This window comes from Platichthys flesus, chromosome 17 (assembly GCF_949316205.1).
Source record: "Platichthys flesus chromosome 17, fPlaFle2.1, whole genome shotgun sequence".
NCBI lineage: Eukaryota > Metazoa > Chordata > Actinopteri > Pleuronectiformes > Pleuronectidae > Platichthys > Platichthys flesus.
In genome coordinates this window covers 19,270,675-19,414,853 of record NC_084961.1, presented here as the reverse complement: position 1 = coordinate 19,414,853, position 144,179 = coordinate 19,270,675, and the positions used below count along the sequence as shown (strand labels likewise).

At 40.6% G+C, this 144,179-nt stretch overlaps 3 protein-coding genes and 1 long non-coding RNA gene across 6 annotated transcripts; 1 reads left to right on the top strand and 3 right to left on the bottom strand.

Moving 5' to 3' along the window:
- Positions 1-49,385: 49,385 nt before the first annotated feature.
- Positions 49,386-60,000, bottom strand: LOC133972798 (homeobox protein MOX-2-like). Its single transcript, XM_062410371.1, has 3 exons — positions 59,342-60,000; positions 55,424-55,596; positions 49,386-49,950 (listed from the first exon to the last, which is right to left on the bottom strand). The coding sequence occupies exons 1-3, from the start codon at positions 59,808-59,810 to the stop codon at positions 49,723-49,725; spliced, it is 870 nt and encodes a 289-aa protein (XP_062266355.1). The 5' UTR covers positions 59,811-60,000; the 3' UTR covers positions 49,386-49,722.
- A 10,178-nt stretch (positions 60,001-70,178) lies between these two features.
- On the bottom strand, positions 70,179-100,097 carry eepd1 (endonuclease/exonuclease/phosphatase family domain containing 1). 2 transcript variants are annotated; one of them, XM_062410163.1, is made up of 7 exons: positions 98,898-100,097; positions 82,516-82,567; positions 74,508-74,618; positions 72,974-73,108; positions 72,075-72,213; positions 71,540-71,734; positions 70,179-70,637 (listed from the first exon to the last, which is right to left on the bottom strand). In XM_062410163.1, the coding sequence occupies exons 1-7, from the start codon at positions 99,740-99,742 to the stop codon at positions 70,447-70,449; spliced, it is 1,668 nt and encodes a 555-aa protein (XP_062266147.1). In that variant the 5' UTR covers positions 99,743-100,097; the 3' UTR covers positions 70,179-70,446. The 2 variants fall into 2 exon arrangements, with proteins under 2 accessions (XP_062266147.1, XP_062266149.1); XM_062410165.1 differs by having other exon boundaries at positions 72,075-72,171; positions 98,898-99,742.
- On the top strand, positions 99,792-110,592 carry LOC133972621 (uncharacterized). The gene is made up of 2 exons (XR_009924467.1): positions 99,792-99,914; positions 110,145-110,592. It is a non-coding gene; the product is annotated as an uncharacterized LOC133972621 (long non-coding RNA).
- LOC133972620 (septin-7) lies at positions 109,219-132,102 on the bottom strand. Of its 2 annotated transcripts, XM_062410166.1 has the most exons (13): positions 132,000-132,102; positions 126,207-126,313; positions 122,345-122,445; positions 122,132-122,266; positions 118,330-118,447; positions 116,491-116,583; positions 116,009-116,105; positions 113,095-113,146; positions 112,512-112,637; positions 112,085-112,105; positions 110,740-110,875; positions 110,505-110,650; positions 109,219-110,147 (listed from the first exon to the last, which is right to left on the bottom strand). In XM_062410166.1, the coding sequence occupies exons 1-13, from the start codon at positions 132,007-132,009 to the stop codon at positions 110,111-110,113; spliced, it is 1,179 nt and encodes a 392-aa protein (XP_062266150.1). In that variant the 5' UTR covers positions 132,010-132,102; the 3' UTR covers positions 109,219-110,110. The 2 variants fall into 2 exon arrangements, with proteins under 2 accessions (XP_062266150.1, XP_062266151.1); XM_062410167.1 differs by lacking the exon at positions 112,085-112,105.
- Positions 132,103-144,179: the final 12,077 nt, after the last annotated feature.

Here is a 144,179-nt window from a genome sequence, read left to right as displayed (position 1 = left end):
ATAGTGATATTCTTGAAATACTTGTCACAACAATTCAATTACATTTTCATTTTGCTACTGGATTAAAATATAAGGACATAGTGAGATTCTATGTGCCAAAGTCCATTCCTCTGTTCATAATTAATCAAATTGTATGCTCATTTACTCATTCTCATGTGTTTCTTCAAAGGGGTCTCCTGATTAAAATAATTTGCTTGTATCCTACTGCACAGCCATGATAATTAATCACTGTTGGACCTGTTGGTGCATAGACACATTATGACCAATTGCATAAGGCACAATGGATATATCCCATTTGTCCCCACCTAATAGATATAGACTACACTCTATATGAATACATAAGAACTATGTTTATACAAGCTAACTGCAGATACCCTCTAAAAACTATTGCAATAATTCTAGCATCATAGAGCACACAGTAAACTATTTTCATCAGTTGAGATTTACGATGTTGGATAATTTCATCTCCCTGATATTTTCCCTCTGTGTTATTATACTCTCTGTACTATATGTTCTGGCATCACATATCTATTCAAAACGCAACAAGGTAAAATGTAAATTTAAAAGCGTCTGTGAGTGAGGAGAGACAGAGACTGGTGTGCTGAGCATGAGGAATGCAAACTGAGTTTAAGGATAATGAAACCCAGATCAGATCACATCAGAAACGTTGCTTCCACTCATCCCTCCCTCTGCACTGTGCACTACTTTTTTGGCACACTTTTACTATCACTGTACAGTAGATGAACAACTTAACCATGGGTTGCAATGGAAAGGCCAAGTGTTCAAAGTCTGGATGCAGCAAAGAATGAGAGAATATGCTATATATTGACCTGTAGTTGTGATGGATATCACTTCAGGATGGCAGACCAGGGCACAATATTTATCTTAAGTTGAGTTTCTGCCTGTATGTGTGAGGTTTGTATTGAACCTACAATGATCTGTTCGAATTCAAAATAGCGTCTAAAGAGCATCTGAAGTAGCATGTCTGTTGCTCCAGAAGAGGGCGATCACTGTCAGCTTGACCTACTGCATGCCCTCTTGACCTGTCACTATTGTAAACCAGTAATTTGATGTTGTATCGCTGCTAGCATGCAAAGCCGTGCTGACAATTATGACACCAGATCATCTGAGAAGCGGCATGTGGAAGTATTTTGGGTTCTACGCTGTAGACGACAAAGTAACGATGAAAGGTGAGACTGGTTGTCGTATTTGCACCTAGCTACCTTATGACAAATCTGTAGGGTCACCTGTTAGCACCAACAGAGGAGGCCACACAGACAAGTGGAATAGTGTTAGTGTTTAACCTTGTCTAACTGTGGTCTTAAACCCACAACCCTTATATTCACAACCTCAGACTTCCGTATGTCTGAAAGAGGCCATGGAATTTAATCTGTTATTGGAGGATTAAGTTGATGTATTGTGATTAGGTTGTCCAGAGTATTACTTCTGCATTTGTCTGAGGGAAAATTATATTCCCTTAACCTTTGCCTCCCTATTAGCATTTGCTGCATTACGTTGCCTGCCTGCTAGCTTGCCAAATTGTGGCCTCTAGATATCAACAGTAACATTAATATTTGTGTTTGTTGCTAAGTAGGGGGTTCTCAAGATTTAGTCAATTGAATGCCAAGCATACTGCGAATACTATTTCCTTCATTGCAACCACAAACTCGAGAGTTACATTTCTCTCGAGTTTGTTGTACGCTAAACCTGTGTGCAACAAAGATGTAGCGTACAGGTTTACAGTTTACTGCTCTTAATTATGGTCCATCACAGATGTGCTACACATCTCCAAATATTCATGGGAGTGCTATGGATATGAATGATCCACAGGAAATAAATGCGGTTGTTTACTGACCCCTTACCTTTAACTAGAGAATCTATTTTCATTGTACAATTTTTACGTGTACACATTACAGACAGATTGTAATTAAAGTCACTTGAACATTCCTTTCCCAGATGATGGGCCCCTATTCCCTCTTCTTCTACCATCAGGTTGCCTTTTACATTATAAACATGCTACTCGTTTCGAGGGAAGATTAGAAAAAAATATTAATAAGTTGTTCATTTGATCAAATTTAGTTTTGGTGGGTGTAATTAATAATGCATCTTGTTGGAAGGACAGGCAGTGAAGGATTTGCCTTGTTTTGTTTTCACATTTTCTAAAAGCTGGTCAGACCCCTCAGACTATACTGTTCACTGTGTTTCTGTGCAAGTGGGTGGAGTGGATACAGTGAACACCATCAAGGGTAATGCTGTCTATCAGAGCTTCAGTCCCTCTGCCACCGTATCAGGGAGCCCTGATCAGAGTGGTGATCCAGCTCGCCACATTGCATCCTGGGAGCTCAGGTTCCACCGAGCCCCCTGCAGTTTCCAGCAGTTGCATTTTTCCTCTTTCTCAAGCTCACGACTTATACGACGGGCCTCTATCTCAGCTGAGGTGCGCCTCCCCTTTGATAATAAATCCCGCTCTCTGAATGAATTCACAGTACACATGGAGAATTTGATATGGCTGACATCAAAGATGGAACTGCTGTTTGCACAGAGGAGACTAAGGGTATGTTACATATTTGCAAATCCCTGATGCTCATGTTCCACTCTTAGACCCACTTGTGATGCCACTCACATACACTTTCTTTCAGCCCTGTGTTGAATCTCTCTTTCACCTGACCTGAAAAAAATACCAAAGAGAAAGATTTTTCTCATCTTCATAGGGACTTGCTGCACTTGTGGATGACTCACCACATGGGCCTGCAGGGTACCCGCTCACATTCCCAAGGGTTAGTGATCATATAAAGGTGCCAGTATGCTTCAAACAAACCATTTGACATGATGTGTGGTAAGACCACGTCTTGAGGCAGATGTGTGTAGCTAATCCGCTGTAAGGCAGGATAAGAAGCAGCTGTGGCGTCCTTGTGGCCTCACCCTGCCTTTTCAACACAGCTAAAGTGCACTTCCTGCTGCCACAGGATTACAACGCACCCAAGGGCACTCAGTTGAACACAAGTTTATTTGCTATGGAAATGTTGTGTAAGTCATGTTAAGGCCTTGGCTCAGATGATAGAGTGGGTCGTCCAGAAATCAGATGATCAGAGGTTTGGACAATGAACCTCGAATTGCCCTTGATGGCTGTATCTGCGTGGTAGAGTGGTCGTCCTCCAACCAGAAGGTTGGCGGTTCAATCCTCAGTCTTCCGCATCAGCATGCTGAAGTGTTCTTGGGCAAGATGCACTAAATGTAAGACTCTTTGGATAAATGTGTCTGCAGGGTGCTGATATACAAATGGTAGTAAGTGTAGAGTAAACTACAGTGAGTGCAGTGTGTTTTCTCAGTTTCATATAACCAACACCAGAATTCACTTCCTCCCCAAAGTACTTCCCCTGCTCCTATCCTAAACCATCGTTCAGGGAGGCTTTCACAGCATTGCATCTCCCAACCAAACCCAAACCTCTCCACACTCAGCTTAGTCGGGAATCGGGAAGACTCTCTCTTACAACATTATCAGCTGCTGATGTAGAACACATTAGAAACTATGTCATAAGCCATTTTCAGACATGAACCCTGAAGGACGTCCGCAGAATTGGGTCCAGAATTTCTTTGAAGTTTGCCTTTACACATGAACAACGCATCAGGAGATTCTCTGCTCAAGCGCATTCACAACAACCCAGAAATCCATGGAGCGTTCAGGTGAAGGGTGGCGCGCAGCAGGCAGAGGAAGGATGTTACATATTCATTCTGCTGCGGGGGTCACGTGTTTTTGTTAACAGCAAATCGACAACAAGGTTGGCCTCTACCACTCTACCCCTCGGCTGAGGCTGAGGGGTAGAGTGGTCGTCCTCCAACCTGAAGGTCGGCGGTTCGATCCCCAGTCTGAACAATCTGCATGCCGAAGTGTCCTTGGGCAAGATGCTGAACCCTGAATGGCCCCCATAGAATAATATACTGCTGGGATAGATGCACTGTATGAATGTGTGTGTGATTGGGTGAACGTGAAACTGTATTGTAAAGCGCTTTGAGTGGTCATCAAGACTAGAAAAGCGCTATATAAATACAAATCCATTTACCATTTACCATTATCACCGAAAGCTCTGTCATCTAAATTTAGGTTTTGTATGTGTATGAAAAATGTCAATCCTAAAATGTATATATATATGCTGTATTTTTCATTTTTACATCTGCTGTGTGTTCAACCATCAACACAGCCCCTAACTTGTGGTGAATTCTGCTGAGGATCTGCTGCTGTGCCTGACATTGTCCTTAGTTTTTACTCTGGGCTGGCCAGAGAAACTCTAGAGGCTCTGACTCTGGGGTTTGTGTTCTCACATAGAGCCCCTCCAGTGAATCTCAGGAGATTATCTAGAGTTCAGTGCATGTGTGAAAGCATATCTGTGAAGATTCTCAGTCATCCGGGTCATGTCATCTTCAAGCAAGTCCATTTGCCTATGTACACTTGAACGACTTCTGAAGGTGTCTGAAACCAGGTTTATAAATGTCTTTGCAGGACAAGTTATCTGATATGTTGATTTTATTCATGTGTGTCCATGTCCATATATTTATTTTCTCCAAACTACCCTATCTCATGTTTCCCATCACCACCATTAGCTAGCTTGTTTTCAGTCACAGCCTAAGCTCACCTTTGTGAGTGTATACCCAGGCTCCTGATATCCTGTTGGGATATTTCACACATGTTGTCTATCAGTTGGACGGGTTCAGGTTCAAAAGTGTAGTAGAGGCTTTGGGAGGAGGAGAAGAAGACTCAGGTAGAGGAGGGGTGGGGGGGACTCACCAAAAGAACAGATAATTATTCCCACATGTCAGGCTGGCAGAGGACTGACTGATCTGCCAGTAAAGACACAGCTTTGACGACTGCTGGGAAACACAAAGCTCAGTCAGTAAGTGAGGTTCAAAGGTTGCAGCATTGATGTGTACGGAGTGTGCAACAGGCTCTTACTAACTTAGTGCCACAGTGTGGTAATGACACCAAATCCTATGCTACCCTTTTCTATACAGACCTGATATTATGATGGTTTATGCTTATGTCTTCAGAAACTATGTGAGAGTAAAAAGTTCCATCTGCTGGCATGGTAGTTTATTTATGGAAACACTTGTTCCAGCAACTCTATCATTTTACAATAGTGGTTACAAGACACAAGACGATTCCATGAGCTGAATCGACAGGCAGACCGTGTCTCTTTAAAAAAGGGCCATCAGTTTCTCTTCTTCAACATGCTAAGGGTGTTGTCTGGAAACGGGAAAAGAAAAGTAATCAAGCATTTAGCTGAAGACACAAGCTAGTACTGTTGGTCCCGAGAGAGCTGCCCCGGAACCCAACTCAAGTACAGCCAACATGTCATCATTATAAAAGACTTCATTAAAAGGGCACTTAAATACGCACAGTGAGGAGCTGGTGAAAGGGTGGTGTAGTTTGGTAACAAATTTAATACCTTAAAATAATGTAAAGATGATGTGCTCCAGCTAATGCAAGATTGAACAACAACTTCACACTATCAAACAGTGTGCTTATGGCTTATTCTCGAGAGTTGATGTAATGGCTACAGACTTTGCTGGTAAAGAAGGAAGGTTGATCTCAATGACTGAAAATGTTTACCATCACTTTGCAGCATTTGTAAAAGACATCAGGCAGTACATCGGTCTTTCAAACCCCATTTTACTGTTTTGACCCTGAGCCAGATCTTCCCCTTTTTTTGAACCCAAACGACATGAGACAAAAGTTCAACAGAGGAAAGAGGTTACAAAGTGAAAATTGTATTGGTCCCAATTTGAGCACAAGTAGAGGATGTTTCCGATCACTGCTGCAATAATATACAAGGTGGTAAAATTATCTGTAAGAGAAAGTTCAAGGATGACATCACAGTCTGTGGTTTTCTTTTTTTAGTAAAGTAACAAAAATGATTAAAACATTCTTGACCTGAACATTTTGTGTAACACACAAACATGTGGTTTCGAAGGACAAGGGCTATGATGTAAGATTAATTCAAGCCTAATGGAATAGTTGTTCTGTTTTCCATTCCAACAGCAGCTCCATTGCCTCTGGTTATGTGTGTGCAGCTTTCAGAACTCTGCTGACATTTCCTGTTTTCTGAAGCTGGATCCGCAGCAGTCCTCTCCTGAACCTAAAGTGCCAGACAGCAGGGATAAACAGGGATTGGTTGGGCATGCTCTCTCCATCCTGTGAAAGAAAGTCCATTTTATTTTGTGGTAATGAAAAAGTCCCAACATAATGCCCTCCTTTTAGTTGGACACACAAAGGAAGATGGAGGTGGACAAAATGAACCCGACCTGAGCCTGCAGGACGGTCTAACTGCAGCAGGACCTCAGGGCCCAGAGGAGCCGCTTTGTTTGAACCAGCTCAGTGAAAGCACCGGGCTTAGAACTCAGTGGTGGAGGAGGCAGAAATTACAGAAGCCGGACATCTCCTCTTTATGCTCACTGCTGAACAAGCACAATGATCCTTTATGACAGTTTGAGAGGGATGGATGGAGTGAAAAATTGCCACAGGACTTACATGAAGATCTCAGTGTTTATTATGAGGAGGGATGAGGGCACAAGTTGAAATAAATATGACTTAATTGTGTAACATTGTGCTCTTCTTTCCTCAGGTGCTTTCGCTTAGGAGGTAGAGTGAATCATTCTTCTACCAGAAGGCTCCATCCCGTTTTTCTCGAGTCCACATGCTTGATTCCATTTCCCCTGATGACTGTTAAGTCAGAGTCTGAATCATTTGTCATAGATTAACATGTGAAAAGAGCTATATTAATACTGCCTAGTTTTTGTAAACTCAATATATCTAATTTGAATACATATTTTAATTAAAATGGTTAAATTTAATTTGTGTTACCCCATAAACCATATATATTTATATAGGAAAATGATAACATTTCCTTGTACAATTATTATTTCCATTTGAATATTAACCCCCAGCATCAGCCTTATATTTATGGTAATGTTCTGCTGACATCTTGTGGTGAAAGACCATGTGCAGGTCACTGATTCAGTTGATTAGATCTTCTCTTAGTTAAGATGTGTACAAACTAGAAAAATAATAAAATCAATTTGCCCTTCACCCAATTTGTAATATATTTTATTAGAAAAATACATAAAATACATAGAATCCCATTAATCAAGGTTGTGCTCTATTTGGTTAGAGCCATAATTTATCTTTTCTCCTTCAACAATTTTTTCAATATCTTGTGTATCCTGTAACACATCATTAATCATGTGTGCAATGGTTCTTCAAGGTAAAATGACAAATTATCTTTGTCTGGTTCCATCAGCTCCACAGTGAAAAATAACTCCTTCACACGGTGCCTGTTGGGCAACCAAACTCTACCAAAGAGAGTAAACCTCATCAAGTGCTGCTTTCTGCACCTTTCTCCTCCCTGTATCACAGAGGAATGAACACAATCCTCTGAAAAGATTCTGAATTGCATGTGTGATTTATTACACTAACAATCCTCCTGAAATAAATATTTCAAAACAGATGTAATGTATACAAATTATTTCCCACTCTTTTTCAACTCCCAAGTCACTCATACCATTGCTGCAGCAGTCTGTAGTGAGTCCAAACAGAATTGTCTTCCCTCCCTGTCTCCAGGTGGTGGGGCTGTGTATTCACATAAAGAAATATATTTCATGACCTGCATGTTCAAAGCACCACATCAGCTGACTTGATTTTTTTTTTTTTGCGGCAGAATGCATGTGAATAGATGAGGCCATGTGCTGTAACTCTCAGGCTAGGCTAAATGTATCCTTAATTTTGTCATTTTGAATTAATTCAACAGGAAAATACTGGTAACTTTTCATTTGGGCTCTTTGTAAATGAATGTTGTGATGATTTGTGTATGCATTGACTTTCAGTCTATACATACAGTATGTAACCAGAGTCACTGATCTTTGTCATTGTTGATCCCACTGTTTTTACCTCTTGTGTTGAGAATTTTAACCTGTTCCGGTAATTTCACATCTGGTTCAGATATTCCATATTTATATTGCTTTTGCATATAACAATGAGGCCTATGGGGGGTTAGGGTATTATTGTAATGCGAGAAGTTCTGAATATAGTAATAATAATTTATTTTTTTGAAAGTGTTTTACTTTGCACATTTCTTAACAATGTTACAAAGTTCTTTACAAAGAAGAAATAAAAGCAGACAGATTAAGACAAAGTAACAGAAATAGAAATAGAATGATACAATGATCATGTAACTAAATATATGAATGAATAAATAGGGTTAGTCAGTATAATTAAGAGCCAATTTGTAAATTTGTAAATTTAAGTTTGAAGAAAGAATGTTGTCTCAGCTCAATAGGCTTAAAGTTCCCTAATGTCTATAATAGCAAAAGCTTTATCACCATTTTTTGCAAGCTGTGACCTTGGTATAAACAGCAGGGCTTTATCTGTGGATCTCAGTTGTCAAGAAGGCCTGTACCACCTCAATGAATCTGAAAGGTATTGAGTTCGAGGCTGTTTAAGGCCATTAAGTGTGCAATAATCTTTTAATGACTTTGAATTGTTGTCAGTGTTTGTGCCTCTATTTCATTAAGGTTTATTTTGTACTACAACAATGGTGCCAGCTAATCAGACAGGATATATTCTGCCGATAATATATAATATAAAATATTACATAATTTTTACATCTTGATGAACAACAGTGTTTGGATGGATTGATGGAAGGATGGATGGATGGATGGATGGATGGATGGATGGATGGATGGTTGGGAGGATGGATGGATTGGTTTACGATGGCACCAGACCTGATGACCCTCCACTGGACTCCACGTGTCCATGGTGGATGAATACCTCAAGAATTAATATTAAAACCGCAATTTTTTTGTGTAATTTATGCATTTTTTGGTCTTTATAGGACGTGTTAATCAGTGAGCATTAGCGATGGTGTTAGGTGTTTTTCTAAACTCTGGAGAGCGCCGGGTGAGCTGTTTCCTCCTGTATCCAGTCTTTATGTGAAGTGAGGTTAACCACATCCTGACTCCAGCTCGGTACTAAACACACAGACATGAGATTGATATCTAAGCTTTCGGTCTGACTCGCAGAGAGAAAGCACAAAAAAACATTTCCCATACTGTTGATCTATACCTTTAAACTGCAAGAGGCCAAATGAATAGTTTCTTCCTTGAGAAACTATCAATTCAAGCATATGTATTTCCCTGTTTCTTCTTTATTTTGTTTCTACCTTGTTGTGCACAATAGAAACAGTTAGATTTCAGCCTTTTCTTTTCACCTGCATAAATGTGTGAAGATTTTTAAACTGCATTCATCCTTCAAGATGATTCTGTCATAGTTTTGTGTTTATTTATTAAAGTTCAGACTGTTCGAACTTTCACAAATGAGATGTGTATCACAATTAAGACCACATATGAACATTTACTTCTGTTCACATTATCATTATTAAAGAATGTGAGTCAGAAGACACACATTTTTTCCACTTTCCCTGATCGCCCACGTCAACTCTTCTGAAACAAATCATTCATATGTTGTTATTAAAATATTTAGCAGATTCCTTTAATATTCTTTTTCTCAGAACATCCAGGCACGTTGAAGCAAAAGCCACATGTATATTTTCTCACTACCATAGAGCATATTTTTCTCATTGTGCATTGCTTTTCCGTCAGTTTTCTGACCAAGCATAACAAAAGGTTGAGAGACGCAAAGCAGAGGAAAACACTAAATAGCCGGGCGTCAGTTTTTTTTCTCTCCCCAGAGGAAGAACAGTGGTCCTCCCTGCAGTTCCTCACTAAGGTTGTGTGTATGTGTGTGTGTGTGTGTGTGTGTGTGTCAATCAGTTTCAGTCTGGACAGTCCATCAGTTCTATCTCACACCAGAGGATACAAAGGAAGCATTTATTTTTTTAATTAAATCCCTGTCAAATCCTGGGAGCTTTGTTTTATTTCACCTCCACATCCTCAGCTGTCTTTCTGAATCAAGTGCGTTAAAGGGTTGAAATAAATCTGTTTTCAAGGAGACAAAGGGTTTGTACTATTGCAAACTTACAATTTGTGATATCTGAATTTGACCCTGACATAAATGTGTGTGAATGGGAGCTGCTATGAGCTGACACTATATCCCACACTCCCACTTTAGGCATACAGCTCTCCTCCCACACATTATCAGTCATTACATGGTTTATGTTCATATTTCATTGAGTGGTTTAATTCTCCTTTACTGGAAATAAACAGGTGGACAGGAGCTGACTGGGCCCCACACTGTATACTTCCTTCACTGGTTGTTGGAAAATATCTGTATTGCTTCTCAGCAGAACAGATGGGATCAACTTTTGTAACCATTAACATTTTGTGTAATTTATCAACCATAATAGGATCTCAATATGTGTCTGTGATTATCGTGCTTCACATTAAGCAGCAGTTTACTTTGATATAAAAAAATGTGAGGCACTGTTTGAGTTTTTCTTTCACATATGAAAAAAGTGTTGAAAACTGTTGTTTTTTTACTCTGATTGTATTGTGATATGATATAACTAACACAATCTAAGGGATAATATGATACAATATGAAAGAATATGATTGGTTGAAAACTTTCCTTTTTGATAAAGCTTATAGTAAAAGGTCTGTCTTGGACCAGTTCTTATGCTGCTATAGGCCTAAATGACACATGGCACGTGGAGCTTCCCACCTCTTCTCCCTCTTCAACACATAATATGTGATGTCTCATCGATACTGACGTGACTTCTTCACCTGGGTCCTTTTGCCTAATCGTTGACCGTGATCATAGTTCTGTCAGACAACTCACGTTCGATCATGTAATATATTTATTACAACAGATTTAGTGTTTGGCGTCTAGGCTCCAACTTAATCACTCCCCCATATGATTATACAGGAATGATGGGAGAGAGCAAATACTTGTAACCCCCCGTTGGGGTGGTGGAGGGACTGAAGCAACAGGTAGCAATACTGCAGCAGCAGTGCGAGCAAGAGGGGTTGATGGGAAATGTCTCTCTGGTTAAATAGACCACCTGATAAGGTGGGTGTGTATTATAGATGGTTGTGGAGATTGAGGTATGTCACATGATGTATGTCACATGATGTATGTCACGTGATTGGCGCAGCGCAGCTCGAGTTGCCTGCCAGAACTAGCTCGCAGGCGTCGCCATATTTTATGATTACAACTAGATTGCTTAGACACAATATTTCTATTTACATATCTGGCAATAACAATATCATTACAATTATCATTGCTGCTCCCTTAATCTCTGTCAGGCTTTTGCTTTTATATAGACACTTTAATTACATCTTTAAATATTTCTCCATTTATTTTGGACACTGTCTTTTCTCATCAATGTTGTACATTTTTGTATTTTGTTGATGTGCTCTGTTACATCCGACATCTATTGCACTTCTGTCTGTCCCAGAACACAGATCCCTCACATATGGCTCTCTCTGAGGTCATAATTCTATCTTAAATATTTAATTTTAATAAAAAATAAAAAAAAAATCTTTGTGGTAGTTGGTCCTCACTATTAATGAGGGTTAAGGGAAAAGGATGTCGCACCTTGTTAAGCCCTTAGAGACAAACTGTGATTTATGATCATGACATATACATATTAAATTTGATGGATTGTGTTGGGGCAGTGTTTCTGTGAAACCACAAGCCTCCTTTTAGGCCTACATATTAGTCAAAGCCCGAAAACAGCATGTTTCTTTCTTCTTGAGAAAGCCAAGGAACTCAGTCTCCCAGGGTGCAACAGGTCCCAGGATTCCTCAACTTCACACAGAGGTGTGAAAAACCACAAGGGTCAACTCCTATTGGTCACTCTGGCCCCATGACCTGTGAGGTCACCGGGCCAATATAAGCCAAGGTCTGCCCCAATTCTTCCTCTTTTCACCAACCTTCCCCGGAGGAAGGCTGCCGGCCCATCTTCTCCTGCATCACCGAGGGAGGAGCCTGGCATCCAAATCTACAACAGGAGCACAAAGGTCTAGCTCCCAGCTCACAGTTACTTTAAAAAAGTAACTTAGTTACTTTACAGATTACTTGATTTTAAAAGTAACTTAGTAACTTTACAAGTTACTTGATTTTAAAAGTAACTTAGTTAGATTACAAGTTACTTTATTAGTTACATTCAGCAGCTGCCGACAACACCCCCACCGCCTCAACATAAAATGACAACTTGTTTTGCCAACATTCACTTTATTAGAAACAGCCGGGCTAAGACTGTTTTCGATTCTGTGTGATGTCTGAGTTTGATATGTGTGTGAGATTTTGGGTTGTAAGTTATTCGAAAGTAAGTTTAGTTTGTAATGCTCTTCATGGTCTTTCTTTGCATTTCAGTCTACCATCTTTGTCTGATTAAGCATCTACACACGCATATCACTTCACCTAGTTAAACCTTCCCCTGCTACCAGTCGTAAACAACTTCAGAAGGAAGGGGGGGGGGGGCTGTTAACTTTAGGGGGGGTTAGCGACCATTTTTGTTTAGTTATTACGTTTGTTAGTAATTTGGGTTTTTATACTTTATTATATTCATAATAAATGTTTTTCTTTCACAAATGTTCTTTCATTAATGTTGCATAAGTGCATTTTGCCAACCGCTACACTGTCAAGAACTCCATAACCTTCACTGTTCATTATATAATCTTAAATAGTAAATATTGAGATTTCTAATTGATCTAAATGAGACCTTTGAGATCTTAAACAATAAATTAGCTATCTTTTCCCTTCCTTTTAAGGGTGGTGCCCCGAGGTGACTTTAACCAACTAAAGTTAGGATTTAATATTGATATTTTAAATATTAATGTTTTATATTTTATTTTGATAACCACATTTATTGAATGCCAAAAGGCACACCATTTTATGGTAAAGGATTATTGCACAACAATTGATTGCTGCGCGGTACAATGTGATACAATATGTTGCAGTAAAATGTGATATATTATATTGTATCACATTACATATCATTTAGCTGATGCTTTTATCCAAAGCGACACTCTTAGCGCATTGGGTACAAACCCAGAACAGCAAGAATCATGTAAGTGATTGTATCATGATGTGCTGTGTTTGTTTGGTATTATCTCTTGGTTTAGCATATTGTACAATAACAACAACTGTTTGAATGATGTGACATGATGCAATAGGATGTGACTCATTACATCGTAATACTATGGAACAACATCTATGACACAAAAAGGTCCAATGCCACACAAAACTGATGAAGTGTAGCACAGTACAGTACAGTACGATATCATGATATGTGATTCAATATGTAAAATCTGACATGGTATCATTTAACATTACGTTGTGGTAATATTGATTAAGACATAATGGAAATTGTGATGCAGTATTACACAATGCAACATGTACAATAAATAGGACATGATAGGATACAACAATTAAACGGTTGCGATAAAATATCTAAATTCAAACTCCTACAATCAAATTCATATTTTTGACAAAAATAAAAACCTTGACTATGTGACATTTACTACAATTACATTCGTCCAGCCAGATAATAATGAGCTGAAAGATTCAGGTGGGAAGTGGAGATAAACAGTGTTTGTGTGTCCTGTTTAGAAGCTGGAGGGGTGTTAGTGGAACACAATTCAATCTTGAAAAACACAGGATAAATACTTTCCAACAAAGATGAGAATACTTCATTGATTTCATGTAGGGGAGAGCGGGGTAATGTGGGACATCGGGTAATGTGAGACACCCCCTGAATCTAGGCAACGGAACACATTTGTGGTCATTTGACCATTTTGTTTTCAATCCCCACCCATTTCCTCCTTGCCAGGAAGGATAAGTTGGTGCTGGTGCTGTGGAAAGTTAGCCTGGATGCCAGACAAACTTAGCCCCGCCCACAACATTTGAGGTCGGGAAGTTCGGTCTGGAGTCGCTCTGTTGGGGAGAAATTATGCCCGGTTCGAAAGTGACCGGACCAATCAGATTGTCAGGGCGGGCTTTATATGATGATGGACAGATTATCAACGGTAACGTAATCAACCACGTCATCAAAGTGCGCTTGGGTTGAATTCGTTTTCAACAAACATGCCTGCCGCTGGAGAGCTGAGATGTGTAGATATTTGCATATTTGATCATTTATATCATATAAAATATGTCATCAATATCGTTTAAAATCATTTTTCTGTGTGTTTCCTGGCGCGATACACTCACGTCAAGCGCGAAAAATAGACTCAACGCCAAAACGATCTCTGCTGGGCGCGACAGCCTCCTGTGTGACCCGCACAAAGGTTTAACATGGGAGTGGATGGGAGCCAGCTGTTATTTAAGGGTTAGCTGCGCTTAAGCGTCGCTTTGGCGTCGCTTCAGCGTCCGGTGTGAACCCGACGTTAGTAAATAACCCACGATGAGTCACTTAACATACGTCACATACTACGTTGCTCTGATTGGTTGTAAGTCTATCCAATTGAGACAAGACTAATTTTTTCACAAAAATGGTTTTGCATGTAAAAGTAAATTTTCCTGCTTTGAACTTAATCAACTGTTGTGTCAAAACAAATTGAATCACGTAGAGAAACTTATATCATACATGTTGGTGAGCTTCCAACATATAAAACCATGTGAGTGATGCTAGCTGAAGATTAGCCTGAATTGCTAAGAGATGTTGTTTTTTCTAAAACAGTGGCTGTGGGGTAAAGTGGGACAAATGCTTTGGGGTAAAGTGAGACACTGTCTCACTTTAACCCAAAATGAAGCACAAGTTAAGTTTAGTCTTAAACATATTTTAGTGTTATATTACATTATATATGTTTTATTTTTAATGTCATAAACATTGAAGAAAAGCCATCATGACAAGAAACTATACACCAGGAAGACAACCTGGGGCCAAACACCCCTCGCAGAGATGGAGAGTGCAGCGGCTGAGGTCATGCAAGGAAAGAAGTCCTTAAGAAAAGCTGGAAGGGATAGAAATATTGATAACACAACCCTCAAAAGATTCCTAAAGAAAAAAGAGAAAGGGAAAGTAAAATCAGTAGCCTGGGGTGCAGTAGCTGAGGCAAAGAGAATAGTCACAGATGAGATGGAGGAGGAGCTTGCCAAACACTTGAAACAACTAGCTGACCAGTTCCATGGCCTTGCTCCAGTTAAGTGCCGTGAACTGGCATTTGAATACGCAGAGAGAAACAATATCCCTGTCTCTGCCAAATGGACAGAGAAACAATGTGCAGGTAAGCTAGGGTGTGCAAGAGATCACATGAATCATAATAATCATAAATGTGATTAATTGACCAATCCCCATGATTTCTGTTATTAGTCCGATATTAGTGGTTGTCAATCTAGCTGTCAGGATTTTAACTATTACAACATGTGTTGTTATGGTAGTTTTAAAGTGGAAAAAGTAAGTGGACCACTTTACCCCTTAGCTGGGGTAAAGTGGGACACAAGACCACTTTTTTTAAAACAATCATATTTTCACTGCCCTTTGTCCTGAGGATATTCTGATCAATTCCAGAAAAAAATTTCCATTTTTTGTCCTGAATTAATGGGAAATGTGTAAATTTTACTGATATATAATTTTAGCTAACCTAGAGGGGAGCAAATGTAAATAATGTCCCACATTAACCCGCTCTCCCCTATTTTTATCCACATCCTTCATCTTTGAATATCTATTTTCTACAGTAATTCCACCGTGATAAAATAAGAGTATTTTTCCCAATCTTATTTCCACACAAAGTGTTATAATCTTTGAAAAAAGTGCGTAAAAGGTTAAACAGCCCAGTCCAGGGTTTTTTGAGCAAGTGCACTCATGACTGAAATCAAAATATTCCAGAATGTGAGCCTGTCAGGCCGCTGATGTACGACTTGTAATGGGATGTTTCCAAACTCCTCATCCCATATGGCTGCTGACATGCTCAGCAACACCCACCGCCTACAGAGAAGGACTCTCACTGCTCCACATCTGGTAGACAGCCTCACACACACACACACACACACACACACACACACACACACACACACACACACACACACACACACACACACACACACACGTTCTAAAACTTCATGAATTTGACTATTAGTGATAGTGTCTGTCAAACACAATACTAGCTAAAAGGTGGGAAATGCTGAGTTCATCTGAACGTGACATTTGCAAGTTGTGGAAACTAAGCTCCTTTGTGACCGGATGTCACATTGGAAAAGCACAGGAAGCTCCAGTCATAACACCTCCAGCTCTCTCTGCTGCTCCTGTGAGGCCAACACACTAACACACTCAGCAATCCATGACCACTTCCTCTCAGATTAATGGGCCCTCTCAGCTTTCCCATTCCTGGAGAGCTAGTAAGGGGCAACTACAACATTCATTCAATGGCCCTTCAATATGGATAGACAATGTGAATGGAGCAGTAATGCAGTTGTCAAGAGATTGCTAAATCCATCCATCCTATCTCCCGTCCATATATATAAGTCTCCATTAAGATCCCGGTAATTGGCAGCTGATCAGTTGTCCTATCTCATCTTATCCATTTTCAATACAACATATCCTTTGAGGGTCATGGGGGAAGCTGGATCCAATCCCAGTGGTAATTGGATGAGAGGTGGCATTCACCCTTGACAAGACGCCCTTCCATCACAGGGCCAACATACAGACACAATCAACCTTTCATACTCACATTCACGTCTACGGAAAAAATGCAAGGCTCCATTTAAACGTAGCACTTATCTGTGATTGGATTGTGTGAGGAGGCCAGCCTTCTTGCTGTGAAGTGAGGGGGCCAACCATTGCATCATTATGCTGTCCTTATCATGAGACAGCTTTCCAAATTTATTGCAAGGGTTATTAAATGTGGCAAATAAATCCATATTTCATTGCTAATCACTGCTTTATGTTTAGGTTACTGCTTCCAGATTAAAGGCCAATTTATACTTATGCATTGAAGGGAACTTCTTGAGGTCTGTTGTGCAATAGTGCTTAAAAAGAGTTACCATAGAATGGTGTGCCTTTAGGCTCTCAATAAATTTGGTTATCAAAATAAAATCAATCAATCAATCAAATTTTATTTGTATAGCCCATATTCACAAATTACAATTCATCTCATAGGGCTTTAACAGGGTGTGACATCCTCTGTCCTTAACCCTCAGCAAGAGTAAGGAAAAACTACAAAAAAAACCTTTTAACAGGGTAAAAATATGTAGAAACCTCAGAGAGAGCCACATGTGAGGGATCCCTCTCCCAGGACGGACAGAAGTGCAATAGATGCCACGTGCAGGACAACATCATCAATAATTAAAGTCTCTAGCAGCATTGATGAGGGTAGACATCCCGAAGGACAACCCCAACATGACATGCCAAGCAGTCCCGCTGCAAGCACAGTCCATGCTCAGCAACCATCTAGACCACGATCCACCATCCAGACCAGACGCCACTCCAGTCCTCAGTCACCGTCCATCGCCGCCCACCAGGAGGACCGATCACAAGCCACCACCGCGGTCCTGGTCCACCGCCCGTGCCCAATGCCAACGCGACACAGGGTCCGCCACCAGCACCACCAAATGTAAAACATTAATATTTAAAATATGAATATTAAATCATAACTTTAATTGGTTAAAGTTCTTGCGGGGCACCACCCTTCATAGAAGGGAAAAGATAGCCAATTTATTGATTAAGATCAGTCTCATTTAGATCTAGTTCAATTAGAAATCTCAATATTTTACCATTAAAGATTATATAATGAACAATGAAGGTTATGGAGTTCTTAACAGTGTAACGGTTGGCAAAATTCACTTATGCAATATTAATGACAGAACATTTGTGAAAGAAGAACATTTATTATGAACATAATAAAGTATAAAAACACAAATTACTAAACAATCAAACTAACTAACAAGGAGGTGTGTGAGTGTGTGTGTGTGTGAATGTAAATAAGCATGCTTTAAAAATGGTCCCTAAGATAAGATCCCCCCCCCCCCTTCTTCTGAGGTTGCTTTACGGCCGTTGCTTTACGGCTGAGGGGGAAGGTTTAAGTAGGTGGAGACTATGCGTGTGTCTGTGTAGATGTTAATCAGATAATGCAAGAGTCAGAGAGACCTACAAAGGAGGCCTGTGAAGGGCCTAACTAACAATTACTTTCAAATAACTTGTTGCCACAATATCACACCACATATCAAACTTATAAACACACACCGATCAAATAAACAGTCTTGCTTAGCGTAGTATAATTATTAAGCCCAGATTATGTTACCAGTCCGAGGGAAAGAGGAAAAGAAAGTTGCTGTTCAGTTTGCAGTTCTGTGACGTCTCCTGGCTTTGTGGTCGTAGAGTTCTGCATTCGCGATTCTGTTGAGCCGTGTGCTCAGATGCTGGTTGAAGTTTTCCTGCAGGACATCGCGTCGCTACGAGGAGTTTTGTAGAGGTTGAAGGGCGAGGAGATTTCCTTGAGAAGGCTGAGCAGGGGAGCTGCACCTCTGACCTCCAGTTGTGGGTTGGATAGAGAAGGAAGATGGATCAGCCAGGCCCCCCCCTTGGCGATGTAGGAGAAGAGAGGCTGGACAGCCTGCTGGCCTTCGAAGGATTGTAGAAAGAGAGAGAGCTTGGGGAGACCCTTTCCTTATATTGGCCCTGGTGACCTCACAGGTCTTGGACATGAGTGACCAATAGGAGTTGACCCTTGTGGTTCTTGACACCTTTGTGTGACATTGCCCAGACCCCAGGACATGCAGCATCCTGTTACATCCTCTGGGAGACTGAGTTCCTTGACTTTCTAAGATCGATGGAACCTGTGGCATCTTGGGGGATTGAGTCCACTCCAGCACATGCAGCATGTATATTACAAGTTTGTCTGAAAGGAGGCCTGTGGTTTGCACAAAAACCATGTCCCAACAGGTCTCTAAGAAAAGGTTACAAAATCCACTTCCTACTGCCTCAATCTGTTCAATGTCTTGTCTCTGCAGCGCTGCCGTAAGATAAACTATCGGTCAACATTTATCAGCTCCAACTTTTCACTTGGTTTAAGTCACTGTTCTGCCAGTTTGATAGTGTGACAGCAGAGCACCAATACACCACCACACAATCATTTTTTATATACCCCTGGCTTTATAAGCTTTTCATCACACAGTCCCTTGTTGACCCCCAGAGACTAAGTTGACTCATTCCCATATGGCCAAACCACTGAGGACATCATCTCAATAGTCAAAGTACTTCCTGGAAACACTATTTTTCCTGGAGAGGATACAGCAGCACCAATAATTACGTTTCAACACTTTAAGAGTTGTAATTAAACAGTGATGATGTACAGCATTCAGACGTGAGCATAGGGATCAGCTGTAAAGGTACCATGAATAACAACTCTGTCTGTTAAAAAGTGAATTTTCCTCAGCAGGATATTAGACACACAGAGAAATCCAGACATGGGTCCAGGCTTAATCCACTGACACTAAAACCTTTTTCTGTCTTATAAAAGATTCAACCTTGAGAGATTCAAGACAAACAAGTCTGGGTTTATTTTGTATTCTGTCTAAGACAATATACAAGCTTACCTCCTGACACAGTACTAATAAATCTACATGGGTAATGAATCGATAGGTTTAACAAATTTTAAGTACTTTTAAGTTTTAAGTATTGCGATGCAATTTTACAGTTTGTTGTTGAGACAGAGGGCCGCTCCCACATTGAGTCTGGGTCTACTCAAGTTTTTCTTCAAGTTATAGGACGGTTTTCTCTCTCCACAGTCGTTTGCTTGTTGTGGGAACTAGGTTTCTATATAATTTTGTACGGTCTCAACCCTATAATGTAAAGTACCTTGAGATATTGTATGTTGTGTTCTGGTACCATCAAATAAAATTGAAATGAGCTGAATTAAAATGTAATATTCAGGGAGCAATGTATAGGCTGTCATGTCTCCCAGGCCTGTTACGACACTATCATTTGAAGCAGTGAAAAATGCCAAAATATCTAATTCCAGCATTACAATTACTTTTGTCCTCTGGTTTCATTTTTACTGCTTTTATAAAGAACAAAGTCAGTGTTAAATAGCGTTAACGAAAATAACCGCAATCCCCTTTTGACTTAATCCTACAGTCTTGTATTTTGGGTTTATTTGGGACTTCAGGAGAATGAAGATGTATACAGCTGTGAAATATCACGATTGAAGCCAGACAGGTGGGTTTTTGTTGGCTCCACTCCTCGATGGTGGTAGTAGTGATGACTTCAGTGGTGGGACCTTTCCAGAAGGCATCAGCCAGGCTGGGTAATTACTTAAAAAGTTGATCAAACGTCCCATACCAAGCCAGGTTTTACATCATTACACACACATATAGGCACATATACCCCAAAACACACATTTTCGCAATTCCTCTTTAGTCATGTCTGCAAGAGACATGCATGTGCGTCACAGTACAAGTGGTTTTCTGCAAGTCGTTTTGCTGTATAATTAACACATACATTTCTAGCCACAATTAATCAGCTATGTAGGGTTAAAATGAGCCTATATATAAAATAAATTGCTAACACATTTTTTATTTATCAAATGCTTTTAGGGACCATAGGGTCTGAAGACCAGGGGGCATTGGCCACAGCTTTTTCAGTGTTGTGTTTCCAGCTTGTTCATTCACAAAAGTCATGTTGAAGAAAAAGTGAAAAACAATGAGACTTGTTGAATAACTACAATCTGACGATACAAAGACCATAATCATCAATATTTTGCACTAATATTGAAGAATTATTCACTGAGAAATCAACAAAAATGTTGTAAACAACCCATCTCACAATGCTAAAGAAAGTTGGAAAAAATGTCCTTGATCCAGATCTGCGACAATATTTAATGTGTTCTTTCCTTACACATACCACATCCTTCTACCAAGTCTTGTAGTAGTCCATCCTACAGTTTGTGTAATCCTGCTAACTGAGAGACCGACAAACACAGACAAAAAAACAACCTCATGGCGGATGTTATGAAGAGAATCATAATATGCTGAGAATGTCTTCGCCTCTCAACAGTCAGAAAAGCCTAAATTGTAACCAATAAACCCTCTCAACTATCAATCTTATGATAAATATCATGGAAAGTATCCTGCATGATAAAACTCAGGCAGTAAATCTTAACCAGCTCACTGAGCCAAGTAGCAAAGTGCAAAAACAGTTACAGACGCCCACTTAAAGGAAAGAGTGTATTCAGGTTCTCTGTGGATCAATAAAAGCCTTATTGTGTTCACGTTACCAGAGACACTGGTCTCACCATAGTCCCAGTGGCCATTTCAACTCCCACCAGGTCCACAGAGGCGTGTTCACTTCCAAACCTCAGCTTCCCAACCTTCCACACAAAACATGTGTACATTTCTGGATTTGTAAATGGATATTTGGGCTGTAGTGCTAAGATGAAGATTAATGGAATAAAATGGAATTTCACATCATCTGTTAATTCTGACTGCTGTTGGTGTTGTGGTGTCCTCTTTTGATCTGAGAGAGAGAGAAGAGAGAAAATGACAGACCACTTAACTAATCCTGAAAAGAAGACTGTTATGCCCGAGATGGCGGTTGTAGGACACATATCCCGCCCCTCCACCCAATAAGACTGTCTGCTTTACAACGGCAGAATGGGAACACATCAGGCCAATCGTGTATCAAGTCGTCACACTTTTAAGCGACTTTAAATCATATTTAATTGGTGATGCTATAAAAGGTAGCTTTTATTCCCCATTAGAAGTTGTGGCTCTGTCACCAATTAGATGTGGCTCTGTCACCAATTAGATTCAACTTTACCTTTAATATGTGGAATGAGCCAAACCTTGTGAGATAATTGATTTTAAATTACACTTGAATACAACAAAGCTTATTTACGTAGGTTTAGGAACTTTTGAATATGGGGTGTAATGAAAATGTTTATTTCAGAGGCTGCGAGCACAGTTTAAAGCTCACACTGAAACTCCATTCAGGCAAATGTTTTAGCTCCTTATCAAACTAATACACATCATATGACAGTGTATGTCATATATGCACATAGACTTAAAGAGACGATAAATGACTCTGTATAAGTGCATGTATACAGTGTGATTTACAGCCACTAGAGCCCAGTGGGTAGAGGTCGCAGGTGTAAGTCTGAGTTTATTGTCCTTGAGCTGCAGTCAGGCTCTGCCCCTGTTTTCCAAATACGGCAACTTCTGGTTTTAATAAACCAAGATGATGCTGTACAAAATGCTAAAGTGTAGTTTCAAAATGACAAACCAGCATTCACCACGTGATTTTAACCGGACAAATCTGCGCCACCACCCTTTCGTTTCTCTGCAGCAGCTCTTTCAGCTGCTCATCCCAGACAACACAACCTGTAACTAACACTCATGCTCACAGAGCAGGTAATCTCATCAGCAGGCCACACACACAACAGGCTGCTGTGTGCTAAGTGATATAAAACACATAGCACAGAGCACCTGCTAGCCAAATGGAGTGGCAGTATGTGAAAGTGGAGTTGAAATATGCTTTCTGAGTGTTGTGAAAGCGGGCCCTTAAACTTCTTATGGGTCAGGAAGACCGCAGGGAAAGCATTGTGTTCAGGGTTTATCATTTTGGGGACTGACATGTTGATGTTGTATCTTTCCTTCTTTCGCACTATATGCACACATGCCCAACTTAGTTACTTATAGGAACAAAAATACCAGGACCTGTTTGTCCAGAATGCCCAGCATTTATTTAAAGCTATTTAATACAGCACTTTTTTATTTAGATGAACATCTGATCCATTCAAGATCTCTCAAATCGAGTTCACACAACAAAAAACCCTATCAGCGCCAGGTAAATATCTGTATTTTACGGTATTAAACCTCGTTTCTGGAGGTCAAATACAGATTAGCACTGATGATGCTTTTTTCCTCAATGGAGATAGATAAAATTCCTCTTCTTTACTCCATGGAATGTAATGTTTATGCGTAAGTATCTTGAAATGTTGCTGGATGACATTCAAGGGATAGTTCACCCACAACAAATAATTGTGTTCTTACCACTATGCCAATGGAGAAGTTGGTGATTGAGTACACAAAATACTTATGAGTTTCAGTTGCGTTGTAGTCAAATCCAATACAACTGAAGTAAATGGTGACCACTTCTTCAAACTTTGGGAGCCTGGCCGTGCAAGGGTAAACAGTGGGTACACAAACTGGAAAAGAGCAGTCAGAAGCAGGGGTTGTGGTGAATATAACTTAGGAGTTTATTTATAAACTGAGGGGAAAAGGGAGGAGGGTGCACAAAGGTAACTCAAAAAGCTTCACCAGACTGGCAGTTGGCATCAGGGGCTCCGTCGGGCTCTTCCTTATCCAAGAGAGAGACACACCAATTATTCCTCTTCATAAAACAAAAGGCAGGCTGCGGGCCTCTTACCCTGAGACTGGCTTGGAAAGTGTCTGGTTCTCACTCCTCAGTAACTCAAGACAGTCTGGCTTCCGTATCCTCTGGTTGAGGTTTAAGATGGCTCCTGATTGCCTGGTTGATTCAATCCACCTGTGAGGGACAATCAGAAACACCTGGGAGGGGAGGAGTTCCCTAAGAGAATCATCTAGGGCAGTACCGCACATCCAACACCGCGCCTCTGGATTGCCATTGTTTGGCTGTACTCAGCCATTTTGGGCACTACTCACTGGCTGGGCCATCACAACATTTAAAAAAAAAAAAAAAAAAAAAAAATACCTTGATCCTGAGATGTCATCTAAGCCCTGGCATTCAAAAAGCGACTCAAAACGGTGTCATATTTTTAGCACCATGTTTTTAGCCTATATGCCGTGTTCATGCATCAGTCAGAGCGGACTCTGATGCATGAACATGGCTCCAATGCAGACGTTCAGAGGACATTTAGGCTAAAAACATGGTATAACATGGCTTGGAGTCTTAGGTTTGACGAATTGGTCACCTTTAACTTTAATTTTATTTGGATTCAGCTGCAATCCTCCAAAACAGTTTTTTGGACTCAAACACTCCACCCAATCCTCCATCGGATTAGTGGGGAGTGAATTTTCATTTTGGTAGCCAGTTTGTTAAAAAGAAGCTCAAATGAGGCTGAACTAACCTTGTTCAGTCCACATCTGTTTAAGATTGCGGTGACAGTGTACACATGCATTAACTCTCTACCACAAAGACTTGATCATGTCTTCACCAAAACCCCCCTGACTGGTCTTTGAGTGAAAGCATGATGCTCGCTGAGGGAGGCTGCTGACAGTCTTCAGCAGAACACAAACACAGATTTAGTCAGCCCTGGTTCCAGATGACTGGGGTTTGCATAAAGTTGACCTAAGTTTGGCTTCGAGCTTTTCTTCCTTCCAACTGATATTGCTTGGGAATGCTGCAGTTTCCACCTGACTATTTGGACTATCAGGTAAGATTTTTTGAGATATGTTTATTTTCTTACAATAAAATAAAAACGTTTATTTTCACATAAGAAACTACATATATGTCCATATATATATATATATATATATATATATATATATATATATATATATATAGCACAATATTTATGTCACAAAAGGGAATTTTTATCCTTAATCTAATAGCACTATCAAACAAATGCTGTTGTGGGATTTTGTGACTGTTTGTTAAGCTGGGATCAACCTCATCAGCAGGGTGGAAAAAACTGTACAGACACACTTTTCCAGAGGTATTTAACATCATCCAAGAGTATGTGAGTACATGTACCAGTGGTTTTCATTCAAAGAGAATGATCAATAGGGTTCCAGTCCAGTCTACATTTCCTTTGGCGGAGTCTTGGGGGATAGAGAGATGACCTGTGAAGATGTTTATTGTGTGACATTTGGATTTCTTGATGACAGCATTGTATGTGCCCCGCCAATTTGGAGAAATGGAGTGGTTATACATTTTCCACATTGTATCTTAACAGAACGGGAGGTAGGAAGCTTTAACCAGGAAATTACAAAAACAATACTATATTTCTTCAACGCTGTTTTACAGTTTCTCAGTTGTTAACACACAAAAAGCAAAAATTCGGCACAAGTTGCAAAACCATCACTTCATGTATCAATCACTCGATCCAATTTTGTCACGGATATGGTGAGGACCCAAAAGCAGCACAGGCAGACAAAATACCAGTCGGTAATTACCTTTATTGTTCACTGCAGTCTTTAAGAGTTCAAACAGTGGCAGGGTGGAAAGTCTTTGCTGACAGATATCATCTGCGAGATCTGAGCAGGAGCGAGCCTGGGGTCGCTGACTGAAGGTAAAGTCAACAGCTGATGGGTTACCTAGCTGGCAGACAGGTCCAGTGGTGAGCTGTGTAGCCACAGAGCAGGAGCATAACCCGGAGGGAATAGGCGAAACTCGTGGTCGAAGACAGAAGGCTGAGGTAATATCCAGGGCAGAGACAAGGCAGGCAGGTCGGCAACAGGTGAACGCCAGAAAGTCAGGCATGACACAAGAACAATCTAGCACTGAAGCAGAGACAGGAGCAGGCTTAAATGCAGCCAAGGCTGTCACAGGTGTGGAGAGTTGCGCTGATGAGGAGGTGTGGCTGACTGGCAGAGTGGAGCAGAGACAGGTAAGTGGAAAAATACCAGCAGACAGGAGATGAGCAGACTGTGACAAATTTGCCACTACTTCACACTCCCTTATCTGCATTAGACTCTGACTTTCACGTGTTTTACACTCTGATGTCAATTACGCATCACCTTGTTGTCAAAACACTACACACAATGTTCAGTTGTTGCACACACTTCTCAAGTAAAATCTCAAAGCATCAACCTACAACACACAAATACTCAAATCTCTAAACATTCAGGTCTGTTGAGCAATTTCACCTCATTTACACAGCCGAACAGGAGACGGAAATTGTAGATATGGTTCGTGAGAACAACTCAATCACACTCAGATAAATAAAAACTAGGATGCTGGCTGACCATGCTACATTTAGAAACGTCCAGACCGTCAGCCTCTCTACATTGGAGCGTGTTCTTCATAGGACTGCCATGCGGATGAAACAAGTGTTCAGGGTCCCATTTGAACGGAACACAGGAATGAAGGAGTTACGGCGAGAGTTTGTGCTTGTAAGTACCATACATTCAGCACTGACACATGCATGTATTGTACCTTTAAGCCAATATTGTTCCTTTTCTAAAGTGTCTCACTGTAGCCCACTGTGTTGACCTCTCTGTGTCCATACTGTTACTTGCATTGTCATGCTGTCTGTGTCAGCGGATTTACATAACATTACATTACATTTCATTTAGCTGACGCTTTTATCCAAAGCGACTTACAATAAATGCATTCAACCCCAAGGGAACAAACTCAGGACATATCCAGGAGCATGACACAGCTCATGTGTTGTACCAGTACATCATTATTGATGAGGTGGGACTCAACCTGGTGAAGAGGAGGCGACGGGGTAGAAACGTCATTGGCCAGCGGGCCATTTTTGAAGCTCCCGGCCATCATGGTGGGAACATCACAATGTGTGCTGCAATGAATCACCATGGGATCTTGCACCGTCATGCCCATGTTGTGCAATAGTAGGAGTAGATTTGACGTTGGCTAATTATTAATAATCATGAAATATGATTATTAAAATAACTATTATTAATCAAAAATAATTAAAAATTATAAAGCTATTAATTAAGAATAGAAACACATTTAATTAGAAATGATACGGTTATCCATTAATAATAGTTAAAATAATTAATGAAAACAATAAAATTATCAATTAAGAATAATACAATCTGTAATCATTGCTTATTGTCGCGGGGCACAACCCTGGTTACAGGGACCAACAATTCAATCTTTAAATATCAGTCTCAATGATATAAGTTATATTAATAATCTCAATATTTAATATTAATGATTATATAATAAACAATGAAGGGTTTTAAGTTCGAACACAGGCTATAGTAATCCAGCTGTATTCACATACATATGCACAAATAATCACAGAAATACAAATACTTTAATTAAAAAAGTATTTATTAAAAAGGGGAAATAAAGTTAATGTTATTTCAATGATTCTTCATTTAACAAACTCCAATATTTCAAAGGTTGTAACAACAGCAGCAGCACTTATCACAATTGTCACACATGTAATACGGAGTATCTATGTGTGTGTGTGGTCGTGTGTCTGCCTGTCTGTGTGTGTGTGTAAGAAAGAGAAAGGGGAGTGGCTATGGCGTAATGACGAGGTCACGTGGTGACGTCGTCTGGCCGAATTCAAGGTGATGTTATATTCACGTACTTTCAAGATGGAGGTTGCCTAGTGAAGCCACGTTGCGAAAAGCAAAATGGCCGCCGGTCACTATACTTATACAAAGGGGATCTTTAAGACAAAGAGATTTCTTATCTCGTGGTTTTTGCGCCGAATGGCGTCGAGATGTATAAAGGCTCTTTAAATCTAGATTTCTCCATGTAACATGAAATGTATAAATGTAGGTCGGGACGTGTGTAAAAACAGGTTTAGGAGAAAAGAGAGAGACAGAGAGAGAGATAGAGAGAGATCAGGAAACATCAGAAACATCGTCAGAGACAGACTTCCGGCGAAGCGGGCAGTCCAGTTACGTGAGATTTATCTTTTAACAGATGTAAATCTCCGCACAATATCTCTGACGGTAACACGTTAAAAGGAAGCGACGGCTCGTTACCGTGCGCTTCTCAAAAACACAGTAGACAAAGGAACCGGATGTGACGTCTCGGCCCGCCGTGTAGCACGGCTAAAAAAACAGATCAGCGATCTACAAACAAACACACTCAAATAAAATGACACGCTAAGTATTTAAACTAGTCTCTGCCCAGACAATAAAGCCTCTTACTGTGACCTCTGCGGTGTTGCTTGCGTGTGGGGCGCGGGTTTTCCGGAAGTCCAGTGAATCTCTCAGGATGCATGCTCGGACGGCGGATTCCTGGAAAACAAATCAGTGTCCTGGCCTCTTAAGCGGTGCTCCGGTGGGTCTCGTGGTTGCAACGGAGGTCAGCGCTGGGCCGAATAGAGCGAACTTCTCTTGCTCTTTGAACGGAATTCTGCTTCGTCTCTTCTCTGACGGGATTCAGCTTCGTCTCTTCTGCAGGGAATGAACAGCGGTGACGCCGCTGTGGATTTGGAAAGAAAGTCTCTGAGCTCGGCCAGCGAGCGAGTTCCTGTGCCCGGCCTTTTCAAGTTAAAAGCAAAAATAGTCTTTCAAAATAAGTGTTGACTTAAGCTAAAAGAAAATAGAAGCTAAAACAAACTTTTGTGGATGTTGCTCCCATGAGAGCTGGAACATCTGGGAGGCCCCAGAAGGGCCCTGGTCGAAGTCCTGAGCAGGGAGAATGAGCATGGCATATAGCATATAGCAAAAGTTAAAGTTGACTCTTCATAGCTGGAACATCTGGTAGGCCCCGGAGGGGCCCTGGTCGAAGTCCTGAGCAGGGAGAATGAGCAGCGATTATTGATGTCTCAGTGTTTTTATTCTACCTGAGAGGTCCTGCCTCCTTGAGGTGCTGGTCATAGGATGATGCTGGCTTTTAGCCAATTGAGTGTCAGAGGTCAAAGGAGAGTGGGAGCGGCCAGGAGCACAGCGGGGGTCCTAAAGGCTCCCCAGGACATTTTCCAACCACCAGGGGGAGATTCTTAGGGTTGCTGGAGAATGTTTTCCCTCCAAAAGTTTTACAATCCTTTGTCTCACCGTCGGCTCCAGTGTCTGGTGCTCAGCCTCTGGACTGTGGCCCAACATTCCCCCTTTTGGTCTGGAGAGTGGGTTGTGACCCCGGTTTCCAGGGCAAAGTAGGTCAAGAGTCCAGTTATAATCCATGAGAGGTAATCCTTGAGTGGAGTTGAAGCAGTGAAAGTTAGTTCATTATGAGGCAGAGAGGCATAATTGTCTTTGAGGCATAATTTGGACACAGAGAGGCATAATTTTGTCTGGTCAGACAGAGGCAAAAATCTGGGCAGAGAGACTAAAATAACACATATCTAAAACACGGCACACACTTTCAATTTTCACTGTGCTTATCGGCAGTAGTTGTCAACATACCAATGAATTTGTGTGAAGAGTGAAATGAAAGAAAAGGAAAAAAGGAACAAAAAGGAAATTTTTGAATATGTGCTGGTGTTTGTGATGTAAACATGTGTTATATTGTCAAACCACAACATTTACAACAGCGAATCACGTTCTGTTGTTCGCTAATCGGTAAATTTATGACGAATCCTATTACTAGGTTCTGCAGATCTACCGATATAGGAAATTGCACTGCCTAGACTGAATTGCCAAGTTTACCCGGGAGGGCTGCACAACTGTAGTGGTAGAGGACTTCAAGATTCACTCAACGAGGTCTAAGAAGGTTCACTACCTGAACATACGTTATACAATTTACTGACAGAGGGTCTAAGACATGACACTATTGATGATGTGAGTGGTTTGAGTGATCTCTCTGTTTGGAGTTGGGATTTCTCCCCCCCCCCCCCCTTTTCAGATGTGGAGGGGAGAGGGAGTTTTGTTTAGTTTTGCACATGGGGATCAGTGTCTGGTCTTTTGGGAGAGCTTGGAGGAACAGGTGGCACAATGTCTCTCATTGTTTCAGCCACACATCTCCGTATTCACTCCTGTCCCAGAATGCATCCCATGTTTTGGGTTTCGGTCACCATATCTATACTCCTGGTACTGATATGGTTTCCTTGGGTCAAAAACAACTTCTCTGTTGAGAGGTATTCATATAATGAGGTCTAAACCGATTGTGGGAGTTTTGTTCTTGCTCCGCCAGGCATGCTGCTAGCATGACTCTGAGCGCATCAGCATGTTCTTGGGCTTGTTGTGTGGCCCTCTGTTTGCAGAGGAGTGCCAGGTGACCCAGAACGTAGGATAAACTCAATTTCGGACCAGTGGTGCTGTTGAGGTGTATGGTCAGTTCTTCGATCCTTGGATCGCATTAACTTAAATCATAATCACTCAACTAACTCACTTCATCACTTAAAAATTGATCAGACTGGCGATTGTCTCTGACAGGTCGTCTGTCCTTGAGGGAGCCCTTGCCCCAGTGTGGTCCATGCTACTCATCTACTGAGTGCAATAGCACCTGGTGGGCTGTTCAAGCTTGCTTAGGTAAAAGCGGATAAAACTTAATTATAGCATCACTATAAAATTGCTCAGACTGGTGACTGTCTCTGACAGGTCGTCTGGCCTCGAGGGAGCCCTTGCCCCAGTGTGGTCCATGCTACTCATCTTCTGAGTGTGAAAAACACTTGGTGGGCTGCTCAAGCTTGCTTAGGTTTAAGCGAATAAAAACTTAATTAACACTACACAAGATGCACAGGTGAGCTTCACTCTGTGTCTATATAGTAGTACTATGTAGGATAGCTCGATGGCTCAATCCTTTAGACCTAGTTGGTTAACAACTAGTCTTCTCAAAACTAGTCTCTCAAATCTAGTTTGACTCTTTAAATCAAAAGCATGCAGAAAATCTCCAATAAAAAATTACTAAACTACTGAAACGTAGTCAGCAACCAACCATAGTTATACACAACGTCTGCTTAGCAAAGGGAATTTAAGAATAAAGAAAATTCAAAAAGAGAAATAAATTTCCAAAATTATTTTTCTCTTAAGAAAATTAATTATAATTATTGTGCATTGAGATGACACAACCACTAATATGCAATAAGCATCCAACCACGGATACACAAGGCAATAGTATACCTGCTTGGCACAGGTGCAAAGGGATTACAAATACAAATTTCATAGAGAAATACATTTCCGAATTATGTTTCTCTATAAGAAATTAATTATAATTATTGTGCATCGCAAATACACAACCACCGATTACACTCTGCAGCCAATCACAGATACGCAAGGCATGAGTATACCTGTGTTGCAAAGGTGCAGGGGAATTTAGAAATTTAAGAAAAAAAATTGCAAAGAAATATTAATTTTCAAAAAAAAAATTAAAAAAAAATTCTTTGACAATAAATCTGGATTATTGTACACAGTATTATGATACAGCTGGAGTTAGAAATAGTATTTGACTCACACGGGGCACCATTTATGTTGTGGAAGTAGATTTGACTTCCACAACGGAGTAGATTTGACGTTGGCTAATTATTAATAATCATGACATATGATTATTAAAATAACAATTATTTATCAAAAATAATTAAAAATTATAAAGCTATTAATTTAGAATAGTAACACATTTAATTAGAAATGATACGGTTATCCATTAATAATAGTTAAAATAATTAATGAAAACAATAAAATGATCAATTAAGAATAATACAATCTGTAATCATTGCTTATTGTCGCGGGGCACAACCCTGGTTACAGGGACCAACAATCAATCTTTAAATATCAGTCTCAATGATATAAGTTATATTAATAATCTCAATATTTAATATTAATGATTATATAATAAACAATGAAGGGTTTTAAGTTCGAACACAGGCTATAGTAATCCAGCTGTATTCACATACATATGCACAAATAATCACAGAAATACAAATACTTTAATTACAAAAGTATTTATTAAAAGGGGAAATAAAGTTAATGTTATTTCAATGATTCTTCATTTAACAAACTCCAATATTTCAAAGGTGGTAACAACAGCAGCAGCACTTATCACAATTGTCACACATGTAATACGGAGTATCTATGTGTGTGTGTGGTCGTGTGTAAGAAAGAGAAAGGGGAGTGGCTATGGCGTAATGACGAGGTCACGTGGTGACGTCGTCTGGCCGAATTCAAGGTGATGTTACATTCACGTACTTTCAAGATAGTACGTGAAAAAATAGTCTTTCAAAATAAGTGTTGACTTAAGCTTAAAGAAAATAGAAGCTAAAACAAACTTTTGTGGATGTTGCTCCCATGAGAGCTGGAACATCTGGGAGGCCCCAGAAGGGCCCTGGTCGAAGTCCTGAGCAGGGAGAATGAGCAACAATTATTGATGTCTCAGTGGTTTTTTCTACCTGAGAGGTCCTGCCTCCTTGAGGTGCTGGTCATAGGATGATGCTGGCTTTTAGCCAATTGAGTGTCAGAGGTCAAAGGAGAGTGGGAGCGGCGCGGAGCACAGCGGGGGTCCTTAAGGCTCCCCAGGACATTTTCCAACCACCAGGGGGAGATTGTTAGGGTTGCTGTAGAATGTTTTCCCCCCAAAAGTTTTACAATCCTTTGTCTCACCGTCGGCTCCAGTGTCTGGTGCTCAGCCTCTGGACTGTGGCCCAACACCCGCCCGCCTCCTCTTCTTCCTGGATGGCCTGCATGACCGGCTGGTACCACCTGGCCAGGTAGATAACCCACAGTGGATCGAATACGTTGTCATCTGGGACAATGTGAGCTTCCACCGGGCTGCTCAAGTGCATGAGTGGTTTCAGGACCACCCAAATTTTTCCGTTCTATACCTTCCACCTTATTCTCCTTTCCTGAATCCTATCGAGGAATTATTTTCAGCTTGGGGCTGGAAGGTATATAAATGAAAACCAGTGGGACCGGGTCCCACTGCTCCAGGCCATGGAGGAAGCTTGTGGCGACGTGAGTGTCGAGGCCTGTCAGGGCTTCATGCGCCACTCAAGGTGTTTCTTCCAACGCTGCTTGGACAGGGAGAATATTGCCTGTGATGTGGATGAGGCCCTCTGGCCAGATAGGAACCGGAGGCCTGATGTCTAAAATATTTTTGTGAAGGGGGGGGGGGGGGGGGGGGGGTAACAGTACTGTACTGTTCTCTGTGTGTACCGAAATAAACCTTTTTTTTAATGCATATTTGTGTGCTGTTTAATATTTGACTATGAAAAAAGTAGGCCTACACTGAGACATTTTACAAAAAGAGAAATGGCTCATTCTCCAGAGTCACTGTCATTCATATGGTGTGTTCCATTTTGATGATTGTGTTTTCAGTTTTGCACTTCAGTGTGCTGTAAATGCTTGGTAGTGTGCAAGCAAATGCTTAGTTGTGTGTACTCAATGAATGGTATGTGTGTGTCATTTGAAAAAAAGGCTGTGTGTACCAAATGAAAACACGAGTTCCATTTTGTGAACAGGTACGAGATTTGATGGCAAAGAGTCATCTTGCAAAGGGAGTGTCAGGTTTAGCATTTTGTGTGTGAGGTTTTCAGTTTTCTGTGTGCAGTTTTGAGAAAGCCGTTATTGTTTTGAAAAACGTGTTTTAACAATTGTGAAAAACTGTAAGAGAGAGGCCCAAGTATTGGGAATCCTCTAGATTGTACCGTTACTACAATAAATTTTACACCAATGTTTTCTGCCAATCAGCAAATTACAGTCAAACATTTGAATTGTGAAACAACTAGGATATTAAAGAAGGGAGCAGCTGCATAATCTATTTAGATTTTTTTTTTCTGATTTACAGTACTCAATGAATCCTGTACTCAATGTAAACAATGAATCCTGTACTCTGAAATCCTACCAAGCCTGCCATTAGAGGGTATAGATTTGAGGAATTACCTTCAATATATGCAAATATCATGTTCATAGACAGATATACAGTGCAATGAGATGTGGTATGGATCTAACTGGATCTAAATGATTTAATCAAAAGGCTCATAGACATTAAATATTCCAGTAGATAAGTTTAATTTCTTAATTGAATTAGAATAATGACACAATTGGCAATGGAATTTCCCTTTAAGCCTCACTTTAATGCTGCACCTCTCTCTGCCACCAGGTACAATATTACAATTTTTTTTTAATTAAGGCTTGATCTATAGCACAAAGAGAGTGCATGTGCAACTGCAGCTTCACTAAACAGCTATAAGAAGCTTTGCCCAGGCAGAGGAAATGGTGAAAGAAAAAACAACTGGAGTAACTTCGGAAACTCTACCCAGGAAAAGTTGAGAGCACCAGGCACCAGGGGGCAACCTGGATGTTATGGTTTGTTTTTCAGGAAGCCATCAATAGATTAATACAGAACTTTAGTCAGGAAGTGGTAAGCCCAGTTTAGCATAAAGACAGATAGTAGTTGCGAGCAGCTAGCCCGGTTTTGTCAAAGGTTCAATATTGTACGTATCAACTGCTCTAATGCTTATTGATCGGCATGCAATCATCCACATTAGTTTGATTGGTGGTTGGTTGTATTTGAAGGGGAAATTGAGAGCTTGAACAATTTCTTACAGTTTTTCACAATTGTTAACTCACGTTTTTCAAAACAATAACGGCTTTCTCAAAACTGCATACAGAAAACTGAAAACCTCACACACAAAATGCTAAACCTGACACTCCCTTTGCAAAATGACTCCTTGCCATCAAATCTCTTACCTGTTCACAAAATGGAGCTCATGTTTTCATTTGGTACACACAGCCATATTTTCAAATGACACACACATACCATTCATTGAGAACACACAACTAAGCATTTGCTTGCACACTACCAAGCATTTACAGCACACTGAAGTGCAAAACTGAAAACACAATCATCGAAATGGAACACACCATATGAATGACAGTGACTCTTTGTAAAATGTCTCAGTCTAGGCCTACTTTTTTCATTGTCAAACATAAAACAGCACACAAATATGCAGCAAAACAAATTGTTTATTTCGGTACACACAGCGAACTGTACAGTACTTTAAACCGGCCTGCTGATCCGCTGACACAGACAGCATGAGAGTGCAAGTTACAGTATGGACACAGAGAGGTCAACACAGTGGGCTACAGTGAGACATTGTAGAAAAGGAACAATATTGGATTACAGGTACAATACATGCATGTGTCAGTGCTGAATGTTGGTACTTACAAGCACAAACTCTCGCCGTAACTCCTTGAGATATTTGTGGCACTATCACCAATCTCTTAGCACCGCACGTGCCCATAACTCTGGTACTGTATATATTTTGCTCCATTTTGTTCCATATTGTTGTTTTATGTTGTTTTTATATTGTTGCTTTTATATTGTTGTTTCTATATTGTTTTATGTGTATATGTTGTTTTTATATTGTTGTTTTATGTTCAGTGCACCAATGAACGACACCAAGGCAATTTCCTGTATATGCAATCATACTTGGCAATAAAAAGAATTCTGATTCTGATTCTGATTGATGCGGTCTGTGTTCCGTACGAGTGGGACCCTGTATACTTGTTTCATCCGCATGGCAACTCTCTTACTGTATATATTGTTGTTCTATATTGTTGTTTTTATATTGTTGTTTGTACAGTGCACCAACCACACCAAGGCAATTTCCTGTATGTGCTAATATAGATGGCAATAAAAATAATTCTGATTCTGATTCCTATGAAGAATACGGTCCAATGTAGAGAGGCTTACGGATTGGACGTTTCTAAATGTAGCATGGTCAGCCAGGATCCTAGTTTTTATTTGTCTTGAGTGTGAGAGAGTTGTTCTCACGAACCATATCTACAATTTCAGTCTCCTGTTCGGCTGTGTAAATGCGGTGAAATTGCTCAACAGACCTGAATGTTTAGAGATTTGAGTATTTGTGTGTTGTAGGTTGATGCTTTGAGATTTTACTTGAGAAGTGTGTGCAACAACTGAACATTGTGTGTAGAGTTTTGACAACAAGGTGATGTGTAATTGACATCAGAGTGTAAAGAATGAAAGTCAGAGTCTAATGCAGATAAGGGAGTGTGAATTAGTGCCAAATTGGGTCGAGCGATTGGTACATGAAGTGAAGGTTGAGCAAATTGTGCCGAATTTTCGCTTTTTGTGTGTTAACAACTGAGAAAAACTGTAATGAACAGTTTGTCTGTTCAGTGTCTCTGACTATAGGACACGTCAGAGCATTGTTTGTGCATGTATTTTTTCATTAGAAGGAGTTCTAGGCCAGAATAGCTCCTTTGTCAGTAAGTCTAATAATACTCTCACAATCAATTCCCCAAATGTTTCTGTCCTCCAACGTGCACAGCCAGGAACTTCCAGTCACAGTGTAGATTTATGAAGCCCTCGTTGACAGGGGTGAGCCTCTTCTGCACTGGGCAAAGGGTCTGTTCTTCAAATAATAACACCCAGAGTCAGAGCAACAGCTACACTGGTCTGCAGGAAATAGGAACTGTATGCAATAGGAAACTGACTTTACATGAATGGCAGCTGCCAGGAGAAACATTTTTACATAATATCCTTAGCAAACATCTTGTGAAGACTTTGTCCTGAAAACCCCAACTGTGATCCTAGCACACCAACCCAGCAGAGCAGCACCGTGCAACCACACCTCCAGCATGAGACCCTCTTTGTAGTTTATCGTCCTCTGTTGACCATGGCTTTGGAATAAGGACTTCCATGGGAGTGTGGTGCTTTGATTAACACTGAGAAGATTCTTATTAATTCTGCCATGTGCTGTCTCTACCCCTCATTTCTTCTCATTGCTCCTCGTTGGCCTCCCCCCCACCCGATCCCGCTTGCCTCTATTTGTGCCTCCTTTCTTCTCTGTGCTTCTCCTTTTCTCGACAGTTTAACACATATGGCAGACCTCTAATAAAATATGTATGGAGAGACAAGAGAGAAAGTGATGAAAGACTTCTTTGCATGTGTTCTTGCATATATATATAACATATATATGTAAAAAATAGGATTTTTTCTATTTGGGTTTTCAAATGATATACTTAACGGTCGGCTGTGGTACTTGATGGTGAAGTACTACTGTGGAGAAAAAGGTTTGTTTTGGACCAGACTTGAATATATGAGCATGATTTGTCTGTTGCCGGGGCAACGTGAAACACAAGACCACTTTTTTTAAAACAATCATATTTTCTTAATGCCTTCATAATGACACTGCCTTTCAATATGCTAAACATAATTCAGATATTAGAATCTATCGAAAAAAGGGAAGTGGTTCACCTTGATCAATCGAGAAGATGCCTACTTCCATGTTCCCATCTGTCCAGACCACAGACCCTTTCTTCGGTTTATGTTCCCGAGGCAAGCCTATCAGTTCGAGGTGGCGCCATTCTGCCTGTCCCTCTCACCACGGGTGTTCAGCAGATTGATGGGGGATGCTTCCTCTGCAGATGTTTGGATAAAAAGACCTTCCCTACTTGGACGACTTGCTAATTTGTGCTCCATCTCGCTTTGATTGCTTCACAATGGGCTTCATTCGCAATATGTCCTTATATTGGCATACGAACGTTTGACACTCAAATCTGTGCTTCATCAATATGTTCTCTCCTAAATTTCTTAGTACTTTGTAAAATGTTTGATTTCCTGAGACCATGCGTTTATGTACAAGTGATGTCCCATACATTTTAAACACCCACCCTTTTAACTTTATGCATAGTATATTAAAATGAAATAGACAAACATTATGTTATCTAATCTATTAACCAAATGTTTAAAATAACCATGAAATTCACCCCCATTTATTGTCATAATAGTTTACTTAGTTTTTTTAAAATAGGGGATATGAGAATGTTCATATTGAAATGTAACAGTTGTAACTTTCGTTAAGTTTTTTATTGGCCTATACTTGATCAGTCACTCTCAACAATTTCTATTCCCATGAAATAGCGCATCTGTAGTTGATTTTAACCGATTAATGGTTAGAATTTGTTTTTCTGAGATGAGACCTTTTCAATTATTTTGATATATATAAAGTATAAAGTTCTGCCCCAGATTGCCAAACCTCAAACCCCTCAAGAAGAGTTACATGACATCCGCTGTGACAGAGCGTACATTTGGGCAGCTCAAGGGTCGTTGGATGTTCTTGGACACAGCTGGCTAGACTTCGAGCAGAATGAGACAGGCTATAAATTATATAGATTAGCCGGATTAATAAACTCTTGCAAGCATCAATGCCATTTTTATTAAAATAAAACATTGTTCAGATTGAATTGCACTCGTTAATTACAAAAGCCACAAGAAATTGCAAATAGCATCTCAACATGTATTAAATAAATTACCTCTGGCTGATGGTTCTTTGTGGATGTCATCACTTTCTCCCCCATTCCTTAACAAATTCCACTTAATGATGAATGTCCAAGGATGGCTGCCAGCTTATCATCCTGTCAGATCTGATATTCCTTGTCCTCCTGCTGTTTACTCCCAAAGAGGCAGCCTGGGGTGCAACTGCTTTGTTGCCAAACGTTCCACCTGAGTGCTGCCGTCATTTACCATTCTATCCACAATACATATGAAACAGAAAATAACATGACAATCAGGTATATTATTTGAATCATGTTACACCCTGAAAATCAAAGAAATTGCTGTTCATGTAGTTAAATGAAATAAACACAAAAGGGGTCAGGGGTGGCTGTGGCTGATGGGTAGAGTGGTCGTCCTTCAACCTGAAGGTCGGCAGTTCGATCCCCAGTCTGACCCATCTGCATGCCGATGCGTCCTATGGCAAGATGCTGAACCCCGAATGGCCCCCCATAGAATAACAAAGTGCTGCGAATAGATGCACTGTATGATTGTGTGTGTGAATGGGTGAATGTAAAACTGTACTGTAAATCAATTTGAGTGGAAATCAAGACTAGAAAAGCGCTTTATAAATACAAAACCAAAACCATTAACAGTTTTGGGGGGGGTTTAGGTGTATGAAAGCACCACACAGGTTGTGTTTCACATCAGCCTCAGACATTAGCAAGAAGAAACTGGAAACAGATATGCTTATTGCTGAAGTGAATGCTCCGTTACATTGCCTCATAGTGAGCACTGTGTCCTGAGGTCATCCAGAATCCAGTTTTCTCCATAGAGAATACCACAGACAAAAAAAATTTTTTTAGTGAATGGATCTGAACTCCTCCCATAACCATCCGCCATCTGCAACAGCGTTTGGCTGCGTACCAAAACTTTTGTTCAGCTGGACGTCAAGCTCACTGTCCCTCTGGCGACTAGACAGCTGACTGAGTCACTGTGGTGAATCAAACCCCTCTGTATCATTATTTTCCATGGAAGTTAACATTTTTCAGACTGCTGTCTTTTTGACCTCCTAACGTGACCAATGTAATTCTTGGTTGTTTGACAGATTTCCTTATTGGTTCATTTCTACAATATGGAGACATCAGGAGATGCTAAGTATTCATTATATTCTGCCTATGTATTTATTTTATTTTAACGTAACATCAGTCTTCACAAACTCCTGCAGGTTAAACTGGACAAATGAAACACTTGTATGCTTATTCAATCTGAAAGACTCATTATTGAGGTCTGTGCACTACAGAGCCCTCAGGAGTCTCATTTCTTAGGGACAGATCATAAATACTTTGTGTCTGCACCCAAGTCTTAAAGACAGATTTGATTGCAAAAAAAATTATGAACACATATCAAAAGACAACAATTTATGATGATAAAAGCAATAAATATATATAAATGTTTAAGTTCAAATAAAACACACATTCATGATGGACTTGGCATTTCAAGTGAAAATACTGTTTAATATTCAGTGGAATTTATACACAACAGATGTGCGCACTTAGCCTTCAATTCCTGTTTATTACAGTCAGGGGAGAATGGACAGAAACAAATGAGGATGAATGAATTATATTTATTGTGACCAGAGGAATATTTAATGGTAAATGGTTTGTGTTTATATAGCACTTTTCTAGTCTTGCTGACCACCCAAAGATAAGTCTTTGGCACTTAAACCCCAGTGGAACGTAGAACACCATGGAAGTGTTCCATGAATTACAGTTTTTCACAATGTTAACACACGTTTTTCAAAACAATAAAGGCTTTCTCAAAACTGCACACAGAAAACTGTAGAAAAAGAACAACTTTGGATAACAGGTACAATACATGCATGTGTCAGTGCTGAATGTATATGGTACTACAGTTTTTCACAATTGTTAACACACAAAAAGCACAACCTTCACTTCATGTACCAATCGCTCGACCCAATTTGGCACTACTTCACACTCCCTTATCTGCATTAGACTCTGACTTTCATTCTTTACACTCTGATGTCAATTACACATCACCTTGTTGTCAAAACACTACACACAATGTTCAGTTGTTGCACACACTTCTCAAGTAAAATCTCAAAGCATCAACCTACAACACACAAATACTCAAATCTCTAAACATTCAGGTCTGTTGAGCAATTTCACCTCATTTACACAGCCGAACAGGAGACTGAAATTGTAGATATGGTTCGTGAGAACAACTCTATCACACTCAGACAAATAAAAACTAGGATCCTGGCTGACCATACGACATTTAGAAATGTCCAGACTGTCAGCCTCTCTACATTGGACCGTATTCTTCATAGGACTGCCATGTGAATGAATAAAGTGTTCAGGGTTCCATTTGAACGTAACACAGGCATGAAGGAGTTACAGTGACAGTTTGTGCTTGTAAGTACCAACTGCGTGTTCTTCCTCTACGGTGCGGTTCTCTTTCAGTCCTGCAAAATATAAATACTGTGAGCACATTCTATTTATCTGCAATATTACAGTACACAAGGCAAATAGATTTCGTACCTGTTGTCCATCTTGAAGGTTCTTATGATGGCAGCAACTGTGAAGCGGCTGAGGTTCGGTTGGACCCTCTGGCCAGCCTCCGTCATGCTCAAACCATGGTTGAGCACATGGTCTACCACAGTGGCCCGAATCTCATTAGAGATGACTCTGATTATCCTTCTTCTTTCTCCTCCTCCTCCTTCTTCTTCTCCTTGTCCTTCTCCTCCTCCTTGTCCTCCTCTTCCTCTCCCTCCTCTTTCTTGTCCTCCGCTTCCTCCTCCTTTCATTCTTACCCTTCTATGGTTGTCGATATCTTCCAAGTTCTCCATTGTTCATCAAACAAAACAGAGGCTCAAGTCACTTTTATGCTGCAGTCCTGATTGCAAATTGCTAAACATACCTGAATGTTTAGAGATTTGAGTATTTGTGTCTTGTAGGTTGATGCTTTGAGATTTTACTTGAGAAGTATGTGCAACAACTGAACAGTGTGTGTAGAGTTTTGACAACAAGGTGATTTGTAATTGACATCAGAGTGTAAAGAAGGAAAGTCAGAGTCTAATGCAGATAAGGGAGTGTGAAGTAGTGCCAAATTGGGTCGAGCGATTGGTACATGAAGTGAAGGTTGTGCAAATTGTGCCGAATTTTAGCTTTTTGTGTGTTAACAACTGAGAACAACTGTCAGAGATTCGATGGCAAAGAGTCATCTTGCAAAGGCAGTGTCAGGTTTAACATTTTGTGTGTGAGGTTTTCAGTTTTCTGTGTGCAGATTTGAGAAAGCCGTTATTGTTTTAAAAAAAATGTAATTACATTGTGAAAAACTGTAATGGGGGGATTGGGTCCAGAGAAATTCCGGAGCCTCACTTTTGATCATTTGCGTTTTCACATACCGCCCCTCTGCATAGATACTGTCATGAGATTATCCAGAGTTCAGAGAGAGAAGGGGAGAAGTGCTCAGTGCATGATGGGAGTTCCCCCAGCAGTCTTAACCTATAGCATCATAACTAAAGGATCGTTTAGGACTCACCTGATCCAGCACTAACTATAGGCTTCATGAAAAAGGAATATTTTAAGTTAACCTCGTAATGATGGTGTATGCCTCCCGAATCCCATTCTCCTCTTACAGATTCTTGGAACTAGCCTGGATGCCAGACGAACTTAGCCCCGCCCACAACATTTGAGGTTGGGAAGTTCGGTCTGGAGTCGCTCCGTTGGGGAGAAATTATGCCCGAACAGAAACTGTTCGGACCAATCAGATTGTCAGGGCGGGCTTTATACGATGATGGACAGATGATCAACAGTACCGTTATCAATCACGTCATCAAAGTGCGCTTGGGTTTAATTCGTTTTCAACAAACATGCCTGCCGCTGGAGAGCTGAGATGTGTAGATGCTGCCATTGAGTCTGTTTTAAAAGACATCGATAGCGCGTTCATTTTGAAAGAGGAACAGAGAACGCGGAGGTGACGCCAAAGCGCCACGCCACGCTAATCCCTATCGCGCCGGCGCTTGGCTGTTCACAACGGACGCTGAAGCAACGCTGAAGCGCCAAGCTGTGCTAATAATATCACCCGTTGATCCAGTAGTATTCAAGCATATACTTACTTGTTGCTCCAGCATTAAGCAACAGCTTCCCAACATTTGTCTTTTTTGGTGTTGTTTTTATACAACATGTTCCGATGATCATACAACTCACTGTACTTCTCCACTTCAATTATTAATTTAATATCATCCATGTCGTAGAACATCTCCGCTGTTTGCTCCGTTAAATGTCGGGTGTTGAGGGTAAATTACATATTCTCCACTCAAGTTAGTAAATAACTCACAATGCGTCGCTTAACTTACATCAACTACTACGTTGCTCTGATTGGTTGTAGGTCTATCCAATTGAGACAAGAGGCATTTTTTTTCCTGGTTCGGTTGAAACACGCCCCATAATCAAAGCCCAATGGAGCAGTATCAGACTCACATTCTGACTAGAATTGTGAGTATGACAACGTCAGGCTATCTTGGAACCACAAGGGAGCCTGTGTTGAATCTTGAATTCTATTCTGACTAACAATGGAAGTCTATGTTGAGTTTTCTGATGATGTTGCCTACAGGGAGCATACTCTTCAGCATATATAAGCTGAAGAGTATCGGTCCAAGGACAGAACCTTGTGGAACTCCATGACAAACTTATGTGTGCATGGAGGAGTGATTGTTAACATTAAGAAAAAATTGAAATCTATATAATAAATATGATTTAAACCAGTTGAATGTTGTTCCCCAAATCCCTACATGTTGATCCAGTCTCTGTAACAGTTACCTATCTTCCGGTCGAGGCTTGATAGATAAATCGGAAAGAGAGATTATTGCAACCCTTTCACCTCTGCCTTTGCTTCGAGGAATATGAGTATTAAAATGAGTGGGGGGCGTTGCCATTTAAACCTACATATATTAACCATTTCGGTAAGTCATAATAAATCAATCTGATGATCAGTAATCTCAGTAATCAGATCATTCCTACCTACCTTCAGTTATGCCTCAAAATGTTTACCCTTATCAATGTGCTAAAACCTTTAGGTTGATGATGTTCTCCTTTACACTTGACATCTATTGCACTTCTGTCTGTCCTGGGAGAGGGATCCCTCACATGTGGCTCTCTGGGGTTTCTACGTATTTTTACCCTGATAAAGGGGTTAGGGCAGAGGATGTCACACAATGCTAAAGCCCTATGAGACAAATTGTGTGATTTGTGAATATGGGCTATACAAATAAAATTGTATTGATTGATGATTGATGATTAATAAGTAGGGATTTTGGATTGAGTGACCTGATATTTGAATAAACCGCATTTAATACTTTTATTGTTCACAGTTTGGAATGTCAAATAGACGTTGTCATATTTCTAAATATGAGAGCCGCTCCATCCAAAGCTAAACCCAGAACTCACAGCAGAGCAGTGGCAAAGTGTTTTTTGTTGAACACAACTCTCCTTAAAACCATTTAAACTTCTATTTACCAATGTGTTGAATGGAATGTTTTTACCTTTTTTTAATTAAAAAAAAAAAAATAGCCTAATATTAATGAAGGCAGACATTTGGAGATCTTGATCTCTGGCAGTGGTCTAGCCTGGTAGATGATGATGGCCACATCGGAGGTTTATCTGTCAACAACCCTCTCTCTTCACTTCAATCCTTTTCCGTTTCCTGCTTTATTTAGTCCCCAAAGACTAGCCAGTATTTGACTGCAAGTCTCAACTCATCTTTCGTGTTTCAGCCCCTTGTGTCTGCAAATGCTTTTCCTTTTTTCTTTTTCTGTTATTGCAGAACATTTCCTAAGACTTGCAATGAGTTCTATGAATTAGGTGCAATGCACCTTAACCATAAGAAGACAAGGGAGAAAGGAGGAAATGGCCTCTTCCATGCTGTCTGGTTATTTGTGGTTATGCAGAACGTTGACTGAAGCACTGGAGCAGGAGCCTTAATGAAGGACTGGTGCAATGACCAGAGCCAGCGGTTGGAAAAAGCCAGTAGGGCAATGACAGCATGTGGCACTTTGCAACCGAGGAGACTGGATCAGCAGTGGTAAAACATCCTGAAGACTGGAAAACAAAACCCTGGAAAATGTCACTGTGACCAGGGAGAACTTACAGAGCTGAATGAAGGATGGTGGAGAATCAAGGTCTCTGGAAGAGAGTAGCAGGGAGGAGGGAGAAAAAACAACAGACACATCTAAAGGAAAATGTCATGACATAGTTGTCTATTATTGTGTCACTGTTCATCAAAATGATACTAATTCTATATTCATATGGAACAGATTTTTGAATGGAGATCATTAAGCAGCATTTTTTTCATTTTGAGTAATACATACAAGTATGCTTTGAACACAACTCGCAACACATTTTGAGACTGCATAATTGTCCTAAATACTGTCTATAGAAAAATATAGACAAGGATTAGCCTATGAGAAAACCATCTACAAACAGACGATTGGAGGGGGACAGCACAGGTGTGTGATGACCTTATACCGTCAGAGACAAAGTAACAAATAATACAGTTCTCAGTGAACAGTAGACATATGATAAATTGTCTGCATTTATATAGTGCTTTAGTAGTCTTGATGACCACTTAAGGCTCTTTACATTTACCCTTTTACGCATTTATGCATACAGTGCCTCTATGTGTATCACTTACACACTTCTGTCATGGCCGTAAGGAGGTTAAGTATCTTCAAGAATTGCCAAGGACACTTCAGCACGCAGAATTGAACCGGCGACGTTCTGGTTAGTTGACGACTCACTCTAGCTACTTAGCCTCAGCTGTGTCGTGGTCTAAATTGGCCATATTGATGTTGGGGACCAAACTGGGTATCTGGGTGTTTCCTGGGGAGTTGTGTTGGTTTGTTTATCAGATAGCATGATCATGCAAAAAGTAGTTCCAGGAAATCTTTTGGAGGGTTGCAACATGACCCAAGGAAAAACCCATTAAATGGAGCCCATCTGATAAAAATGGGCAGATCAAGGATTTTTTTCACCATCCTTGCAGTGTTTGCCTAAGAGTTAATTTAACGTGGGTCGCTCTCACATGCTCACACATATATTATACCATTAGTTTCCTTGAGATTCTGTCATCTCATTACTTTCATGTCTGATGATGGAAAATAAAGTTTATTAACGAGTAAAGAAAAGAAAATATGTATAAATATTTCTTCATGTCTGAGTGTTCCAGGTGTGAAGTCACATTATTTGTGTACCTTTCTCCATCCAGGCATCCAGTCTCCCTGCTGCCACAGAGTGGATCTCAGTCCAGCAATTGAAGCTCTAAATGAGTAAAACAGCTGTCAGTCAGGGTCCCCTGCCAGTTTATCGGAGGGCTTGTGGTTTCCTGTGTTTCGTCATTCAGTCGCATTCAGCCATAATCTGCAGAATCTGAACAACTTCCTGAGCACAAGAAAATTCCTTGGCCCTGGATCCCACTTTCCACTGTCACACCATGATATTTGAATTACAGAAGGTCACCATCAGATTATGACATAGATTTAAACAGGACTGAAAAAATAAACACATGAATAATGTGCTGTGCTTCCTTTTACTTTATGTGGCAAATTGTGTTTTTGAATACATTTTCTCTCCCACAGAAAAACAAAGTGTTCCACAACCAGCCTTAAAAGATTCCAAAATGTGTAAATGTTGTTGATTATTTATTTTAAATATTTCCCAGAGGTCGTGGAAGCAAAATATCCAGAGTATAGGCACATACAAGGTCACATACAAGGTCAGAGGAACAGTAGGTACTCCATTTTAAAGCACAGATTTCAATGTCTGGTTCCATTTTCAGCTCTCTTGAAACATCAACACTTCTCACCCTCGCAGCGCTGACTCAGATGTGTTGAAATATTCACCAGAGTTAAAGAATCCCAACTTAGCGTGCACCACCTTTCAACACCAGGGCACTGCTGTAAATCTTACTGAATCATTTATTTGGGAGAGTAAAGCAGGCAAGCCGGTCTAATGGAAAAGTCTTCAGCTGGCTGTGTTGATCTTGGCATGGCAGGATGTGATGACAACATGACCCTTCCTGTGTTTCCCTCACGGGTCAAGGTACGAGTTTCATTCAAGATCAGGAGTGACACTGGCCAGATGCATTCTATAAATCCCAGATATATATATATTCACACACACACACACACACACAAAATTTGTATTTTTCAATGTATGATCTTGCTTATATGTAAGAAGGATGGGGGCCTTTAAAGGCTGTAGTGTCTGTGCCCAGGGGGCCATTGTCTCAACCAAAAAGCAAAGTTTCAGTAAAAATACAAAAATTTGTGTTTGAATTATTCCACATTTTTTTTATTATTCCCTTTACTTTATTTGTGAACGAAAATCAGCAACACTTTTCTGTTAAGTTTCTCATTCTCATATTGCTCATTTGAGATTCTATGATAATATATGTGGACTAGTTTTCAGCAGAGGTGTCCCGTAGTAGCAATGTAAAAGATTGAAAAGTTAACAGTGGAGAAACTGTTCATATATTCAGTAGAATATATGACATGACAGTTAAACATATATCATCAATATTTGTGCAGTAAACTGGACGGGTTGTGTATATTTACAGTGCTAAAAAAAACAGTCCTGTTACCTAATGTTACCTCTATGTTAACGCTAACAAGTTAAAGTAACAGTTTACTCTCTGGTGCATTTTGTAACTTTGTATTCAACCAGCAATTTCCTTCAGAAATAGACATCAAATTCAGAACCATCAACTCTATATAAAGATGGACTACATGACACCTACCCAAAAAAGGCTGCAATATAGGCCATAAATACAGTCCCCTCCATGTTAGTAGATAAGACATGGTCCAACTAAAATCAAAGTACATGCTATTTTTTAAAGATGGTTTGTAAAAGTGTTTTCTTATATTTAAGTTTGATTTGAATTCCTTTTAGGTTGTAACAACTATTTGAAATTGTGATTTGACAGCTGAAATTGAATTGTGATTAGTCTGGTGTATTGGCGAAACCTTGTTACTGTGGCTCATCTCAATGATTACCATTTTGACTCCAAATGACGTAACCAGCATAAGATGGCAATGTCTGTATCTGGGACATTATGTCTTCTTATTCTTTTTTTTGGCTAAACTAGTATAAACGGATAGGGCCACAACCTAAATGCACTTGCACCGTGCGTTTAAGACCCTAGTTTAACAGATTGCCACAGAAGAATTCTTGAGAAAAGTGCTGATTGAAATAGAGGAAATACTAAACTCCTAACTGTTATGTGCCATCAGTTATTGCAGACTTGGACTCAGTAAACCCCAATTGGTTTATGATGAGGTGGCCAGATGCTGCTTAGCCTTAGGTAATTTATCCTCAGTCTGACCTGCTGACCCACTGGTACAGAGGCACAGCCAGTTCAGGTTATAGTTCCTGAATCCCTTTGTGAAGGACTACCTGTCCAGTTTCAGTGGTAGCGCAAGAGTGATGAATCTTAACCCTGCTACAGAGACACAGGACAAAACTTCGTAAGGACAGCGGCACCCCTTGTGTGTTTCATATCCTCCTATCCTTAGACTATTTTTGGTCATTTTCAGCAGGCATCTGTGAAACATTTGGAGGTGGCTATTGAAAATATACTTTGTCTTGTTCATATTATCACAAAGTTAATTCTTGCAGTTGTCTACTGATCTAATGTCAGGAAATGTTTGATGCTACCAAGAGATGATGATCGAAGTCGATGGATACCCCCATTTTCAAATTAGTGAACTGTCATGAAGGGCATGTGGTCACAGAGTGCCCTTCATTCGACTTTAGGACAAAGATCTGAAAGGACTTCTGAAGTGTTTTATCCTTGATCGCATGCCCACGGCGGCTATAAATAACTGAACCAAACTTAGGGGATATTCCTAAGAACTTATGAAACACATGCACAGAAAGAAAACACTGGGTACAATGTTCAACCACAAGTCAGCTTTGAGATGCATCTGAGGGAACTGGAAAGCCACAAAGCAGCAAAAGGCCTGAGACGAATAAAGTGAATGATTCACAAGCTGTTTTTACAAGTCTGAGGCTGCAGCTCTCGTGCCAAAACACGGCTCCATGAATCAGAATGCACACTCACATACTGTGGATGACACAAAAATAAGAACATCTTCTGAGCTATATTCAGTGCAGATTGAATGTGTTTGGGATTGTTAGACAAACTCTAGGAATGGGGCCTTCTTTAAAGCTTATTTTCACCTTATTTTCTGTAAATGAGATAAGTAGATAATTTAATCAAACACTAAAAACAATAAATCCTGCATTCACATCTTTACTCAAGTAAAAGCACACACATTTTAAGAGCACAATGTACTCACATTCATTTATATCCTTCTGAGGGTGGTGCTCAGGTTAACAACTTTTTACAATACTGGCCGGTTTTATCTACAATATATTTCTGAAGGTGCAAATTCCAAAGTTCCAGAATCCCCTGTAGCAGCTCTGGTGTGGAGCACTGCTTCATTTAATAGAAATAGTCAAGTAAAGCACAGGGAAATCGTGACTATAATTAAGGGTAATGCTTCTCTGGCACTGAACCATTTTATGTTCTTAACATTTCTATTTATTTTCCACTATATCTATTTTCCACTTCATTTGCACAATAATTGTATATACAAAATGTAGGTGGTATAATTATAATGATAAACTTAACATTCGTAGGGCTAATTGTAAGTTTTCTCTGCTGCTGAACCTGGTTTCCTGTCGGTAGCGGATAGTGGTGATGGTTGCTTACCCAGCGCTTCAGGAGCTTAAGACATTATAAGACGGCCTCTGAAGAGTGCTGCTTCTTCCAGGTGCACTTATACAGCTCTTGATGCATTATAAAATTAAGTTTGGTGCTGAGCTTGCAACAGCTCTTTAAGATTGGTGAGTAAACAGCTGTTGAAGTTTTCAAAATTGAGTGCTGCAGAAAGGAGACTATTGACTATCAATTCCACACAGAACACAAAAGAGACTGTTTTGTTGACCTATTCATCCATCCCAACTTCCTCCTAATGCTGACTCTAAAGCCCTTTTTCAGACATTGAACTTAGAGAATGTCCACAGAGTTGGGTCTGGACTTAAATGTAGAGCATGTCTGAAAGCAGCTTAAAGGGATAGTTCACCCAGAAAAGAAAATTCCCTCATCCTCTACCAACCACGATGCCGATGGATGGGTGGGTGAAGTGTTTGATTCCACCAAACACTTCTGGAGTGTCAGGGGTAAACTTTGTAGCAGCTGAATCCGATTAAAATGAAGTAAATAGTGACCAAGACTCTGAACGTAATAAAACAACAGAAAAAAATGAAAATGCCTCCACACTATTTGTGTGGTGTCATCCAGCTGTTCGCAAGCCCAAACATTCACCTTGTTTTAAGTTTAAAGGTCCACAAGGAGTCACTAAGCTAGCAGGTTTAGCTACCCAATGGTGTGTCTGAGGGTCCGTGAACACACTTTGTAGGAAGATATAAGAGGACATTAAGCCTTAAAACATGGTGTAAATTACCTTATTTCGGGTCAAATAGGAAACACCCAATTGCCCAATTGGATGTGGACATGCGAAGAAATCAGCACAAATGATTTGGGTTTGTCCCCTTTATTTGAAATCCAGGTTTTTGCAAGTAAAAGGCATGTAAACTTTCAGAGAGAGTAAAATACTAAACAAGAACATAAACATATATTTACAGAATTGCATGGCAACGTTTGCATTTAAAGTGGTTACAGTCATAAGACCTTTTTGTTTTTAATAAATTATTGAAATTCATTTCCATACTGATTGTTCAAAAATGTGCAGTAGAAATTGACTAAAGCAAAACATGGACAGTCAAAGCCCTTTTATTGAAGCAAATCATCTCAGGAATGTTCTCGGAGTCTCATTTTATTGTCTGTTGGGAGGGTTTGCTCACAGCAAATCACCAATGTGTCCTTTGTTTCAGGTTCTTCTGTCCATTAACAATTTCTGTTGGAGAGGAAAGACCAAGGAAGGTCATAGCGGGGGGTGCTCTGAGCTCTGGTCGCTGTCGTGACTGTCCTCCTCGGTTGCCAGCCTCTGCGAACTGGCCAAGCACTGAAGTCCCACTACACCTGACAACTCTGATGGCAGTAACCGCCCCTTCTTTACGTTCACGAGTTCCTTCTCCCGTGCGGCTGCCCCCTGCTGGCCTCCCTTCACACGCTTCCACTTCATCCTTCTGTTCTGAAACCACACCTTTACCTGTGAGGAAACACAAATCAGTGAAACGTGCCATTGTTTCTTAAGATTCCTTTCTTAAGTCTCCACAAGCATTTGCCTTATAGCTTGTTTTATAACAGTGCTCCCTATAATGTGTATTAAAAAGTGACTTTTTAGCTGCTTTAATAAGTTCTCCTCTTTATACCATGAAATTAATACTTCACATCATTAGTAGGCTGTGGAAGCCGTGGACGTCAGAAGGCTGAATTCGCAGAAACTCCCACCTGGAAGTTGTGGTGGGTGCTCTGTCCCAGCAAATAATATACATTCCAATCATTTAGCAAGGAAACATTGTCCCAACAAACAAATCGATTTTTGTGTGTAAAAAATGTATCAAGATTATTAAAACATTTAATTTGTCTAACTCAGTTTTCTGATGCCTCACATACATTTCAGATGAACATGGACCGTACAAGGCCGTATAAGAGAGTTAAGTAATGGTCAGTTATTAAGAAAACAAAGGGTCTGTTTTGTGGGCCCATCATCAACTTCCATCCAATTTAGATGTTAACACTTATATCACCTGAGTTTTTATATCACCTGAGATCCATCTTCCTCCATCCGAATTGCTAAGGCTGCAAAAGGTTGCCTGACATTAACACAACTACGGGCTGTAAAGAGCTGCTTGCACTGACGACATCTGGGGTCATGTACTTAAATAACTACACCTCTATCTTTTTAGCCCAAAGTACTAATATAATCCTTAGCATAAATTTGAAGGATCAACCAATTACAGTTGAAGAAACACTGGCAGGTAACAATTCAGTTTACAGTGGCTTGTTACAGGTGCTGTGCTCCAATTTTAGCTAATTGATCCCCCAAATCCTACACAGTTCTTTAAAACAGCTATATGGAGATGTAGATATATGTATTTGATGCTACTCTACTCCTGCCATTTTAGTAATGAGTTATAAGTGAGTTAAGGGATGTTAAGAGTCTCAGAATCCAGAATCAATGCTCTCATGCACAGATTTATTGTACGACCACTGTTGCCATTTGGAGAAACAGCCAATAAGAGTGGGAGTGTTGTGGGACTGGGCTCCAGGCAAGAAGATCTAACTCCTGGATGAGTTGTCCTGGCTGTTGCCTGAGCCAATACACAATTAGTTCCGGCTAACAGACCTCTGAATGCACTCTTATGGGGTGGTGGAAGTGTGGGGTTTGTTGTCGGAACTAGGGCAACGTAAAATAGACTTCTAAAGATTAATACGTACTGTTGAGTGCAGCCTTGCAAGACACTGGAGCAAACCGACAAATGTTAAGATAAAGCTTTACATTGCATTATTTTGTACACACAAAGGTTTAGTAACAAATTAAGGCAGAATATTTCTTTAAATTACCTAACCCTAGGGTTGTGTTTTTATGTGTTTTCTTACCAAACAGCTGTGGCGTAAGTTAATTTATTATATTATTAATATCTGCTGACTGTTTAGGATTAAAATGTATTTTTTTACTTTACAGTCAATTGTTTTGTACAATAGTCATTTTCACAGCAGATTTTGACTTGGCCCTCACCCTGGGGGAGAGCTTGCAGTGTTTCCAGTGTGTCAATGCACATGTGAGCATGGCTCCAGGGAGGATATCACAGGACATATAGTGTAAGAACAATTTGTAAATTATTCTGTTTCGAGTTGAATACCAATGTCGGAGCTTATGGACACTTGGATGACACCACAGGAGCAGTAACAATTTTACTTTGATTCTATTGGATTTGGCTGCAGTTCTGTTTACCGCTGAAACTCCAAAAGTGTTTTGTGGACTTGAACACTTCACCCATTCTTCCACCGGCATAGTGCTGAGTAGATAATGAGTAAATTAAAATTGTTGGGTGAACTATCCCTTTAAGAGTACCAGTAAGCAAGCCATATTTATATGTCTGTGGGCGTGTATATGAATATAGATGTAGTTATATATACAAAGGGATGTACATAAAATAACCTGCAACAATAAAGTTATTACTTCTCCATCCATCCTCTGCCGCTTTGACTCTATCACTTATACTCTCGAAGGTCAGAGGGGGGGGGGCTGCAGTCAATCCTTGCTGACATTGGGTGAAAGTTAGGGACATGTCCCCAGTCTATCACATGGCTGACACGCTGAGACAACTATTCTTGCTCACATTCACAATTATAGGCAATTCAGAGTCTTCAAATAATCTGCATGTCATTGGACTTTGGGTGTATGCCAGAGAAAATCCCCACAGGCATGAGGAGAACCTGCAAGGTTGAGCCCAAGAGCAACATCTCATCTCTGCAATATTACCTCAGTGTACCAACTGTACAAACATTAATGACATGTAAATGACACGTATTCCTTCCACCTTTCAGAAATACACTCTCAAACAACTGTTTCCAACACTATTAATGAACAGCGTGTGCTGTCAAACCCATTCGCAGCACCACTAATGTCCAACAAATGGTTCTTTGTGAGCATTAACAAAACCCATGAGGCCTGTGACACACAGCAGCTACACTTCACACACTACTGACAGCAGCAGACTAGCATAACAAAGAATCTGTGGTAAGGAAATGATTAGCCTCATCGCATTTATATGTCAAGCCCTTTGTTAATGTCAGAACTCTGAGGGTGTCTCAGCCCCTGATGGTAAATGTTTTTGTATTTATATAGCACTTTTCTAGTCTTAATGATCACTCAAAGCGCTTTACAGTACAGTTTTACATTCACCGATTCATAAACGCATTCATACAGTGCATCTATTCGCAGCACTTTGTTATACTATGGGGGGCCATTCAGGGTTCAGCATCTTGCCCAAGGACACTACGGCATGCAGATGGGTCAGACTGGGGATCGAACTGCCAACCTTCAGGATGGAGGACGACCACTCTACCCCGCCTAATATCAACTCTCTTCATCCACAGTGATATTACTACAGTGCTTGAGGAGGAAATGTAGACGATCAAAGTTATTCTTCGCCTAATAAATCTTGGACTTAACTGGTTTTATAATTGTATGAATAAAAACTATGTGAGAACACAGCAGGGGATTATTCGGAGGATTTAGCAGGGGATTATTCGGAGGAGTCACACATTCAGAAGATATAGACAAAGATGTCACCTTAGCAGGACAACTAGGCTCAAGATTTTTCAATGACAAAAGCGGATGTTCTGTATGTCGACAAAAAACGCATGATATCCGCAGCTGCAATTCCTCTCAATTCCTCTGAATGCCTTGGCCAGTTTTTTGTTGTCGTGAACATTACCAGAGAATGGCCTCCTGCTGTGTTCCAAAATCCATCGTGTGGACATTCTCGGAAAGTGTTTTCTGTCTCCAGCTTCAGCAGGGGTTACCTGACCCAGACATACGAGGTCAAATGGCCCCAAACCTGTCCATTGCACTGATGACGAGAGTCTTTGGTAACGCACACTGTTACTGCACTTGGCCGTTGTCTGTTGTTTGTTAAGGGCAGAGGACGTCACACCTTTTTAAAGCCCTATGAGACAAATTGTTCCTCCAGCAAATATTACAATGTTCTAACAGAGCAGTGAGAATTGTGATGCAGCGGTCAGAGCTAAGCAGCCATGAGTAGTTACTGTCTAGTGAAGCAATCGGGGAGGTCAACTCATATACACTTGACTCTACCATGACACCACAGGCTTTCTTAACAGCAAATGATGAGAATTTTGTTGGACACCTACTGTTATCATCATACAATAAAAACATTACATTTAGTTAGCAATTTCTTACACGGGTCTTTGGAGAGGAAGTGAATAGTTTTTATGAGATATTTTTGGCCTGAGATATTTTTGGCCTTTCTCTCCATGGCCTTTCTCTCCATGATGATTGAGAGAGAGAGAGCGGGGATGCAGCAAAAGGAGGGAACCAAACCTGCAGCCACTGCAGAGAACGGTTTGGTGGTGAACAGTGAAAACCTGGACATTTTAGTGTATTTCAGAATAGATTATTAGTGTATTATGTATTAGTTTGCACAGTCCTGGAATTTTTTTTGTCTTTTCTTGCACTATTGTTGTTTTATACTGATTGATTGTCCTATGCAAAGCTTTTCCTTCTGAAACTGTAAAAGGAACCTGCAGTAATTGAGCCCTGTCATGTTAAGTCAGGCTAATGGACTCCGAAACCCGAAATAGAAAATCCGTTGTTGTTGCTGTTGTCACTAATACACTGTTGTCCTGATGGAACAAGTTCTTTCAATAGATGAGACAGATGGAGTCAATGCTGCCGCTGATACAGAGCACTGGATGCCTGTATATTCAACGTTTATTAATATTGAAAGTATCGAATGTCCCAAATGCACCAACTTTCACACTGAGCTTCCTTTGCCCCTTAACAATATGCATGCCAAGTGTGACGAAGCTAAGATGAATAATTCTCTACATATGTAAAGCACAGACAGATTAAAGTTGAATGTTGGTGATTGGTGGTAGAAGTTCATTTTAAATGCATCAGTCAGGAACACTGAGACCTGCTTACCCACAAGACTATTTATATTTCTCCAAACAAAATACAACATGTAAAAAGCAGAGCGTAAAGATCTTACCGATGAGGTTAATCGTGAGCAACTTTCAATGAACCCCACTGCTGCTTGATTTTGTGCTAAACCAAACACAGAGCAGTCCATGTCTAACTAACAGAGAGATGACCTGAAACTTTTTTCCTTCTCTCTCTTTCGTTTCAATACAGGATCTTTGAAGGCTCTATTAACCGAGTATTTGAAAAGTATGGGCTTGCAGAGTTTGAACTTCCCAGATTCCCCACTATCATCCCAAATCCTGTCTATTGACTTACCCACCATCCATCTGTCCAGGACCCTGATTCCGTCCTTTACTCTTCCTTCAACCTTCCCTTTATCCCATCATACCTCAGCTCTCCTGCCAGAACCTCCGGCCCTCCCCACAATGCAATCTCAACGAACCTCATTTATGTTGTGAAAATAAATATTCAAAATCTCTACATTTGTATGGTCTTGTTAGTAAACAGGGATTTCAGCTAACTACTACTGCATTTTTATTATTCTACTAATTCATGTTTAAATAGACAAATGTCTCTTTTATTAGACACAAACGTTATATATTTTTTTTCCTGACAATAAGATTCCTTCTTCTCTCTTTTCCACGGCTGAAAAGCACCATAGCACATTTTATCTGTTGCCAAGCCAAACACTGACAGCAGTATTGCGGTGGTGATTTATTACATCCTTGCATCCTTTGGCAAAAGACCTAAAAATCCATTTTATAATCTTTCAGTGTCGAACTATGACTCAAGTGTTTTTAAGTAAGACCTGTTGACTTTCTTGCAATATCTAGTGGTTGCCAAAGGACCTTAATAAAAGTCTTGGCTCATTTAATGATCCTATAATTGTATTGCATGACATGAAGCACATTTGCTGCTAGGATTTTGATGGCTATTTGTTTTGCAGCCCCTGTTTCCTCCTCCTCTGTCCTCACACTGAGTCACAGTCATTCAGCAGGTACCCTACTTGTCGTTCCGTGAGGTCGAGGTTGACAGCTATTTCGTAGCGTCTCAGTCTGGTCAAATAGTTGTGGTGTGCAAACTCGGACTCCAGTTCCCGGATCTGTTCTTTGGTGAAGGCTGTGCGCTCCTTCCTGGGCTTGCCGCTCATGTCTGACTTATAACTTCTGTCTTGGGACGCTGAAATGAAAAACAGAACATTTTCCAGCCACAGTTGAGTCTCCAAAACAGAGGGGGAGAAAGAACCCAAAAAAGGGAGAGGGGGTGAAACAAAAAATTGGGAGGTCGAGAGAGAACAAAAAGAGGGGGGTTGAAAAAAAGTAGGTGGTAGGGTTGATAAACTACAGGGGCCAAAAAAATGAAGAAAAAAAAAGGTAAATAAATAAAAGAAGGCTTAGGAAGAGTAATGACCTTTTATTGCAAAGACAATTATTTCATATGTGGTATTTAACCCAAGCAGGGATTTTATTCCCAGACAGCCTCAATGTACAACAGCCAGAACACTATACATAAATAAACAAATAAATAAAATCTATATATATATATAAATTTGTATAAAAATATATAAATGTAAAATGGTCTGTATTTACATAGCGTTTCTCTAGTCTTCTAATTGACCGCTCCTTGCACTAACAAGTTGCATGTGCCCATTGACCCATTCTGCACTTCTGCCGGCTCAGGGGGAATTTGGGGTTCAGTCTCTCGCCCAATGACCCTTCACCATGTGGACTGAAGGAGCCAGGTATCGCATTTTCAAACCACATAGAACTTGTTGGATTTATGTAGACTGTATCTGGCGACATAATACACTTAAAGAAGCTCTACCTAGACAAAGCGGTGCAATTGTGTATATTTAATTTAATTTAAATTGATTTCAATCTTTTCCAGTTAGCCGTCTGTATCTTCCTGTGGTTTGTTGGCTCGTCAGTCCATGTGAAACCATTGGCAGAAGTGTGCGAGTGCTTTGCTGTGTCCATGTGCAACAATCAAATGAAACACGGTTCCATTTATCAAAACAGAAAAGACTCCAAACACACAGACTAGTGGTCAGATTTCTCCAACCTTAACTTGTGTTCTGGTAATTTAACCTTAACTTCACCTTAATCATTAATATTTATTTACCATAAAACCAATGTTCAATCTTATCCACGCCATAGTCTGAATTTTTAAAACAGTGGCAGTGGCTGTGATTCATTTTCTTTTCTGGCAGCAGAGTTGTGAAATCGAAACAATAAACTTGATGAATGTGGTCTCCTTTAAATTATTCTTTAACACTATGGTGTCTTTTAAATTGTATTCATATATCAAACATTAAAGAGGCCGTTTTTACCATCTAACAATATTCAGCTTTTTTCAGATTGTTTTTGTTAACGTTAAATCATACTTTCCCTCAATCATTCTTTGTTGTATTTGTGGTCAGTAAATGGTAAAAATTAACAGAGAATTTCTTCATAATGGAAAAAAACCCACTGAATAATAATTTCTGAAGTCTGCAGTGCATCAGTCCTCAGTCCTTTAAGTGCTGGATGTGCTGACAGGACACAGTTAGCCAGGAACGGAAAGAGACGCTGTTCATCCTGCTCCTGAGACAGACACCTAACGTTAATTAGACAATGGGAATTCATGTCTTGTTATTATTATTATTATTATTATCAATATTATTATTATTATTATTATTATCATTATTATTATATAATTTTTCTAAAGCAGATTTTATTTCAATGAGGCCTCACTCCAGACTCTCTCAGACCTCTCTTTTTTCAGATCACCGAGTCTAGAAAGAAAGAATAAAAGAGCTGCGGTTTCTCCAAGTGCCAATGAAGTTAGAGTTAGGAAATTGGATTTGGGTTAGGTCACTGGCAGCTTCAACGAATCCTTTCAAACTTTTCATTCTGTCTGACAGGGCTCCCTCCGTCCTGGCTGGGACATTGAGTCGTGGGGTGATCGGAAAGTTCTCCACTTGGCACACTTGTTCTGAGCTGCTCGTGAGCGGGTTGAACTGATACAGATATGGAGCCTGCTTTTAAATCTTGTATCCTGGAACTGCTGCACTCTTTTGTTTCCTTTCTGCCGTCCATGTGGAGCATATGTGTGCAGAGGAAATTTATGCCTGGAAGTTCAGTTGTATGACTCTGATATATGACCTTCACTTTCACCATCACCTTCGCTATTTCAACTTTGAGTCTCACCGTCAGAGCAAATAAATGTGTTTAGGGTCATAGATGCCACTGAAGACACTGAGGTCATGACTTCTAGGTTTAGTGCGAGTTCGGAGATTTGAAAGTCCTCGGGGGGATATTTAAAGTTAAAAAGACTAAATGTTGGTGGAGGATTAATAAGCTCTTAACAGTATTCTGAGTAAACTGTCTCACCACAGCATTCATGTCATAGCTTTTCATCATCTTTTAATTCCAGTTTTCTTTAATGGCTTCTTGTGATAATTGGCTTAAAAGTATCACAGTATATTTCAGATCTGTTAGAAAAACACATTTAATAAAAATCTAATAAAAAGTTTTCTGTCCGACAAACTTTTTAGAATGTCCTTATCTAAATCTCCGAGCATAGAAAGTGGTTGAGTTGTCAGGTGATTGCGGATGTAAAAATTATTATTTAAATTGCCTAAGATTTGATGAATTTTTGAAAAACAATTTCAAACAGCTCAGCTTAATGAGAGGACATGCATCTCCAGCAGAGAAGCAGTCAACTGTAGATCATCCTCATCAAAATCCAAGATTATTGGGATATGAATTTTAGAGAAACATGATTTATCTCCGCTGCAAAAAAGGGATATCCAAGTAATATAAGATCTCTTGAATCAGGGTAATATCTTTTTGTTTTTCTCAGACAAGATACTTTTTCTTACCAGACAGTTTTTATGTATGAGTCAAAATTTTCCCTTTTTTTGTTGGCAGAGGATTTGAGTTATTATAAGTATTATTTCCCCAATTTTATTGCTATTTTCTTGTTTGAGGCTTTTCAGTTTCCATATATAGAATTCTTTGCTTCTCATCTTTTGTCAGTTACCTTAAGTTATTGCACAATTCATGTGTGACTTTTTGAAATATAATCTATAGGTTTGATCGGTAGCTCTTTACTTGCAGATTGAAATATGCTTATGAACTAAAGAGATTAAATATGGATTCAAATAAAAAAATTCACTTACTCATGCATTGACATGTGATAAAATCTTGGGCATGATGAATTTAGAAGTTTTATGTTCTCAGTGAGAAATAAGTAAGGATTGAAGCTGTTGGTAATACTAATATAAAAAAAAATAGTACAATTACATAATTGTTATTGTCACAATTTACGCTCAAAAGAGGACAGAAATGTTATGACAGTTAATCATAATTAAGCAATCAGTTATTTGTAAAAGGGGTTTACTTCCTTTCATTGCTTAAAAAAAAATGTTTTGGTCACAGATTCAGCCATCATTTCTTAACTTGTTAAATTAGGACAATCGTGTTAACAGAATTTTTTAAATCACAGACTCAAGTAGATATTTTTTTAAGGGGGGGGGGGGGCTCCTGAAAGAAATGATGATACATCTCTAGGGGCTTATCCCATGACAATAAATTACCTGATAGATTACACAGATAACGAATGTTACGGTTACACTGCTATCAATCTTGACTTTGGTAAATTTTCAGAAATATATTGGTTTGGAACAAAGCTAGTTAATTTCTAAGATGACAGTGTAAAAAAGCAGAAAGCATTGTCATCAGACAACATTTTTATATATTTTTGAACCAAAGATGTACAAAAGAAACATCTTATTTCTTTGACGGAACAGGTACTTTAAAACGATGAATATGTTTGCAAGGCAGGGAAAATCCAGTTTAGAGGTCAATTAAAAAAGGTTGACATTAACAGATTGATGAGAAACTGCACCATAGTAAAAGCATCAAGAACTTCATCGTCTTACCAGAGCTATTATTCTTGCCCTTACTGATCCTTCTAACCGGATCCTGTGGAGACAGACTCTGCCGAGCGTACTCCCCAGACACATATGATGCCCCCGTCGGGTGACCACTGCCCACACCCGGGTTGGTGCCACACATGTTGGGACCCTCTGAGCACAGTTCTGGGACTGTGGCCTCCAGCAGTGGCAGGCATATGTTGTTCCGAAAGTTTGATGAGAGCATCTGTGAGGGAACGGGCCAGCCGGGTGGGTGTTGAGGATGGGGCAGTTGGCCTTGGTGGGCTGCACTGCAGAACGCCCCACTGTCCTCTCCTCCAGCGTAGCCGCACGGAGGCGAGGAGCTGGGTAGATCCAGGTAGGAGACGTGGTCACTCCGGCCATGCAGGGTCAGCGGCGATTGGGTGATGGCAGAGTGCAGACCCTGGGCCGCAGCATGAGGGCTACGTAGACAACCAAACAGAGAGTGATCCATGGTTTGGGGTGAACTCCAAACCCCCACTCCTGCCAGTGAGCTTCAATCGAAAACTTTCCAAATAACAAGCAGGAAAAGAAGTGAAAGAAAGAATCAGGGATGTGGGCAGCCTAAGACCCAGCTCTCCTCTGCAGCCCCTCTCAGTTCAGGCCTCCAGACCCCCCTAATTCCAAGAGAAACCCAGCTGAAGGAAGGCGGAGATGATGGTGTTGAAAGAAAAGGCCTCTGGTAATCCCGTGCACACAGACGGTTGCCAGGCAGATGGTGGGTAAACACTGAGAGGCTGAGGAGGATCTCCGATGACAGCGGAGAACGCTAGGACCAGTGTGGAAGAAGTTGGTTCCAGGGAAGTTGTGCTGGAGACGGAGTCACGCGGAGGAGGAAGAGGGGGGTGTTATATATAGGATGTAACCCGAGATGTAGGTTGGGTCACTGGCTCACTGCTACCGACCACATGCATTTGATCATCCTCCAAAAAGCAATGCTCAATAAATCTGAATCATTTATATAGCGCTGCCTCAGGAAAAGTGGGCAGTTTATTTTGGAGCTGAGTCGTTTGGCCCTGCTGAAACTTGTGTAGTAACTGTGCTGGATCAGCTGCTGGACTTTGAATGCAGAGCTGGAGAACTCTGACTCAATTTGAAGCATCTCTCCTTGGACTCGTCCAAAGTCTTTTTTTTAAATCTCTCTGAGGTGGAAAATTTGACCTTGGAAATCTGACAATGATATAAAATAAACACCAGAAATTCCTTGGACAGTCTACATTTGACTATACTTATGTATTGATCAGGCAGAGAAGATAATGAGAAGATAATGGTCATGTTCCTTGGTCAGCGTTTGGGACTTTGTATAGAATTCTACTTGCATATAGCTCATATACTGTAGATATGCTTGACTTGGACTTAACTGAAAGGCCAATTTATAATATTTTTATTTTTCAGGTTGTGACTGAATACAGATGTTTTTTTACTCCAATCAATACAGCAAAGTCTTTACTTTTACATACATCTTACACATCGTGTACTTCCAGTGTATTTTAATTCCATCATGCTACAGGTGGAGGATTGTAACGACTCTGAATGAAACAACATATCCGGTTAGAGGCTTTAAGGGAATTTGAGATGTGATTATGTTTCATAATCAATGCTGCTAAATCACTAAAACGTATTTGGTCTGTCCATTTTTTGCATTAAAAATAGTTAAAATCACATATTACCTCCCTACATGAAGAGACTCTAAAGCATCATCAAAGCTCAGAATAAAGCTGTTTATTTTCACAAATGTCAAGACAGCACAGACATGACAGTCAAGTTTCCCGTATTGTGAGGAACACAAAGAACAATAGCATGGAACTAAAGAGAAATCTGTTATTTTAGGTGATTCCCTGCCTCGTCTTTGAAAGGAAAAAACTGAAGACAGAAGTGATTTGGCAACCTGAGCTGAACCATTCAAAGTCTACCGCTCATTTGTAATGGAAATACACTTAATACGGGTGAAAAATAAGGTTTAGCAGTGACTTAGTTTCTAGTTGACTTAGTTTGACTCTCTCTGCAGCAGCGTCCCCACAAATACACATCTGTTTGGATCCATATCCGTGAGTTCTGCTTTAAACCTGCAGTAGATAAACCCCACACCGATGAAAAGAGGGAAATCTGTTTAATCAATCAATCAATCAATCAAATTTTATTTGTATAGCCCATATTCACAAATTACAATTCATCTCATAGGGCTTTAACAGGGTGTGACATCCTCTGTCCTTAACCCTCAGCAAGAGTAAGGAAAAACTACAAAAAACCCTTTTAACAGGGTAAAAATATGTAGAAACCTCAGAGAGAGCCACATGTGAGGGATCCCTCTCCCAGGACGGACAGAAGTGCAATAGATGCCACGTGCAGGAGAACATCATCAATAATCAAAGTCTCTAGCAGCATTGATGAAGCACAGTCCATGCTCAGCAACCATCTAGACCACGATCCACCATCCAGACCAGACGCCACTTCAGTCCTCAGTCACCGTCCACCGCCGCCCACCAGGAGGACCCATCACAAGCCACCACTGCGGTCCTGGTCCACCGCCCGTGCCCAATGCCAACGCGACACAGGGTCCGCCACCAGCACCACGATCAGCCCACATGACTCAGAATCCGCCACACTGGATCCAACACCGCGACCCCCGGTGCGCGATCCACAAACCGTAATCCATGGTGCGGCCACAGAGGCCCTGGATCTGCGGGTGATAAAGCAAAGGGATTCCGGGGAAGGGGGATAGGGATGGAGAAGAGGAAGGAGAAGCTGGAAAGAGAAGCTCCGTGTGTCATGTGTTAGAGCGCACTAATTAGCTCTAACTATAAGCTTTATCAAAAAGAAAGGTTTTGAGCCTACTTTTAAACGAACAGATGGTGACTGCCTCCCGAACTGAAAGTGGTAGATTATTCCACAGCCGAGGGGCTTGATGGCTAAAAGCTCTGGCTCCTACTCTACTTTTGGAGAATTTAGGGACGACAAGTAGGCTTGAATTCTGGGAGCGGAGTGCTCTAGTGGGTTTATAAGGTATTAACAGCTCTTTAAGGTATAAAGGCGCTATATTATTAAGGGCCTTGAAGGTGAGGAGGAGAATTTTAAATTCTATTCTAGATTTAACTGGAAGCCAGTGTAGCGATGCTAATATTGGAGAAATGTGCTCTCTTCTCTTTGTTCTCGTCAGGACACGTGCTGCAGCATTTTGGACAAGCTGTAGAGTCTTTAACGACTTCCTGCTGGAGCCTGATAATAATGAATTACAATAGTCCAGTCTCGATGTAACAAAGGCGTGGACTAGTTTTTCTGCATCTTTTTGTGAAAGGACATGTCTAATTTTTGAAATATTACGCAAGTGGAAAAAAGCGGTCCTAGAAATTTGTTTTAAGTGACTATTAAAGGATAAATCAGGATCGAAGATCACTCCCAAGTTCCTGACTGTTTCATTGGAAGCAAGGGCAATGTCGTCTAGCGCAGCTATATCATTAGATAATGCATCTCTAAGGTGTTTGGGGCCAAGTATTATAACCTCTGTTTTGTCTGAGTTTAATAAGAGAAAATTGCGGGTCATCCAGGTTTTTATGTCCTTGAGACATGTTCGAAGTTTAGTTAATTGATTACTTTGTTCAGGTTTTATTGACAAATATAACTGGGTGTCATCCGCATAGCAGTGGAAATTTACCGAGTGTGTCCTGATAATGTTTCCTAGTGGAAGCATATATAATGAGAATAAAATTGGGCCGAGCACAGAGCCCTGTGGAACACCATGATTAACTTTGGTGCGCACAGATGACTCATCATTAATTTGCACAAATTGGGAGCGATCAGAAAAATACGATTTAAACCAGTTAAGGGCGGTTCCATTAATGTTAATTAACTGTTTTAGTCTTTGTAATAAAATTTGATGGTCAATTGTGTCGAATGCTGCACTGAGATCTAACAGAACGAGGACAGACACAAGTCCCTGATCTGAGGCTATTAAAAGGTCATTAGTGACTTTTGCCAAGGCTGTCTCTGTACTGTGATTGGCTCTAAACCCCGATTGAAAGTCTTCATATATATTATTTTCCTGGAGAAACTCACACAGCTGATTGGCTACCACTTTTTCTAAGATTTTAGAAATGAAGGAGAGGTTAGATATTGGTCTGTAATTGGCTAAAACCTCTGGGTCTAGGGTGGGTTTTTTGAGTAGGGGTTTGATGACAGCTATTTTAAAAGACTGTGGTACATAACCTGATGATAATGACAGATTGATAATGTTAAGTAACGAACTATCAATTAGGGGCAGAATGTCTTTAAGTAAGTTGGTAGGAATGGGATCTAAGATACAGGTTGTTGGTTTAGAACCTGAGATTAATTTGGTAAACTGATCACGGGTGATCAGAGAGAAGCTGTCTAAGTAATGGGTAGGATTCTCAGCCGTTTCTGAGATCTCTAATGGGAACTGCTCTAACAACCTGACATGAAGCTGCAGCACGGTTTGGGGCTCACTCGGTCCTGTGGTCCTGTTTAAGGTCCCGCAGCAAAGCACTGTGTTTACCTAACAAATTAGGATAATTAGTGGCTGTGTAAAGTAATCCACAGGCCTAGGCCCATTGTGCGTACTGATGCTCATATGGTCTCATTTGAATGCAGCTGAGCAGCGTTCAGAGTTGGAAGTGTTTCTCCTTGCTCCTCACATGTCAGCACCCCAAGGCTCCAATAATTTCTCACCTCTAATTTGACAGATCCCAACGGAGGGGACGTTTTCCTCAGGTGAGTTCACTTCAAGCTACAGTCATTAGTGTGTGTGTGTGTGTGTGTGTGTGTATGCTGAAACACTAGACTGTGTGTGTGTTCAGATTTATTTTATGATCATAACTTTGGTATGCACTACTTCATCTGGCTGTGTTAGCTGAAGTTTCAATTCAAACAGCATTTCAAAAGTAAATGCAAAAGAGGCAATATTATGGATTAGTAAAGTGTTGAGATGTTAATAAGTGTGTTTTAAAGCTAAGCTAGGCTGATCCCATTCTGACTCCAGCTCTGTACTGTAACTCAGGGTCTCGCAGGTCTCTGCATTCAACTGGAAAATGTTTACTGAACTTGTTTTCACACCGGTATTTTTTGGTTGAGTGAACTTAATTATGGTTTGTTATCACGCTTGGTGCAATCGGGTAATTGGGAACTAAAGAGCTAAAAGACTCATGCAGCTGTGTTTTCTATCCTGGGAGACAGCAAAGCATGTGAAATTCATCCACCTGCGGAGTAGATATTAGCAGCCAGAAAGTTTTTACCTGCACGTACAACAACACACAAAGTACTTTCCTTCTGCAATAAGACACATGATCAATAAATGGAGTGGACATCTTCACTTAGTTTGAAGTCATGCATTCTGGCTGTGTGGAAAGAAACAGAACCAAGGGGAAAACATACATGGTTTTATGAACGCATCGATTGATTCGAAACCAAAACAAACAAGCAAACACCCTCAGATCATTGACAATAGTGGGTTTGGTGAGCCAATCAAAAAGTTCCACGTCTAGAATTGATAGTTCACAGTAAACAGTAAAAGACTTGACAGCTAAATTCAAAAGAAGCAATAAGTTACAATGAGATAAGAGAAAGTTAAATAAGCAGGACAGAGATGAGGCTACTGCAGATATATAGAAAAAAAGATTTAAATCTCCACTGTATTCACCTATATAAGGTGTATTATTGAACATTATTTACAAAGAATACTGCAGATTGTTCACATGAAGTGTATTATTGCACACCTATCGAGCAATGGTGAGTAAAACATTAGAACTGATGACTGGTGCTTGTGTTGGGAGTTGGAAGAAGTGGTCGTGCAGAGGTAGTAAGTATTAGTGAATGAAAATGGGAGAATAGGAACTTCCTCTTGCAGTGGAAGTGAAGCTTTCTGTCTGTGGGTCATGGATCTTATCACACACTATTTGTCTTGTTAAATACATGCTTTGTTTATCAGAATGCTCTTTCACAGCGGTAAGCTTCTTGCTGGAAACGATTTTTGAAATGTCACATGTCCAAATGTAGAGCAGTTATGAGGAGCTGACTCTGCACTTTGCTGTGGTGTGGCGATATTTCTCACTTTATTTGAAACACAGTCTTTTGATTTGTGAGAAAAATTAACTCAAAGTGAAATTATGAATAGAAACAATGCATACTTTCAAATACCATTTTTCCTCTAGAAGCTGCTGCTTTACCATATTAATCTAATGTACATTAATGAATATGGAAGTTAATAGTGAAACAGATTCAGTAAAACAAAACACTGTGACATTTTATCATAGCATAAAATATGCCAAATATAAAACAAATTTTCCCACTAGGCCATTTCTTTAGTCACATAATATCCTGACTTACTTCCGGTTAAACAACAATATTGTATTGCAATTCTCATGCATTCAATGACAAAAATATGTTTTTAGGGAAGATTGAAAAGCATACTTTTAATATAGTAGTGGGCCCTTATACTCATTCGTTGTGTCTGTCCTCAAAATATCATAGTTTATAGATGACATTTGTGAAAATATCCCATAACTTTATCTTGAGGCATTTGAAAAAAATAAAACCATTTAAATTTTTGTAAAAGCTTGGTTTTGAAAAACAAAACTCGTTTAAGGGTTTTTTAATACACATTGCACATTTTCCGGAAATGTTATGATTTATATTGAATAAAACATATTTTATTAACACAAAGGTAGACATTTAGAAGAGAGTAAACAGAAAAGGACAAAATTGAATTGAAACAAATTTAATTGGGGTGGCTTTACATTCATAATTTCGACACCGTTATCAGAATTTTTACATGGTCTCACCCTCTATTAAAACTTAACTTGATCCAAATTTTGGAAAACTACACAAAATGTCGGGAAATGAGTACATGACATTCACAATGTAATTTTTTGACATATCAGACAAGTGATTTGGGCATCTTTGAGTTTCCTTTCCTCTTCCTCTGGCTGCAGTCTGATTCTATGGGTTTTCACTTTTAGCTATGAGACCTTTGTCAGTCATTGTTGCTGTGATTTCTCTTGGCAAAGCACATTTGACTCCAATTTAGTAGTTGTTCTTGTTGTAAATCAGCTTTTTACAAATGACAGCTCAACTCTAATGGACTGGAAGGTAAAATAAAGACATAAAGCCAATAAATCAAGGTATTTTCTTCGAGAAAGTAATCATGCAAACTTAAACACAGCAGAGAAAAGTCTTCAAATTATGATAAAACTTCTAATGTTATGAAATGCACAAACTCTGAAGGTGAGGTGGCACTAAGTAGAGCACATATTTCCATCAAGGCCAAACTGTCCCCTTAAATTCACTCAAGCTGCACCACACAGTCATAGATACATTTTTTCATAAATGTGCCGGATTTGGTTTTTTCATCAGAATCCAGCATTAACTCGTTGGGAACCCTAAACCTGAAAAATAAAACAATAGTTTTAAAGACAAAAAACACACTCTTTGGTGGAGGTAATAGTCAAGACATAAAAAAACTGGGCAATAGAGGTTCCAAAGTCATTTTGTGGCGCTGTGCTGTATTAATAACTGTAACAATAATTATACCTAAGTATGACCTATGTTGTTATGACATAATCCACACGTATATTTGTATATTAAATTCAGTTTAATATTAGTTTTGTTGGAGATAACTGTTTGGCTCTTCATGAATTCTAACTCACCTTCTACTCCATACTATTGGATGTTATGATACTGCCCTCTGCTGTTGTGCTGCATGTACAACACTAGTCTAATCATAACCTAAAGATTAAATACTGGACTTCCACAGTCAGGGACTGTGAAATTGCTCATAGACATGAATGTTTTTATATCTGTACTGTGACCTGTATTTTCTGCAACGACAAAGTCCATCACAGACGCGTTTTGGTTTTTGCACCAATAGCTTCATACTGGCCTTGTCTGCTGTGAGAGCTCTATCACAATTAGACCCGTGAAGGAAGAGATGAATTCACAGAATAAACATTTTACATTTGGTGGATGAACTCAAGTTAACACTAATGAATAATGTACTATGGTAAATGGTAAATGGCTTTGTATTTATATAGCACTTTTCTAGTCTTGATGACCACTCAAAGCACTTTACAGTACAGTTTTACATTCACCCATTCACACACACATTCATACAGTGCATCTATTCGCAGCACTTAGTAATTCTATGGGGGGCCATTCAGGGTTCAGCATCTTGCCCAAGGACACTTCGGCGTGCAGATGGGTCAGACTGGGGATCGAACTGCCGACCTTCAGGTTGGAGGACGACCACTCTACCCCTCAGCCACAGCCTCCCACACGATACTAGTCAAGCATCACATCATAGTCCTGCATTAACTGTGTTAAAATTCTTTGGCAACATTACTGACCTACTAACTAAAAGATATTTTGTCATAATAAGACATAGTAAGTAGTACATCACTTACAAAACTGATGTGATCAATAATCTATCAATATAGATGGAAATTGTTTAAATGGCATTTCACCATTTTAGAGGTAGACTTTCTCTATAGAGCAAACACTCCTCATTTGCATTTCCCTTTAGTGAAATAATTATGCATTTTGCATGAGTATCACTCTGTTCAAGCAGAAATCAAATGGTGTGTGTAGTTCTACACAAACCTCACACACTACTCCCAGGAGTAAAGGTAGCCATGCTGCATTTATGTACAATGATATGATGATATCTGTAGAACAGAATTTCTTTATCTAACAATGAGCTGATAACATCCTTGTGGGTCTGTGTAAAGGTAAATTCACTCTCTGGATGAATGCAGGCTTCATATGAACACAGCTCTTATTTCACTCTGTGCTGCCAGTTTCAGTTTGGCTGAAGCAAACGCGGATGTTGCCAACAGAGCCACTTCTGATCCTGGAAACTGAAAAATGATCTACTGACTGCAGAGGAGTTTCACCTCACTCTGGCAACAGTCCAGAAATCATTTATCCCAGAAACATCCAAAAGTTGCTTGAGAAAATAAGTTATTCATATACCTGGAGTGTACATGAAGAGTAGAGCTCAAGCCTGCAGGGGGCGCCATCATACTACTGACCCAATGTCAGAGGGGATGGTCTGTCTCGTCTAATTCAGGCATTGCTGCATATTGAGGTGACCTGATCTGCATGGAGGAATCCTCAGTATGGGAGATTGGTGACAGAAAAGATTTGTCCAGGGTATGAACCTGTGTCGTAAGTGTTCCTTTAATACACAGATTCCAGCAGCTCTTGGTAGCTCTGCTAAGCCGCAAGAAAAAAAGGAAACATGGAATCCTATCTAAAGTGTATATCTGTGTGAACTTAGGAAAACACATTTAAAGTTAGCGCTTAAATGCTAAATTTCTCATCCCAACCCATTCAATACATTTTTACTTATGTGATAAAGCTTAAATGAGAAAAATATTCAGATGGTTAGCGTTGGAGTCCGTCTGTGGCAAACTGAATGGAATAGAAGTGTTTTAAGGGGTAAACAATTGCATGTAAGGTCCAAATCTTTCACACTGCATTTCAGGACAGAAACCAGGTCATGAAGTCCAAGGGCCTCTCTGTAGACCTCTGTGATGTAACTGTGTGGCACAGATCAGAGCAGGGCTATTAAACCATTTCTAAAGATCTGCATGTTCCCTGGAGCACGGTGACCTCAATCAAATAAGAAAACACCAGGACTCGAGAGTGATCCAGTCCTTTTCAGTGTCCCACATCAGTGTGAAGTCTGTTATTAAAAAGAAGGTTTGTGGAAAAGATTGATTCACCAAACTGTTTAACCTCTCACTTGGAGCTGAATCACTTGAACATGCACAGCAAAGCAGTGATTGAGTTTATGCCTGCAAATGCTGGTTATATATATATATTAATCTAAAGCTTGTTGTTTATTTTTTTTACAATTTGTTATTGTTTATTGAATATATATTGATCGGCACAAATGGAAAGCAAATCCATCTGTTTACAATGAATATTAGAAACAGTTGATAAAAAAAATCATAGCAACTCCTTCCTAAACATTCAAGGTTTAGGACCATTTTTCTAGCTGCAGGCTGGTAGGACAAGTTTCACATTTAAAATAAAGGCAAAAAAAAGGAAAAGAAAAAAACAACTCTATCAAAAAGCAGCTTTAGAAACAAGAGAGAAATGTTCAGTTGTGATTAATTACATTTTCAGCGTCATGGCAGAATTTGGGCGGATGATGTTAAAGAGAATGCTTCAGTTACCCAGAAAATACAATTTGATTTATTTTTTGAATTGCATAACTCATCTGATCGTTCCGAACTACACAAACATCTAAGAGTATTCTTGTAGAAAAGAACTAAAGAATTGTGCCGTGATAATTGACTTAGTATTTGAAAGATGTCAGGCCAGGGCTGAGTTTATTAAAAGGCATCAAATGTGACACGTAATCAGCCAATCTCACTTACTTGCTCTTAACCGGAGCTAAAGTATCTGTATTTTCCACATGTGTACAATGACCAACAAATACTGTATGATCTCAGCTCCCTCATTATAATATCACTTACAGTAGCAGTCTCTTCATGTTTAATTTCATACTTTTCTTAATTGGTGAAGACTAGTGTATATATAAAAACGCACGGATAAATCATCATCGAAAGCATCACTGTGGCTGATGAGCAGTTGAGAGAACAGCAGTGTCCTCTGCCGTGTCACCTCATCTCCAGCAGAGAGGAAGACGGCAGCTCCCACGTGCACAAAGTGGTCTCACGTACATAATTTAAGAGCTCTGCAGCCGAGACGTTATCTTCCTCTCCACTCACAGGCCTCTGATCAGTCCTTATGTATGGATACTGCACTTATTTGCATAAATGATTTATTATTCAAACACTGCAGGAGCATCTATCAATTTGTCTTTATTTCATTTACATATAGAAAATGGTTGGCACATTTCTTGAATTAGTACATTATTTTGTCTGAACATTTGTGTTGTTCTATGACTTACCAGTCACAATTATACACTGATAAACGGAAACGCAAAAGGCAGTCTTGGCGCTTCTTCACATTCACCAGGACCCTCTTTAATTCCATGTCACAACAAGACAGAGCAGGATCCAGACAGGATAAAGTGTCATCCACCACATTCTCTAGTGTCACTGTGGATGATGTCACCGTTCATGTTTGGGCATAGTGTCTCTTCTGTCCACTTCCACCATACCAGGCCTGCTCAGCTCCTTAGGGGACACGTCTGCATAAAACTCAGCTACCACAGGGCAGTGATCTGACGCCACGCCGCCCCATGACCAGTTATCCGGGATCCAGGGGTTGGTCAAGCCCTCCCGCACGACCATGCAGTGGCCTGTCGGAGGGAAACACAAAATGTACGTGAGACTTCATGACAGCTCTAATATCATACTGACACTATGTACTGATTTGTTTACACTCTGAGGCTTGATCTGACAAAAACTGTTGCATTCTACTTCCGACTATCATGAAACACAGGAAGAAAATAAGGAATCCTGCACTTAAAAGTAGTGGGAGATTTGGGTCTGACTTGATTTGAACCTAACTTAAAGTAAAACTCATTTGATCTAATCAGTTATGTAGGAAATGTTCACAGCTTCAGAAAAACAATCTGGTCAGTGGTCAGATACCTAAATGACTTGAACTTGCCCCAAGGACTCAAGACTGGACCCGAATTTTGTCTAAAATAAAATTAGTATTGACTTTAAATCCTTTTAGTTTGAATTTGACATAAGAATTTAGTTTTCTTTCTTTCTAACCCTAACCCTAACCCTAACCCAAGACTCAAGCTTTTTCTCAAATTAATAGGACTTGTCTCAAATGGAAGAAGATTTGTACTAAGACTTTGTCATTAGGGTTAGACTAACCCTAACTCTTATAACTCTCCTTGAAGAACTGAATTATATTAAACCTGTTTCTACTGAAAGCAACACTCAGACACAGACTTTTCTCAAATGACTCAAATAACCTGGGACTTGACTAGAACTTTTCTGATATGAATCAGATTGAACTTGGTTGGCTCAGGAGGGAAAGTCAATCAACAGGGTCTGCATGCCAAAGTGTCCTTGGGCAAGATACTTAACCCAAAACCCCCAAGAATGATTTGGTGTTTTCGAAAGGTACTTGGGAATTGAAGTAAACTTTGATTTAAAACTTGACTTGGACCTGTTATGAGAACTTAGCATTTCAAATTTTAAGCTTGACCACCATTTCCAAACACCCATAGTGTACACCTACCGGAACAGAGCTTCTTGAGGGAGCGGCTGACCCAGATGTTGTCCAGGCATTGGGTGCCCTGTGGTGAGCGGGTGCTGATGTTGGTGAACTGGGTGGATGGAATCAGCGCACAGAGTTTCTCTTTTCTCAGTATGTCCAGCTCGGAGCTCTGAGGGGGGGAGCCGAAATCTCCCAGCACCACCAACTCCTTCTCAGCTGCACAGAAAGACATGGAGGGTAATGAATGGAATTCTAATCAATTACATTCACGCAGAGCTGGAAATATAGCTGTGACTTCCTCAATAGTAAAGTGGTAGGTCAATATTCTCTCCTCTGACTAATTCTCATTGATCATCGTCTTTGTTACAATTATAAGGAGAAAAGAGCTACACCAATAACCTTCCGCGATGAATCAATTACTCGACACTTTGAGAGACTAAGTGGGCGTTAACTTATTTGAAGTTTAATGTGTTCGGGGTCTGTGTGAATCCAGTGTGTGAGACGTGAGCTGTAAAGTCTGGAAACGCAGATCTTGGCTCTGATGTGACAGACTGACCTTTGAGTGTCTCCTGGATACTCGGCGAGAGGCGCTGATATTTTACTTCTTCTGTGTTGTGGTTCTTGCCGTTGGACTCTCCTGGTGAAGCTGTGGCCTGCATGTGCAAGTTCACCACTGTCAGTTCGTATGAACCGACCTGATGGAAAAAAAACGTCATATGATCTGGTTGGAATTTATTAGCCTTAATTAGCCTTTCGGGACCCCAAACGGGCCCGGATAAGCTTTGGTCTGGGAGAAATGAAACACTTCTAACTAATAATAACAATAATAATATCAATAACAAAATATGGGGTTGAACACTGTGAAATATGGTTTACAATTACAGGGACATGCTACTCAGTTACAGAGTCAAGTTGATTTAATCAGGAATGAACTTCTCATGTGCAGCTTCTCAGAAAGTCCCCATGGAGCTGATTCAGATATTCACATTTTCTTTTATTATATTCCATATATGTGCTCAAATTTTTTATTTAGATATGAAATGGAATGTGGAACAGTTCTATCATCAAACAATTCTTTATCTGTTCCCTTTAAAAAGATGATCCTGTTAGGAGGTTTTACCAGGAAATATTCTTATTCCTTTTTTTTTCTTCCATTTCTGTTCATCCTTCAATTATTCAAATTAATTACATAATTATTCTTTATATTTTATGTATTATTATGTGTTCCTCATGCTGTATGTTGAGGTCTGAGCCCTCATCATCCACCCAACTTCTCTTGCCTATTGTTTAACATTGTATACAGTGTGTGTATGTGTAACCCATCTTTTAGTAAAACACAGTAAAAGAAAAAAAGCATTATTGCTTGCTAAAGCCCATATCTGCTTCGTATATTGGCAGAAACGGTTAATCTCAAAATTCGAGTATTTTTCATGAAGTCATGAAATCATTACTCACAATAAAGTGAGCCAAGTAGAGGAGAGGGTAGGTGTGATGCCCATTGCCATTGACAACAGGAGCGTCCAAGACAGAAGCGTCCTTCAGGTCAATACCGGACGAGCTGTCCCACAGAAAACCAGAGTAGCTCACTCCCTGTGAACAGAGGATCATGGAAACGGGTGTCAGTTATATATGTTTTTAGATATTTTTGCTGACTTATGAAACAACCAGTCTCTACACCATTATTAACAAAGAGCTCATGACCAGTTTGTGTACATAGTTCATTGTATCAACTATGTGGGCCGTCTCTAAGCTTATTGAATTGTAAACAATTCATTTGTTATGTTCTAACTCATAAACTCATAAGGAGGCGACAGCCATCAAAAATGTTAATTGCTGTATATATGCCACTAAATTACAGCTGAATTATGTCTGTTTATCACTATGTAATAGAGATGTGAATAAAGAACATTAACAAAAAGTCGAATGCTACTTAAATTTCCTGACTGTGGTTTGAATTATATTATAATGTAAATAAAAGTTAAGGTATGAATTCACAGAAACTCTACGAATACTCGGTAAAAAAACATCGAAAGGGATAAATAGATAGATCAAAGGCATGGCAGTAAACTAAGACATCAAATTACAGAAAAAAATATTTTTTACACTGGGGTAGAAATACTCAGGACATTAAGTCCGGTCTGCCCCCAGGAGATTGTGACAAGACATAAAAATGAATCTAGAAAAAGTAGATACAATACTGAATATGATTTTTTTTGTTCGGCCAGTTTTAGTGACCATAGAAAAGTTTAGGAAGCAACCAGATTGGCATTTGACAAATCAATCAGTTACTTTTCATATTTGTTCATTTTTGTTAAAAACAAACCACAAAAAATAATATAAGTATAAAGCCCACCTTGCTCAATTATATCACCAAAATGGAGGTGAGTGATTCACCTCATTTCAGTTTTCCCTTTACATCACAGATTAGCGCCTACCACTGATAGATGTCCTTAACTATGCCTCGGCCATCTGTCCAAAATACCAAATCACAAGCTCTTTCGTACACAAATCTCTCCACAGATTTCGCTAAACTCATGTGATCACAGGACTATTTGTGCATGTATGGCTGCCTTGACGCAAAGCCACTCACTTCAACTCAAAGCCAAAGGTCCAATTTGTTCTGTTTTGTTTTGTTTCCTGTGAAAGGACTGAACTCCACTGTTTAGAACGTCAGCTGTGGACTATAGTTCCAGTTCTGCTCAGTTGAGGGGACTGGGAACTGGTACATGTGCCATCACACTAAGCACAACAAGGATGCACAGAAAAACAAGGACTACCGCTGCTAGCTGCAGTTAGCGAGCTAGCTATCTAATAGCCAACAATGGCCTTAAATTACAACTTTTAATGAAACAATCAGTATGAATAATCTGAAGAGTAGATTATATGCTATATTACCATTAGTTATAACTTTATTTATAGATCACTTTCCTAAAAGGACATTTTAAATAAAGCTGCTTTGATGATTGATCCGTCACATTTGTTGACTCACCTTACTGGAGTATCCGGTGGGTTTTTCAGACACAACACTTTTCCAGAGCCCTCGTGGCCACTTCCACTTCCGTATGCTGGCCAGTGTACCTTGGTTTAATTCCACACAGAACTGCATGAGAACATAAAGAGGGAAATTACTGTCAGCACTACACATCATCCTTTCAAAAACCTGCAAAACCTTCTCAGTCGAACCACAGTGTTTTCTAAAGTATAAAACACGAGTATCGGGGCCACTTTGAAAATAAAATTGGTAGTTACAACTTTATCCTTGTAATATTAAAAGTGTCTTCTCAATTACAACTTTATTTTGATAATATTTTGTAATATTTTTCTTGTAGGTCAGGTCAAACCTTTGAGTAAAATAATCAATTGTACATAGCAACTAAAACTTTGAAATAAAAAACATAAAACATGAATACTGCGATTACAGGCCCATGGAAAGTTTAATGTATATCTTCCAAATTAAGATAGCCCTTCTTACATATGTTTATATATAGAGCTGTAGTCACACCTGACATGTGTTCTTTCATTTGTGTTTATTGAATTAATTCATTAATTCATAAAATGATTAGCTAAATCCCATATGTATTGCACACATTGGAATTTAACAGCTTCTTGGCTAAACACTGATGAGACGCTATATGGTCCTGTAGGTGCCAAGAAAATTGTAAGATGATATGAGGATCAGTGCACGATAAAAAGCTAAAGAAATAAGAGAGAGATGCCTGAATAGTGGGGACACGGCTTAATCGAAGTGATCTGATGGTTCTGTTCATAATCAGTGCGAAATACATGACAAAGTGAAGTAAACAGGGAGTACTGTTTTTCATTTTAACTCTACAAGGCAGATTAACCGCAGCAAAAACATGTTTGGCTCATCAGACTAACTGCCACTGAAAAACAAAACGGAGTTCAATGAACTCAAATAGCCTCATGTGTCAGAGGAAATACAAGGAGCAAGATGAAGCCTCTTATGTAAACATCACAGAGGGATCTCTAAACCAACAGAGGAAAGATTTTGTTACATCAGCAGGTAAATATGACTCAAGTTTTCTGTTTTTCCACAGAAGAAGATACTCATAAAGGCCCAAGTTGTTGTTGTTGAAAGGGACCAATTCTATGAGCCAGTGTGCGCACACCAGTCTAAAAGGACACCAATAAATATATATAAGTGAAAATATGCAACAGTTAAATAATATCTTCTGCTGTAACGCACAAGTCTTATTTAGTTTACATAAAGGGACTGACTTTTACCTCAGCCAAGACGCTCAAGTTTTCGTCTATAGGGATCACCACAAACCCCAGGAGAAGGATGTAGTTTGGGTCAATTTTGTTGAAGAACCGGATCAATGAGGCAGATAAAGAAACTTTTTTCGCTTTCTACCTTGTGAATTTGTGTCACTTTCTAAAGAAATAATACAGAGATCTTGATCAGAATCAGAATCAGAATCAGAAGTATTTTATTGCCAAGTAGGTTTATACCTACAAGGAATTTGTTCTGGTTATTGGTGCATACAATGAACATAGAAACATAAAACGCAATAAATACAACATAATAGGAAAAGCAATAAAAAATAGAAAACCAGTATATATTTATTCACTGTTTACTTCTTATTTACTCACTTTTTTCCAATATTTATACAAAGTAGCATTTATTTTGACATAAACATTTCTGAATAAAAATATATGAAAGATAAAAGATATAAAAGATAGATGAAAACAATGCATATTTAGGGAGTTGCTCATATTTGGAGTTGCTCTCTATGAGTGTGTGTAATGAGGAGTAGCTTGATTGAATCATAGGGGGCTGTTGGCCCTTAGTAGAGGCATGTGCTCTACTGAGTGCCATTCTGGTTCTTTTTGCAAAACCCAACGACTCATGTTATACCACAATGGTCGGACAAGACTCGAAAGATTCTTGTGATGTAACAGAACAGTATCCCCTTAAATGTTTAGTGCTGTTGAGGTCAGGTGATCATAGAGGAAACTGAATGAGAGTCAGGACTCCTTGATTTATTTGGTCTTAAAAGCAAAGGAAGGAGTACTAATTCCAGTATTAGTATTTTTTTTAATCAAGTGCTGTGTGGATGTAATCTGTGAATGGCAGGAGGGGTCCCAAGGACAAAAATAGCAAGTCACCTCGAGTTCCCATCAAGCATTGTTTAAAGGACAAACTATAAATAGTAACTTTATTATTCTTCCAGGCATTCCAAAAAAAAGTCTGGCAAATGTCAACCTGAGAACGAGAGAAAAAAACTCCTCCCAAATTAGGAATATTTTCAAATGAATAACTAAATAAGTGTGCAAAAATAATCTTTTTTTACGGTCTTAACTTGTGAATAAGAACAAACCATACATTCCATTTAACCATGCTGCTGACAAAGGAATGTGAAACTACACAACTACAAGTTATTCATCAGGCGAATTAGTGTAACTGAAGAATACATGCACAATCAAATGTTCATATGAATCATAGCAGCTCAATCACATCGCACTGTCACTGTAAATATCACACTGTGTCAATGTTAACAAGTAAGAACTGAAGCTGGGTCGTTGTGGCCACTTGCGTTGGTTAGCGAGTTGTTTTGATACCGTTGTAATATTATATTTGACATCGTTTCAGCAATGCTGGTTAACTTTGGCTGGGGTGAGTTATCTGCACATGCTGTAAATAATATGTAGCCTTGCATCAATGTGAAACAAAATAAATCGAGAAAACATTTCTCAATCAACTGTTAACAACATATGTTAACATACGTTGTCTTGTTTACCTGATAAAACAATGTTACATTATTTGTATTTGATATAATTTTACAATGACTTTCTTCCTTAACTCGCTCGTAGTTTTTTTTTATCTTCCCTTGGCCGGGCTTCGTCCAGACAATTCTATGGAATAGTTCAATATTGTGTTAGCCTTTTTTTAACAACACGAAGCAGTTAACTAATGTGATGATTAATGGATTGGAAAGATACAGCAGGTTTGTGAACAATGCCTGTGATTTTGTATTATACAGTTAACAAGAGTAGGTTTGGCTGAAATGTGTTTGGTCCATGTGCGAGATTGAGGACTTTTTTAAAAACAGTTTTGTACTCTGACTAATCCCTATGGAGAGTCCAGCCTGACCTTGTGCTCAATGGCATTACTGGCTAATCTCTTCTGTGGAAAGTAGCAAAGGTCAGAAAAAGTATTTGCGTAAAAGCATAGTTAAAAAGGACCAGCGACCAATGGTCACTCCCAGACAATAAAGTTTCTAAGGTTGGACTCACTTTTGCTGCTAGGCCCAAAAAATAAAAGTAATTCCACCTGATGCAGCGAGTTGAGATATCGTAACTTTCAGTCTTTTGTTGAATTAAGTAAAAAGAAAAATGACCCATCATGCAATTCAATAACATATATGGTCAGGCCCTGCCTAATAAACAGTTTACTGTCAAACTCCACACCGACAGTTCGTAGCACAGGTTTTGTATGAAAAAAATTGTTGTCTCCTTTAAGTGTTTGTGACCTTCTACATAGCAGAACAATGGTGAGGAGGGTTGACATCCTCTGACTGCTGATTACTATTCATTCTAGTAATCAGCTAATTAAATACTTGGCAGTGGCGACTTCAAACTGTATTGTTGCGGCTTTTCCTGTCCCTGGTCTGGCCCCAGTGTCACAGTGGGACGCGACCAGGTGACTCCTCCAGGTCTGGGCTCACTGCCAGCACCTTAACTACATGATGTACCAGCACTTTGGTTGTCACAGGCTGAAGTATGAGTCCCTTTTGTGTTTAGATTGAATGATAATTCATCCGTTTATGTGAACGGCCCTATGGCCCCTGGGGACTGTGATAGAAGGTATATCATGTTGGGGTTTCTAAGCTCCTGGCAGTGTGAAATTGCTTCATTATGAATATTATTACTTACTCAGCAAACGGACAGCGAAGGCAGAATACAGATCACCCTGCTGTTAGTGCCATATAGCTCACTATAACCTCTGATGTCATTTTTACATTGTAGCACTTCACTTAAAATGAGTGTTATCGAGATCTGTGTCGCTCTTATTAAAGTGTTATAGGTGTGTGTTTCAGGGTTATAAAAACTATAGTTATTATTTAATAAAATGTTCTCCTTTAGAGCAAATTGGCACATTTTACAGTTAACTCAGGTCCTGCATTATCGCCTGATCGTGTGATTCTGTCTTACAGAGGGGCCCTGAGTCAAACTCGAGTTCTAACATATTACGTTTTTTACTTTTGTTACTCAATAGAATTGCCTAAAACAAACTGACTGACAAAATTAGCTGCTCTTGAATTTAACTGTGTAACATTACATTGAGTCAAATTATATCAATTTCTGTAGCTTTGGTTTACAAGTTTTTATAGCAGACTAAATCCTCTCTCTGAGGACCCCACAACAGGTTTGCTTAAGGATATCAGATACCTAACTTCAAGATCAAAAGTCAACTAGAAATACAAAATACACAGCATCCCTAGCATTCAATTTGAGTTGTGTTTCAATCCACCTGTTGAATTACAGACCAACCATCAAACCATCAAAAAAATCTGGCTATTCGGCTGCTAAATGCTCCACTAACTTCACTAGCTAGTTGGTCGGCCCACTTGAGCCTGTTTCACTGGTAACAGCTGCCTGCTGCTGCAAGGGAACAGCGCATGGAGGAAGTTATGGACTGGAGCACAATGAGCTGATTGAAACAAAGTCACATCACGATTCACTGTTTGTCACTACAAGCTACATTATTTATTTTGATAAAAAATTGCCACCACTTTAAACTAACTTATTAGTTGTTTCCTTTGCTTTAATAGAAACAACTCTACTCTGAATAGTATTCTGTAATTGAGGCTACAGCCTCTAGGAACCACTCGCAGGACTTGTTGAAATGCAAATATGATGTTTTTCATAAATATATTTTTGGATTATTCTGTATTATTATATGTTTGGTGTCAGTGAGGTCTCTTTCCTGCAGGTAAAAAACAGCCTCAGTCGCTTAATATGAACCATAGGCAAAACAAACAATACAAAGACAAAAAAAAAACTAAACAGCCTTTTCAGAGCATGATGGTAAATAAAGAAATTAAGGGGGTAATCTGAGCTGACCTCACTGAACTGAGGAGTGCCAGAAAACTGTGGCTTCATGTGTGTGCCTTCATGCTTGTGTGTTATTACAGTTTACTTTCACAAAGTCTTATTGACAGTTCCCTGTTAGACGTCTGACAGTATGACCGATAACGGTGTTGAAACCTAACCACAGACAGAGGGTTCCTAAGTGACAGGGGACAACACAACAGTCTAAACACAGCACAGACTCTGTGTGTGACTAATCATGACACATGTCCATAGCAGACATAGCTTCCACATTTACAGTGAAACGCTGTTTATTAGCTTGGATACCGATTTAACACATCCTCTTTTCAGTGTGATGTCAATGGGAACTGAGACCTGATATGGGACAGAGAATGATGGCGTTGAGTTCAGTAATAGATGGATATACCCAAAAGTCCTGCACGGCCAAAAAGGCAAATACTGATTAAAGTCCATCTGGTAATTTAAATAAGCCTCTTTCCCATTTCCCTATTGAGCTGTCCTGTCAATAAAGGTGAGAGGCCCCTCCCAAAAGATTAATAATAATAATAATTCTGATCAGTGTGTTCTATGAAGGAACAGACTAGTGGCTTTATATTGAAAATAGGCACCAAAATATGCCTTCATAGTCAAATGTTTACTCTGGGGGACGGGCCCTCGGACCAGTCCTGGATATACATTCATACTTGAAGTGATATCATACTAATCTCAGGATATTACATTTCAGTGCCAGCAAATGCTTTATTTCTAGAGATATTTCTTACATGAAATAGAATGTCAATAAAGTCTGTTACCCTGATTTACAGATACTATTTATAGCTCAGGGTTACCCAGCATGCTTTGTGATGGCACAGAGCATAAAAGGAAGTAGTGAAGGAAGAAGCTATAACACTAACACCACAGCATTGAAAGCTGTTTAATAAGTTGTATTTGAGCTTTGTCATTTTAAGTCCCCTGGGCCAACAATGAATCTTCTGAGTTTTGAACATGGGGAAACAAAAGCCAAAAACATATATATATATATATATTGTAAAGAGTGGAAGAACTCAGAGAGAAACCAAACATTCCTTCTGTAAGAAAACCCTGCGGTAGGAGTGTAGGTGAAAAGAGACGTATGACATGAGAAAACTGCCAGTAAGTCAGTGTGGGCGGCTAGCTGAGTGAATACATTGCAATGAGGGCTACCACTTCCACGTCCAGAGGTAACTCATCCTCCCACCACCTCCCTCTCTCTGTCCAAGATTCTCTGCTCCTGACCTACTTCTCTCTCCATGGAGCTCTGGTTTCTCTGCCAAGGATTCCCCTGGTATCCAAAACCTAAAGTGACCTTACGAATGTGAAAATGTTTGTGTATGTGTGTGTGTGGGCTGAGCGGTCCCTCGGCATGTTGCTCAGAGCGGCATGTCGAACTCTGACATTTGATGCACCAACCTCTGAGCATTAACACAAATTAGGACCGAGCTAGGTCTGACAGGAGCCAAAAAACTGTCCCTAAAAAAATCACTTTGCAAATCATGCAACAGATTGCTCCCCACAACCAACTCAAAATATCATCAACCTACACAATTTTCTCCTTATAGCACATGCTTAACATAGTGACGTATGTTCACATTAAGAGCACTGATTAGCAGCTTGTAAATTTGTGTTTTTGCCAGTAACTCATTATTTTGTTTTGTGTGATCATCTGCAAGACTAGAGTTATGTAACTTTTCCACACTTTTCTAATTCTACATATAAACAGCTACTAAATGCCTTCTCTTCTTAAATCGCTAAGCACATTACATCGCCAAGGAAATTACTGCATCAATTATCTACCAAAGATGCACATTCTAGTTATTAATAATTTCAACTCCAAGGTCCTGGGTCACAGTATATTCAGCTCATGAAAAAGAGGCAGGATGTAAAGTATCTCTCATCACAGCAAACTCTTCTCATATCTTCGTCCGTGTCTCGTACGTGTGGCCCGGCTTTTTCATCCAGAGAAAGTCTGCATGAGCTCCTGAGGGCTCTCAGTTGGACATTAGTGTCCACACATACACCTCCTCAGGAGAAACTGCTGAGGATCTCGAGTTCAGTGCCTGTCTGAAAGCAGCTTATGTGTGTTTTGTTAAACCCATACAAACTGTTAGCATAGCTTTAAGAATATCAATTTGTGGTTCAAAGGGGGACTACGTGCTGAAGCTGTGCTAAAAGTGAAACCACATCTTTACTCAGCTATATCGTTTTTGTTTGAGAACCAGTTAAACAAATAAAATAACATACATTAAAGGGTGACGTATTGATGTGGGGGAAAATGTCATACTTCTTCTGGTTTCATTACACTGGTGCAAATAACTGAGTGATCAGCTTTAACGCGGTGAACTAGAAGATGGATGAGCACAAATGTTCTCTGCTGTGGAAAAAGTCGTAAAAAGCTTTTACTTCCGACAAGATTTACTGTTTAATTGTCTTCCTGCAAATCTGTCTGTTAAGGCAAAATGTGCCGGCATCTTTTAATGTTGTCTTATTCCCCTTTATGTAGAAAAATAAACCAGAATCAAAGTAGAATCCAGGGTATCCTGATTCCTAACACTGCTGAAACTGATACCCTCCCCATAGCAACCACAGTCATATTTATAGTAATGAAAGCACAGGAGAGCATCAATACAGGTCAAACCCAAATATGGGTCCAGAAATAGTTAACACTCGGGAGACGGAGACACACACACACAGAGCGGGTGGAAGGAGAGAGGGAATATTTGAATAAAACAGCGACACATTAAACAAATGGGAAACACTGAGAGAGCGTTTGTCAGGACGTTACCCTGAGCAGTGAGTCATCTTGTTTACAATGATGCAAAACAGAGCTGGCACCAGCATCTACAGTAACAGCCCTCCCAGTGTGACCCAGTCAGAGAACAGTGGGGTGCAAAGTTCTGCTTTACCTTATCAAGAGCCTCCCGCTCCAGAAGGTCCTGCACGGCCAGTATCTTGATGCTGGAAGCAGAGAGAGAGAGAGAGGATGGCTTTTACATTCACATTCAGTATTTGATTTGATGACTGTATATTAAATTATACATTTATTGTTTGTAAAAGAAAATGTTGTGGGATAATTGAGTGCATCGCTGATCTCCCAAATATCTTCTAAAGCCGGAGATATACTTGCTGTTTAACAAGTGTTCGCGTAGACAACTGGCTGCGTCGTGAACGTAGCTGCTTCCATATTTGCCGATGTACTACGCTTGTAAACTAGTCAGTCTGTCAGTTGTCAAAATTACACAAAATCTACTTGATGAATTATCAGGACATTTGGTGAAAGGATATGGTATGGATTAGCAAAGAACACAATACATTTGGGGGAAGATTAGGGAATTTCTTTTCACTTTCTTTAACATTGTGAGAATAACTTATTTGATCTGCTCCAGATTTTGATCGCTGATTCTCTTCTCCTGGTGCGGGGCTGCATATGTTCAGGCTTCACCTAACACGGTTGTTTTGTTTCTTGTAAATTCAACTTTTAAAGAAGAAAGAAAAAATATTGCTATTGTGGAAATTGCGATGCAACACAAGGGGCAACTTCCATCAAGTTGGACATACAAATTGTGCTCCGTTTATTAGCATCCAAACAATAACTAACAAGATGGCTTTTAACATCCCAGCATGCCCTCGGGTCTCAGACGTCACCACGTTCCCATCATGCCTTGGGATCCTGACGTCATCACGTCACCTGGCATGCCCCGGGGTCGACGTCATCGCCCTCGTAGGAGACTGACGCCGACTGTGCCTGTACTGAGCGCGAGGGTGAATTATGTTAGTCCCCTATTCACTACACTATATTCATTAACTGTTTACCTGATACCTTTAAACCAAGAGATGATAGCAGAAAAGAATCACATCACCAAAATGAACTCATAGAACTGAAGGAAGAAATGTCTCAGAGCCACCCCTGCTGTTTGATTCACGTGGTTTTCAGGAAATGCAGAGGTAGCCACTGCTGCAGCACCAAAGATGGAAGCGAGAAACACTGGCGGTCATTTCCTCTCCTACTACTCCTGGTACTCAGCCAAGCAGATCTGGCTACTTTGGTATTATTTGATTTGGAGATCGCTCTGACGGAGAGTTCTGCCTTGTGCAATGGCGGCAAATAGATATAATATATAATTTACTCAGTGGTGGTCACAGCAATGGAAGCTTACACGTTTAACTTTAAGTAGGTACAGGAACTTCCCAGTAACTGCCTGTACAGACTTAACAAAGAACAGTTTTCACAGGAACTACTTTCAGTCAAATGCCTCTTTAGGGAAATGGTCAAGGTCATTGGCAGCTCCTTTGTACAAGTAATATGAAGCGTTTTATGTAGGACATATTTGGCCTCCTGAAGGTAAACAGGCTGGAAATGCTGGAAACTGTGTTTAACATAATGTTACATGGGTTTTATTTGATCATCATGTTTTGCGCACAGTGCTGAAACACCAGATATTGAGTGGTACTGTCCAAACTTCATCCTCACGACCATAAACAGCACCCGAGGGCAAATTCAGTTTTTTTTTCTAACTGGCAGAGAGCAGAGGAAATCTGACTAACTCTGACTGAGGGAGTTTGGACTGCTGTCCTGTACTGCACCACGACGGAGGCGGATTTACAGCCCAATAAACATTTATCTGTTTAGTTTTCAAATGATTTTCCAGACCAACAGTCAGCACAATAAAAACCAATGAATTTCTCAGAGGCACCGGCGCCTTTCCTGCTGCCAGCTGGCTCTGAAGAGGAACCGGTTCGCGATGTGATTTGTGACACAAGTGAGGAAAGAATTACTGTACACTATTTTGTCTTTTACAAATGCCCTATGAAGAGTTAAATAATCAAAAATTTAAATTATATTTCCTCCAGCGCTCGATCTGAGCTGTTACACAGAAAAACACAAAGCACCCCCTCAGTTCAGGCTGCAGAAGCATATGATAAACTGATTCACTGTGGTGCAACACATTGAAATCAAGTTGATGGCGATGCTTTGGCCTCATTCACCTCTAACCTACTAATACCAAATCAGCCACACAGAAAATGACATTGCATAACGGTCTTTTCTGTTAGTGTACTGCTGCTGCTGCGGCTGCGGGGTATTACAGGACTTGCATTCAACGAGCTGAGTGCAGGAGCTCCACTGCGGCTCAGTGACAGCACCAGCATCATGTGCAATGTAATCAGTCAGCACTTGTGAAGGAGAATGCGAGCGGGTTACAACACAAATCCTCCACATGGCTGCACACGTCACACTGTTAAGGCTGCAGAGCTGCAAAGGGCAAATACAATCATGTAGAGACTTTTTTCTGCACTTGTGCCTGAGCTATATGTAACATTCAGGTCATATAGGAAAGGACAGACAGGCTACGTCCACACTAATATGTTTTAGTTTTAAAACACATCACTTTTGCTACATTTATAATATATTAGTACATTTTATAATAATAATATTAATCAACTTGATTTGTATAACCCTTTTCAATGCAGCTCAATGGGCCTAACATACAATATAGATTAATAAAAAACATTTAAAAATGTAATTTAAAATAAAAAGACAACCGATTTTAAGGAACATTAAGAACATGACATTTTAAAGAAAAGGTGATGTATAATGAAGAAAAAATAATCAAATATTTTTTTTTTACTATATGTATATATTTAATAAAAAAAATGAATATGAGCAGGATTAGGCAGGTGCAAGTTCAAGTTAAAGACTGAAGCTAAGAGATAGTTACATTTTCTTATAAAGATGTTTACTGCTTCCCTGATATATAGCGGCAGTCTGTTCCACCACTTTAGAGCATCCTTAAAAAAAGGGTTAGGGTTTCTGATTTTCTTTCGGCTGTTGTTGGGAACCTCTAATAGTCTTGATGCAGATGATCTCAGTGTTCTATAGGGAATATAGTAAACTAGAGAGTCAGCTATTTAACTCTGTGCATTTAGAGCCTTTTATCTAAGGCGGAGAACCTTAAAGTCAATCCTGAGTTTTAACCAGTGAAGAGCAGCTAGAACTGAACTTATGTGTTATCTCCTCTTGGTTCTGGTTCAGAGCCAAGCTGTAGAGTTCTGAATGAGCTGGAGTCTCGCTATTATTTTCTTTAGGAGGCCTGTATTAAATGTATTACAGTAATCCAGTCGGCTAGAAATTTAGGCATGGATCAGCTTTTCAGCATCTGTCTGATTCATTGAAGGCCGGGCCTTTGCTATGTTTCTAAAGTGGAAAAATTGGGTTTTGGTCACCTTATTAATGTGGGCCTTGAAAACTCACATCTGAGTCTAAGATAAAACCTAGACTTACAGTAACACTTATGCTTGACGTCCACACTACACTGGAGTTTTCAAGCCCCTAAAACACAGACTTTTGGAAACGCTGTGGGCCCAGTTTTAGTTTGTAGATGTTATCAGTCCCAATGTACCCTAACACTCCTCAGGTCAACCTTTACCGTGAGTACTGCACCAGCCTTGATTTCCCGTGTGGAGAATGCAACATGGGCAAAGAATTACAAGTGTTGCTGGTCTTTGCTAGCAGCTGTTGTGCTGTTAAATTATAATATTCAAGTTATCTGCAACAAATCCTTGGGAATGTGTAGGTCGAAGGTTATGTGTTATTCTTTATCTGGCAATATTCTGGATACACCTTCATATTCCAGTTTTTACGCCAATAGACCACAACTTGCAACATACACAATGCACAACATGGTGTCACAACTCAGGACAGGATGCAAATACAGATGGCATGAGTAGGCAAGGCACAGCTGAGTTGTGTCAATCAACGAAGCGAATACTAGAGTACTTGTTTTGTCTCGTGTTTGTGGTTTTTCAGACTTTACCTGTATGCGGCTTCCCCACAGCCTAAAATACACCGCAACTAAGTCATGGGGTGTAAATCATGAAACTCAGGAACAGGACATGGGAGATGTCAACACGGATCACCTCGTTACAACAGGGATTGTGTAATAATCCTATTACACAATCCCTGTTACACAGAAGACTGTAGGTGTCAAAGTTTTGATTCATTAGCAATACCCACCACAATGTGTTGCTCTTTAGATGTCTGTAGCAAGGCCCAGTGTGGTTGGCTCACATCAGAGCTTGATTGACAGTTTTAAGAAGCTAAAACACATCTCTTTAAATGACTAGGTTAAAGTTATGTGCTAATGGACAGTTTTTATAAAGATTTATATATCTCTTAGCAGTCTTAACAGCAACTCATAGCTCTTTACAGTACAAGTCACATTCACACATTCAAAAGGGGTTTTCTGTACACAGCAGGATTTTGGCTTTCAGTATTTTTCAGTATGTTGCCCAAGGACACCTCAGAAAAATCGAACCACTGACCTACTGGTTAGTGGACGACTCTCTATCGCCTGATCCACAGTCTCCCTCAAAGAGGAGAGGGTCATACACTTGATATCCAACCACACTGATGCAAACAGTGAAGTGTACTAATACTCTCTTCTTCAGCTGATGCATTATTAGATTATGTTCACAAAAACTAGTAAGGATTGCTTGGTGTAATTAAGAAAGAAGTGAGCTTTCTACAGCCACATTTTGGACTAGTGCCAGGTTTGTAAATCTGAGTCCTTGAAACAAAAGAGCCCCCCGAACACTGTGACTGGAATTAGAATCAGAGCAGCTGCTGATGCATATTCAACACACCGCCACCTGATAAATGAAGACCTGAAAGTAGATCTACATGTGTGGAGATCGAGATATGCTTCTAATGCTAAATGTCATGTGCAAATGTATTTTTAAAAGCAACAACTTTGAAGTAGTCATGGATTCCAATGAGTTACCATTTGTTAGAGATGTCGGTTCTTATTCAGAACAGATGTGCTTTGTTAACTACTTTTCTGTCTATATTTTCCAGTTAAACAAACAACAAGTGTTTGATAGAAATCACTAGTGAGGATATGTAGATATAAGATTTTTGGCATCTACTTTTAGGACCCAACTGATTGATTGACTATGACTTGATGGTCAGAGTGTATGTGACACTCCCGTTAGCAGAGGTGTGTTCCTGACCGTTAGCCTGATGTTGTCAGGCTCACAATTCTAGTCAGAATGTGAGTCTGAGACCGCTCCATTGGGCTGTGATTATGGGGCGTGTTTCAACTGACCAGGAAGTAAAATTCCTCTTCGCTCAATTGGATAGACCTACAACCAATCAGAGCAACGTAGTATGTGACGTATGCTAAGCAACGCATTGTGAGATATTTACTAACGCCAGGTTCACACCGGACGCTTCAGCGCAGCGCCAAGCCTTAAATTACAGCTGGCTCCCATCCACTCCCATGTTAAAACTTTGTGCCGGTCACACCGGAGGCTGAAGCACCGCGAGGCAGCCTTGGCGCAGCACGGTGCTTCAGCCTCCGGTGTGACTGGCACAAAGCCGTGCAGCGATCTACTGGATCAACGGATGATATTATTAGCGCTGCCCGGCGGTTTAGCGTCGCTTCAGTGTCCGTTGTGAACAGCCAAGCGCCGGGCGATAGGGATTAGCGCGGTGCTTTGGCGTCGCCTCCACGTTCTCTGTTCCTCTTTCAAAATGAATACGCTGTCGATGTCTTCTAAAACAGACTCAACGGCAGCATCTACACATCTCAGCTCGCCAGCGGCAGGCATGTTTGTTGAAAACGAATTCAACCCAAGGGCACTGTGATGACGTGGTTGATTACGTTACCGTTGCTCATCTGTCCATCATCGTATAAAGCCCGCCCTGACAATCTGATTGGACCGGTCGGGCATAATTTTTCCTCGATGGAGCGACTCCAGACCGAACTGCCCGACCAAAAATGTTGTGGGCGGGGCTAAATTCGTCTGGCATCCAGGCTACCTGACCGTGGTCAGACAAGGGGGAACCCACGAAACAGAGACAGGGCGTTGGGGGACACGCTGGCACAAGTGTCGCCTGCGGCAGTTTCACATTGCGACTTCCAGGATTTTAAGGATCTGCTGATAACATCTTGGACTTCATTGCACAAGGCCCCTTCATACGTCTTGTAGAGTCCATCACTCTTTCACCTGGCCCTTCTGGTAGCAGGTGAAACACCAACGGCTTATTATTGAGGGGGTGGTCATGATCACAATGTTTTGACTTATGTTTAGACTAGATTAACCACAGTATTAACTACAGACACAGCAAAGACTAATCCAGGCTAAAACAAGAAGCCTTAAAATGGATCAGAAACTCTTTACATAACAATACAACAGAGACTTTATAGACACAAATGGAGCTAGTCAATCATTAATCCTAATTGCAGTTTTCCTGCAAATCGATCTTTTCCTTCCCCATTCAGCTGAATAGCCTGAGTTTCTGTACTGAACACTGAGCTGGTGAGATCACAACACTGTTGCCTTTGTGATCAGCATCTCACTCAGATCCTGTTATCAGAACACACAGGCCTACACTCACAGAGACAACAGCCCTCTCCTCTAGGTGTGATCTCTCTGCACAGTGAAAGAAACTGTTAAAATCCCCTGTTTCCACTGGCAGCGATTCAATCCCAGCTCACATTGAGATGACCAGAGGTTCAGCCACATCAGCCGGACACGCTGGATAATGCTGAGACAGTGATGCAGCGTGTGCTTTGATTGTAACTTTCATCCCTTCAGGAGGTCAGATTGTGCTGTGTCTGCAGGAGATAATCCAGACCCAAGTAATTCTTAGAGGAAATTCAAATAAGACAGACACACACAAACGCTAACAAAGATTAAAGAGAGACTTCATGACATCCAGCCTAATCTGTGAGTGTCACTGTGACAACACAAACTGTCGCTATGCAAACAGAAACGCGGTGTGATGAGAATAAACCACGAGTGACTGATTCACTGTTGTCGGGCTGGGCGAATTCTAAGAGCAGGGCACCAGGTTGCGTAGCAGCAGCAGGGAGGTGACCTTGAACATGAAACAACAGCTCGGAGGATTTTCTGCCAGTGAACGAGGAAAGGGCCCGAGGCGGCAGTTCACCACTTCAACACGCTTTTAAATGGCACACTGTGTGACAGGGGTGCTGACAGTGATGATAAATGAGTTTCTGTTTTGAGGGGGTTTCACTTTAGATCACTGTACATCCTCATTTTCATGTTTGAACTTCAGCTAAAAGACTAATCTGTTCTGCTATTGGCCTCTCCTTCCCAGTTCCTCTTACCAACAGGTAATTATTTAAAATGTAGATTCGTTTTGTGAATCTGTTATTTTCAAATTTCTTCACTCAAACACAGTTTGCAGACATGTAATAAAAAATATTTGCAATAACTTTAGCAGAGTTTACAGGAGAAGGTTTTCATGCATGTACAAATGCCTGTTTGGAATGGACTGTCTGGCAGAGTTACTTTAGAGTTATACCTTGTCATTAGTGAGTACTCCTTAAACAGACCCAAAATTGAACCGGTCAATTTGTATTTTTGACATATTCATGTTTGTGTGCTGGACATGGTGCAGAGACAGTCCATGGTGTATAGCGAAGTTAGAAAACGATTTTCTTCATCCTACCTGGTTTATCAGCAAAACAGATTTCAAAGTCAATGTTTTTCAGTAAATAAAACAGAAGCTGCTTTATCGAGTGTGTGGTTCATAAATAAGTTTGAATGATTTACTGACATGCTGTTATTATTTCAGCAGAAAGAAACTTTTCAAAATAAAAGTGCTTATAATTTTAAGAATAATTTTGAATTTAAAAACACGATTAGGGCAAGTTGAATCACGCTGTGGGATTTATCTCCACAGAGTAGATGCACCTTTAAATTGCATCCATAATTCAGGCTAACACCGAACATCAACCATGTTTTATGAGTGTTTGGAACTTACTGAGTATACAGGAATGTAGATCTTATGGACATTTGGATACAACCTCATCATCACAGAGATGGACTGATGTCTGTGAAAATCCAAAGCAGCTGGCTAGAATATACTGTATTTAGAGCCTTGTTTTATACTCAAAAAATGTTTTTAAGATTTACCTCTCAAATGAAGTCCTCCATTTAGCTATCTCTGTACTCTTATTATTATATCAATCCGAAATTCTCCTCATTCGATGCCTCTTAAGTAATGTATCTTTTGTTTCATCCCTTTGAATAAGAGGGAGTTGCACTATTCAACGTGGTGAGGCAATAAGTCACTTTGATCGGCTGCTCGCTGTTAAAGTGCTGCTGCAGGAGACAAACAAGCGCCCATCAGCTTTGTCTGGCTGAAGAAACTGGGAACACTGTACTGGCTCAAGAGGCAGAGTCGCTGTGCAGCACCCTAACTTACCCACTGAAATGTGCTGTGTCAGTGGAAATTTCCACATGAGCACCCAACACCCTGCGTTAACTCAGTACAGACCTCCCGTCCTCGTGACTTCAGCACCCCCGCTGGTCTCACCCTCTCTATGTGTCCCTGGACTGTATCACACAGGCCCAGTTAAATCACATCAGGATGAAAGTATAAATATTCAGCCGGCTTCTGCGTGTGTTGCCGATATTGTTGTTATGTCAGAGTGTGAAGGGATTAAAGGAGTGTGTGACGCTTCTGCCATACTCTGCGCCTGGATTATGTGTCTAATAATCCAGGCCTGCTGTGCAGACCCATAGATGCTGGGTACAGTCTACAGCTGGACTAGGCGACAGTCGACAGGCAGATTTATAGGCATAGATCTTACAGTCTCACTTACATTACAGAGGAGGGACACCGCTCTTTTTGTATCATGTTATCAGAGACTGAAAGGTGCTCTGTGTAGAGCTGTTTGCACTGTGCTATCTTAAAATGAGCTGCTCCCTTAATGTGATTACTGTAAACAAATGAGAACAAGGTTAATGAATAGCAGGGATTGCCGCTGTGCCAGCAACTTCGTCAGAGCTTGTTATTGTAAAAGTTAATGAGATAAACCCATAGTGACGTAAGAAGATCAATACCAAATCATGTGTTAAATGTAGAGTCAGCCTAGTTTGGCATAAAGGCCATAAACAGGAGGAAGCAGCCTTCCTCTCTCTGAAGCTTATTTGTTTAATCCAAACAGAAAGGGCCAACAACTCATAAAAATGCTATTGAGACATAATTCATTGTACAAGCGAAGAAATCGATTAGAGTACAGGACAAGGAAGCTGCAAACAATGAGATGTGCATTTGTGAAGACAGAGTATAGATGTGAACAGTATGACACATATCAAAACAAGAGTGTGTGTGTGTGTGTGTGTGTGTGTGTGTGTGTGTGTGTGTGTGTGTGTGTGTGTGTGTGTGTGTGTGTGTGTGTGTGTGTGTGTGTGTACTGTGTACTATGTATATTATGTCCGGGGCATGTTGTGTTTCCTTTCTGCTGCCACTCCTAGACTCCATCCTTTCTGGCTTCATGCTGCAGTCAAAAGCCAAATGCTGTCCGTTTTAGAAAAAAAAGGTAAAGCTGAGTGTTCAACTGATTTTTCCATTACAGCTTTGTGATTCTGAACAGAACATATTTAATTAGAATCGAGTTTTAATTTTGCCATGTACTTTTGTGTGAAGCGCTTTGTAACCTCGTTTAGATAAGTGCTATAAAGAGTTAAGTTATTATTATTATTATAATTATTATGAAACTCCAAGAAGCCAGCTCAGGTCACTTCTAGTCCAGCCACATCAAATTCAATAACAATTACTGTGGTTATGATAAAGAATAAAAGACCTTTGAGCTGAGAGGTCGGCAGGTAGAGAGTTATACGGACAAACCAAGTATAGCTATATAGCCTGAAAACTGGGTGTACTAGGCAGCTGTGGCATAGGAGATAGTAAAAAGTTAGTGGTTTGATCCCTGGCTCCTCCAGCCTGCATTACAAAGTGATCTTGGGCAAGATACTGAGCCCCAAATTGCCCCAGATGGCTGTGCTGTCAGCGTATGAAAGGTGCGTTATAGAAGAAAGCCCAGCATACTGTATGTTAGTGCTGTGTGGAAAGGTGACGGTGGCTTGTACTGTAAAGCACTTTGAGTGGTCGACGAGACAAGAAAAGTTTCATAGCAACTGGTAAATTCACCAAATTATTTTCCCCAACAAGACCTGATGTCTCAATGGATAACAAGGCGACCTTATCAGAGACGCTAATCTTGACGTTATGTCTGGCTGTTAATCAGTGTGAACATTTGAATAAGATACAGTGCTGACATTAAGTGTTGTATGCAAATATGTTTAGAAGGAAAGGGGTGTTTGTTCGGCGGTTCTTCATCTCTGTAGATGAGAGCCGGCGGCGCTCAAGCTGATTCATTCACAGATATTTCATCTGAACTTCAGCTCCAATCTGTGAGACTATGTGCAAAAGGGGAAATACAGATTCTGAGAACAGACAGCAAATGCAAGGGAGAATTAAATAAGAAATCATTCTGAATATTAACAGAATCAAATGCTCTGTGTGACTGCAGCCATTCAGAGTCTCATGATTTTATAAGCTTCCCTGCAAAGTAATGAATGACATGCTATACAAGGAGCAGACACAGATCTGATTAGACGGTGCTATGATAAGCAGGATGTCTGTCCCTCAAAGACCAGGAATATCATTATAATATAAGAGGCTTAACTGGCTGCACAGTAAACACAGCAGGCTGGAGCATCATCTGTTAGCCGACATGAAGGAGACGTGGGGATATGATATGAGACAGGCTGAACAGTGAATGGGTTTTAAACGTTTTCTCCTCCACGTTTCACCTGGACGTCATTCTAAGCAAATAAAGCCTCACAAAAGAGGCAATCCAGGATGAGTGACTGCTTTGGCTAAATACACAAGCTGAGGATTAAGATCTGTTTGTATTGTGTCTCCTTCCTTTCACTCTGTGTCTTTTTAACAAAATACAGTTTGGCTTTTCGTAGGAACGATCCACACTGCCTGCAAAGTCAGCAGACCGTCGCCTACTATGAGCAGCCCTGTCAGTAAGGTCAGAGGTCAACCACAGACACCTCACCACTGAAGACAAACCCTGGCGACTTGATATGGTGACGATATAGGGGAAATGAAAGCAACCTTGAGTGACCTTGCAGCTTTTGGGTTTAGCTTGGTCAAGCCATGAAACTGGAACTGATGTTCCATCTACTCACACTACTCACACTACTCACACTACTCCGCTCCCTTCACTGGTTACCAGTGCCTGCCCACATCCGTTTCAAATACTTATACTTGTAAGGCAGTTACCTATAGCACTTTGTAGTTTGGCTTTCTTGAAGAAATGTAACTTTTTGGATTCTTGTTGTTCTGGGTTTGTACCCTCATGGTTGAATGCACTTATTGTAAGTCGCTTCAAATAAAAGCCTCAGCTAAAATGAAATGTAATGTAATTTTTGTTTCAATAAGGAAAATGATCTATGCTCACAGTACATGAGACAGTGATTAGGAGGAACAGAAAAAGTGAAAACTCAAGAATCCTTGAAAGTTCTAGAAGGGTAAGATATTAAAATTGATCAACATTGCAGTGAGAGCAGTTATTAGTATAGTTTACTGACTGGTACTGAAATTGTTGTCATCATGCCTTAAAGGAAAGTCCAATATTTTCTGAGCTGGTTTGTCAGAATAGTAACAATTTGGAATGTGAATCATGTGTATATTGCACTTGCCAGGAGCCATGATTCGAACTTATCTATTCTCCATATTCATAAATATTCCCTCCATTTTCATGTTAACGACTAGGTTCAACTCTATAAATGCATTCCATTGGAGAAAATCTTCATTTTTAAATGATGCTGCTCCCCTCCTCCCTCTCTGTGACAGTGTCTTATCAAGCACAATTACTTTTCAGCATTGGTTGTTCTTCTTTTTCTCAAATCAATAACACGATCATTTATAAGTTTTACTCCAATTACGGTTAATCCCCCGCCACCCCCACAGGATCATGATCTGAGTGAACTCAGCTCACCCACAACTCTTCAGTTCTTTCTGTTATTTGCCTCCAGTCTCTCCTCTTTCCACTGTTTGCAATGATGTCAGCGCCTTTAAGAATCACCTGACATCACCTGAGTAAAGCTCAGTGTTTAACATGTTATGTCTCATGCGTTTATTAAGCAAAATGTAACGGTGATAGTTCACAGTGCCAAGGGAAATCAGGTGGATATGTGATGCAAAGTTTTCTTCATGAATTAAGAGTTTATACAATCACCCAGCAATTCAACACAAGCCTGAAATGTTAAAAGCACGACACGGTCAGTGAGACAGCTGAATTCTACTGTGTGAGGCAAGAAAAGAAGCAGATAGGCAAAACAGAAAAGTCCTACAAACTGTCATTCAGACATTCCTGAGCAGATTTGACAGTAACATAGCTGTTGACCACTGAAGCCACATTTTCTCGGAGGCAAGTGAGGTGCTGTCAGCTCGAATCCCCTCCTTGATCCTTATTAACCCCGTCTGTGGCGCCTAGTGGCAGCTCTTTCACTTCCCTCCTGCATAGTGTGTGAGGCTGACGACAGGCCGGCTAAGATCAGCAGGCTTGGGAGTCTGAAGAGGCTGAGCGCAGATTGCTGTGTAACCTTCGGTGAGCAGGAGTTCATTGAACTCTCGAAGCTCTCTGTTTGTGTCTGGAGGAAAGCCAGGAAGTGGGTAAACTCAGCCTGGATCTTGTGATTGCTCACACAGCCGAGGCCAAGCTGTGCAAATACACCGTATCAGAAACACAGGCCTAATTAAACTTAAAAAAAACTGCTACATCAAAATGTGTTCGAACTCACAATGACTCTCTGATGACAGACTAGCCAGAGCTGTATCCGATCATTTCCAACTATTTAACCTCCTTTTTGTGGTGATTTCTGGTGTAAAAAATATTCAGATTGGGCCAAAATCTGTAATTTCATATTGTCTGACACCTATTTCCCTTCACAAACGCATGACACAGTACAGGAGAGCCAGCTCCCCAGGTCAGGACTCAGCAGTCCACTTAAATCTAAAAGGATAAGGGACATTCATTTGAATACAACAATGTCCACATTTTCCAGGAATATTTGTCATTGTTTGGTTGGTGCTTTGCATTCTCCTATAGATGCAGGTAGGATGGCAACATGGAAGCAACACCAACAAACACGGAAGTGAGTGAACCTGACAGAGCAGGAGAAGGACTCTAAGCCAACTGTATTTTAAAGACAAAATGAGGAGGTCATACCCCAAAGAGGCCCTACTTGTGTTGCATGGGGGTGGGTTGGGCATAAAACCTCCTTTCAGCAGTCAGCACACTGTACTTTGCAATTTACACTATAGCAGTCCACACAACTGACACCACTAACCTTTAAGCACCTATTTATGTCAAACCGTATTAGAGAGTCTGAGAGCCATGAAAGTGCAGTTGAGAGCTCTAACCAAAGCCAAACTCAAGATGCATTTACCCACACCAAAAGAATCATGAAGACTGAAGGCGATAACAGCCGCTGATGCAACTTTAATCAAGAAAAGACATGGTCCCATTTTACAAGGCTAAGAAAAGGTGGAATAACTTGTAGCACTACAGTTATCTGGAAGTATTGCCTTCAAGAAGAAGCTGCACGACTTACGTGATTGATTGATGGATGCGAGCTGCAGCTGCATCACCTTAAAGCCTCACACTGTGTTCAACAATGTAACACAAACTGTCATCCTATCCTAAAAGCAGAGTGGCTGAAGACTGTTTATGTCAAAGCAGCGCAACTGCTGTTTTGTCATATGCCACAGAAAAATTCATATCCCTGGGTTTCAAGCTTTCAGGCCAAACAAAAGAAGACATTTGAACACTGGGATATTTGACTTCTTCTTCTGTTTTATGACATTTTTTGGACAAAAATGATTCATCGAGAGGAAATCTTCAAATTAAACGAGAATCAAAATAATTGTTAGCTGCAGCCCTCCTTTGGATAGGAGGGGTGCTGTGAGCCAGTAGCACAGAGGAAGAGAGGCACAGCACAGATGGTCAAATCAGCACTTCACAAGATTGAACCTTCACTCAGATATGTTACTCTGACAGATTCCACATGAATCAGCAGAAGGTCTTCTGATAAGGGCTAACTAGGGGTGAACTCAACAAATACTTACCATAGTACAGTGGCCCTGAGAGGTCAACACATTGCAAATCAAGAAAACACATGCAACTTATATAAAATATCATCAATTTGGGATCATCACTTATGTGTGTCCCCTAGAAACGCTTGAAGTTTGTGTTACTTGCCGCGTGTTTGTCTATGTAGGTTGTGTTGGTGGAAAAGGGATGCGTGTTGCAGGAGTAAAATTCTGCTCAGAGTGCCAGAAAGGCCGGAGACAGCTCTGACAACTTGTAGTACATGGCCAATGAAACCTTCATATAAACTGTGATGATAAACACACAACCAAATACATCAATAGCATCGGAATGTTTTGTTCCACTAATTCATCCATGACCAGAGGCAGATGTCTCAACAAATTCAAAACAACTTTATTTGTCCCTGCAGGGCAATTCTAAGGCACACAGAGCCAAGGGATGTAATCATGTTCAAGGAAGGGTTTATTATTTATTTCACTCTACATTCTAAAGTGCAGACAGGTTTTGCAGGGTCACAATTTGAATAAACAGGATTAGGTGCTTTGGGATCATGTGATGGCTGCATAGAAGAGGATGCTAATGTTACTGGCAGGCAGAGTTTCAGATGTAACAACGTGTACTGCAACAAGTGCCCCCTCTTGACCCCACCCTCCTCCTCCACCCTACCAAGCCGGTCAGGCCTCACCACGCAAGCAGGATAGAGCGCAGCTCAGGTTCAGGAACAAGCAAACCTGGTGCCAACAGACACTATTAAACTCCGGTCACACCCAACACGAGAACTGTGTATTATGTACAAAGAATAAACTGAAGACCATATGAAAAGTCACGCGGACACACAAAGTAAATATCCTGTGTAACACTCCATGCAAAGCCATCGTAGGCCAGAGGACAGGGTGAGCTGGGAAGCTTGTTTTACAGATTGTTGTCAAGCATATCTCCTGTTGTAGTAAATTGTCTGTATTTTATATAGTCCTGATGACCACTCAAAGCGCTTTACAGTACAGTTCACTCTCACACATTCATAAAGTGCATCTGTGTGCAATTTGGGGTTCAGTATCTTGCCCAAGGACCCTTAGGCTTAGGACGACCACTCTAACCCCTGAGCCACAGCCCAGCTATAATCTCATGAATGTGAATTCACAGAGCTGCTACCTGCACAGATACACTCAGGGAAAAAGACCGCCATGGCTTTTAATTGGCCGACTACAGACTGTGCCGCTCTCTCTTTGCCTCTCTTTAATGTTCTTGTTCAAGTTAAAACTTGTCAAACACCAGTATCGTGAATCAAAGAGTCCGGTGTTGCGTCACACTCTCAGCTCGTCCTAGTGACAACAAAACAGGTTTACCCCCAGAAACCTGCTGCTTCTCTTGCCCTTTGTGTGTCCTGGGCTAAAGTATAATGGCTTCAAACACTGATGCAGGTTCATCATGGTTTTGAGACCAGGTTTCACTGGGACTACCAATTCTCAGACCTGGATCAATAAACCTTGGAGAAACTAAAGAAAATAGAGAATCAGTTGTTTCAATTTTAGTCCAAGTTTAGTCTAGCTTATTATGTTAAAAAAAAGGGTTAGGGTTAGGGTTAGGCAGCTGAATACCCCTCACCTCACCCACCCATTTCAAACACCAAATTAATGTTTTAGGGCCGGTGCTGCATGTAAACTGAAGCCAAATCTCAGCACCAACAGAAAGCATCTCACCTGCTTTTTCTTCTGGCGATAAATGGTTTGCGTTAGTCTGTGTGAACAATTAATTGTTGACGGCCTCCACGTGATCAGTCCACAGCACTAATCCAGAATGTTCTAGAGAGTTTGTGTTAAAACATCCCAATGCAGCAGCAGCAGCAGCAGACTGATCTGTTTGGCACAGAGTCAGGACTGGCAAAAGCCACCTGAGCCAGACATTAATCGATGTGGCTCTGATGGAACTGTGTCAAAGGTGGAACGAGCAAGATGGGCTGATCGCTGCTGGCCCACAACACCAAATCCAGGCTTTGGGCCACTGTTACGGCAAAATCTAAATTATACTTTAGATCAAATGTCCTAATCCAAATCAGCAAACCTCCAAGGCTCATCTCATATAGATATTTATTGATCCATTAAATAATTGGTTGGTTCAGTGACTAATATTGACAATGAAAACTTACACTAATATTTAATAGGCGTTTACATTTTATATGGTCAATGATTTTCCTCAGCAAACTATACACTTTAATGTTTCCTGGGCTCTTTCAATAACATGAAACGAATTATTTTAGTTATTAATACTTCATGAGCATATTTATTCACCCTCCACCTCACCTAAAGTTCAAAAGTTGTGTAAGTTAGGAGCAAGCTACTCACTCGTTCTCCAGCAGGGTCATGCACACCACCTCTTTGACCCCCGGGTTGTTGGCCTTGTCACAGGAGCAGCCCTGCAGGCTCCAGGTGCCCAGACGGACCACGGGCTTCCCGTCCCGCATCCCCGGCGGCGGCTCCACGTTGGGCCGCACAGACAGGATCTGGGCCGGTCCTCCGGGCGGGAGGTCCAGGTCGTCGCTCCTGAAGCTCAGTGAAGTCGGACTCGGGTGGGACTTAGTGCAGGTCAGCCCCCCGTTGGTGTTGGTGGACGCCGCCCTGGAGCGCTCCACGTACACCTGGAAGCGGATCCTGTCCAGCAGGGAGCTGTTGATGTGGGTGACCCTCACCAGGTCCTCGATGTTTTTGAACGGGCCGTTCTCCGCCCGGTACCCCACGATGTTCTTGGCTATCTTCTCCGTGATGCCGCGGATGCTCATGAGCTGCGCCGGGGTGGCGGTGTTGATGTTGATACCGGTGCAGGGCTGGTGATCCAGGTCTTTGCGAAGGGAGGACGGGGAGTGCTGGGACGAGCTGGTCCTGCTGGAGACGCAGATTTCCAGTTTTATCACCTCCAGCTTGGTGGCCCCGATGCCGCTGACCAGTGCCAGGTCCTCCACCTTCTTAAACCCGCCGATACAGTCCCGGTACTCCACGATGTTCTGCGCAACAGTGCGGTTGACTCCCGGCAGAGTCATGAGTTCCTCCTCGGTGGCAGTGTTGATGTTAAGTCGCTCCTGGTTCACCAGTATGTGGCCGAAGTTGCATGCCGCGCTGAATTTGCGCTTCCCGCAGCTGAAGTCCGTGGGGTCCTTGGGAATGGAGCGGTGGCAGCCCAGACTCCCACCCATGGCTGGAGCGGGTCACCGGGGCTGGGTGAGTGCGGCGGTCGGGAGGAGAAGCTGGGCCACGGCAGAGACAGAAAGAGGACGGGCTGAAACAACCATGACGCAGACAGCAGTGAGAGTCACAAGGGTTCACACGCAGGTTCTGACAGCATCGCTCTTCAATAGGTTAAAGCTGGTAAATACGCACCAAACATCAGTGATCCTTCGGCCCCCGGCTACATGCTGCATGTGTCCACACACACATACACACACACTGCCCGGCTCAGCTGCTCCGCCTGCAGCTGAAGCCTGTGTGTCCTCACAGCAACGATCCCTGAGACTTTGCCCTCCAGCACACTGCTGCGTTACTGGCCACAGGTCGACACGCACACAGACACGCACACACTTTACAATCATCTCATCAAAGTCACACGGGTTCATAGGCAAATCCCGGAAATCATTACAATACTTTTCAAAATAAAAGCAATGTGACATGTCACGTTGAATAAATCCCCGGGCGATTACATGTTGACATTTGTGCCAAATACCATGAGCATTTAATAATACCAACAATATGTGCAATATTACCTTTTATGAGAAATTTCACTATTCATGTGCAAAACGGTATTACATTTTTTTCAAGTGTAATATTACTATTAATTTGCAATATAACTATTCATGTATAATACTGTAGTACAGTTTTAAAAATTTTCATGACCAATATACCTTTTGATTTTCAACATGATTGTGTTTTACATGTTCAATATTACTATTCATGATCATATTTTTTTTCAGTTGCAATATTCTATCCATGTGCCACATTAGTATTCATGTGCAATATAAACAATGATTAGCCTCATATTGTGATTATGTGCAATATTACTTACATTTCACTTACTCCTAATATCATTGCATTACTACTTCTATTGCCACTTTAGTTTAGTGTCGAAAGAATTTTTATTTTCGTTTCTATTGCCATTTTGTGCTTAGTAGGTGTTCTGCATTTACTCTTAGTATAAATACTAAGATACACTTTGTTTTTATTTTTACATAGTTGTCATATTTAATACTCTATTTATTTTTTAAATCTATTGTTTTAATCTATATTGCACTGTTACTGTAATCTTGGATCAAGTTGGCACAGTAATTTACATCTTTAAGTCTTAAGATGTAATAATAAATGGAGAATACATAATTCATATTACATTTTGGATGGTTTTATTCCATTATTTATTTCTTACTATTACGTTATAACCATATTGAAAACTTGTATCATTTTTTTAGATATATATATATATATATATATATATATATATGTGTATAGATATAGATATACACACACACACACACTTGGCCATCCATAGAAGACAATGAGTCTAATGTTAATCAATTCACATAATAAAGTAATTAAAAACTCTTTAACAACCATATGTGAATGAAAACAATGTGTGTATTTTTCATGCAGGTATGCTTTGAGAAATTTACCTTGAAATTATTTATTTATTTGACTGGAAGAAAATAAAACAGTCTCTTGTCAACCTGTTTTTTATATTGCAATTGGACAATGTCCTCCTGTTGCTCCAGCAACGGCAATCAATTGTATTTCTCACCATAGATGTAAAATATTGATGTGATGCAAGTGGTGAAAGCATTCACCACTGTGGCCTCAACTGTTTCAGGAATGTAATTACCACTCTGACTTCTTCAGCTCTGATCCTGTCTGATTGAATCAGTGTAGCATTACACTTTGTATTACAGACAAGACACATGCTTTTATTTCAGTCTTTATCAGCAAAGCCTGTGATTATCCTTTATCCTAATGCCTTCTCACTTCTGTAATGGTGTTAAAAAAGTCTCAGTCATAAACATAATAAATCCAATTTCTTTAAATATATCTTCTAAGAAGGTTGCAGAAGGTTCCTGTAGCACGTGTAAAGGTTATTAGGAGGTGGTCCTGAAGAGGTTTCATAGACTCTTTTGGTTGGTTTCTACTAGTGGCACTTGGTGGCTAATTGATGTGGTTGCACATATTCTTGACAGAGATTGATGGATTTCCAACCACAACAAGGACCAGTTAAGTTCTTTTGAGTGCATACTTTTGAGATAATTTTTTGTTTCTTCTTAAGAATATTCTGAGGATTTCAGATGTTCTTAAAAATCTCCAGCTAGAGATTCCAATGGTTATTTTAAGGGTTTAGGATTCTGGAGGGATTCTAAGGAGGAAATTAGTTTGAAGGAAGTCCAGGAGGTCACAGGAGTTCCTGAGGGAACACTGGGGTCTTTTGGAGCTCAAGGAGCTTTGAAATCATGCTAGCTCCTGCGGTTCTTGATGGTTCTATGGGTTCTTGTGTGAGTTCAAGCCAAGTGGTAGGTATTTAAGTTGGATCTGGGTACGATTCAAATGGGGTTGCAGGAGATTACAGAGTTTAAAGGATCCAGCTGTTCCAAGGGTTCTTAAGGGGTTTCCAGAAGTTCTTGTTACCCCCAATTTGGGTTACTGAGTATATTGGTGAAGAAACTCTGGGCAACTTTATGAGAGGTCACAATGATCTTAAATTAGTATTTTAAATATCAGTAGGGGATTACAGATTTATAACAGGTTTTATCACAAAGGTCCTTGAGGTCGTCCTGCAGGCTTAAGGGAAGTTCTGATTGATTTTAATGAGTTGTATAGAAAATCTAATAAATATACAAAGTTTGTTTGAAGGTTTCTGTAAGTGGCCATCTGGAATTACATTAAGCATAATGGAGGTATCTAGGCTTATTATTTATTAAAGGTGGTTTTAATGATGTTGTCTCTCTCTGGAGTGTTATGTAATGTATGCACTCTGTTGATCTTGTCAAATGGATGTCATGTTCAATTAGCAAGTAATGACATGGATACCTGGTCCTGACAGATCTACATCATTTGATGCAGTCAGTCAGTTGTGTAACATGATCCTCACGTGATAGTGAGAGGATAAGCCACTCTTCACATCACAGCTCTATTTACAGCCTGGATCCCCATGGGTTGACTACTGGACATTGTCACGCCGGACCTCACTGCTTATGCAACATGGATAAAGATCAAGCCCAGAGGCAGCATCCAACTGACAAAGAGACTCAAAACCAAAGTAATTAACATTCACAAAAGTTAAGGGGATTTCAATTGGTGATATGAATTTTAAGAATACAATGAAGATTCATGTTCTCTCGTGGTACCTTCTTCTGCCTGTTGTCTTACAATACCAATCCTGGAGGTCTTGACAGTACTAGCTTTTGCCCCACTTTCCCAAGTCGATTGAAGACTTATGTTGGGTTATGGAAAAGAGTGGGGAGGCTGTGGCTGAGGGGGCAGAGAGGTCGTAACCAGAAGGACAGCGGTTCGATCCCAGTTTTTCCATCTGCATGCCGAAGTGTCCTTGGGCAAGGGACTGAACCCTGAATTGCAACTCATAGAAAAAGTGCTGCCCATAGATGACATCCACTGTATGAAAGTGTGTGAATGGCAATAAACTGTACTGTAAAGCGCTTTGAGGGGTCATCAAGACTTTGTTTGTGGCCATGTTTTGTATCGTCATGTGGGTTGACAAATTCGGTTTTAGTGTACATCCCTGCAATTGGCTGAGTGTGTTCACCTGTGTGACCCGAGGGCACAGCAGACCAATCGGCTAGAGTAGAGGCCAAAGCTGAAGAGCTGTCTGGTTGGGATGACTGTGGCGTGATGCTGTGGTGCAGCAGCGTGTGTGTTTATACTCCACAGAGTAACTGTGAGTCCAAAGGGCTCAGCTTTTGTTTGAATAAGCCTGGGGGAAAGACATCTAAGGTTACATCCATACTGTTTTGTTTTTTTAATTACAAAGGCCGTTTGATACAATACTTTCCTGGAACCGTCTTATGGCACTCGGCACTAATCTAATTCATATGTAACACTTGGAATAATAAACATCCTTAACAGTAAAACATTTGTCTGCTTTTTGACTGTAGACAGGGAGTTAACCCAAGCTTGTTTCTTAGCAACATCATTCCTCTGAAGGGGATTTTAGCAGTGAGTTTCTCAGAATGGTCTAAATGTAGTTAACAAGAACAACATACTAGGGAAAATAGATATTTTAAAGTGGTGGTTGTGGCTCAGGAGGTAGAGAGGGTCGTCCACTAACCAAAGGGTCGTTGGTTAGATCCCTGGCTCAGTGGCGGTTTTGGGCACGGGTGAACCGGGCAGCCGCCCGGGGCGGCACCTTCTCATGTCATGTGGGGGGCGGCATGAGCACTTAATAAAAGTAATCTGTCATATCACTGTATGTGTAATTGGCAAATTGGCGCCCCTGCAACTGCAGCGCCCCTGCTTGATGCTGTGTCAGAAAGAGGGGAGGGGGCGCGGGGGACAGTTCACCTCTGGGTCTCCCAAATGGAATGGACAAGGGGGGATCCACTGTATAGAGCAGTGATTTCAAACTATGTGGCACGCCCAATGTATTAACGTCCGCATCTCTTTAACGGCGGAGCAGTAAACAAATTGGTCTTTAGCCGTAGACAGGGGTCTGCAACCCGCGGCTCTGAAGAGCCGCCCCTCTGCAGTGGCTTCCTGAACAGTGTTGTGTGTGTCGCGGACAGCACCCCGCTCCGCTCACTCTCTCAGACACCCACACACAGTGTTGCCAACTTAGCGACTTTGTCGCGACTTTACAAACCCTCATGGCGACATTTTTTTGTCAAAAGCTACTAGCGACATATCTAGCGACTTTTTCTGGTGATATTGGAGACTCTCTGGTGTGATGTGCAGCAGGATGATGTGCGCCACAGGATGATATGCGGTGATGATGATATGCGTTGCACGATGATGTGCGCCGCACCATGATGTGCGGTGATGATGTGCACCTCAGGATGGTGTCTGCAGCACGATGATGTGCACCGCACGATGATTTGCGGTGATGATTTGCGCGGCAGGATGATGTGCAGCAGGATGATATGCACGGCAGGATGAAGTGCGCGACAGGAAGATGTGCGCTGCATGATGATGTGCACTGCGCCACAGGATGATGATATGCACTGCAGGGTGATGTGCGCTGCACCATGGTGTGCGGTGATGATCTGCACCGCAGGATGATGTCTGCAGCACGATGATTTGCGCAGCAAGATGATGTGCAGTGATGATGTGCGCCGCAGGATGATGTGCAGCAGGATGATCTGCGCTGCAGGATGATATGCAGATGTGGGCCGCAGGATGATGTGTGCAGCAGGATGAGGTGCGCCACAGGATGAAGTGCGCCAGGATGATGTGTTCCGCCGGATGATGTGTGCTGCACGATGATGTTCACGGCACGATGATGTGCGGTGTTGATGATGTACTCTGCAGGATGATGTGCGCTGCACGATGATGTGTGCCGATGATATGCGCTGCAGGATGATGTGCGCAGCAGGATGTGCGCAGCAGGATGATGTGCGGTGATGATGTGCCCCTCAGTATGATGTGCGCTGCAGGATAATGTGCGCTGCACCATGATGTGCGCTGCACCATGACGTGCGGTGATGATGTGGGCTGCAAGATGAAGTGCGCAGCAGGATGATGTGCGCTGCATGATGAGGTGCGCTGCAGGATGAAGTGAGCTGCAGGATTATGTGCGGTGATGATGTGCGCTGCAGGATGATGTGCGCCGCAGGATGAAGTGCGCCAGGATGATGTGCACAGCAGGATGATGTGCACCGCAGGATGATGTGCAGTGATGATGTGCACCGCAGGATGATGTGCGCTGCAGGATGATGTGCGCCGCAGGATGACGTGCAGGATGATGTGCGGTGATGATGTGCGGTCAGGGCCGGTCTTTCCTACAGGCGACAACCGCAAAAAAAAAATCCCCCAAAAAAATAATTGCGCCCCCTTCTATATGTGATATGGCCCAAAATATTGTATTTAATTACTTTAACAGTAATTTAAGTAGTTTCATTAGATAAATCAGTAAATGACAGCAGCACTCAGGTGGAACGTTTGGCACCGGAGCAGTTTCAACTCGTCCTGTCTCTTTGGCCAGATAGAGAGTCTGGATGAGGGAGTGAATGCTCCGTGTCTTTACGGCTGCTGTATCCATCCTGTATTCTACAGGTTAGTAGTGGGTGAGAGTCACCTAACTCCTAAAGATCCGCTGGATCACCACGAGTTTCATTGAGACATGTTGATGTTGTTTTGATTTTCTACTTAGACTGGTGAAACTTAGAAACTCCGCTGGGCAGTGAGGCTGGAGACACTGGCGCACTAGGTGGGCGGGGCTACATTCGTCTGTATAGGTGTTTATTTTACCTGCACCTCGTCTTGCAGGCGGGTCGCGATAGTATATTGTTTACTTTAAAGTGTGTAGTTCAGCTCCGACACACACAGACTCTGTAATTCATGTATTGGTATTGTGCCTTATAAAGACCAGTTATAAGCTAATGTTCAATAGGTCTATATTGTAAATGTTTATATTTCTTTATGAGTGATAATGTATAGTAAAATGTTGGAGGAAAGAGACACCATAATAATTGAATGTATGTTTTATCCACTTTAAAATGAAGTTACACTCTGTGTACTTGTGTTTACTTTGAATAAGATGCAGTCTGGATGAGGAACTGAAGGCTCCGTGTCGTTATTGCTGCTGCATTCATGCTGTATTCTACAGATATACTTTGCTGCTGTGGTATCAATTTTGGGACTCATAACATATATCTCCAACCAATATTTTGACATAAAAAAATGAATCTAACATCAGGGTAAAATTAGGCAAAAATTGAGGTACGTACCTCCTTGGTGTTGTCAGAACACACTAGCAAATTGAGGCTTATGGCTGGAGTGTGTGTGTCCAAGCAACTCAGATGAAGAAAGAAATAATTTTATTTTATATTTAAGTTTTCGTGGAAAATCGTTTTGAAAAATAAAAATAAAATGTGTGTGTGTGGGGGGGGGGGGGGGGGGGGGGGGCGCTAGGAGTGAAGCTTGCCTAGAGCGCCAAATGTGCTAGGGCCGGCCCTGTGTGCGGTGATGATGATGTGCGCCGCAGGACGATGTGCGCCGCAGGATGATGTGCGCCGCAGGATGATGTGCGCTGCAGGATGAAGTGCGCCAGGATGATGTGCACAGCAGGATGATGTGCGCCGCAGGATGATGTGTAGTGATGATTTGCACCGCAGGATGATTGGCACTGCGGGATGATGTGCTCCGCAGGATGATGTGCGCCGCAGGATGACGTGCAGGATGATGTGCGGTGATGATGTGCGGTGATGATGATGGAATTGCGCCCCAGGATGATGTGCACCGCAGCACGATGTGCACCGCAGGACGATGTGCACCGCAGGACGATGTGCGCCGCAGGATGATGTGTAGTGATGATTTGCACCGCAGGATGATTGGCACTGCGGGATGATGTGCTCCGCAGGATGATGTGCGCCGCAGGATGACGTGCAGGATGATGTGCGGTGATGATGTGCGGTGATGATGATGGAATTGCGCCCCAGGATGATGTGCACCGCAGCACGATGTGCACCGCAGGACGATGTGCACCGCAGGACGATGTGCACTGCAGGACGATGTCTGCCTCACACATCATCTTGCGGCGCACATCAACACCGCACATCATCTTGCGGCGCACATCGTCCTGCGGCGCACATCCTCCTGGGGCGCAATTCCATGTAGAACCGCCACTGCCCTGGCACCTCCAGTTTATATCTCTTTTGGCAAGATAACGCACCCCAAATCACCCCTGACGTCATTGTAGGAATGGTGTGTGATAGAAAAAGCGTTGTGAATAGAAACGGTATGAATGTGCTTTGAGTGGTTGATAAGACTATAACATATATGAAAACCTTTTCATTCCACTTTTTCACGTGGCTTTTAGGATATTACAACTTTATTTTGGTTTAGAAAGTCTGAAACTTGTAGTTTCCTCTTTGTGACAAACTATGTCAGGTCAGCAGGCATATTTACAAATATTAGGTTAATATTTTCTTTAGAGTACATGTTGTCTCTAAGTCCAGGGTAAGAACCACCCTAAGTATCACTGCACAGAACCCTTGGTACCCTGCTGTATTTCATGATCAACATGTGAAAGTCCTGCGACTACAATACAGGATAACTAGAATCCTCTTAGTCACCCATCGTAACCTCCAAAATAATCTGTGTGAAGATGATTCCTTGGCCCCCCCGTCCAGCCTTAAAATAACCCGGACAGCCACTTCAAGCTCCCTTAGAATAAAGGGATCTTTTCAATGGTGCTGAACTGCCTGTCCATCCATCCGTTTCCCCATCACAAGCTCCCCCAAGAGTTCAATAAACTCCATCAATAATTCAAAATTCAAATTAAGACCCTTACAAGAACCAAGGAACCACCTCAACAATCCCTGTCAAACATCATAAATGCACCTGGAATCCTGATGAACTCTGTAAGCTTACAGTATATCCATGTTCTTCTTTTTTTATCGAAGATTGTAGAACAGATCTTTAGGAGGGAAGATCTTATCAAAGGTTGAAATGCTTTTAAAAAAACAAATTGGTTAGTCCTCAGCACGGTTACAGTTTTAAATACACCAAGAACAGGCAGTTAATGATTAAGTCACTGAGGAGGCTGGTTTTAGTCCCTGAGTCTGTCAGCAGTTTAATGCAGTAATGGGCTGCCACCTGCTGGTAGAAAAAATCTCAAGGCCTACATGTTAACTAAAATCATCTGGACTTTGAACACCTAATATGCTAAGGTAGAATCGATACACCGAAGCAAAATATTTATGGCTATCTATCTTTTCACCTGATTTCTGAATACTTCATAGAAAGATTCAGTAAATCTTATCTATTCATTTCTCCCTTACTACACTATATAGATAAAAGTATACGAAGATACAAAGTACATATTTAAGCTTTTGTTTCTCTCCTGGTGTCCATATAATATATTTTTACAAAGTGAATCAAATAGTTGTAAACAAAAGCAAGTAGAGTTGGGGCGAGTTTTTTATTCATGTGCTGTGCATTGTGGGAGACTGTGAGCAGCAAAGTGAATCAAATAGTTGTAAACAAAAGCAAGTAGAGTTGGGGCGAGTTTTTTATTCATGTGCTGTGCATTGTGGGAGACTGTGAGCAATACAAGTACTCTAAAAAATGTGGCTTTTTTGTTGCATACTGTCACTTATGGGCTACTTTATTTTGTCACTTATGTGACAATACATGCTCACACCCTGGTTAGAATTAGCGTACTGTATGGACTTGAGACACAGCTATTGTTTGGATTCTTACTTTCAATAAATCATTTTAAACATTACTCTGCTTCTAATCTTGTGGCAGCAGTTTGAGGAAGGGTCTCTGCTGTTTCAACACAATGGTTTCTTGAATTCGGTAGAAGAGCTTGACCGACCTGAACCCTGATCACTGACTTTGGGATGAAGTGGAACTATGAGCCTGTAGCAGGTCCTAACACCAAACATCAGTGCTGGACCTCACTGAAACATGACACGAGGAAACTGTTTGGTGTATTTCTTACTTCTTCATACTGCACCGAGACCACATGTTTTTTTTCCCCATCACAATTTTATTACGTGACTTTTTACAATAAAAACAGAAACAGGACATTACAAAATATAGATGCAGAACACAAACAGCGCTAAATGTGATATAAAGAAAGCCGGCTTGGTTCAACTACCAAAGGGACACCTGTTTGAGTGAGGATTCTCAGCTTCAGCTTTCTCATCCACCCACATCTAAGATACTTTTCACAAGCTGTCCACATAAATATTTGTTTGTGAAAAGAGTTTGATATAGAATCTGCACAAGAAGCTCCAATGAATTCACATAGAAGCACTTGATGAGCAGTTTCGTAAGTTCGTTACACTCAGCGTGAGTGCAGTCAGGTTTATAAGTTGGTTTTCCGAGAGCAGGGACAGAAAGCTCTGGCTGTGACATTGGAAACAAAATGAAAAATATTTCTATACCAGGGCCAATACGAAAGAAAATAAAATGAATACAAAGTAAGAAAATGTTACAAATGATTGAGGTTAAACACTGCAGATTCAAGGTTATACGCTTTACATTAGGAGGTGGAGGAGCATACTATCTCTGGAGGAGATTAAATGTGATACCTATACAAACATATGCATGTATGTATGGTAATATATATATGAACAGTGCCTGAGGTGAGCTGTAGCCTCTCAAGGAAAGACTGACCTCTTTGGGTTTTTTGGCATTAAAAAGGATACAGCACAGGTAGAGGAGGAAAAGAGGAAAGAACGACTTAACTCTTTCAAACCGTTTCAGTTTTTTGTGAAATGTGAAAGTATTTGTTTATAGAGTCGAAGCCATGATCAAAAATAGGACAGTATGACAGAGTGATTGGTCAAATTCAAGTTCTGGAGAAAAACATACAAAACAATAGACTATAACATTGGGTAGGTCCTGCAGCGTTATTAAAATATCTTCTTCTTTTTGTTCTTTTCCAAGGTTCTGCAAAAACAACAGGAGAGAAGAGTCGATCACTCAAAGACAGTCTGTGGGGTCTATTGTAGCTCATTGTGTCTCCCCTTCCTCCCACTCTCCGGAAAAGATAAGTATCTATAAACCATTTGGCTATGAGAGGATGAGTGGTGAAGATTTAGGTTTGAATTTATCACTGATATGAGATGGTAGAAACAGAGCTCTATATTCAATCCTGGTGCTGTTGCTGCCTTTTAATGAAATAATTCAACTCAGACTTGTGCCGAGTTCTATATACACTCCCTGTATGACTGCGGTCAGTCCTGAGAAGCATGATCATCATCAGACGTTTCATATCAGAAATCAGAAGTGTGTTGCTGCGTTTACCTGGAAGCATCCAACTTCTGCTGCTCCAGAATTCTCTGCTGGGCCTCCCAGCTGCCCTTCTCCTCCTCGAGATGGCGGCGTTTTTCTTCCAGCTCCTTGTGCTGAGCCTCTAGGTTCTTTTTCATTTGCTCGTGACGCCTCTGGAGCTAAATATCAATAAAAGCACAGCATGTAGAAAGGAACAAAACCAAATAAACATATGCATTTTAAATCAGCTGTGCAGCCTTATTGGTACCTCTGCCTCGGAGTCTCGCAGCTTCTGGAGCTTCTCTTTGACCTTCATCTCAAACACTTGTTCCATTTCTTGTTCCATCTTTTTCATCTTGGCCACATGATCCCGTCGCTCCTCCTCCATCTGGGCTAGAGGACTCCTGAGGACACAAACCATGTTCATAGAACCAGCACGAAGTGTGTGGGGGGCCACCCATACTGTATGTGACATCCCAGGTGAACAGCCACCCCCTTCCCACTTTGTGACTGCTGAGAGATGACAGTAAGAAGATGCAAAACCAGCGGGGGAAAGCTCCAGCTTGCTCACCTTCCCTGGAAGCCCTTTTTAATAGAAGGCTTCCAGCAAGGGTTGTAGCGGAAAGGTGATAAGGACTTGTCGGGAGAACAGGCATTATGTGAGAATAAACCCTATATCTGATACCAACCGTGTTGACCCGCTTCCTAATTCTCCAGCTGAAAAAAACGAACCTTTGTGCGACCATATTGTAGATTTTCCACCCTCTCATTGTTATTAATCGTAAATTAGCCTGTCGACAAGTTAGCTGGTTACATCTGTCAGAATAAGATGAATTGAATATATTAGTAGATAACGGGTTGATGATAGAATGGTACTCATAGAACTCATACAGCCCATCAAGTTTTTATAATGGAAAAATTAAAATCTAGCAATATGACAAACTGTTGATAAACTGCCCTTTCGTGCAATGTTAAACACAAATATTTTTATTAAAGTAAAAATATTGGAGCATAATGCTGCAGACAAACCAAACAACCACCCAAAATAGTGATAGACCTCCCTGGGGGTAATAACTGTTGGAGTAATGGTGGTTTTGCTGTAACCAGTTTGTTGATTTGTCCATTGAGCCTTTAGCCAAGATAGAAATATTGTAGAATATATTGTAAAACAAACTGACAGAGCCATAGGTCTGACTGCAGGCTCCCTATGTTTGTCCTAACTGGAGGGTGACTTAGCTTGTGTAGTGTGTAGCTATTAGCTGCACTTTAGATTCTTCAGTGGTTAATAAAAAGATGTGTCATGAAAAAGCAAAGCCTGAAGCCAAGCAAGCTGAGTGTCAAATGCTTTTGAGAATGACATTGATTTGATATTTAACTTGGGCCATATAAAAGCTTATAATAGATTTCTATGTTTTAATGTATGACGGTTTCTCGTATAAAATCATGTAATTCATGGGCAAACAAAATTTCTTTATAATTTTTCTCAAACAAATATATAAATTTCAAAGTGTTGCAAGTGAAAAACAGAAATAAGGAAAATCGTATGAGGCAGGGAAAATGAAAGCGGTCAGAGAGAGAGGAGTTAGGTTATGAAGAAGTCATACAACACTTACATGCCATCATCCGTCTCAGGTCTAAAAACAAACAAATGCACAGACACTTAACATGCAGCCATAAACCATGCATTAACTGGTGATTAATAACGGCTGCAGCCGGTGGATTAGGAGTCAGATGGTCCCTAAATTAGGGCTGTCAGATTAGGCACAACTGATACTGGGGGAGTGGGGGGGTGTTAGTGTTGCTGTGTTAAAGATTTGAGCTGACTTAGTGACAGCTTGCCAATTTTAATCAGTAGGTCACTCCCAGCGACCGTTGACCTCTGAACTGCAGGTTCCTCCACGGATACACAGTGAATCAAGTGCTCCTGATAAAACCAGGATCCCTCTGACAACAACATAATCCCATCAGTTCACACTACGAGTGTGCATTTCAAACAGCATGAACACAACAGTGCTGAGTAGAGTGCACGGATCCACTCACTTGGTAAGCTGTCCCTTGTTCTTGTTGTTGTCCACGCCGTTGTAGGTGACAGCTGCGAGCTTCTTGCTGCGGTAGTTCTCGTAGTGAACGTTGTTTGTCACATCCTTCAAGTCCTGCATGTGGGTCCTGGAAAAAAAAGTGAAATAAGCGCGGTGATAAATAAGCACATTTGCTCTTTGTTGAAGAACTCGTGAAGTGTTTGTGTGCTTTTCTGCTTGATAAGAATTTGCCTTGAGTATCATCACTTTATTATACATTTTCTACAACAAAGACATTTTATTGGTATTACTCAACTTCTAAACTACTTAGATTGAAGCACATTTGAATCAAACCTGCACGAGCTAAGGTAAATTTAAAAAACTTTTCTGTAAATGGATTCACCAAACGTTTTCTGCTTTCGTCCTTTCATCTGAAGTTTAATTGCGTAGTATTGAGTGACATCTAGTGGTAAGATTTCATTTTACAAGTGAATAACCTCACCCTCTTCTTCAAAACATGAAACAGAACTACTATATTGTATTTATTTGCAAACAACCATGATTGTATTACAATTAACATTGTATATGTTTGTGTTTCTGCTCACCTGATGAGCATGTTCCGAAGGATTGTAAAATCACAGTGTTCTCCATTTTCCACTGCGGGAGGAGACACACAGAGCAAAGTTTACATATGATCGCATGGCGTGACATTCAACCATCATGGACCCATTAATTGATTATGAATATAGCAGAAAGAGGACAAATAAGCAAGTTGTGATTCACAATGCAGAAGAAAATTTCAAATCAACATACCAAAGAACTAGAAATAGGAATTAAATAAAAAGGTGTTAACTGTACCTTATCATAATAAAATATACGTGTAGGAAATACTGAATTATAATGAGTGTTGTGTCACAGTGACCTTTGACGTTAAACCTCCAAATTCTAGTCTGTTCATCTTTGAGTGTCATAGTGAACCTTTATACCAATTTAAGAAAATTCTTCATGAGAGACAACCTGAAAATAAAATGCCTCCAGCTACAGCTGTTGCCAGTGTTGAGGCAAACTTATTACAATGACAAACGGTTATAGTTCATAAATACTTATTACCGCCCATGAGATTATGTGTTCATCAGCATTTGTTTGTTAGCAGCAGAATCATGACAGAGAAAATACTGGACAGGTTACCACAAACAACATGGAAGGATGAAAGAATGTGGTATGGGCGGGAAAGAATGCACTAGGAATTTTGTTTTCACCTTATGTGACAGAGCAAGATAGGTAGTTTTTCAACATTTCTGTTGATTTCCCAGGGAATTATTCATGGTTCTTTTATTTAAATGTGGTTTAAAAAAGGAACTGTTGGGCATTGGTGGAGGTATGTTCTCTACTGCAGTTCATTTGTTTTCAAAGCTCTGGTGTTGGGTTTTACAGGATATCATTTTGATGTATTCATCAACTGAACTACTGAGATAATGAACTTTGTTAAAAATAGAACATTGTATATATGCAGTGAGATGACATCACTTTCCGAACCTGATTTTCTAATTTCCTGCTCAAAAAGTTACATATATGATTTATTTATATAGCATTATATATAGGCTATATGTTTATATTACAGTCTTATCTATTATTTTGTGATATTAAGTGTTTTGCATCAAGTGAACAATTTAAGTTTACTTTGCATATTTAGGGGTGAATCTTAAAAAAAACACTATGCTGGAGAACTATGTGCTCACACAAACAGTATCAAAGTACTGTACAGCTACATTCACACAGGAATATATATATCTTCCTGTATGAGGTAGAATAATTAAAATGGATCCTAAAGCTTAATTTTCATTTTATTTCAAGTTTCTATTTATCAATTCATTAAATAAATGAAGACTATCTTTGACTAACACATTCTATTTTTCAAATCTCTCTTGGTCTAAGATGCATTTAAGGGGTCATCTATCCACTTTTCTTCCTGGGCAATATTTCTTATTCATCTAACCACATTTCCATCTTTCCTCATGTGGGAGACTTTGATTATTCAATCCATTAAAGTCCTCTTATTTTAAGACCTTTTGTGGATGTAGTACCAGAATCCATCGGCAGGTGGCATTATCTTCTGCCTTTTTCCCCTTCTGCAGTCCACTGAGGTTTCTCTGTGGTAAACTGACTTGCATATCTTCTCAGGAACCTTGCCCTCACCCTGTTTCTATATTTATGCCGACCGTGAGGCAAAAACATTTTTGGCATTCCAAAACATACTCCCCCAAACACGTCAAGCGCTGGTGGTAAACCAGTCTCAGAGCAACCCCCACCAGGGCGTGCAGCGCTCAGCTGCTGAAGAAGACACTAATCCATATGATGTGGAATGTTCCCTCCACTGGTTTTAAATAATCTGCTACAGTACACACGTGCACATCCAGCCACATTCATACTGCAACAGAGTCCCCATAAGCTGGGAGTTTTGTCATGTTTCATACGATGCCACAATGTGACAGCCGCTTCCTGTGTAAGGTCAAACACGACTCTCATATCCTGTGCTGCTGAAGAGAAACATTTTCACAATGCTTTTTTTCCCCGTTATATTATAGGTCATGCTTACTTTTCTCTGTTTGGTCATGAGGATTAGTCCAATTGCCAGTAGAATAAAAAAATAGAAGGCAACAGTGTTTGAGCCACGACATAAATGATTTGTCTCCAATAAGTGGTTTATTTTTATCAGACATGTGGGACTTAAATCGGCAGAAACAGTAGTAAGTAGTAATGACCCCTTGTGGAGTAATCTCATTATCTCCTTGTGGTCAAACGGTTGTTGTTTAAATTCTGTAAATACTCTGTCTAGCATTGAGGCCCACCACACATTTGCAAATCTGTTTTTGTTGGAATGTTAATTGATCAGGTCTGCTGCTACCAGGGTTATAATTATATTCCACGGCTATTTTCATGTGTCTGTATACAATCTTCAACGTAAACTGAGCCGCTTTAAGAACTTTTTAATTTCTAAATGTGTGCCTGCCTCAATTTTAAATCTTAAATAATGTTACTTGAAGCTGGGTTTGGCAAAAGCTTCATGGAGTTCTTTAAATTATCTTAGAATCTGTAGTATATGAAATTTACGGTCGAGATTTGCTAGAGTTGGTATTTTTTTTTATTCATTTATTACATTACATTTGAATACAGAGTGCAGCACTTTAATCAATGACAAATGTCCATATATGGAAACAAAGTGCATGGAATCAACTCTGTCAATAAAATAATTATTAAGAAATGGAGAAAGCAATTCTTTCAATTATTTGGTCCGACTCTCACTAATGCAGGCGTAGTCTATTTTTTTGTAAGAGCATGTGTGTGTAATCAACGGTGCGATGATAGCAAACCAAGAGCCCATGGATTGTTTTACTGCTTTACAAATCATCCACACATACAGCCTACTCAATAATCCCATAAAACGGCAGACACTGGTGTGTTTGCATGTGACAGATTCCTCTTAGTTCGGCTTAGATCATTTGACCTTCAGTCTCTCACCTTCAGCCACACCCCATGGGTACTGCCTCCCGCGCACTGGCTTTCCATTGACCTCAATGATGGTGTTACTACCGACCACTGCCAGGGGTAAACGATCCTGCAGAGACGGGAGGGGACACAACTGTTGCATAGCTGACACATAAAGGCTAAAAATACACTGTTGGCTATGGCTGCGTGCTACCATGACATTAATCCAAAGACGCTGCATTAAGGAAACAGCACAGCACGTGACCTAAAAGTTCCAGTGTGTAAGATTTAGGTGAAAGGGATCTAATGCTGAATAATAACAATCCTAGTGGTGATTTCAATAATGTATTTCACCTAAATTGTGCAAATTATTTTCTTCTTTACACTAGAATGGTCACTTTTATATTTATATACCCTATTAACCATAGATCCATATTTTGTCCAACAATGGTCAAACTAAGAATGATATTGTTTTGATTTAAAGTTAGATGGAAGGTTGTGTCAGAAGAAGAAACCTTGATTTTCCTGATCATCTTCATCTCCTCCTCATCATCCGTCTCTAGGAACTCGTAGATTTTGATTTTGTGCTCCTGGATTTCTTTCATGATCTGCACACAGCACAAAGAAAAAAAGTGAGAAGCAGTGTGAGATGGAAAGTAGGATGAGTGAGCAGCATGGGGAAAAAACAGGTCTGTAAACATCAGTAGTTGTACTGGAGGTTAGTAGACACACTCCCACAACCACACAAATACCATTATGTGAACTGTACTGATGCTATATTTATACTGGTCCCCGAAAAGAAGCATTGTAAACAAACAAGTAAACACAACTTAAAGAGACATTTCAACGCCGCAAAACACTGTTGGGGCTTTCCCTAGATAGAAAATTAATAAATTATTATCTATATATTATCCAAACAAATAACTATAAATAATATAAACAAAGCTGTGTTCTCTGCAGTGACTGAAGATTATATCATTGTTGATTAGGGTTATGGTGAAATTGGTTGACTCTTATAATACACACCTGATTTCTTTTTTTTTTCTTAAAGAAATTTGAAAAGTTTCTCAAATTAATTTTCTTTATTAATTAAAATTTAAATTTAAAACAATGGGAGGAGGTATGCACAGGTACAGGTGCTGCCATCTTGCACTGGTCAGTTGGAGAGACAGTGCAGTAGAGATCATGGGGCTGCCATAACATTGTCCTAACAATACATAGGCCCAAACAATCACTAGTCAGTCTCAGCTGTCAGTCAGTGTGATAAGAACTACCTACATGACAAAACGTCCATGTCCCATCTGCTAATACGGAGGGAGCAGGGTGTATGACATGTAGTGTACTGCAGCCAGCAAAGAGGGGGTGATACAGATATATTCTTCTTAGCAGAGCGGTCATCTCTTCCATTTATATATACACAATCCGCTGCTTGAGGATCTTGTTGTGCTTAATATACCTGCTTCATATACCTGCTGACTTTGAACCAAAGTCCTATGAGAAATTAGTGTCTGGGAAAGAGTCAGCTCAATATGGTAAGTATGATTATATGTCTGACACACGAGACAAAGTTACCAGGTTTGATGGATTCAGAGGGGCAAATACAACAGGGACGTGCTGAAAGGAAGGATGGAAGGCAACAGCCGACACAACTTTACCCCAGCGCCTGATAGCGAGGCACCGACATTGACTGAGCACCACAAACAGAGGTATGGGAAACTGATTTTGCTGCTGTGGTCATGGCTCAGTAATGCCTGATGGCAGAAGGTCACTGTTTTGGGGGGGGCGAGGTCCATTCCCCTTTAAACGAAAATGATCCATAATTCATTCCACTTTGATAGCCTCTCATTTCTGCAACTTCCCCATCCCCTAAGAGATAGTGACCTGCATGTCCAGATAAGAGAATGTGTGTGTAAAGGTGAGGGTCCTATAGTCAGTGCTGATGACTTCATTGCGGGATCCACGGCTCATTTTTTAAAGTTAAAACTGAATGATATAGAATAAAACATGAGATCAGCTATCTTTGCCTCCCTCTCTCTACCATGCACACACATTGACCATAAGCAGCATAGAGAGAAATCTTACCCATGTGGGTGGCTGTTAAAACATCCATAACGATTTTACAGTCTTTGGCAGGCAGGAGGGATTCAGCTCCAAAAGTTAATATTGTAGAGATACCCTCCCAAGTAATATCCACACAAAGTTTGATGAAAATCCAACCATGCATTGTTGAGTTATTTGCAAGCACATGTTTGCAGTCGCACACATTTCACTTTGGTAATAATTAAAATTGCATTCTGATCTTAATAAAAAATATGTGAAGCAAAAAAATTAAGCCAGTCAGAAATTATACACACCTGTTTCTTGAACTGTTGACACTCCTCAGGAGTCATTGTGTCGGCTTTGGCGATGAGGGGAATGATGTTTACTTTTTCATGTAGCCGTTTCATGAATTCAATATCGAGGGGCTTTAGTCTGGAGGGAAAAACAGGAAGAGAAGATAGAGCTAAAAGGTTAGAGTGTGGGTGAAGGCCTCGACACAAAAAGCTAGGACAGCAAGGATTTTATTCATTGTACATGTATGCTAGCTTTTGAGGCCTGCGCCCGCCCACCCATCCTAAAACGTAAAGTTGAGAGTACACAGTGTGAGGATAGCAAGGTGACAGCCAATTATGAACATCTTTAATCTTGTGGGAAGAAAAATATATTACTACATACCACAATATCAATTCATAAGTAAATCAATAAATCAAAGCTGGATACATTCCAGTCACCAAAATCCCAAGAAAATCAAAAAACTTTTAGAATTTCTTTGCTCCTTGATTTTCTGGGCTCTCAAATGCTTTTAATGAAGATTCGTCATCATTCCTATTTTCTGTTATATATTTCTGTTAGTATCTCGCACAACTGACATGAAATATTGAAAAAAAAGCTGATGTACCATCATGCATCAAGCTGACTGGGCATTATAATGCATTTCTCATAAAGGGAGTGGAAAAAGTTTACTTTATTAACTGTCCTCCAGTCAATCACGTGGTACTATGATAATGACACTCATTACTTTTTCATTAGATACATTTTTCATGGGAAGGGAAGGTGAGGTGTGTCAGAAAATAGGGAACAGTCAAACTGGTCTTCACAAAGGTAGCATCGTACATTCAACCATTTCAAGTTGGGGTTTTAAACTGGCTGGATGAAAGTAGGACGAAATGGCATAATGAACTTAATAATAGGAATCATCATCAGACTAAGCTCTGTAACATGTTAAGGGGACTATGAATAGAGTATTCTTTTATCAACTCATATAAACATCATAATCAAAATAATGTCTTATAAAATAAGAAAATTGTCTGAATATTGCTGTCGTAAATATAGTCAACTATGTTCCTTGGTCTAACTCTAATTATGCAGGCATAGTCTCTTTCTTGTGTAAGCGCATGTGTGTGCAATCAACGGTGCGATGAGAGCAAACCAAGAGCCCATGGATTGTGTACAAATCATCCACGCACCCAGTCTACTCAATAATAATCCCATAAAGTTTTTATCCGATTAAAAATGTCTGCCTGTTCCTCATCTGTTTTTAATTGCATTACTTAGATTTACCTTTTGTATATAGCCATAAAGCTTGTGAGTTTTACCTATACCTTAGTCTGCAGTGTTTGCCTCACCTGCCAGTGCCACAGAAATACCTGGGACTGCTCATGCCAGTTATCTCACAGGAGGTTTGTTTCTTGAAATGTGAAGTAAACATTTCCTCTGCAACTGTCTGGTTTATATGTATTCAGTGAAAACACATCCTTATATGTAGATGTCTACAGACACAGGACTGGAGACAAGCTGAGCAGCTCTGCCACCAGATCTCATGGAAAATTTGAGAAGACATTTACAGCTCCTCACTCGATAAACAGTTTGGCTTGCAATAAAGCTGGCTGGGCAGTATTAATAAGGTTTAAAAAAAAAAAAATCTGAGAAGGCATGCATGAGAATGTGCTATTATAAAATGTTTACATTATTTTAACTGATAAACAAAATTAGCATAGAGTTCCTAAGTAATAAATGGTGGCTCCCTTCCCGTCCAATAAAAAAAAATGTATTGTTAGGCTAACTTTTCCCTAATATGGGTAAAACTTCATAAACACCAGATGTCGCATTTACAATAATTGAAACAAGGTTAATTTACAGATTTCAAGGAGACACAATCTTAAATAGATGGCCTGTCAACCAATGTGAACAATTGAAGATTAAATACGGACTGACATCACTCATTCAATCAAGACTCAATCGTACATCTTGGTGCCACAATCCGACAATATAAATAGTTCATATTAAATCATATTACATGTAGCTTAGAAAAAACAATTGTGATAGACTGCAATCTCCTCAGATGCACCTGTTTCTGTAGAAAGTATCTCTCTGCCTGGTCAATACTAACATCTTCAAACTCAACCAAGTCCCTCTGTCACACAGTGATGTTGTTACAAAGTTGACTCAGCCTGAGCCACAGAGCATCGTCATCGGCTGGTCACTAATAAACTGATCCTTTCATTTTAACAAACCTAATCCATCTGTTGGTCCTCTTGTTAGAATGCCAATGCTAGCTCAATTTTCTGATGTTTCCTCCACACACAAACACACAGCTCCAGAACAGATGTTGAAAATGAATGGAAACAAATGGTGTGTTTGATTTGCCAACAAGGCTGCGGTCAGTATCCCAACAATGGCTCAGTGTGGACCAACAGGCTCAACAGCACAGGACTGCAAAACCACCTTATGTTGAAGGCAGCACAGTGTAGCATAGTGTGTAAACACATTATGTTTGTGTTTGGCAGCGGCCAGAGCCAAGATACAGGGGTCTTTAGGTCAGTGAACTCAGGACAGATTACACCAGTGTTGTTCTAACCTGGTCAGCTGGAGGCCACAGGCAGAGAAGTCTTTACATGCCTCCTGAGAATCCGGCAGCAGAGAAAAAACACAGACACTAAACATCTGAAATCAACGGCTCTGTTGGAACTTCTCATGTGAGTCCATGATGCGTTGAGGGGAAAACCTCTTGGGGTAGCAGCCAACTAAAATAGCTGGTTGATCCTTGACAGGGCCCAGGCTGACTCTTGGTGTGTCTGGTATGTGACCCGCCCTCAATGACACAGTGATTGCAGCAAGTCTTATTATCATGCATAAGGTCTCTGTGTGAGAGCCAGTTGCAAAGAAGGGTGCTCCGATTGGACGGCCGCCGATTGGTATCGGCCGATATTCCCTCTAGTTAGTCCTTAAGAGAAGGGACCTGACTTGACTCCGTGGTCTGGTTATTGATGAGTTTAATTAATGCCACTGACTGAAATCTGTAAATGAGATAAATTGAGTTAAACTTAATGGTTATGTTATCCTACAATTCTTTGGACAAAAGCAGCATCCGACAGATTAACCTTTTTGTCATAGTCATGGTTCAGCCTCCTGTTTATTCCTTGTGTTTCCCCTCTTCCACCTGTGTGTGCATCTGTGTGTGTGTGTGTGTTGTCAACATGTAGCTTGTCTCACTCTCCAGGTTCCTGTTGACTGATTAGCCTGCACACCTGCAATCCATCAACCTTCATCCGCTCATGTCCACATTGATGTTTCAGCCAGTGGTGGTGGATAACGTTGTCAGGCCACACAGAGCTGAGCATTCTTAGTTTTGACTCATGTTGTTTGGATCGCTGAACTAATCCTTGCCACCCTGGGCTACAGGATCTCTGCATGCCTGCCCATTTTCCTGCTGTTCTCCCTGCCTGCCGATCAGTCATCCAGTTACGCTCACAGTCCTGCTTCACTAATCACCGGCTTCCCTCCAAACCTTCGCTTGCTATAATCCTAACCTCCATCCACCTTCAACCCTTGACAGCAGACAATTAGCCCTTTCTTTTTTATTCCATCTCTGATTCAGTGTGCAGTGTGTGGGTTCCTCCTGTTCATTGTAAAACCTTTTGGCTCAGGGATTCATTGACTCAACAATCAAAAAATATCCTACATTGCAAGGCCTCCACTGTAACCTATGAACATTGTCTAATGCTATTCCAATGTTAATCAAGCCTAAACATATTGTTATAAATTAAAAGGGTACATACAAATTCCTTATTTAAAATACTATGTACAAACAAAAGAAGGTTTAGTAGTAGTACATACCCGTGTCCAGAGGGAGCAATGAAGTACAGGCAACAGTGCACTCTGTTGTCTGGCATCTGCCGTCTGTTGACCCTTGATTCTGCATTGAGGTAATCTTCAAATTTGCTGTCAATGTGGTCGATAACCGGCTGCCAGCTGAGAACGGCACATTTTTCACATCAGTTTCGAGCACAGCTTTGCAGTAACTAACATTAACCAATGATGTGAGCTCACCAGTTACTGTTGTCAACAGCGTCACCGAAGCCGGGGGTGTCGACAATGGTGAGCAGAAGGTGGACTCCTCCTTCCTTTACCAGAACCTTTGACTGTTCCACCTGTAAGGACCATGAATGTAGACGAAAATCAGTGGAGACATTTGGAAATATTACATAAGATTATTATTTAAGATAAAGTGTTTTTAAGCATGTGGCAGCATGTCTCCTTTTGGAAACTAATGAAACAAATAAGCTTTTTAATTGCAAAGACATTATTTGGAGATGTGACATATATTATAAATATAGGGGTTCCATGCAGACCGATTTTGTTCACAGCACCATGTTCCCACACTGTTTGAGTTGCACATGCTCACATATTTAGGTTATTATGGGAGACTTTTGTTCCTCATAGAAGTGTGGGTATACAATGTACAGTGGGGAAATTAAGTCTCATGCTTCTGATGATTGAACAATTAACTCAATCAATACTTGAAAAAGAAATTTAATCGATTTTGAAGGGATTCAAGATACCAACATGAAAGGGCATGAATATCCTAGTATCCTAGGTGTTTCATGAGGAAACATGACCAGCGACCTAAGCTGGTTGCTTCTCTAAATCATCATTGGACTTTAAGAAAATACACTGACAGACCAGAAGTAAAACAGCTCTGCAAACCAATGATCCCAGCCAGCCAAGACCACAGTGTTTTCCTTCCGCCAGACAAACCATCTTTAGACAGACCGAGGATGGTCATTAGAAAGGGCTGAATGGCCCATTCTTAGATCAGCATGGCGCTGAGACAGAAGTCATGATCGACAGATGAACTTTGATTTAATCAACGGATCTGAAGCAGACCACTATGCCGTATGAGCGATTTCACGGAGTGGGTGAGGTCCACACAGATCCAGGTTCACACAGCAGTTACCAGATAAACGGTGACATTATAAAACTCTGGAGATACATATCTAACAAGCATACAGATAAAAATAAATCACAGTTATATGCAACTTAGTGGGTAAAATGCTCTGCACTTGAGATCATCAAAAATTGCTACTTTACAACAAAGTTAAACATGTGGGACTTCTGAGTCGGGCTGCAACAACTAATCGATAGTAATCGATGGTCAAAATGTTTGGCAACCAATTAAGTAATCGATTAGTCGTGTCTTTTATATTACACGGCACATGATGTGGCAGCATTTCCTGAGGTGGGGGCAGTAAAGCAGCCAATCCTGTGACTTGATTTGTAATTATAGATATTATTATTATTATTAAATTATCAAAGTAATCATTAGTTGCGGCCCTACTGCTGGGTGGACGACGACAGATGAATCCTGCAGTGTTTCTCTTCTCTATAGCAAATCCGTGTGAGTCAAGTCACAGCTATGCCTATTGCCTAGACATGCTGCCCCCAGACAGTGAGCTCATGGGAAAACTTCAGCGCCTAACAGTGTTAAACTGGATCACCCCTCTACAAGCTTATTTGACCACTACCAGCAGCCTGGACTTTTGACACAAGGCGGGTTGGTTCATCGATTCATGCTGTTTACTGCAGAATCTGATCTGCAGGAACTGTTTTACATTTGGTTAAAAGTTCCAGGTACATTTGGTCAAAACACGGTTATACTGTAGCTTTAAGTCATAACAGTCAATGAACTTGCAAGTTTAATGCTGCCATGAATGGCATTGCCAGCTAGAGTTATGACTGTGTCAGGCCTAAGGTTTATGCCCCCAGTCCTCAGTCTTTGATATCATTTGCAGTGACGGTGAAGAGGATAGAGTTTGGCAGTTTCCTCAAACAGAGCGCACACAGCTGCATAGTTTTCCTGAAAATGTCTTTTGAAGAGTGAAAGTCGATACTGTTGGTGTTAAGAAGCATCAACAGGCTTCTCTGTTCCTCCCTCTCGCCGGTCCTCTGCCTTTAACAAGGAACAACAAGTGTTCAGTTGGGTAACTGTACAGTAGATCAGCTCCAATTTAGCATCTTCCCTTCACCTGTTCCTTCTGATCTTTTACTTTGCTCTAAATCTCCTCTAAACCCCAGCAACACACTAAGGGACTCCGTCTGCCCTACCCTACTGCTGTTTCCAATTTGCTAACCTTCCCATTACACCTCCTCAGATCTTATTAAAAGTTGAAATGAGATTTAGACTGCTTGTTGGCTGTCAGACTGAGAGAACATTTATAAGGCTTTTCATTGTATTCTTGTGTGCTGAAAATTATGCTTGAGCGTCCATGTTTTTTGTGTATGTGAATGTGTTTCTTATTTATTCTTCCTCTTCTTTTTCTCTCTCCAGAAACCACACACTAATTACATCTCAAATGACTGCAGCCATTTGTTCTTAGTCATACCAAAGAATGTGATGACACCCAGGGGGATGCTGTGTGCAATAGAATCCTGTTTATTATGAAAACCAGGGAAAGATGACCAGGCTGGCTGATGAGCAGGTGTTAAGTGTTGGAGGTGATAGGCCAGGGCACATGTCTTTGTTGTTCATAAGGCTTGTTTAGGCTGGAGAGCATACAAGGAAGGAGACTTGTTGATTAGCCAGGAAACCCCCATGTGCACAGAGCTCCGTCACGTCTTGCCAATGCACAGACATGCTGAGAATTTTACACCAGAAACTCACTCCTACCTCAGTGTAATTTTAGGATTAAAACAACAATAACAGAAACGTACATAACATTAAAACTCATGTGCAGCTGTTTTATGGATGGAAAGGTTGTGTTGATGAGAGGTCACAGGAGAATGGCCAGCCTTTAGTGGAGCTGATAACCACACTTTACCACTGTGGTGAGAAGAAAAGCATCTCAGAATAAAAATGTCCAACTTTGAGGTGGATGGTCTTTCAGAGCAAAGATCACATCAGGTTCTGCTCCTCTCAGCCAAGAACAGAAATCTTAGTCTTCAGAGAAAAAGAACCACCAACACTGGACAGTTTAAGAATGGGATTGATCTGTGAGCTCAGTCATGACACATGCATGCAGCTCGCTCTCATGCAATTCAGATACATACACGCAAAAAACACCCTGAACAGAGAGGTTTTTGTGTTGAGATGACTTCTCCCTGACAGATGTGGAAGGCATGTGGCTAAAGCAGAGATTTCCAATTGTATACCGAGTTCAGTCTGCCTGGTGAGGATGATACAAAACACTTTTCATTTGCTTTTGTTGACAGTCTACTGGACCACGGATGTAGGTCCCTAAGGCTGAATTAGACTGGAGGGGAGCAGCTCTGAAGCAACAGAGAAAAATATTACAATGGCATCTTTTATTTTACTATGAGAACTTTGATTAATGGGAAGCACTACCTAAAAACGTATAACCAATCAGGGTTAGATGTACAGATAGTGAAAGTTAACCAGAATTATTGATTATTTATAAACTCTTATTTATGCCTTTTCATCCAGCTTAATATGTTTAGATGTTTGGATTTCAGATAATCCTGTTGAACCTTGACAGCAATCCAGTTGCATTGCCTAATTTGAATTTCTTAAACATTTTGCCTTAAGCCAACAAACTCTGTCTTTGTTAAAGCAGATGAACCAGTTTCACCGGGTGGCGACAGCAAGGAGGAGCAGCTTCACAAAACAACATCTCACTCTGCAACTATTCAACTGAGAGCTGTGATGCATAGAGAAAAATATTGTCTGGGCACACCTGTGTTGTAGCAGCCCCAGGCTCTGACACCTAAACTGGCCATTGTCAGGCTCAAGTCGAACTATCATGTTTCAATTAAACAAAGCAATTTGACTCTTTGCGAGATATACAAAATATTGGTTGAGTCAATCCAACAGAAAAAGTAAATAAGGAAATTACAACATTGGTGACACCTGAAGATAAAAGTTTTTGGCTTCTGCTGAAGGAAGAAAAAGCATTACCTCGACTGTTTTTTTTATTCTATGCGAAGGACCTGGGTATTCAGTGGAGTACAGGTCCGTCAGAAAGAGCGAGTTGATCAGCGTCGACTTCCCCAGTCCGGATTCCCCTGAAAGAAAAGAGCCATGGTGAACACCAGAGATGAATTTAATGCTATACTTGTTGTTCTGTTATCCTTTTTTCCATGCCAGACTGAGGCCCAGCATAACACAGTGCATACATGTTAATCGACTGCATTACTAACACACTCTTTTGCTTTCTGACATTCTTTTTAGAGTAGGAAAAGGGTCCCTTTAACTCTATTTTCTCAAAGAGTAAGCATTAACATGAGACAAATGGAGACACACAGAGGGGGAAGTTCTATCCTTCCGAATTCTTTCCTGTCTGCATTTCAAGAATCTAATCAGAGAATCATGGGAATTGAGGGAGGAGGGTAGATTTAAAACCACCAGTCATCATGAAATCTCCCTGTAACTAAGGAGGGAAAACAGAACAAAAAAAAAACACACAGAGTCTGTTCGTGATCTTTTTATGCATATCCAGTTTAATCATAATACAGATGGAGATATATTTCATTTGGGATTAAAGGATATATAACATCACTTACTGCCTTGAGGTCTCCTTATCCCACTCAGTTATATCAGCTACACATCTGTGCAGCAATTTTTTTAGGGAAACCAGACTGTTTATAAAGATGTTTGACGTGTCTCCACCTCTTCCCAAAGAAAAAATTGTATATCCTGGATATGGGTTCTGCCATTTTGTGCTGTAACGTAATTCCAAGCCAATCTGAGCAGTAGTTATATCTTTCATAAAAGACAAAAGCTATTATTTGAAACTTAGGTTTAAAGTTGGGGGTCCCCGAGTAATTCAACAATTATGAGTTCAGAACATAACAAATAGAGCAAGAACAGATTATGGCCTTTTACACTGTTGTATTATGGGTTGTTTGGAGCTTTGTTGTGTTGCTAGGTTTACTAGCAACTAGGTCTACTGCGTATAGTTAGTTTTTTGGAGAGTCATCCTGAAAGTGTAAATTCAGTTTAAACTGCAAGAGTTTCTGATGGCTGGTGTCTAAAGTGTTGATAAACATCAAATATTGTAATAGTAATGGTCCAATGGGATGGGAAAATAAATATAAAATATTTCATGTTGCACAATGCTGTCAGCTAATCCATCCACACTTTGGGCAGTTAAACCTTGAATCACATTAAATAATTTATCTTGATAATAAATTGAACAGTTAAGTCGTTTTAAGAGAAAGTTGCTGGTTCTTCTGGGAGCTAAACTAACAACAAAAACTCTGGCTTTGGATATCCAAAACTATCCGAATTGTGCCTGTGAGGATTGGGCCTAGTAGAGGAAAACAAGGAGCTGCTGAACAAAAGCTTCAGTGTGAGCTGTGAGGGAGGATGCGGTCATACGCTGGTCTAGCACTGCCAACTACTCAGCAATTCAATGCTACATTAGAACAGGGGGGCAAGACGGAGAGATCATCACACAAAAGGATCCTTCAACCAATGCATACTCAGAGTCACAAATATTTTCCTAAGAGGGTAGAGCCCTATTCATCTAGCAATCTCGACAGATACAATTCAGCAATTATAACAAGTCAGTGATGAAACATGCAAGACGTCAGTAAACATATCTTGAAGGCTGAAAAGAAGTTAAGGCTGGTAGTTGATAAGGTGAGGCTGTGGTTCTGTGCAAACTTATGGTGAAATGCATATAATAAAAATGTCAGCTTGAATTAAGGGAGCTAAGAGCCAACAAGAACAGCAGGACTGATACTGATCCAGGGCCACATCGGGGCCCAGTATGAGCAGAGGGAAAACTAAGAGGCTCTGGTTACACAAGAACCAAACTCATCAAGCTGAGTTATGGTGATGATGGTGGTGGATTGAGCGAAGATGCTGATCGTGGCTGGTCAGAGCTGTGGTTGCTTGTTTAGAAGTGAGGCCGGTTGTGAGTCTGCCACAGGACTCCAACCATTATACAATCCAACAGGCTTCAGCTGTCGAGCCTGAGCTGATGATAAGTGGCTTTGACTGACTGAAAATATTCTCCACCCCTGCTGCTCTGCGAGTTGTGCTAACCAAATATATGAAGCCTGGCCCCTTACCCACAACAAAACACTGATATGATGATATCCAGCTCAATGAACTGCCAACTCAAAGGAACCCACCAAAAAGCAAATAGCAGCCACTGAAAAAAAACAGTGAGCTAAGACCCTTGAACCATATGGTCGGGAGAGAGAGGGAAGTTGGAGGGAGGGTTCCATTTGGGCGTGGTGCATTTCACATAATTTTCATTTTTTTTTAAACAAACACAGGTTGTTGTTTGTCATGGAGTACACTTAGACAATAGCATGAACAAAAGCGAGAATTAAAGTAACTCCAAATGAGACAGTAGCAGCATTTACCATCATCTTTGTCTGGTTTGTCGTCTGTAGACAGCTCACTGTCCCTGTGATCACTCGGCAGTAGACTGAGTCCCTATAGCGAGTGGAATCCCTGCTCACTCATCCCTCTCTGACAGATGGCATTCTTAACACTTCAAACTTTTGAGCTCATCATCTGTGACGGGCATAATGCATGGCTGTTTAGCAGATTTTCTCGCTGGGTTATTTCTGCAATGAAGACGTCAGGGGAAGCTAAGAACTTGTTTTCACTCATTGTGATGTTCATTAACTCTGTGGCAGTTGAACATGCGACACAGCCCTTAAGAAACTCCTCCCACTTAAACTGAACTAATGAAACACTTTTGAGGCTGATTAACACTTACAGGCTCACTATAGATGGACTCAAGCCTTGCAACACACCACATAATAAGGCTACAAATGACCCATAATGCGCACAATAAACAACATCTTACATCAAAATAGAAAAAGTTTCACATATATGCTCAAAAAAGGCTCCAACTCTCAACAACAATAACACACAGCCACTCACACTATAAATCCCATCTGCAAGCATAATATGTGAGCAAGCATCTGACCAAATTGAGTGATTTTGAACAACTTTTATACATGATGTTGTTTAGTTCTGGATGAGTTCATGGTGAGTCAAAAACTCAGAATGTGTCAAAATATGACCACAGGCAGCCCTACTTCATCCAAACCCTGAACCCTTATTTAAGCTGCCAGCTGTTGAGGCTATCGGACAGTCTGCTGTCAGCAAAATGAAAAGACAGGAATGACAAAATCATTTTCCAGGAAGACATTTTCTAGGTCTGGAAACCTGAATTTTCCAAGACGCATGGCACCCTGATAAATACAGGGAGACAGTGTAATCCGCTTAGAAAAATAAAAGAGCTTCATTAAAACCTTCACGTGAGATAATTGAACCAGGCTAAATAAAGAAGGCATTCAGTGTCATTACAGCCAAGTATCTCGTCACAGCACCGGAGGAGGCCACTCTCACAGGGCTGGCTCATCGAGCCAAGGCCCGCCGGCTCGCCAAACAGCTAGGTCTGCGGCCAACTCACTTCCTTTAAAGGAAATTTCCAGCAGCTGTGTAAACCACGGGGGTTTATTCAAAGGCACCCCCCACTCTATGGAAAAGGCTGGCAGAGGGGAAGCAGGTAAAGACTGACTTGTGAGGAGGGAGCCCCTGTTAGGGTTAATGCATTTGACAGGCCTCTCAAGACACTGGGCTAATAATATGCAGGTGAAATGAAAAGTGGTCTTTAAGAAAATGAAAGGGGAATTCTGTGCGTTTAACACAGCCTTGTAAAAGTCATCATCTTCCCTCCACTTCCCTGTATTTATGAATGGGACTTTCCTCTAAAATGGGGCAGGAGACAGTTAACGTTTAACTAGTCTCTGGTATGAAGACATTTGACACACATATCTGTTGGCAGAGTCATCCATTTTCCTCCTGAAAGCCCCTTACGTTCATGAAAGTGTGTTCTTTCCAAAAAAAGAGACACAAACCGTGATGCATTCAACTAAAACGGTCAAATGTGGCCAGACACAATGAGCTCCAGCTGCAATGGCCAACATCAAGGTCACTTCCTGCCAATGTGTAAATCACTGACAAATATTGACTTTGACAAACAAATAGCTCTGGCCCACTTTCACTAGTACACAACAATAGCAGCCACCCACCCCCCACAACATCATTCAAGAGACCTTTGACTACTACTTAGTTAAAAGCATTGTTGTACTATAAAATTCAAATTAAGTAATTTATTTAGCCTTATTGATGATGAAGAAATATTTCTATTATCATTATTTTCACATTATCAAGATTTACAGGTCTAATGCTTTCATGACGTTACTATTCACTATTTACTATTCATCAACTTGACAATAAGTTGTAGGAGCTAGTTTCTCGTCAAATATCACTTTTGAAAACCCAATAAATTCCACTAGCAGAGGCCCCCCTCTCAAGTTGGTAAATGTGATTTATATCCTCCCTATCAACTCCAGAAACCTTAAGAAAACTACATACACAATCTGATACTTTGTCTACTCTAGCATGACATGAAAATGACTTCGCCAATTTGCCTGCTTTTCTGATTACATGCTGCAGATCAAAATTGCTACAAATCAGCCTCTTTCCTGATAGCACACAGAGAGGGGGGAAACTCCAGGGTGTGACTACATGAACGCAGCCAGAAAGGAGGAGGGTGTTCTGACTACCAGAGGGACATGCTCTTAGCCCTGGAGACAGGTAAACACTGACAGCCACCAACACATTGGACAGGATGTTACATCGTGCAAGCATTCAGTGTGGCTTCCTGCCCAGGTATCCCTGGACAGCATGCAGCAGAGAGAGGAAGGGCTCTTTGGGTGTGCCTCCCTTCAGATCAGCTGCTCATGCTTTGACTTTGGCTTCATAAATGGAATGACAGGAAACCTCCTCCCACCACAGAATCCAAGACACACACAAACGCACGCATGCATGCACGCACACATTGGCTTGCAAACATTTAGTTTAAATATGAAGTGTTTTGTGGACTCAAATACTACACCCCCCCCTCCATCAGCATAGGGGTGAGTAGAAATTGGGTGTAATTATAATTTTTCTGCGAACTATCTCTTTAAGACCTGTAGTCAACATTTGCATATAGAGCAGTAGAGAAATATGACCATAAGTGGTCACTTGAACCATCCAAGACACATGTTATTCAGACGTAGAAAGGGCCATAAACCCCATGATCGGTCATCAGTATCAGCCGATAGAACTTAAAACAACAATGATCTGCAATTGGCCCAAAAAAACCTGATCGACACACCCTTAGTTTTGCACGTGGCCGTGAAGGGGTAGTGTTGTCCCAGTTCTCTATGTGATGTATGGGTAGTGTTCATTTAGCCCCCCCCCCAAAAAAACCTAAGGGGTAGATGGAAATCCCTGAATGCTTTATGAATAAAACAAAGCAAATCAACATGGTGAGTACTGAGGGTAAAATCCTCAAAATGTAATTGTTAAATCTTGCAAAAGAATCAGGAAATGTTTAAATCCAGCGGAATATCTTATTTTGATCCTGTAGCAAATGAAAATGTCATTTAATCACTGTGACAACCATTTAAGGAAAACAGCTACTCGTGCCATCAAAACAAAGATGGCACGAGTGTCACAAGTAACGTCCGTTACTCCTGTGTCCCGTATATAAAGTTTGAATATCTAGGGGTAGGGCCATGGGAGACGAATTGAGACAGGGCAAAAGTCTTACTTTTACAGAAAGTACATAAGGTTTCCAAAATGTCACAAATATAATCACTTGGTTATGGACCTTAAGGGATGGAGCATTTGGACTGTGGTCAGTCAAACCAAAAAGATTTAACTCACCTACAACCATGAGTGTGAACTCAAATCCCCTCTTCACAGATTTCCTATAAACTTGATTGGGAAGATTTGCAAATCCCACATAGCCCTCGAGGTTCTTCTGTTGCTGTGGACCGCAAATAAACATGGTTAATAAATGTTCTCCTTTAGAAAAAAGTCAATAGTACATGAAAGGTTGTGGAACATTGTTCTATAAACTAGCTCAGAACTGTCTTTTAATACAGATACTGTGTCACAAAGACAAAAATATGTACAATTGACAAAATTATCAATTAATGAGCATTTTAGCAATTTGAGCATGAGTCACTTTACAGTCTATATTCAGAGGCCTTGCAGGTTGATGAGAATAGACAGCAGAGTACTTACAGCTGGATTGGAGCAGACAGGTTGTCAGGATGATGAAAAGGTGACAGCAGAACGCAGCAGTCAAAACAGGCAGGTCAAGGAGGCAGGAACAAATCCAGGGAGAAAAAAAGCAGAGAAAGAAATAAGCAACAGAAACACAATTCTATTGGCTCGACCAATACACTGCAGATAGAGACACAGAGTATTGATGTAGCTCAGTGAGTTACTGAGTTACTAATCCGGAGAGGCGGTGGTCTAGTGGCAGAAACTTGGACTATGGGCAGAGAAGGTCTCTGGTTCGTCTCTGGTTCGACTCCACGGAGAGACAACAAAAGACGAACCTGGATTGATCTGTCCAAAAATCCAAGAGTCTCTCTACCCTGTCTAATGCCCCTGAGCAAGGCACCTTACTCCCCCAACATCTGCTCCCCGAGCGCCGTACATGGTCGCTCACTGCTCTGTGTGTCCTGCACCAGATGGGTCAAAAGCAGAAGTTAAATTTCCCTACCTGCATGAGTGTGCCTTTGCATGTCTGTGCATGTGTTTGGGACTAATAAATGGATCTTAATCTTAATGAACGGCACAATGGAAACAGCTAATCAAGAGTGCAATATCCTTTTTCACATAACAGAAGACATTACAGACCTTCTATGAATCCGAAGGACTTTATGTAAATAGGCAATTCTTGATTCTACATCAATATGAGGTAGGGCTGCAGGATATATCAGCTATGTACGATATATCGATATAATTTCCACGGGGATACAAGATTTGAAGATATCGTTTATATCGATATATGCGTTAAAATGGTCAGTTTCGCCTCAAGCGTCTGCGTTTGCCTTGGGAGACTGTGAGCGCTAGTGGTGCAACGGATCATCATTGATCCGTGATCCGTTCGGATCAATTATTTCGGTTCGGCACACACATGATCCGCGGATTGATTTATGGAGAAAAAAAAATTGTGCGCACGTTCATTCCACACAAGGCGTGGTCATGGCGAGCGGAGGAACGGAGGAGCTTGAACACCCCGCGTCATTTAAATCCCCTGTTTGGGAGCATTTTGGCTTCCCTGTCAAAGTTAATGATGAAGGAAAGAGGTTAGTGGATAAAACCGTGACGGTGTGTAGGCACTGTGGCATAAGAAAGCCATACAACAGTGGAAAAACATCTAGCATGGCCACGCATTTGCAGCGACATCACCCCAGTGTTTCACTGACAGGAGTGAAACCGAAAGCGGCTCAACAACCGCTTATCACCGCAGCATTTAAACAGCCCCTTCCTGCACAAACCGACCGGGCTAAAGCTATCACAAACGCTATTGGTGTGTTTATAGGTGCAGACATGAGGCCATATTCGGTTGTGCAAAACGAGGGTTTTAAATACATGTTGAACGTGCTCGAGCCACGTTACGACATTCCGTCGCGAACCCACTTCAGCGAAAAGATTGTGCCAGATCTTTATGAGCAGGAGAAGAAAAAAGTTGTGGATGAACTATCTGTAGCACCCTCTGTTGCACTCACAACAGACGGGTGGACGTCAAGGGGAACGGTGAGCTATGTGACAATAACGCTCACTTCATCACAGCAGACTGGGAGATGAAAAGTCCGGTGCTGCAGACACGCCCCCTCTACGAAAGTCACACAGGCAGTCATCTTGCGCATGATGACTGCCTCATTTAATTAAAACTATTTAATATATTTGTTATTTCACACAATGTTAGATGTTGGCACCACATAATTTGTCAAAGAGATTTAAAGATTTTATTTATTTTGTTAAGAAGCATAAAAACTGTTCTGTTCATGTGTTCATGTGTTCATTCAATTTACCTTTCTTGCACTTGGCACATGTGCCAGCCAGAGTTCCATGTTCCATTCTGGTGAAAATGACTATACAAAATCACATGTTGATATATGTTGCAGTCATATACTGATCTGTGTTTTATTAAAAGTGCTTGCAACGTCTCACATGTGGCTTTTGACTTAAAAAAACCCATCTAACCCACTCTATAGAAAATATCGAGATATATATCGTATATCGCCATTCAGCCAAAAAATATCGGGATATCATATTTTGCCCATATCGTGCAGCCCTAATATGAGGCATGCAAATCAGCAGATGTTGCTTGTGAATAGGATGCTGTATCACACACATTAAATCTGTGTTTTCTAAATCCCATGGCTTCTGGAGGAGAATTGAGTCTGGACTCTCTTCAGAGTTGGCTTTTCACACATGCACAACACAGCAGCAGTTTCTCTACTTCGACAAGTTTACAACAACACAGTAATCTTGAGCGTTCAGGTGACGGATGAAGCAACATGTAGAGGCAGGATGTTATTCATCACTTAGCTCAGGAGATCAGGTGTTTTTATCTACAGCACATCAACACAGACATCAGATCTTTTTAATACCAATAACTCTCGACAACTTTGCATGAATCTTCTACATGCATGGCACCGCAATTCCATACAACAATTCAGCCCCTCGAGATAATGTCAAGAGAACATCCAGAGTTCAGTGCATGTCTCAAAGCAGCTTAACACTCACCTCTAATCTGGGTTTTTCTAGTTTCTACAAATTCATTTAGTTTTGGTTGATGTCATTACTTATTATTATTTTGAAAAAAATACTGTTTTGACTAGAGTCTGAATTGTGTGAAACTTCAGTAAACAGTCTTCTTTGTCACACAAAATGTTACTACAACAGTATGCACCAGCTGTCAGACCTACAGTAGAGTAACCACAGAGTATCACAGAGCAGCTATTTCCTGTCTGTTTATAAGAGCTTTCATCAGTTAATCTGAGCGCAGAACAGGGTGCATCCTCCACTCATCACATTGTCCTCATTGTAACTAAACACATACATTTCCAGTAGACTATAAGCCTACTGGTTTACACCCTAGGGTGCTCTCCTCGCTGCTTCCTGTACTTGAGACAGTTGACAAACAGCAGAGCAGCTACACATTCCGCTTAAATCAATTTGCAAACAGCTGAAAACTAGTAATACCGAAGTGTGGAAGTTGTTTCACTGGGTAATTAACTTGAAACTCCAGCCACAGCAATGACAGGAGACATTTTACAAAACATGTGTCAGCTCTGTATCTGTAGTGGGCTTACTCTGACATTTACCTCCACCAAGGCAGTTTTCATTGCTGTCCGTTTATCAGCGAGGTTACTCAAAATCTGCATAGATTTCCAGTAGAGGAAGTACATGACCTACGGAAATAAACTCTGAATAACTAGATGAACACACACAACATTCACCAGCTGCCTCAACCTCTTCAATCAAACCTCATTCTGACATTAGATGTCAGACTGCATTTACATTTTTATTATCGTGAGGCTAGTGGCTACCACCTGCATTTTAGTATTTTAAATTGTTTTTAAATGGTGCCTGTTCTGCTGTTAGAAAAGCTGAGTTTTCTCAGCTTTTGTGAAAGCTCTTACTCTTGTGGTGGCACTTGGTGAAGATGTGAGATTAAAAAGTGTTACTACCTTCAGCAGACAGAGTTAGCAGAATGTTATCAGGTATACATAATATTTAATAATAAATTATATTTATATAGCACCATTTGTACTTAAAATGCAGCTCAAAGTGGTTAACAATTAAATCAAAGACATGAAATAAGATAGATCAATAAGAACAGGTTAGCGATAAAACAAAGACTTTGATAAGATAAAATGAACTTAAAGCAAGATCATAGATAGTTTTGAATTGTTTCTTAAAACTATCAACAGAAGTAGCTTGAATGATGTGTGTTGAGAGTTTGTTCCAGATCATTGGTGCATAGCAACAGAAAGCTGCTTCCCCAAACTTGGGGAACTGATGTTCAGAATAAATCTAAAAAGTTGCAACTTTTTCGCTTTGACACCAAATCCTCCACCTTGACTCAGTATATGGGGCATGTGGGTAAATAATGGAATTGTGTGACCCTGAAAACCATATAATACTGACTATGTGGCGAAAATACTGAAAACACAACTGCATGTCTAATATGAAGTACCACACAGTATACACAAAGATACAAATTACAGGTTATTTAAGTAAATTGGTCGGCCATGGCTGCGTTTGAAAATGATGTCACCTACATTTCATAAAAAGCATCAACAGGAAATCTGCTCCTATTCTGATGCTCTGTGGGTAAACTGGTGTCACGTACACAGACCCACTTCAGGCAGCGACTTCGCAGCCATCTGTCACCACACATGCAATCAAAGTGCCTCAGAAAGGTACTTGTCTGGGTTCAATTGTGCATCAAATTTCGGTTACACGCAGCCGAGAAGTCTTACTCTTGAGACTCTCTTTCACTACATTTGTCTGTCATCGCAAAATCAATGACTGAGCGAACTTCATTGTGGTAATTACAGTTGTACTTCACTGACTTCATTGTGGTAATTACAGTTGTACTTCACTGGGTTAGTGTGAAGGGTAAGCAGAAGAGATGGTTAACAACTTCATGAAGCATCGAGACATGTTAAAAAAAGTATGGCATTGATTTAAAGAGGCACTCATTAAATAGTTAAGATACCACTGTCAAAGGTTGAACGTGAGCCCACATTAGGGCTCTGCTCAAAAAATCGATATGGCTATATATCGTGACGCCGTCATGCCGATGCGCGCATCGATTCAGATGCTACTGTATCGATACGGCATCAAATGCTGTGATGGCCGTCTTGGAAACGAAACTTCACCTATGGTGCAGTGCACAATAATGCCAATAGGTGGCAGCATAGGCAAAAACCGCACACGTCTCAATTCAAAACAAACAAGGAAGAAACACCGGAAAAGCAGGCGGAGTTATTGCACGTGAAATGCTTTCACGGCAGTCTGAATTTGGCCGCTCAACGTGCACTCGAGACGCCAACTGTTTCTTACTTAGTCTCCACTGAGGTGAGGAAGAATGCCAAGGAGTTTTAGACCTTAACTGAAGTGGACCAGGCCTGTGCTGAAGATGTGGCTAAAGCCCTGAAGCCGCTAAAAGTTGCAACACTCGTAATGTCCGAATAAATGACCCCTATGCTGTGTGTTACGCCAAGCTGCACTCATGTCCAAGGAACAGACTCGGCTCTTACGAGGGACATTAAAAATACAGTATCCGGGGATCTTGGGAAGAGATACGTAAGCGACAGAGCCTTTCTGTGCATCGCCTTTTATTTATCGGGATTAGAAAGATAATTATTTTATTTTACTTTTAAGATCTTTTAATGGCCAGAATTTTAAGTATTTTGAGTTGTGCGATCCGATCCCTAAGACTTCGCCTTTGGTGTTATATGGAATAATAAAGAACAGCTGTTGTAGTAATTTCTGTGCAGGACATGGTCATTATTCAAAAGCAATGTGTATTGTGATACGTATCGTATCATGGCCTCTGTATTAGGGCTGCTCGATTAATTGAAATTTTGATTATGTGTCAAACGATCTCCAAACTATAATCGAGTTGAAACGATTATTTGGAATATTTTTCGAAAGAGATGCGGATGCGCAATTCAGTCCTTCCCCCAAAGCATTCAGTGGCCCCGCTGACTGGAACTCACTCTCAAGCAGCTGAAAGTTGTGTGTGTGGTGACCGGGCGTTGAAAAAAACAGCACGAGTGGAAAAGCAGGGAGGGCAGCCCCGTCTGATCGGCAAAAGGGGTTGAAAAAGTTCGAGCAGCAGCACACCATATAGCGGCCGCGCGCCGCTATTCTCAACCGCGCTCCCACCTGGCTGTTCAGACCGAACCCGCATTTCTCCGCGCCGGTAAGCCGGTCAGAGAGTGTTAGGGTTGCCATCATTAAGGGTTTGAATAACCGGGCACCGATATCCTGGTTTCATGGAGGAATAAGACACGCAGCCGTCATCAGTGTTTATTGCGCACGCTCAAGTCATTTAAAGAATAAAGCATAGACTTCAGAACCGTTTGAATAATCGTGATTTCTATATATATTTCGAGCAGCCCTACTCTGTATCATGATACGTATCGTAATGTGAGGCTGTAGGCAATACCCAGCCCTAGCCCACATCAGCTCAAGCTCCAAGACAGTGTCATTTGACAAATGAAAGCAAGGCAACAGTTGCAGGCATAAAAATGCAAAGCTCTCTTTGCTGTTTCTTAAACTACAGGAAACACTGTGGGGAGCCTGCAGGAAGCTGGGGTTACAGAGAGACCAGAGGCCCAGCCCTGAGTACAGAGTATGAATTTTACAAGAGCGAGGATACCACGGCTGTGTAACAAATTCCTTCCCAGGACCTTACGACAGCGCAGACATTTCATGCATCATCCCACACTGTTATTCTTCCAGACTTCTTTGCTGATAGGACTCGGCTCCTTTCGCTCTGCACCGAAAAAATGTCCCAAAGTACATTTCCCCCCCTCACGGAAAAGACCAGATGGTTTCGAATAGATGGAGAGATTGCAGAGAATTCCTATAAAATGTTCATGGAAAGGTTAAGTTTTGCCATTTACACACTGTTCCAACTGTCAATACAGTGTTGAAAAATAATGGAAAATGTTTTTAGACTTGGGTATTGCTAGTATTGCAAGCATTTTTGACAAGGACAGAAAGGAGATAAGTCTAAGTAAGTCTAAATAAGACAAACAAAACCACTGCATTCCATAAACCGTTTTACTTAAGGGATTTTCCAGCATGAAATATTGCCAAACAACTCCATCAGCCACTTATTTTTAAAAACCCCAGAAGAAAAACCAAGAAACTTCTGAGACAAACCTTCTGATAGACTAGTGATGATTATCATTAGCTCACTCCTGCTTCACTGCTAGATATAACTTTTCACTGGTATATCTGGTAACATATGTGATATGATGCTGCTCGCTCAGTTGCCTGCTGATGTTTTTTGCGGCCGATACTACACTCCATGTGATGAGTTTGACTGACATATTGCCAATAGGGTATGTTGTTGCTGTGCATTATTTAAAGTGGGTAATGTGTAAAAAGATTAGCTTAAAGGCATAGATCACCCAAAAATGTCTGTACACCCAGATAATCAAATTCAACTAAATAAATTATCATTTACGCCATGTTTGTAGAGGAGGACGATAACAGAGGATATTTTTTAGGCTAAAGTTATGATGTAAATAATGTTGTTTCGAGTCAAATTTGAATGTCGGGGCTTACACTACCACAGGTCCAATATACAGGCATTTTCTGTTTATGCTTCTATTTCTTTCCAGTTTGAAGAAGTGCTCACCATTTACTTCAATTGTATTGGATTTGGCTGCAACTTTGTTTACCGCTGACACTCCAAAAGTGTTTGGTGGACTTAAATACTTCATCCAACCCTTCATTGATATAGTGGTGAGTAGATAAAGAGTGAATAACATTTTTTGGGAGAACAATCCCTTTAAGCCATACAGTAGAATATAACCACTACTTGGAGGCAGCTGTTCCTGATGTAATAAACATAGCTTTTCTGGTAGCTATGCTATTGGGTCTAGCTGCGGCTACATGATAGCCCAATGTCGTCTATTTGTCTAACCCGCTTTAGTCAGCCAGCTTAATCAAATCATGTGTGATGTGATGATCTTTTGTGATTTTGAATATAACATAATATTTATAATATAACACGTCGAGATAAATACGTGAGAAACAGTGTCAGTCAGTGGAAACAGTGACTTACTGTATTAGTGGGCCTGCTTTAATGTCAAAACAACTGTGACATACAATTAGTCAAGGTGTCATACTGTCATAGGCTTCACACTTACTCAGCATAAAGTAATGATTCTTCCCTTACATGTGCATTGCACTTGTAGCATTAAAACTCAGCATCTCACATAGCACAGAGCTGCTAAACCCGCACTACACCACTGCAACACAGAGTTTTCACACCAGAGTCCATTCAGGTGCAATGTCAGTTGATCTCTCTTTCTATCTGAATTTTGTGTTTACGGATATGGCAAACTCTTGGTGCATACTAAATAAGATAGCATGTTTAAAATACATACCGTATAAATGTATTCTAATTATTTGAATTACATAGTAAATGAATAGTATTATTTATAAAAATACAGGTCAATCCACTCAAATAGATAAAGTGTTCAAAGATCTGTCTAGTTCAACACTTTCGAGTCTAATGACTTTGAACTGAAATTACTTTCTTCACAGAAAGATGCCAAAATCCACTGAAGTCTAAAACAGAAGCATTCAAACGAATGCCCAAAATAGAGGTGAACACTTTGTCTTTGCTGCTCTGTTGGTGTCTTTTTAACATCACTGTCAAGATAGCAATAGTTTAATTTAGGCCTGTAGTGTGATTGCAGACTTACAAGCCTAAGATAGGCTGTGCTGGGGCAGACCACAAGTATTTTACTGCATGTAGACAGAGGACAAAAATGGGTCTCCCCAAAGAAGGACAATATGAGGAGTGGCCAGCCTTTACTTTACTAGAGCGCAACACCTGAACAAACTGGGAGCACAGTCACGCTGTGGTCATCCCAGTCTTGGTATTTTGACTGCCATGCCATCTGACACTGTCGGTCAGTCTGGCTGAATGCCTGACCTGCCCATCTGTGCTGTGTCACTGCCACTTTGCAAACAGCACAGACAATATGTCACTTGGCTCCGGGTGTACGACACAGAGTGATGAGTCCTCCTTTATGTGGAGGCAAATCAGTACCTATCCCCACAGATAACGTCATAAACTTGTTCTTCTCCTTCACCCGTGCCACAAAACAGGAGGCTTGTGTGTGTGTGTGTGTGTGTGGGCGATGGGTGGCGCCGGGGTGAAGCGTGCAGTAGGCTGACAGCTCCTGAGCTTTCGGTATTGCTGGCTGACCTGTTCCACCACCTGGCAGCAGGGTTACCTGAGGTATGTGGCTCACTCTTCTCCCGGAGAGCAGCGACAGACGGTCCGCTCTTCTCCTGTGGTGAGCAGGCTTCCCTGCTACTCACTCAACACAAACACAGGAAATGCCAGGCGAGCTTACGAGCCAATCACCAAATACGCGGTGTTATTGGAGAACTCCAAGCCAAACTCCATTCACAGAACTAACAACAGCAATGAATTCTAGCTTTTCACTTGACTGCCACACGTCCACTGGGTAATAAATGTTACCTCTGCACTCCCTAAAAGCCACGTTTTAATTTGGAGACTGTCAAAAACCACGGAGAACCGAAAACAGCAGGAGTGGCAACTTTTCCAATCTCCATTAAGTTAACGAAAAGCTTCGGGTAACTTCGCACCATAACACGGCATGGTGGGCGGCAGCAGCCGGAGCGAACTGGGTTAACTTTAGTTCGGGAGAAGTGGCTGTGGTCAAACGACTAACTTTACCGGAAGCACGCTAGTTAACGAGGCGTGTAGCTCCGCTAACATTAACAGCAGCGAGCCATTCGATCTGATGTGTTTTTGTTACCCGGGGCTAAGCTAACGCTCAACACCACAAAAATACCGAGTGGGGATCCCACTTTATTTTGTTTCCCCTTCGAGGGAAACTGTTGGTCAAACAAAGCCCGGCTGAGCGGAGAGTCGACACCACCCTCGGGTGAACGGTACACCCTGAACAGAGAGGGACGTGTTGCCATTAAACAGTGAATCAACTCACCCATTATGCCTCCGTTCATGTCTGCCTCACCTCCGCCTGACATCCTCTCTCACTCAGATCTCACTCTGCGGAGCGGGAGCAGAGGGATACGCACATTATTCAACGCAGCGGCAAAGTGCGTACGTACCCCTTTGAGAATACAGGCCACGACGTATCGCGATATTTGTTTAGAACCAACAGCCACTTCCAATTACAACCTACAAGCACTTAATGCTTATATTAATAATTCACTTTATTAGGATGATACCAACTTAACTCAACTATTGTGAAAACAGTTATCTAATAACTGATGAGGGACCTACATATGGGCATTGATGCTCTACACACAACTACAAATGACAAACTACATGACGTGTAAACTGAGCTTCTGAGGGAGGCTTAATAATAATGATTATAATACAAAATAAAAATAATAATAAACAAGCTTTCAACTTGTACCTAAGAATTCCACTGACTTGGTTTAAATATTATTTTATTCTGCTCTATTCTATTATGTTATATACCAAGTTTTACCAAGAGGATAAATCATAATAAAATCCCCAACAAATTTAAAGACAGAAAAAGGAACATTTTAAGAAAATTTTTAAAGCAGCAACAGATGTAAAAGTAATAGTTATATTAATATGCTTTATTTGTACAGCACATTTCTTACCAAAGTTACAAAGTACTTTACAAGATAAAACCACAGTTAAACAATGATAAAACAACAGTGAAATTAACAATACATAAAAATCATTTAAGATTTTTACAGCAGTAACACATGTAGAATTTCTGATCTCAGCAGGTATAGGCGAGCAGTTCAATATCACCAATCAGGCCGTGCAGAACATTGTATTAGATGAATCTATGACAAATACAGACATTTTAAAACACTTTATAGTTCTGATAATAATAATTTAAATGCTATTTAGTGTTCTTAATTACACAAATTCCCGGGTGCACTGGACCTTAGTATGGACATCTTTCAAGATCTTTTACTACTGCTGTTATACAACTGGAACTGGAACCAACAGCTATTTTCACATGTTGTGGCTGGGAAACATCAGGTAATCCTGAGGTCATCCCTCTGCACAGTGTCAACGGTCTCTGTAGTCTCCTCTCAGAATCAGTCTGAGAAATGCGTGACAAAAATAGGAACGTAAGGGATGTGCTCTGACCGCCCAACTACTTTGAAATGAGACAGCCAACATTGCCATCTAGAGGTCATTTGCATTTGGATACAACTAAGAATACATTTCCCACTAGCGTTTCATCCTCAAAGAAGTGACTTCGACTTTGCACACCTTTTGGTTAATATTAGTTCATAAACAAAATGTAATATTGCTTCTTGTTTTATGCGATTTTGATATTTAACTTTTTTCCTCTTTCTGTTTGTTTTCTTCCTCTCTAGGATAGATCTCCTTAGGGAAAAAACTTGGCCTTCCGAGGGACTAAGCAGGCTAAATGTATTAAAGGGGATTTGAGAAGTCAAACCGGGGTGTGTACTTAATATGGATTTAGAATAAGTGATGGCAGACAGTTTGAAACCTGGAAATGAAAACAGTATGTATGGGCTGCTCTCTTTGAAGGTGGGTACCCATAGAAGCATTTGACATGGACTGGAAGGGGGTACAATGCTTTACAGCTGCTTAATCTGATAAAACATTTTTCATCAAATTACTATATAAGCATAAAAGGTACAGTATGTATTATCAGTGCCACTACCAACTTAGACCTGACTTCAAACAACAGTATAGTTGGATTGTCCCTTTACCTCCCAATTCAACTCATATATAAGCACAACAGACCTTTATGTTATAAAAATACACACATGACAGCAATAGAGGAATGATCTAAATTCTTGCAAACATACAGTACTGAAAGTTGTTATTGACAGTGACAATGTTACCAACAGATAACTATCCTCATTTAAACTTAGGTTTTGATGCTGGTCTGTTTTGAGCAGTGTTATCTCAGCTGCAGATATCAAAGTAGAAAGTTATTGAGTTTAACCTCACTGATGGTGTCGTCAGATGCCTTCTTCTGACCTCCAGGTGTCTTCTGTCCTGTCTGAAGTTTGGAATCAATCCGTCAAATAATTATTGATATATTTTCAAGTGGACATTTCATCAGCAGTTTCTCTTTACAACCTGAAACATTACACAGGAGGAAGAAAGAAAGAAAGAAAGAAAGAAAGAAAGAAAGAAAGAAAGAAAGAAAGAACAAAAAGGATGGATTGATGAATTTGCTGTGGTGTGTTTGTGCAATTATAAAAATAAAAACTATAACAATAGGAAACAAAAATTGAATATATAAAAAA

Excerpts from the sequence above, each read along its gene's own strand:
- LOC133972798 (XM_062410371.1), bottom strand. The coding sequence starts at position 59,810 with ATGGATCACTCTCTGTTTGGTTGTCTACGTAGCCCTCATGCTGCGGCC. Across the intron at positions 55,597-59,341 it reads GGGCAAGAATAATAGCTCTG|CGTCCCAAGACAGAAGTTAT; the intron begins GTAAGACGATGA and ends TTTTCATTTCAG. Across the intron at positions 49,951-55,423 it reads TCGACCTCACGGAACGACAA|GTAAAGGTGTGGTTTCAGAA; the intron begins GTAGGGTACCTG and ends GTTTCCTCACAG.
- LOC133972620 (XM_062410166.1), bottom strand. Across the intron at positions 116,106-116,490 it reads AGATGATCAGGAAAATCAAG|GATCGTTTACCCCTGGCAGT; the intron begins GTTTCTTCTTCT and ends CCGTCTCTGCAG. Across the intron at positions 110,148-110,504 it reads CAGAAGTTGGATGCTTCCAG|AACCTTGGAAAAGAACAAAA; the intron begins GTAAACGCAGCA and ends TTGTTTTTGCAG.
- eepd1 (XM_062410163.1), bottom strand. The coding sequence starts at position 99,742 with ATGGGTGGGAGTCTGGGCTGCCACCGCTCCATTCCCAAGGACCCCACG. Across the intron at positions 82,568-98,897 it reads ATGACCCTGCTGGAGAACGA|CATCAAGATACTGGCCGTGC; the intron begins GTGAGTAGCTTG and ends CTCTGCTTCCAG. Across the intron at positions 74,619-82,515 it reads AGCGGGAGGCTCTTGATAAG|TTCTGTGTGGAATTAAACCA; the intron begins GTAAAGCAGAAC and ends GTTCTCATGCAG.